The 144,179-nt window shown below is 34.7% G+C and overlaps 1 protein-coding gene across 1 annotated transcript; it reads right to left on the bottom strand.

The window, feature by feature from the left end:
• Positions 1-59,616: 59,616 nt before the first annotated feature.
• LOC149551895 (hexokinase-1-like) lies at positions 59,617-114,788 on the bottom strand. Its single transcript, XM_089787398.1, has 9 exons — positions 113,985-114,788; positions 111,819-111,969; positions 111,511-111,693; positions 105,682-105,756; positions 105,272-105,427; positions 104,378-104,476; positions 104,121-104,251; positions 60,356-60,437; positions 59,617-60,212 (listed from the first exon to the last, which is right to left on the bottom strand). The coding sequence occupies exons 1-9, from the start codon at positions 114,257-114,259 to the stop codon at positions 59,871-59,873; spliced, it is 1,494 nt and encodes a 497-aa protein (XP_089643524.1). The 5' UTR covers positions 114,260-114,788; the 3' UTR covers positions 59,617-59,870.
• Between the last annotated feature and the right edge of the window lie 29,391 nt (positions 114,789-144,179).

Genomic DNA, 144,179 nt, shown 5'->3' with positions numbered 1-144,179 from the left:
TTTGTTTCACTTATTAATTAGATCATCTTGATTTAGTTGATTAAGTGATTTATTACTCTAGTTCTTAAGCTTGCTTTTAGGTGCATATAATTAATATTTTATATTAATTATATTGTGCAACATAGCTTTTTTAGGCTTTAGGGCTTTCGTTCACCTTTAAGGTTGAACTCTTATAATTATTTTCTCATCCATTCATTCAATCAATCTTGATAGACAGTTTTTCTCTCATCTTGTTGATTTTTTCCAGACTCCGCTTTTTCCTCCATTTTCTTGTTTCTCTTTAGCAGGTGATTTTGGCAATCTGTGAAGTTGGTTTTCACAACTTCTACATGGTATTAGAGCCTCCCTACTACTTCTCTGTTGAATGATTTTATAAGCCATGATTCAGAGTTAGAAACCCTAGCTTTTTTTAAAAATTTATCTTCAATTGGGTGGAAGAGAGATTTTTTAGAGCACTTTGGGCCCAAACGGATGCTGCCATTGGATTTGAAAGGTCGTTTACAGTTAGAATCCATATAAAATTTGTCTTTTTTGGTTTCCGTAGCGTCAGGCAAAAATTTTTTGCCCTCCGAGAGGCCGTATGGACACATTTATTGTGATTTTTCAAAAAAAAAATTAAAAATCAAATTTTGGGCCGCACCACCCCACAGCTGCCACTGCACCACCAGGGCACTAATCGCAAGCCGCCACGCTACCGTAGGGCAGCCCAGGACTGACCACCCTCGGTGGGCAACCATAAACAGGTGGCGCCACCCTCTGTCACCACCACCACCAGTGGTCCCAGCCGCTCTGCCTCTCTAGTTTACCGCTTCGCTGGTAATCTCAGCCCCGCCGATGCTCCTGCCAGTCAACAGACCTGTTAGCGCCGCATGGCATTTTGGCCAATCTGCAGCTGACACGTGGCCAGGGGTGCTTGCAATATCAGCTGCCCAGTCAGCATCTGCAACGTGGTCCTTTTTGGCTATGATGGCAAGGAAGCCGTCAAATTTTTTGTCATGATTTTTTGACGTCGGTACTACATCATTAACCCTACAGGCACTCTCCAGGTCCTTTTTGACGTACTCGCAATTTTTTGGCCATATCTTGAGCATACGGAAGTCTTTTTTCGATCTGAAAGAAGTGTCGAAAAGCTAGTTCTGAGGTGGAGACATTGGTGTAGGAGTTTTTTTGTTTTGATGTAGTTTAGCTTTTTGTTTTTGCAATTGAAGTCCAAAGTTCTATTTTTGACTTCGGCGAGCGTTTCTTGTGCAGCCCATCTCCATTTTTTGAAAACGTGATAATTTTGGAAAGCTAGTTCTGTCTACTTTTTAAAAATGATGTAATTTCTTCCAGATTCTGCCCCATGCTCTTTCTATCATAATTTTATCTTTTTTTCTCTATGATAGATATCTTGGGTATTTCAGGTACGGGGAATCATTTTCTTAGCATGGGATCTCTTCTTTTGGGTTGTACTATCTTTTGTATCAACTTTTTTCCTATTTTGATCATTGTTAATATTCATTGTAAGCATCTTTATGCGAACACACAAAGATAAAGTGCCACTCTTGCATTTCGGGATCCTTTTCATCATTGTGGTTTTTTGTACTCGCACTATTTTATAAAGTGCCATGGGGGGAGGGGGATAGTTGTTTGCTAGTTTTGTGCCCTCTTCCTCTTTTGCCTCATGCAGTGTCAATGACACATGCCATTATAGGTGTCTGTACCTCACTCTCGATGTGTTTGGTTCCTATGTTGTAGGAGATTTTGTGCCCATCGTTTCAGTGCCCTGTCACCTCACCCTGTCTGCATTAAGGGGGGGTTATATTGTTGGTTCTAATGCTTTCTTGGTTTGATGGTTCATTGGAGTGAGCTATGTATTCAATATTTGATCCTATAAACTAGGCGATTGCAGTGGCTAGCTACCTATGCATTTCAGTGAGATGATCACCTACCATATAGACACTCTCTGTTCATGCCTTCTATTTCCATGGAGGATTTTTAGATCAGCAGTTTCTTTCTGACAGAGTTTGTGGCTTCTTCTACTTTAGTGGTTTTCTTCATGATCGTCTCTTTGTTCCTATCTTCTAGAACATTCTTTATCTCTTTTATGAGAGGGGTTTTTCCCACTGGGTTTTCTCCTTTGTCTCTGATTTACAGAGATTTCCTTGTGATTGAGTACCTGATCAAGCCTTGTTGCCGAGACCCACTTTTCCTGCTTTCATAGCTTTGCTAGGTTAGCTTCCTCCTGAGCTTCACTTAAGGGGGGTTGTTAGAGTAATTATTTTGTTTCACTTATTAATTAGATCATCCTTATTTAGTTAATTAAGTGATTTATTACTCTAGTTCTTAAGCTTGCTTTTAGGTGCATATAATTAATATTTTATATTAATTATATTGTGCAACCTAGCTTTTTTAGGCTTTATGGCTTTCGTTCACCTTTAAGGTTGAACTCTTGTAATTCTTTTTTCATCCATTCATTCAATCAATCTTGATAGATAGTTTTTCTCTCATCTTGTTGAGTTTTTCTAGGCTTCACTTTTTCCTCCGTTTTCTGGTTTCTCTTCAGGAGGTTATTTGCATGCAGGTGATTTTGGCAATCTGTGAAGTTGGTTTTCACAACTTCTACAATTTTAAGTTTATAACTGTTATCAATTTAACATGCCTCTTAACTTGTTATGTTTTATACTAAACTAAATATGTTCTATCTGCTGACTAAGTAGGTTTAGCTGCATAGAATATACAATACAAAACCAAAAGAGTGCAGTAAGAAAAGTACAAGAAGCATAATACTTTTTACTAAAGTATTCAAAAATTATTTTACAAAGTGTTCATGTTTACACAGTACTTGAATACAATGCATTCAGATATTACTAGTGCTCTCAGCTCCTAACATAAATATTTGAACTAAACACATTGTACAAACAAAAAAGTACTAAAAAGGAGATAAAAGGAAAAGCATCCATTGCCTGAATGAAAGGTTTGTTGCCAAAGGGCTGATCCCACATCTCCATCTGGGAGTAAACCTACAAAAAATGAATGAGGAAATAGGTCAGTTCATATGAACTAAGCAATGGAAAACTTTCCTATCATCTATACTCTGTTGTTTATACAACATGGTTATCCAAATAACTAGGCTAAAAAGTGAGAAGGCAAGAAAATCTAAAGAAAATAAAACATGTTTTTACTAATGAGTTTGTTCCATGTGCAGATACAGGTATGAAGACTTCAGGCTATAGAAGGATCATGCGTAAGTTACATGCATGAAGCCTTTTGGCTGAGTTTTGTTCGGGCAAAGACAGAAGATATTAAGGAGACTGTTGAGGGGGCATACATAAGTTTCAGGTATGGGACCTTCCAGTCAAACCAATGTAGTTGATTGAAGAAATTGAGGAGATCATTGAAAGGACATGCATAAATTACAAGCATGAAAATTTCTGGTCAAATCATGTAGCGGCAAAGGCAAAGGACAAGAGGAAACTGTCGAAGGGACATACATAAGTTTTAGGTATGGGACCTTCCGGTCAAATCATGGAGGACATATAAAGTTTCAAGTCTAAAGTTAAAAGAATTTCAAGTATTATTCTAGTGTATATCAGGAAGGTACATATGCAATCAGTCACAAGGTCAATCAGAATTACTTATCAGTTCCAAATAAATAAGAAAACAGGAGTATCAACATCAAAAAATTATTAACTCATAGTGTTGAGCAGACTGGGAGATTTATTTTGGTAGCAGAGAACAGTTATAACAAATCAAGATTTGAGTCCAAGAAAGATGACATCTACTACGAATTTCTTTTTAGTAACAGCGCTCAAGAAAGTTAAATTTTGAACAAATATATAAGTTACAGTGAAACCCTATTCATGAGAAGCAAATTCAAGATCACAGTCATACCAAATATAACATATAGAGGTAACCTATTTTATTTGAGCTTTAATAGCATGTAGAAATAAAGGGGGTGGTTTACTTAACAAATGAAATCAAACTATCATGGTTGCATAAAGTAACTCATAAGAGTCTAAGGAATGAAGTACATGAAAATGAGCATGTAATGTGTTACCTAATGGAGGACAGGAATCCATTTATTTTCCAGCTTAACCAGTGTTTACAGTTATTCATAGCATGAGAAAGGAAATACAATAGTAGTATGAGTGCTATTACCAAGCCCATATGCTCATGACGTTATTTCATATTCATGTGTTTGCAAATGCATTAAAACGAATTTTAAGAAGTCTGTTATATATTTATAGCCAACACATGAAGAAGAAATCTTTGCAAATAGTGAATAAATAGTGCACAAATATATAAATCAAAACTAAAGAGCTTAACTCATATAGCTTACAGCATTTGAGAAAACCCAGTAAAAGCTCATACCAATGAATATGGCATCCAAAGATAACTCCAAGCAAAAAATTGTTGCAAGCTCAAAAGATGGCAGCCAAAAGCCAACAAAACCCAACAGTGAATAATGCCTAGAATTAGTAAAATAAACTATTGTATGGAGTATAGAAGCAAACACATACCTAGCAAGAACTCTTGATGAAGGCGTTTAGTGCTACAAAGATGAAACCAGCAGGATACCTTGTTAAACATGGCAAATAGGCAAGAAAAACCAGTTGCTTACAGCTACCACCAGCAACCAAGCAAAATACAAGACATCCAAAAACCCACAAATGGAAGCACACAGCAAGTAGTAATGCTCAGAAATGAAGATATGGCATTCATAGCAGAGAGGAACCATAATGAAGTCGAAAACTCACGCCCAGGTTTGTGATGAAGACAAATTCCAAAACCCATATGGAGATGAAATCATTACAGCAGACAACATCATGAGGCATTTGACATGCTAAATACTCATGATGTTGTAAAACTAAAAATGTGGTTTGAGTAATAACGCCCAAAAATGAAGTTACAGCCAGCAAATACATGAGAAAAATCGTAGACTTCATTAGCTTTGGCTAGGGTTTGGAGAAACCCTCTTTCTTGGCTCTCACGTAAAGTACAAAGTGCAAAAAAACAAAGATGAGCTTCCAACCTTGCGTTTTGCCATTTCAAAGAGCCAAATTTGCCATATTCTATAAAATTTCGGGTCCATGCCATAAACTATAGGCATGCATTTTTAATAAGACTCCATTTTTAGTTTTATATGTATAAAATTGATAAATTATATCAATTATAATTTTATACATATAAAACTATAGAGTTTTTTTATAAACTATTATATTCTTCTATTTTTATTATTATTAATATGTTTTAAATTGACAAAAGACAAACATATTAATATTAATAAAAATAGAAGAAATAATTCCCTTTATTATACTTGATATTAATGTGTTTATAAATAAGAAATTGATAAATAAAAGACAAACACATTAATATTAAATATAATAAAAGATTTGATTGTAAAAATGATAAATCAAGTGATTATACTTATAAAATCATTGATCTTATTATTTAAAGGGAATTATATGATTTTAGTGCCTAAATGCGAGGAGAAAAGATTGGGAGGATATTTTTTAGAAGGGGAAAGAGGACATCCAGTTAACGCTTGGATATAGGGATATTTTTTAGGCCAAGTTCGGTTCCAATTTCACACACAGATTTGTGAGTGATTTGATGATATTTTTAGCAGCCCATGGAGTAGTTATGATTAGTTATGCATGCAGTTCAGATTGAGGGCTTATTTTATGCATATATTGTATAAAATAAGATCAGTTTCACATACTAATTTTTTGGGTTACTTAGTGCATCCGAGTTTGCTCAGTTTTGAGTTATCCATCAGTTGGGCAGGTAATTGAGTGCAGTTTTGAGAGGCTCCTTCATTGCTTTCATCATTTTTTGGTAATTTTCCTAGGCATGATGTTGGAATCTGAGTTAGGGTTATTTTTCTATATATTGTACTTTCACCTCATTATGGAAGACCCTTCTTTCGGATTCCAATTTTTGTGCATAGCAGATTTTGAGTTGATTGTAAGGGCACTTGTGATAGAGTTTTTTTAGCATTGATTATAGAGATACAGTGGTTCCTTCTCATAGATTCTTGTGCAATTTTGTGAATTCCTTGCTTTAATGTTGTGTTCGCCTTCATTATAGTTACATTCCTAGTTGCATATTTGAATCATGATACATGTGATTGCAAGTCTATGTTTGTGATTATTGTTTTCTTGCAGAAAATTGGTGAAACTTAGGTATCCCTTTCAAAGCAAGAGATTCCAATCCTTATATAGAAACACTTTTGTGATTACGTGATTGTCTGAGTATTGTGAATCAATCATCTCTTCATAGTTCGTGTTGAAGTGGTCAAAGTTGCATTCAAAACCATTGGTGTATCACCTCATTTAGATTAGGTTTTTTCATTATTCATTCGTTCATTTCTTACCCTTATCTCTAGTACAATTTAGGATTAGGTGATCACAATTTAGGAACAGGCCTAGCTTCTAGAGATTCTTTCTCTCATTTTAGGACAACATCCACCCGAGAGAGTTTCCATTGTTTCAGTAGGATAGCTAGATTTTGTATCTTGCTATAGGCGCAATCCTGATTGACAACAATAACAAAGTATTAGATAAGGTGTACAATTATTATAAGGTCCATAAATTATTTTAACCCATATATAATTAAATGGAACCTTATTTGTGAGACATTTGTTGTACATTTAACATATATTAGAAACATTAGAATTTAAATTTAAATAGAACTTATTTGGGAGATATTTGTTGTACATTTAACATATATTAGAAACATTAGAGTTTAAATTTAAATAGAACTTAGTTGGGAGACCTTTGTTGTACATTTAACATATATTAGAAACATTAGAATTGAAATTTAAATAGAACTTATTTGGGAGATCTTTGTTGTACATTTAAAGCTATATTGGAAAAAAATGAATATATGAAGAACGAAAATAATATGGTTGCATTTTAAAATAATTTTCTTTGATTGTTTAGCAATAAGTTTTTAAAATTTAAAATTAACTAAACAAGATAGAAGTGTAAAGTAAAAGTAACTAAAGTTAATTTTAAAATGATTATTGAAGCTATTTTTTTCCCTTAGTTAAAGATTAAATTTTTTTTAATCTTTGGTTAGCATAATCTAAAAAAAATTGCATTTTAAGATTATTATGATTTGTTCGATTCAAATAATAGTAACAAAAATAATAATGTAACAATGAATTAGAAGAGTATAATTACTTTTAGATTGTAAATTAGAAAGCATGGTTGAGAAAACATAAAACAACAATCTTGAAAATGCAATGAACAATATTTATTTTTAGGTAAATATATCAATTTAATTTTAATCAGAGGAGAATAAAACAAAATAAGAAGAACTACTTTCAGTTGTAGGCAATAATTTTCTTATTTAAGATGATAAGAATTGTTTGTCTTCTTTAATCCATCGAAATCTACATAAAGCAAATTGAAGCAATACTATGCATGTACTATTATACGTGTCATTGATATTTATTTATTTGTCGTTGATAATTAACTTAATATTTGTATAATTTATCATACTACTATTATTATAATTTTATTATTTTATGGTATGTTCACTTATATCCATATCAAGTCTATATAATTTTTTAAAGAAGAAATCCATTAAGTGAGTTGTCAAAGCCCCTTTGATCGGTAAGTTAAATATTTATAATGATAGATGTAATGTATTGACAATTAGAGGTAAAGCAAAATGTCTTTCACAAATGACATCATTTGATGATTTACCATATTTATCTATAATATTAGTAGGAACTATATTCAGCAATTTTTATTCAATGCACATCATGGATTTGTTTGAAAATTTCATCATTTGATCTTCATGATATGCATAGTTTGTAGTCAAAAACAAGAAAAAAATTGAAGAAAAATCAGTGTGTTTTCGTGAATCTAGAAAATAAAATAAAATTTCACTTTCTTTTATCTTTGGTACCTTTTTTGTGGGAGATTAGCATGTACCATTTTTATTAAGAACCTTTCACTTTCAAAGCATATTCAATATAGTATCCATTTTATATTTCATCAAAAGGAAAAATGCATCTAGTATGTAGTATTTTCTAGAACTAAAACTAATTACATGCTCAGTGATAAAGGTATCCAATACCTTCATTGATTGAGGCCAACCTAGCTACAACATCCTATGAAAAAATCTTGTCGTTGATTTGACAAAAAGATAGAAACTTTTCCAAGTTATTGTCTTGAGCAATACAATTCTTGAAGATCTTCCAAGCTTTTTTCATGATTTTGTTTTCATTTTTTTCTGGTGCAAATATTGATTTTAGCATCCCACCTGGGAGATTGATGTCCATCAGATCTAGGACTATAGTCACTTTTTCAAAGAGACTATCTATGACCATTCTTCTTACCATGTCATTAACAAGTGTTGGGTGTCCTATGACTTGAATTGTGGGGAGGAAGAGGTTGTGAATGAGAACACCATCATGGACATGATGGGAAGACTAGTAATCTATGCCCAGTAATTTTATCATAGTCACCTTTTCCCTTATATTGGCCTTGTTGAAGATGCATTGCAATTGCTCTCTAGGTGATTCTCTCAATTTTGTTTGTTGTAGGCACTTGCATCTGATACCCATCATTTGTGCCATTTCCTCTTGTCTCTAGAAACTACAAGTCCTACAATCAAAACTAACCTATTTCTAATTATTATGTAGAGCCATTCAATAGGTAAAAGCTCCTAAATTAAACGGGTGAAATAAAATTTGATATAGCGAGTATAAAAAAGGTTATCATTGAGTGTATGATGACAAATGTTTCTGGTAAGAAAAATTATTTATTGAGAGATTAATTTATAGAGAACTCATTTAAAAAATTGAATCACACAATTAGAATATATTAAAAAGATAAGGATTGGGAGGCTTTTGTTGCAAATATATATTATAAAGATCAATGTGATTTGTCATTTTTCCTTTCTTGAAGTAATGTGAAATACAAGAATAAACAAATTTATGTAAAACCCATTTCAAAAACCTATGTTTCATATTTAACAATGTTGACTTTATTGATCTAGAGGACACATAGTTTGGACATAAAAGAAAAATTTAGGTCATTAAGTGGGATCCATTCTTCATCATCACCATGAGAGACATAAAATTATTGTAGCAGATGCTTGACCCAAAAAAAGCATCGGCTGACTTAATCAACTCCACAACATCTTCCTCATTCATATTTAGATTATGATCTATGTCTATGATAGATATCGTGGATTGAGTCTCCTCTTTGCTGAGATAAATGTGATTGTGTGTTAAGGTAGACCATGTTGCTACTGAAGAATGGCAAGGGATGGAGCATAAAGGCAAAGAAAAAATAGGAATAGAGAGTTTAGGAATGTTACAATTTAAGTGCCTACAAGAATTATTCTTCAAAGAGGATGATCAACATCTAATGCAAGGTGCTCCCCTTAATACCATAAACTCAAAACAGAAACAAAGAAACAACAAAAAATGCAAGAACAAAATATGGACTTCTTATTTGTGTTGCAAATGCAGAATGACAAAATTCATAAGTACAATATGCTAACCCATATGGGCACCTTGAATACAATAATTTGTAAGAAAATTTGTGAACTATCACCCAGAGTTGTCCTAAAAAATGTTCGGGCTTTTCTTAAATAGGTAGTTTTATGCTGCTCGGGAAGGTTCTAGATGCTCAAACTTAATACCTAGGGCTAACAGACCCTAAAAAAACATAAAGAGTCAGCCAAATACATATTTGATGATTATTTTAGAAGTTTTTGGTAGCCCAACTTTGGAAGGCCATAACTCATGAATTGTTGCTTCGATTGGCTATTGTTACCACTTTTCAAAAATACCAGCTCCTGATCTATAGGCTCAAAATTGCGCTAGTGCCCTTCCCTTGAGTTTTCAACCTCATTGGGCACTCTAAGGCATTCAATAGTGAGCTTGAAGATTTTTCTACAAATTGTTCCATTGAAAATCTGCAATAACTTCTCCGATATGAGATTTTTATGGTAGGTTTATATCTCTAAAATGAACCTTCTTGTAGAAAATGAGAACATTTCAAGCTCATATGATAAAGTTACTAAAAATAGCAAGTACCCATAAATAGTAACCACCTTGTCTACTAGTCCTTGATAAAATAGAAAAGACTAAAAATAAAATATTTTTGGGTGATGCAAGATTGCCCTTACATCCAAGATGCTCCTACATTAGACACCCGGGGTAATTTGAGAAGTGGCCCTATCACATCTCAAGTGTTTAGAGGAAAACCAAGATGGTTAACCTCCTTCTTTGCTAGCCATGATGAATCCTCAACTAGCCTCCCTTTTCATTTGACTAGATATTCCTCATAAGTTATGTTTCTGGTGCTTTTGCCAATATGACTGTCTAGTATCTCCTCAATCTCTTGTGTAGCTAAACTAGCTACCGAAATACTCCACTACACTTTTGCAACTTCATCTCCATCACCTCCTTCATAATACTCTGTCAAATCTAAAATATTAAATACTGGTGAAATATTCAATTCAGTAGGCAACTCCACTTCATACGCATTTCCAAAATCATGTCTTTTCACTATCTTTCACGATCCAAATTTTTCATCTTCAGCTTATTATATGTACCCACTAGAAAATTCTCCTTTCTCAAATGAACCATGACTTCATTTCCAATCTAAAATTCTTTATATCTCCTTTTCACATTTTCCTTTGCCTTATACTGTGTATTCATGTTTATGATGTGTTTCCTTACCTCCTCATGGAAATTCTTCAAACATTCAACAAAATTTTCTACTTCAGCACTACCTATCTCTCCTTTATCCAACTGCCTCAATTCAGAAGCATTTCTAGGACTACTTCCATACACAATCTGGAATGGTGATTTACTAGTAATCCTATTGACAGAATTATTATATGCAAATTTTGTCTATGGTAAAATCATATCCCATCCCTTTGGTTTATCTCCAATCAAGCTTCTCAGCAAGTTTCCCAAACTATGATTCATAGGTTTTGTCTATCCATTAGTCTGTGGATGATCTAATGAACTAAACTTCAAATTTTCTTCAACTTCTTCCATAATGTATGCTAGAAATACCCAACAACTTTGGTATCTCGATATGAAACTATACTCTTTAGCAGACCATGTATTACCACTTCTTTGAAAAACAACTCTACTACATGAATAACATCACCTGTCAAGCAAAACAAAAATAGAATTATACCCATGTTTTGTCCTTGGTAATCCAAGAACAAAATCCATACTGACATCCTCCCATGGATTCTCTAGTACAGGTAATGGCTAATACAACTTTGTATTCTGCTTCACTCCTTTCACCATATGACATACTCGGCAAATTTGTACAAACTTCGTCACATCTTGTTGTAATTGTGGCTAGTAATAATTTTCATGTAACACCCCACCAAGGGATCCAAAAGAATTAACCTAAAATTTTACTAAGTTTGCCAAACAAATTTTTTTTTAAAACATGAAAGATAAACCATTCATATCAAACACATAGTAGCGGAAGTAATAAAATACATACAACTAAAAACATTCATAACAAGTTACATTCTTTAAGGATCCCAAGACGTTGAGTCACATTTGATCTAATTAATACTAAGTCTAACCACTACCACATCCACATGAAAGAATAAATAGAAAGTCCAATGTCCATATTACACATTTGTTCTGAATTCCTCTTGGCAATTAAATTCGAAATGCTCAATCATCCACTATACATGACACAGGGTACGAAAGGCTTAAAAGAAATACATGTGTGAAAATGAAGTACATCATCCTATTCTAATCCATGATGCAAGTGCAAAAAAGTAAATGAAACCAAATTCCATATATGATACATCATCATAGAAGATATAAACATCCATCGTAAAAGATAGCCATAAATCATAAGCACAACACATAATTATCTAAATGCACGGTTCCTCCCAACCGTAAATAGCATCATTAGACCATCATGGGCCCTAGCCATCCCCCGCACGTAACATCCCAAGCCACTGAAGAGATCATCAGTACTATAGTAATAGGGATGTCACTCCTAAAACATGCTAACCATCAATATAAAGAAACATACTAGTAATTGCATCCATCATAAGATCCGAGAACTAAATGAAGGTAAATACCAACAAAGAATACTCCAACCATGGTGTCTACGGACGGATCTCAAATGGTAAGAGTTAAAAAGCACTACCACCCAACCCCGTGGAACCTAAATGGTCCACTCCCACTGCGCTGAGGAGATAGTCTCAAGTCCCAAATAGGATATCAAATCACATAACACAAATACTATCTAAGTCCAGGAATCTTAAAAGTATGCTAACTCAAGGTTCCAACATAGGCTGGCATCTAATCCTAGAGGCACAACAATGACATGTAGGAAACCTACTATGTAAGCAAGAAAGTGTCATCACACGAATCATGCTAGAGTTACCTTGGTAGTCTCTCAATATACCTTGGCCCCCTAGCGATCCCTATGCGGCCACTAATATCCTCTCGTACTGACGAGGCATACTACAAAATGGAAGGTCGCAACCAAGCATTCTCTCTACTCCCATCCTAGTCTATACTAGCACTCGAGGCATGGGCAAGAAATTAAATTATCTTATTAGGTTCATTTTAATCTCCATTTAGTGAAAATGTTTTCACTTATTAAATAACTTACAATGAGTTACCCTGGTAGCCACTTAGGGCCCCGGCCCCCATTGTAAGCCACTTCCTGACACTACAAGTAGATAACATACCCTAGGCTCATGAAATCACAAATCACAAAATCACCCTAGTCCTAAACAAGCGATTAGAAAAATACCAAAAGATAATCCACAATAACAACATCAAATCTCTATGAGCAACTGAAAAGCATCCATTGATAATCATGACCACAACAATTCTCTATTGGCAACTGAAGGCATCAATGATCATCACAATAACCATCGCTCCTCATCGAGCAACCATATAGTATCTCAAAATAAATTATAATATGCATTAGTTCTTAACTAGCAACAAGAAAGTATCTCAAAGTACTAATCGAAGACTCCAAAATGGTCAAGTCAAACATGTCATAACATGACATCATCAAGAGTAAATCAAACACTTCAGTCTCATCAAGGCAACTAGATAGTAATCCAAATATAACTAATTAATGACTCAAAAATGGTTAAGTCAAGCTTCACACGAGAAGACTAATGAGCATAACGCATCTCATAGAGCATACCATCTCATAGCCATGGTTGGGTTTTAAAAAGATTGAGATCAAAAAACATCAACATGCCATCATGTCTCATAACCCCCGAGCCTCTAATAACAACCTAAGACAGGTCAACAATCTAGTCAACCCCAAAATCCCAAAACACAAACAATATACATACCACAACATAAGTTTCATGTTTGGGTTTAGATCTGAACACACAATGTCAGTTCACCATAAAGTTCCAAATTCCAATTCAGTGTGAGTTTTCAAATTTAAAGAGGCACATCTTATTCGATATAGTTTAACCCTTTCATTTCAACAAATAGAATACAAATTTACCCCAATCAAATTCCCAAAATAAAGATACAAATACATGTTTCAGTTTTCTCTTGAAGTCACATGGTTATGCCAAGTATGAGGTTTCAATTTTTATTTTGAGTATATTTCAAACGTACAAGATTCATCATTTATTCTACCAGTCAACCCATTTATCTCTTTAAATAAACCATAAAATTATCCCTCCATTATTTTAAAACAATTTTCTAAAATAATCAGAAGATAATTGTTTACTTATCTAAATCATTAAACTAGTTCCCATTGACTTCTAATAAAATCATTGCATTATTTTACTAAAATCAATGTTATTAATAATTAAATGAAACTCCCTTAATTCCAAGAGCATCTCCCATTATTCAAATCATAAGAATAATACTTATCAACTTTCAAATAATTAGTTTACAATTTCCTTAAAACACTTCAAGGACAATCATTTATTTAAAATAATCTTCATTTATTTTAGGTAAAATCAATCTCATTAATAATTCAATTATTTAATTCGACTAAACACTTATTAGTACCTCTTTTCTTTTAATTTGCCCTCATTTAAAAATCCATTTACTTAAATTGACTAATAATTAATTACACTTCTTCTACTATTAACTAATCTTAATTTAATTTAATTTAATTAGATTAGTTAATAAATCATATAAAACTAATACATAAAAATAAGATTCTATTTTAATTCGAACCCAACCCCGAATCAATTTCAAAATCTTGATTCTACTAAAGGAAGATTGCAATAATATTTTTAAATTCCCATAACTGGATGAAACAATATGCATGCCCAAATTCCAAATTAAAAAATTGAAGATTCATTCATAGAGAATTATTCAGACACGATGAAGATAGGAAAAGAAAGAGCATAGTAAAATATGTGAAATAATCACAAGTGCCTACCTAGACACTGATGCTAATTCACTATGCCTCAGAAAATTGTAGAGAAGCTCCTCCTCTTAGAACCTTCTCCTTTTCGAAAATTCCTTCCTTCTCCAACATTCTCAATTCCTCCAAGAACCGAACCCCCTCGAGTGACTAGGAGTGCTTGTAGAAGCATATGAGGATGTAGAAGCATACTAGGAGAGCCTCTATATAAAGGCCTCTAAGATGCATCTAGAATGTGTCTAGAAAGAACTAGGAGATAAGCATGACAACTAAGCACATATCTTCCACGATAAGAAGATAAACATGATGAGGTGTCTAGAATGTTGTAGACACCATGTGCTCAAATCATGTGCCACTCTTAAGTGTAGACAACACGTGCATAATTAGAGTGCAAACTCTTGTGTTGTCAACATGACAACTCATGAGAGCTCGCATACTCCTATGTGAATAAATATTAAAATAATACACATTAATTTATTTAATATTCACTTTATTTTTATTTTTATTTTTTAATTAATTAATTAATTTTAAATCTCATGCTCTCACTTCATTAAATCCACTTGTTTTATCTTAATATTTTTTAATCACATGCACGCATCATGTGATCTAAAATCTTTTAATAATTTTAATATCTTTTCCACTTTTAAATTTATTTTCAAAACTTAATTGATAAAATATTTATTAACTTAAATAATAATATTATTTAGCATTTATTTAAAAATGAACTCTAAATATATTATTATTAAATTAAATTAATATTATCACATTCCAAATTTAAACTTATAACTTCTATCTTCAAATTTAATTCTTTTTTATTTAATTAATTTCTCAATTAATTAAATTAAATTAATATTAAAATATCATATTAATTTTCTATTAAATTAAACCATTAATTAAATCTTTTAATTAGGCTTAATTAATAGAAAATTCGCTGAGAAAGACTTCAGCAACAATAGCAAAAATGTGAACTAGGGGCAGTCACTACATCCACGCCCCCTAGAATTAGGCTTACTCCTGGAAGCCTAAATGGATGATAATACTAAATAACTCACTGTGCGGGTCCCATTGAACCCTTCCCTCCTATAGGAAGATATGATTCCATTAAGGACACTGCAACACACTTAGAGCAATATGATTATGGCTTAATAGTAAACCAAAAATCACATTGATCCAGCATTCGTTCTTAACAAACTACTAAAATAGATCTCCTAAACACTCTAAACAAGAGCAACATAATGCTCACAAAGATGATCAAAGGCATACTACCTTAAAACATAGATAAAAGACACATGTTTTGAAAATAGAATAAGGTTCAATTTTTAGTTTTGCCCACGTTTAGGTTTCTAGTATAATTTCAGGTTTGAAACCTAAGTGTTGAAGTATGAAAAATATGCAAGTAACAGTTTAAGTTCCAATTTGAAAGAGATACACATGATAGTTCAAATTTATCATTTTTGTTCAACTAGTTAACACTAGTGGTGTGCCAATATACCCAGAGCTCCCAATGTTGAAACTTGGGCTCTGATACCAGATGTAACGGCCCGCCAAGGGATCCAAAACAATTAACTTAAAATTTTACTAAGTTTGCCAAAAAAAAAAAAAAATTAAACATGAAAGATAAACCATTCATATCAAACACATAGTAGCGGAAGTAATAGCATACATACAACTAAAAGCATTCATAACAAGTTACATTCCTTAAAGATCCCAAGACGTTGAGTCACATTTGATCTAATTAATACTAATTCTAACCACTACCACATCCACATGAAAGAATAAATAGAAAGTCCAATGTCCATATTACACATTTGTTCTGAATGCCTCTTGGCAATTAAATTCGGAATGCTCAATCATCCACTGTATATGACACAGGGTACGAAAGGTTTAAAAGAATATACATGTGTGAAAATGAAGTACATCATCCTATTCTAATGCATGATGCAAGTGCAATAAAGTAAATGAAACCAAATTCCATACATGGTACATCATCATAGAAGATATGAACATCCATCGTAAACGATAGCCATAAATCATAAACACAACACATAATTATCTAAATGCGCAGTTCCTCCCAACTGTAAATGGCATCATTAGACCATCGTGGGCCCTAGCCATCCCCTACGCATAACATCCTAAGCCACCAAAGAGATCATTGGTACTATAGTAATAGGGATGTCACTCCTAAAACATGCTAACCATCAATATGAAGAAACATGTCAGTAATTACATCTATCATAGGATCCAAGAACTGAATGAAGGTAAATACCAAAAAAGAATGATGCAACCACGGTGTCTACAGATGGATCTCAAATGGTAAGAGTGAAAAAGCACTAACACCCGACTACGTGGAACCTAAATGGTCCACTCCCACCATGCTGAGGAGATAGTCTCAAGTCCCAAATAAGATATCAAATCACATAACACAAATACTATCTAAGTCCAGGAATCCTAAAATTATGCTAACTCAAGGTTCCAACATAGGCTGACATCTAATCTCAGAGGCACAACAATGACATGTAGGAAACCTACTATGCAAGTGGGAAAGTTTCATTAGAAAAATCACGCTAGAGTTACCCTGGCAGTCTCTCAATAGATCCTAGCCCCCTAGTGATCCTTATGCGGCCACTAGTATCCTCTCGTACTAATGAAGCATACTGCAGAATGCAAAGTCGCAACCAAGCATTCTCTCTACTCCCATCCTAGTCTATACTAGCACTCGAGGCATGGCCAAGAACATAAAATTATCTTATTAGGTTCATTTTAATCCCTATTTAGTGTAAATTGTTTCACTTATTAAATAACTTACAATGAGTTACCCTAGCAGCCACTTAGGGCCCTGGCCTCCATTGCAAGCCACTTCTCGACACTACAAGTAGATAACCTACGCTAGACTCATGAAATCACAAATCAAAAAATCACCCCAGTCCTGAACAAGCGACTAGAAAAATGCCAAAAGATAATCCACAATAACAACATCAAATCTCTATGAGCAACTGAAAAGCATCCATTGATAATCATGACCACAATAGTTCTCTATTGGCAACTGAAGGCATCAATGATAATCACAATATCCATCACTTCTCATCGAGCAACCGTATAGTATCTCAAAATAAATTATAATATCCATTGGTTCTTAACTAGCAACAAGAAAGTATCTCAAAGTACTAATCGAAGACTCCAAAATGGTCAAGTCAAACATGTCATAACATGACATCATCAAGAGTAAATCAAACACTTTAGTCCCATCAACGCGACTAGATAGTAATCCAAATATAACTAATTAATGACTCAAAAATGGTTAAGTCAAGCTTCACACAAGAAGACTAATGATCATCAATGCACAACAAATACAAACATCTCATAGAGCATACCATCTCATAACCATGGTTGAGTTTTAAAAAGATCGAGATCAAAAAACATCAACATGCCATCATGTCTCATAACCCCCGAGCCTCTGGTAATAACTTAAGATTGGTCAACAATCTAGTCAACCGCAAAATCTCAAAACACAAACAATATACATACCACAATGTAAGTTTCATATTTGGGTTTAGCTCTGAACACACAATGTCAATTCACCAAAAAGTTCCAAATTCCAATTCAATGTGAGTTTTCAAATTTAAAGAGGCACATCTTATTTGATATAGTTTAACCCTTTCATTTCAACAAATAGAATACAAATTTACCCCAATCAAATTCCCAAAATAAAGATACAAATACATATTTTAGTTTGCTCTTGAAGTCACATTGTTATGCCAAGTATGAGGTTTCAGTTTTTGTTTCGAGTATATTTCAAATGTACAAGATTCATTATTTATTCTACCAGTCAACCCATTTATCTCTTTGAATAAAACATAGAATTATCCCTCCATTATTTTAAAACAATTTTCTAAAATAATCAGAAGATAATTGCTTACTTATCTAAATCATTAAACTAGTTCCCATTGACTTCTAATAAAATCATTGCATTATTTTACTAAAATCAATGTTATTAATAATTAAATGAAACTCCCTTAATTCCAAGAGCATCTTCCATTATTCAAATCATAAGAATAATACTTATCAACTTTCAAATAATTAGTTTACAATTTCTTTAAAACACTTCAACGACAATCATTTATTTAAAATAATCTTCATTGATTTTAGGTAAAATCAATCTCATTAATAATTCAATTATTTAATTCTACTAAACACTTATTAATATCTCTTTTCTTTTAATTTTCCCTCATTTAAAAATCCATTTACTTAAATTGACTAATAATTAATTACACTTCTTCTACTATTAACTAATCTTGATTTAATTTAATTTAATTAGATTAGTTAATAAATCATATAAAACTAATGCATAAAATAAGATTCTATTTTAATTCAAACCCAAACCCGAATCAATTTCCAAATCTTGATTCTACTAAGGGAAGATTGCAATAATATTTTGTAATTCCTATAACTGGATGAAACAATATGCATGCCCAAATTCCAAATTACAAAATTGAAGATTTATTCATAGAGAATTATTAAGACACGCATAACAGACACGATGAAGATAGGAAAAGAAAGAGCATAGTAAAATATGTGAAATAATCACAAGGGCCTACCTAGACACTGATGCTAATTCACTATGCCTCAGAAAATTGTAGAGAAGCTCCTCCTCTTAGAACCTTCTCCTTTTCAAAAATTCTCTTTCTCCAACATTCGCAATTCTTCCAAGAACCGAACCCCCTTGAGTGACTAGGAGTGCTTGTAGAAGCATATGAGGATGCAGGAGCATACTAGGAGAGCCTCTATATAAAGGCCTCTAAGATGCATCTAGAATGTGTCTAGAAAGAACTAAGAGATAAGCATGACAACTAAGCACATATCTTCCACGATAAGAAGATAAACATGATGAGGTGTCTAGAATGTTGTAGACACCATGTGCTCAAATAATGTGCTAACTCTTAAGTGTAGACAACACGTGCATAATTAGAGTGGAAATTCCTGTGTTGTCAACATGACAACTCACGAGAGCTTGCATACTCCTATGTGAATAAATATTATAATAATACACATTAATTTATTTAATATTCACTTTATTTTTATTTTTATTTTTTAATTAATTAATTAATTTTAAATCTCATGCACTCACTTTATTAAATCCACTTGTTTTATCTTAATATTTTTTAATCACATGCACGCATCATGCGATCTAGAATCTTTTAATAATTTTAATATCTTTTCCACTTTTAAATTTTTTTTTTTAAACTTAATTGATAAAATATTTATTAACTTAAATAATAATATTATTATAGCATTTATTTAAAAATGAACTCTAAATATATTATTATTATTATTAAATTAAATTAATATTATCACGTTCCAAATTTAAACTTATAACTTCTATCTTTAAATTTAATTCTTTTTTATTTAATTAATTTCCCAATTAATTAAATAAAATAAATATTAAAATATCATATTAATTTTCCATTAAATTAAAACATTAATTAAATCTTTTAATTAGGCTTAATTAATAAAAAATTCACTGAGAAAGAGTTTGGCAACAATAGCAAAAATGTGAACTAGGGTCAGGCGCTACATTTCAGCAACTGAAGCTATATTTTTATCTCTGCCAAAATTTCTAGCCAATCCTCCACTATGCTTCTCCTTGATGAGGTTCTCTCTCATTGAACTTCTCAGAATGCACAACTGGCTTCCTTTGAACAACATACTATCCTGGATCATAAAATTCAACCATTTTGTCAAATCAAGTGTAATAGGTTTTGTACATGCCTTCCATGCTTCACCAAAATTAGGATCATTTGGACACAAAGTACTAAATTCTTTGAACCCAACCACCTCTATCTACATTTCTATCAACAAAAGTTGTCTTCTACTAAGAGCATCTACAACTTTGTTAGACTTCCCACTCTTGTGTCTCAAAACAAATGTATAACTCTACAAAAACTCAACCCACTTTAAATATCTTTGGTTCAATTCTCCTTGACTATTCAAATATTGCAAAGCTTGATGATCAATATACAAAACAAACTCCTTGGGAAGAAGATAGTGTCTCCACTTCTTCAATGCTTCAACTATAGCATAAAATTCTTGATCATAAATAGAATATTTTATTTTTGCATCATTCAACTTCTCACTGAAATAAGAAATAAGCAATAGTTCAACCTTCTTGACTCAAAACATCTCCTATTGCAGTACCACTAACATCACAGTCTACTTGAAACACCTTGTTAAAATTAGGAAGTGCCAAAATAGGCTGTTCAATAACATTTTGTTTCAACAAATTAAAATTCTTATCTATTCCTACAGTCCACTTAAACTCTTCCCTATGCCCTCTCATTGTTTCAATCAAGGGTCCACAAATACTGCTAAAACTTCTTATGAACTTTCTATAAAATGTAGCCAGTCCATGAAAAGATCTTGCCTCTATCGCACTCCTTGGAGTAGGCCATTCAAGGATAGCCATCACTTTCTCTAGGTCCATCTTTAGACCTTCTCCTGAGACTAAAAATCCTAGATGCACCAACTCTTTCTTTATAAAATTGCACTTCTTTAGGTTTTTCAACAACTTTTCTTCCCTCAACTTATCAAACACCTTGCAAATATGAATCAAATGTTCCTCCGAAGTCTTACTAAAGATGAATATATCATCTAGGTAAACAATGAAAAACTTACCTAGAAACTCCTTCAGTACCTCATTCATGAGCCTCATGAAAGTGCTCGATGCATTGGTTAGCCCAAAAGGCATGACTAACCACTCATATAGTCCTTCCCTTGTCTTGAAAATAGTCTTCCGCTCATCACCTTCTTTGATATGAATATGATGGTATTCACTCTTCAAATCTATCTTTATGAAATACTGAGCTCTGCTCAAACAGTCCATAATATCATCCATCCCTAGCAAAAGAAATCTATACTTGATGGTGATCTTGTTGATAGCATGAGAATCTGTGCACATCCTCTATTCTCCATTCTTCTTTGGTACTAACACTACTAGTACAACAAATGGACTCAGAGTCTCTCAAATTAACCCCTTCTGCAACAACTCATGAACTTGCTTGTTCAAATCTTCACTTTCTACTCATGTAATTCTGTGTGCTACCTTTTTTGGCAAACTGGCTCCTAGAACCAAATCCATCTGGTGATTGATCTTCCTCACTAGGGGCCATCCATCAAATACATTATCTTATACAATATCAGAAAACTCTCCCAACATATCTGCAACTTATGCAGGTACCTCTTCTACTTCTTTTCTATATTTAGGAATTATAGCAAAACATATATGCTCATGCTTTATACCTTTAATAAACTATTTTCCATCAACAAAACATATTCTGACAACACTACATACCTTTTCTTCTTTATCTTTCAACAACTTCAACTTTTGTTTCACTCCATCCTTAGAGTGTAGGTATTTTCTCACCCATTATGTATAGCATGCATGTCAAACTACCATGGCCTACCCAACAACATATGACATATGTCCATAGGTATGATATCACATAGTACCTCATCCTAGTAGCTTCCAATCTTTAACTTCACTAAGCACTTCTCATTGACCATAACCTTGTGGTCATCTTGCACCCAAGCAATATGATATGGACATGAGTGTTTTTGTCTCTTTAGCTTCAACTTGGTGACCATCATTTCTAACACCAAATTTTTAGTACTTCCACCATTAATGATCACATCACAACACTTATCTTCACATCTACACCTTGTGTAAAATAAACTTCTTCTTTGATAAGGTTCATTCTTACCACTCAGTAGGACTCTTTTGTTAACTGGGACTTCTCCTCTTTTAGTATCTTCAAAATGTGAGGATCTGGCATCTTCTCCAACATGTGCAACTCTAGTCGAGCCTTCAATTCTTTGATTTTTCCTTCCTTGGCATTGGGTACATTCAAATGCTCTATGCCCTTCTTCTCCATAGTGAAAACATTTCCCACAGAAGCCTCTTCTTCTAGATCCTTATCCTCTACCTCTTGCTCTCTGATCTCTATTGTTCTAATCATAGAAACAATTTTAATTGTTTCCCCTTTGGTTTTGATTGCTACTTTCAGCCTCATCCTTGTTCTTCTGATCATCATTATAGCCTCCATAAGATCATCTGCCAGATCTTCCACCACAACTTCTTCCACTATTCTTATTGTCAAACTTCTTGCTTAGCTTCTCCTCAACTCTTAGGGAAAACTGTTATGCCTCCTCAATATTGTTCATTTGAACCAAACTCAACTCATCCTAAATGCTTGGCCTTAACCCATTAAGATAATGGGTGACTTTCTTCTTATCAGCTTCTACATGACTGGTTCTAATGAGAACTCAATAGAACTCTTCAGTATACTCTTGAATAAATTTTCCCACTTGTTTCATCCCTTGAATCTTCTTCAATAGATCAAGCTCATAATCCATAAGAATGAATTGTCACTTCATTTTAGCTATCATCTAATCCAATCGGGTGATTATGTCCTTTCCCTTTCTATTTTTCTCCAACTGAACCTCTTGCCAATAGATCTTTGCATGTCCTTTCAATTTTGCCTTCCCAAACTTGACCCTATCCAGATCCTCAATAACTTCATACTCAAAGTACTCCTCGAGTTCATTGATCCAATCGATCATCTCTTCTAGGTTAAGATTTTCTTAAAATGTGGGAACCTCAAACTTAGGTCTTTTTCCAATCTTGGAGATGGCCCTAAAAAGCCTCTCTTCCTCTGGGTTTAGAACTGTGTCTGCTCTGACATTTTCTTCTACTTCGTCCTCATCCTCACTTTCATCTCTCATAGGAAGATTTATTCCTCTTTGCATTTGTTCTTCCAATGCTTGCATTTTTCTTTGGAGGGCTCAAAAACTCTCAAGTGTAACACCTACAGCTCTTCCACCATGCTCTCTTTGTGGAGGCATTTTTGCACTTCCGTTGAAACCGTAGTGCAAACTGCCTCATAATCGCCAATCTGTCTACACACTCAACCCAAACCATGGTCTTGGTGTGAATTGCCTCACAATTGGTGATCTGTCCACACACTCAAGAACTCTAGCCCTGCATCACTAATACCACTTGATGTAGGGTGCTCCCTTTAATACCATAAACTCAAAATAGAAACAAAAAAATAATAGCAAATGTGAGAACAAAATATGGACTTCTTATTTGCACCAAAAATATGGAATTATAGAATTCATAAGTACAATATGCTAACCCACATGGGCATCTTTAGTACAATAATTTTCTAGACAAGCTATGAACTATCACCTAGAGTTATACTAGACAATGTTTGAGCTTTTCTTAAATAGGCAGTTTTATACAACTTGGGAAGGTTCTAGATGCTCAAAATTAATAACTAGGGCTGACAAACCCTAACAAAACATATAGAATCAATCAAATACACCATTGACAATTATTTTAGAAGTTTCAGGTAGCCCAACTTCAGAAGGCCATAACTCACGAACCATTGCTCTGATTGGCTATTATGACTACTTTTTGAAAATGCCAACTACTGATCTATAGGCTCAAAACAATGCTAGCACACTTATGTCGAGTTTTTGGACCTCATCTAGGTACTCTAAGGCCTCCAATGGTGAGCTTAAAGATTTTTTTGCAAATTGTTCCACTGAAAATCTGCAATAACTTTTTTGATACTTAAGCTAGAGCAATGAGATTTATATGGTAGGCTTATATCTCTAAAATGAACCTTCCTATAGAAAATGATAACATTCCAAGCTCATATAACGAACTTACTAAAAATAGCAAGTTTCCATAAATACTAACCACCCTATCTACTAGTCCTTATTAAAATAAAAAAGACTAAAAATAAAATTTTTTGGGTGATGCAAGATTGCCCTTACACCCAGGATGCTCCTACATCAACATCTATAGATATACCTATTAATTTATATTACTAAAGTATTTTTATTATGCATGTTATGAAGTACACAATGTAATTAATGATCACAGTTAACTATACAAAGAAAATCATTTCAAATTGAATTGTGAAGAAGAGACAGATTTTAGTCTATTACAGGCTAGTCCTAAAGAGTGGGATGTCATAGACAAACCACTAGGCATTCAAAAACTTGGTCCATACTCTAAAAAATAGTTGACCAAAATCTAGATGATGAAATGCTAAAACTATGTGCTTCCACCTATACATTGAGAAAAGAGAATTGAAGTGTGCATGATGCAGAAGAGGGAAACCACTTATATAAAATGAAGGCATTTTAAGCCATGGATAGTCCCAAGAATACATCAAAGATAAATGTGGGTTGTTTTGTGTCTTTTATTCTTGTTTTAGTTGTAAAATGGATCAATATTTGTTGTAATGGACATTATATAGAACTTTTTCTTGAGACAGAAAACTGAAAATGTAAATGGAGTGCTATAGAACCATAATGGGAATCTATATGTTAAAATCCAATATGTGGTTTCAACATCCAAACACAAAGACAATTCATCTACAGATATTATTAAAATAGACTAATAACATCGAATTATTTTTTACAAGTGTTAATTTCTAGTGTAATAGATTATATATAGGTGTTGGAAATAGATGCAAGGAAAGTGAAATAAAATGAAGCAGTATGCAAGCCAAGAAAATTTGAGTTAAAATAGTGCTTTTCTATAGATAGGAAAATATTAGACTACATGTTTTGGATCACATGTTTTTGTTTATGGTTGAACACAAGATACAAATTTCTAGTCACGCAACATAATTCTATCTAAAGTGTATATGCAAAATCTGTGTATGGGAAGTTGTGGACAAAAAATATTATGCTTCATATTGTTGCAGGTGATTTAATGTATTTAGCATGATATTGTTGATCAAAGCCTATTTATATGTACCAAAATTTTAGAGTATAAGTGATTCCTATGGAAAATATTATTGCTAGCACATCTGCAAGGTCTTCAGCGGATTCAATGTGATGGTGTGGATTAAAGCCTTCCAATGACAAAAAACCCGAATTCTAGTCTAGGAGCCTTAATTGATCTACAATACACCCCAAAATGGCTTTGTTAAGTGCAAAGACTTGGAAGGAAAATAAATATTTGGTAAAGCAAAAGGAAAAGAAAGATGAATTAGTTTTATCTTTCTTCGCTGGTTTCTCCTATAATGGAGATGATATTGTCATTCATTGCAATGGAGAAAGTCCCTTGTATTTCAAATGTTCGTAGCAAGTACATGACTGTTGACGTATTGTTTTTGTGCATGTCAAATGGTATATTTATAAGCTATGGCGAGCATTGTTCAAGCATTTTCCTAGTCATGGTACATTCAACAATTTTATTATCAGTTTCTATAGTGCACTGCAAGAAAGGTCCATAAGCAAAGTTTGTGATTTTCCCACATGCAAAACATTGGCTAGTTGTGGCGGTTGAGGATGGCGCCAATGAAGTTGGTTGGTTCCATTTTGTGCATAGTAGCTAGTATGGTTGCAGATAAGCATTCTTTGGTCAAAGGGTACCAGTGACCTAAGATATAAAAGAAGATTTAGTTATGAGTTCGAGATGTCTATTATCTAGAATATGATTGCAGATTTATTTGAAAGGTGGTATGGTTTTGTTGGTTACCTATATACTAGATGAGAGTATGTTTTGTAGAGCATTGATTGTACTTTCATCATTGAGGTTGTCAACATATGTAGATGGTGTTGTTTTAATATTATTTGTTCCTCTAAGGCCACTACGCACAACATTCTTGAGAAGCAGGAGCGGTGTTGTGGTAGAATGCAAGATTTGTTGGAATGTTGTGTAAGCTTGAGCATGGAATTTAGGAATGGTTCCCTACAAAGAAAATGAATGTTTCAGTCAGTAGAACAAGTAATTGTATTATGACAAAAAACATCAAGTGTGGACATAGATATGGAATGAGAAGATTACAATAGATGTGTCTAATATAGATTATCCATCCTTGACATGGAGCTCGTACTCCTTTGGGGTTTGTTTTTAAGCTACTACTTTAACACCCAATGTGCCAATTGAATAGTTGTTAGATGATTAAATAAGTTGACATATTCTTGCGTCAAGCATCAGTTTTTGTTGGCTGCAAACTTGGTCAATCATTCCAATAGATTGTTGTGCAGTGAACTGGATGCAATAGTCTGTGTCACATCTTTCATACTGTGTTTTTTTCTTCAGAGAGAAATCTTTTATGCAAACACTTGCACTAGGATAAAGCTTTTTCATAAATCTGTCGATTAATTGGTTGGTTATTTTTGTTGCTATGGTCATGTGACCATCACTATCAATGAGATCAACATGCACTATAGGATCTTTTGTTGGGCTTGTCAGATTTTTGGCATAAATAGGACCATAAGTGACGAGGACATCACCTTCAAAAATAGTAGTTGATTGTGTTCTACAAATATCTACAATGCTAGATAAATTGTTTTCTTCTGTGTTGAGTCTGTGGAGAGAAGAGATTATTATTTTAGAGTCTGCAATGATATGTAAATGAATTAAAATAGTTTAAGAACTCTACAATCATTTATACCTTTTTGCTAGGTGTCTATCATGAAAGTTGTTGCTATCTTCTACAAGGTTTTGCTATTGAGACGAGGATATGAACAAAGTTCTAGAAAATGTATCAAAAAAAGTTAGTAAAATAACTAAATATGTATAAAAATGAAATGGATGCATGGGAAGGTATGGAATGTTGCATATATTATTGCAATACCTTTTTGTGAGAGTTGAACTCTACTTTTGCAACTCATTCGTATCAAGGCTACTCTCAGCTTCATGTTTGTTTGTTTTGGATGACTCCATCAAATATCCATCCATGAATAAAACTATGACATTGTTCGGATGTAAAATCAATGCAAAAGTGAGTTTGACAAAGGTCATGTGAACAAACCAGGTCAATATTCTTATGCAACAAAAATGTAGCAAACTTATATGCATTTGTGTAATGATATGGTATGAGGTATGCTTCTAAAGAAAATTAGAAAGCTGTGAAAAATAGTAGTTTTGTAATGCATAAGTAAAGAATCTAAGTTTTTGGGTTGTTGTCATTTTCTAAGACGAAGTCTATGTAATTTACAACTAGAGTTGTAGAGATACTGTGAAATGATCTGACCAATATGTATCTAGGAGAATGAATTTTGTAGATTTTTGATTAATATTATGTATCCAAAAGTGGTCTAATAAAGTGCTTGCAAATGTTGTTGCTTTGTCAACTATTAAAGAGAATTTGTATTGTTGCATGAGTTCTGTAAGCATTTTTTGTTTTTAACTAAGATGTAGCATGTCAATGTTGAAGTCTCTAGTAATTATTACTTTTAAATTTGTTGGCAATGAGGTAAAGATACTTAGTATTAGATTCGATATGTCATTGATAGGTGCACTTGGTCTAATATAAACATTAGTAATTTGTATGGTATGACCAATATGTAATATATCAATGGTGATTGATTCTAGACAGTCTATTGCAAAAGAATTTGTATTTAGTATTGTAGTTGTTTTGGTACAAGTCAATATACCATGAATAACAAGTGAAGAATAGCAATTGTATATTTCATTTAGCAATGGGAGGAGTGCATGTGTCTTGTGTCTTGTTTCTTGGAGGCATAGTATACTTGCTTTGAGCAAATAATGGTCATGGACAATTTCCTCTACATGCAATGGAAGGCTTCGAGTATTTAAAGAGCATATGATAAGATGGACCATTGATAGGAAAGGAAGGCTATATTAAATTTTCCATTCTACTTGATTTCAAAGTCAATCCATTTCTTTCTTCACTTTTTGTGATACTTTGAAATTTTGATGTTGTAGTTTGTGCATCAAATATCATATTTTGATGGTTTTCACGTGAGATAAAGTTGTGTAGGTAAGACCATGCTGGCATACTTTATGAGGATCAAAAGTGAGCCCATCCATTGTCAAACCTTGTGCCCTATGGATAGTTCTTACAAATGCTAGTTGAATAGGAAATTGTCTTCATGTAATAAATTTAGTAGGACTTTTCATTTTTTTGGCTATCTTCATTATTGGGGTCCAAGAAGGTGAAATAGAATTGGTGTACAAGCTTTGTATTTTTTTGCATTGTGATATGCCAATTGTAGTGTCATTGAATTGAATCCATAGAATGTCTTCATAATTTATTGTAAGTAGTTGGAAGACTCCATCAACACCATTGACTAGTCCATCTTATGTGTCAAGGTTGCCAGCTTTTAGCTCAACTACAATTCTTGGCTTTAGATAGATTACAGTAGACAATGATGATTTTTGAACTTGGTAGTGGGAATTGTTAGTGTGTGGGTCTGTTTCACCAAGAGCTTCAAATACATAAAGTTTGCTAGGCAAGAAGTTCAACATTTGTTTATTATGTTCAGAAATAATTGAATTTATGTGAAACAAGTACGAGAATTTTGGATCTTTAGGAGGTATCTTGTAACATGTTTAATTCAAGTAGCTTAGGTCTTCATCATTTTCTTGACTAATTCTTGCATAGTTTAGAATGGAAATGAAGTGTTTGTTTGTTTGTCTAGTGACAAAGTGTAATTCAAAGCATAAGACATTGTCTAGCCAAAATGTGTATGAAATTGTTTTGCTATTTATTTTTGGCTCTTCAAATATCCAATTATTTCATACAGGTTGTGTTTGGTACAAGTCGCCACAAAATATGATGTCAACATTGCCAAATGATTTTGTTGGTGTATGTTTGATTTGGTGAAGTCTTCTGTTAATATAATATAGTAATCTTGAACCAATTAATGACACCTCATCAATGAGCAAGACCTGTAGTTGATCCAATTTCTTGCTTAGGTTGTCAAGAGTGTTTGAGTCTAATGACAACATCCTTGAAGAGTTACATGGCAGATGGAAAATAAAATGTGCAGTTATGCCACCTGCATTGAATGCAGCTTTTCTTGTGGAAGCGACAATAATACCTTTAGGCTTGTACGAGTCACTTTCTAGTTGCTTATCATAAATTCATATCATTATTTGAAAGAGGACTTTTGTTGTAAATGTTTTGCTAGTGCCAGCACTCCTGTCAAGAACAAGTATTATAGTTTGTCAAATGCAAGTCTCTTTTTCATGAGAACATCTTTCACTATTGATTGTTGCTCTTCATTTAGCTACCTTTGCAAGCTGAAGTATTCTTCATTTGGAAGAAGGAATGGCTGGGGAATTTCTAAGAATAGTGAGGATCTAGTAGCATGCATGTTTTGTAAGGCTTTTATACGTTTCATGTCAGGCATAATGTCATATTTCTCAATTTCATTTTGTTGTTCTTTTTGTGCATGGTCAGTGTCGAGGTCTATTGTTAAGTGATTGCTGTTGTTAGCTTTTGTTGCAACTTGCTCAATTTCACCCCATTTACTATCTACTAGCGAAGTAAACATTTTTTTATTTCTAGTGATTTGTACTTTGTGTGTTTCAAATGCTGCATTCCATGTTTTATACCCTATTAATAATGAGTTTTTGTTATTTCTGAAAGAGCCATAAAGCATGAGTTTTTCTCTCCAAAAAATTTCATGATCAATATGCGGATTATATTTTACATAATGTATGATGCATTGTCTTGTTCTTTTGTAGGGCTTCGATGGGTTGTTTGAGTAGAAAGTTGTATATTCTACAAGTGAAAATTGGTCAAATATTTTTGGCCGTTGTATATACTTGTCTATTGTAGATGCATACATGATATTTTTGGAGTCGTATTTTTCTTTTGCTAATAGCTTAGGACTTTTTAGCATAACAACTCTACTTTTCAGTAGTGAGGTATTGATGAAGATGGTACTTCTTGAGCTTATTTGTAATGGTAAAGACAAGGCAATATGAACTGCTTGATGGTTGGACATTTGTTGGTAATTAAGCAATGCATTTCCTAATTTTCATATGAAATGTGCCTTCTCATTGTAAGCATAAGTGCATTGTTTTTGTATTTGGTTGAATGCTCATGACAATGTTCTATCTTGTTTTTTCATGTATGAACTATAGTATGATGCAGTAGCATATGCATCCAAGATAAATTGTGTGTCTGTATTTACATACCATAGTGTAGGCACTTTTTTGGCAAATGAATTTATCCATATGTCAGTTGGTTTCCTTTTTAGCAAGACAATTTTATGGGACAATGATGCTTGCAACATGGCAATGTAATCAGCTTCTTCAAGTTGAAATTCATAGAGGAAATTGTCAAATGTAACTTCTTTTGTGTATTGTTTGCTTTCTAATTATTTGAAGAAGATTTTAGCTCTATCTTTAATTGTAGGATCAAGGTTTAACAAGGGCTCCAATATTATTGTTTGGCTCATTGGAAGTAAGGGAAAGCTAAATCTACAACTAGATGTTCTATACTTTTTGCATATTTTTGTGTGGTGGTGATTTTTCATTTTGACATAGTTTGGACCTAATAGTGTAAAGTCACATGAAATGTACTTGTCAATGAAGTTGTCAATGTTGTTGTTTTTGCAATGTCTAAAGATAGGTGCATCCAAGATCCATATCATGAAGTGTACATGTTCATTGCCTCAGTTTTGGAATTCTATAACAAAAAAATAATTAGACACTTATCCAAATAAGGCATCATTTTCTTAAATGCATTAACCCTATGATTAAAGTAGTGGCTGCAAAGGACTGAGTTTTTTCTTATTTCAAAGTCCAAGTCTTTATTCTCTAAAGATTCATTTTGTCTTGTTTGTTAAGTGTTACAAATATGTTGCAATGTGTTGCATAATGGCTGCCAAAAGTGTTCAGCACTAGTTAGTGTAACGAAAAAGGTTGGAGAGCCAAGTTGACAGATCATCACAATAATATTTTTCCTCATATTTTGTAAATAATCAGGAGATGTGTGTATACTCTTTAACGACCTAAAACATATTGGAGATTTCAATATGTTTTCTAGGTTTGTAGGGTTGCTCACATCCTTTGCATATAGGTTTTTACCTTTTAGTTCAGCCTTCCCTATATAGACCCATGCTACAAACAATATTTGTTGGATAATTATTTTTATAGCCTTAAAAAATATGTTTGTTATATTTGTTGAAAAGTTGTTGTCTTTATGCATGAGCTCCCACTTAAAAATTTTTTGGTAGGTGAAGTTTTTTATGATTTCTTCTACTCATGGGAATCCAAAAAACAATGTTGGGAAGTTCATTTCTTCTAAGTATCTTAGAAAATGCCAAGAGGTTTGAAGCCTTCTGCTAGTGCAATTTCAACAATAGTTGTACCAAGATCATTGATTGAATGTGATTCATTAAACCAATGTATAAGTGATTTAGCTTCAGGTTCCTCTTCATCTTCAAGTATAGTATCATGTGCATCTATGTCGCCATCTATGTCATTATTTGTTTGCTATTGCATTTTTTTAATTTGCAAATAGAAGTTATTAATCTTTATTTATTGAGATTTTTTTCTTTCTATACAATGGTGTCTTAGACAATATTGTTAATGACACAAGAAAGAGGTGAATAACTAGGGCCAAAGGCTCACCTAGCTATCCAAACCACCCGGCAAGAGTTAACACAATGGAAACAAACACAAAGAACAGCAACCAAAGGAGAGAGAAGAGAAAATACTTCTATTGATTCATCAAAATATCTTTATACATGCCCACCTGTGAGGCCTTCTAGGTTATAGCCAATTACCAATACATTCACATTCAAAGATCCAACTACAAATTTGCACTTTCAGTTATGCTCCCTTGTCTTCTTTCAAAAACTTCTTCTCTCCAAAAACTTATTTTCTTCCCAAAACTTACTTAACTCTAAGCCTAAACTCTCTATTTATACTTGCCAAAACGGCTTACAAATCATTCTACAACATTGCATAAGAGGAAGGCCAACACAAGATCCTATCATTAAATTCACGATCGAAATTAAATACGCAAGTCGACTCCCACTAAGAACCAAAAATAGACAACTTGGCACCTACTGGATAACTTGGCACCCACTAGGAAACTGGCACTTGGCATCATTTGACATCCACTAGAAACTGGCACTCAACATCACTCGACATCAATTGGAAACTGGCAACTCGGCATCACTTGGCATCCACTAGAAACTGGCACTCGGCATCAACTGAAAATTGTCACTCAGCATCAACTGGAAACTGGCACTCGACATCAATTGGAAATTGGCAACTCGGCATCAACTGGGTAACTTGGCACATGAAGGAATGCTACAATAACTCAGCACATTTATAGTAACTTGGCACATGAAGGAATTGCTAGGCACATGAAGGAACTACTAGGTGAAAAAAATGAGTAGGATAACAAGGCAACCCAGGATGCTCCTACATCAGACAACCGGGGTTGAAAGAAATGATTCTCCTGAATGATTGAGATGTCCCAACCTGAGCTAAATCCAACTCAAATTGAGAAATCCATGAAGCATCTTCAATAGGTCTGTTCTTCCACTTCACCAAATATTCATAGTAATCTTTTCCTCTTGTACTCTTGCCAACTCTTTGATCCAATATCTGTTCAACTTCCTCAATCTGTTTCTTAGGATAATCATCTGGTATAACAACTTCATCCTCTAACTCATGATACGTATACAAATCAGCAATATTAAATATAGGAGATATATCCATGTCATCAGGTAACTCAACTTCATAAGCATTACCACTGTCAAAATTTTTCAAGATCTTACAATGTCCAAATTTCTTCATCTTCAGCTTACTATATGTTCCAACTAGGAATCTTCCTTTCTTTAAATGAACCATCACCTCATCACCAACTTGAAAATCATGGTGTCTTCTAGACTTATCAGCATTCTCCTTATACTTTTGATTGCTTTGTTCCAACCTCAACTTCACTTCCTTATGCAAAGACTCCATAAAATCAGCAAATTCTTCTCCTGCAACACTTTTCTTTTCTTCACCAGCAACATCTCTCCAATCTGATATACCTCTAGGATGAATTTTGGTAACAATCTCAAAAGGTGTCTTCCCTGTACTCCTATTCACAGAATTATTATACGCAAATTCAGCTTGTGCCAATACCATCTCCCAATTACTTGACTTATTTCCAACCAAACATCTTAGCAAATTTCTCAAACTTCTATTCACAACCTGTGTCTGTCCATCTATTTGTGGATGGAATGTAGAACTAAACTTTATCTTAGTACCCATCTTTTTCCACAAAGTCTTCCAAAAATAACCAACAAACTTATTGTCTCTATCTAAAATAATGTTTCTTGGTAATCCATGCAATCTCACAATCTCTTTAAAGAAAAGTTCAGCAACATGCTCAACATCTGATGTCTTCTTACATGGTATAAAATGAGCCATCTTAGAAAAATTTTCCACTACAACAAATATGGAATCATACCCCTTCATTTTTTTAGGCAATCCAAGAACAAAATCCATACTAATGTCAGTCCAAGGTTTCTTAGGAATAGTAATAGGTGTATACAAACCAGTATTTTGACTCACTCCTTTCACAACTTGACAAACTCCACAACTCTTTACAAATTTTTGAACATCGTTATACATTTTTGGCCAATAATACTTCTCTTTCAGCAAACTCAATGTCTTATCAATTCCAAAATGTCCAGCTAATCCACCAATATGCTTTTCCTTAATCAAATTCAACCTCATAGGACTTCTAGGAATACACAACTGAATACCTTTGAACAACATACCTTCTTGAATGAAATATTCATCATACTTGCTTATGTGATCTGTTAGATTTGGTGCTCTGCACTCTCTCCATGACTCAAAAAAATTAGGATCAGCATCATATAACTCTTTCATCTCATCAAAACCAAGAACGTCAACCTTCATTTTAGTCAACAAAGAATGTCTTCTACTCAATGCATTAGCAACTTTGTTAGTAACTCCACTCTTATGCTTGATCACAAATGTAAAACTCTGCAAATACTCAACCCACTTCAGATGTCTTTGATTCAATTTATGTTGACTTTCCAAGTATTGTAAAGCTTCTTGACTTAATATAGCTCCTATTGCATTACCACTTGCATCACATTCAACTTGAAATACTTTGTTGAAATCAGGTAAAGCCAATACAGGTAATTCAACAACTTTTTGTTTCAAAGTCTCAAAATTCTTATCAGCTCCATGTGTCCACTTGAATTCATTTTTATCTCCCCTTATTGTTTTATTCATAGCATTACAAACAGTACTGAAATTCTTTATAAACTTTCTGTAAAAACTAGCCAAACCATGAAATGATCTTACCTCACATTCTCAAGTGTAGGCCATTCCAAAATTGCTTTAACCTTCTCAAGATCCATCTTCAAACCATCAGCTGAAATCATAAATCCTAGATACACAATCTCCTCTTGCATAAAAGAACACTTTTTCAGATTAATCAGCAACTTTTCCTCTTTCAACATCTCTAAAGTTCTCACTTCCAGAATGCTTAAAATCCTGCATCTGATCATATCGCAGCAACAATCTAGCTTTGTTCTTGGGAGAAAAATCTTGGACTCGATGATGATGGTTCATGAAGTTATTCATTCTTTAGAAGCTTCCAAGCAGGAAGGTATGTTGCTCAAACTGGATCTTTCAAAAGCCTATGATCAGGTGGACTAGTCCTTTCTTGGGAAGGTCCTTCAAGCCTTTGGTTTTGACAATAAAGTGTGTAAACTCATTTCTCAATTGGTGTCTAACTCCTCTCTTGTTGTTCTGATTAATGGAGCCCCCTCTGATTTCTTTAAACCTTCTAGAGGTCTCAAGCAGGGAGACCCCCTCTCTCCTATCCTCTTCATTATTTTAGCTGAATGCATTGGGAGGCTTATTGAACGTAAAAGTCTGAAGGAAGTCTTAAAGGGATTAAGCCTTCTTCGAGAAATGTCCCCTTCACTCATCAGCAATTTGTGGACGACACTATAATGGGGGGGGAAGCTTCTATGAAAGAAGCTAAGACTTTGAAAGAGGTTCTTGATACTTACTCCAGAGGGACTGGACAGTTGATTAACTAGAACAAAAGCTCGACCTTCTTTGTTAACACCCCTATAGTCAGCCAAAGGAAAATTGCTAGAATCCTTGGTTGTGGGGTGGGCTCTCTTCCCTCATCCTATCTAGGGCTCCCCTTGGGCTCCTCTCCACCTGACTCTTTCTGGAATGGCATTCTGGACAGATTCAACAAGAAGATGGTTGGATGGAAAGGTGCCTCTCTCAGCCAGGCTGGGAAATGTTTACTGGTCAAATCCACTCTTCAGAACCTTCCCATTTATGCTTTGAGCCTCTTTGGAATTCTTGTGAAATTTGCAGAGAAAATGGAGAAATTCCAAAGAGACTTTCTATGGACTGGACTTGAAGGAAAGAAAAGGTACCCTCTTGTTGCCTGGGAGAAGGTCTGCCTCCCCAAGAGGTATGGTGGTCTGGGCATCAGATTGCTTACCCATCTCAATAAGGCGCTTCTTGCAAAAAAAATCTGGTGAATCTTCAATAACACTAGTGAATGGAGAGACATTCTAGAAAATAAATACCTCAGAAGACCTTCTCTTCATTTTACTTTATTCAATGAGGACATCCCTAAAGGGTCGACTATTTGGAATGGTATCCTGAAGGCCAAGGACCTGGCTAAGGCGAGGATCTCTTGGAAATTAGGCAATGGGGAGGATATTCAGTTTTGGTCTGACAGGTGGTTATGTCAAGGCCCACTTTCTAACAACCCAATATTTGAGAGATGGGTGCAAGAATGCACGGAGCTATATGGGTTTAAAGTAAGCAATTACAGGGTTGGTCAGGAATGGAGAGACCTTTCCCTCATTTTCGAGGATTTGAAACCAATTATGACTATGCTTAACTCTTCGATCCCTAGTAATAATAAGGATGAGCTAGTCTGGAGGGATAATCCCAATGGAAGTTATTCTGTTGCTTCTGGCTACAACTCTCTCTGGGGTTTAAAGGAGAAACCCCCTTGGGAAGATGCCTGGCTCACGAGCCTCACTCCAAAGATCAACATATTTTATTGGCTGGCCCTTCAAAACAAAATCCTAATGCAAGATAATCTCATGAAGAGAGGCCATGTTATGCCCAGCAGATGCCCACTCTGTAAAAACCAGTCTGAGTCGGGAAATCATATCTTCATTCAATGTGACTTTGCTAGGGAGGTGTGGAGTTCTCTTAATCAGGAATTGGAGATTCTCTGGTGCTGGCCGGATAACCTTATCGACTTTTTCAATCATTGGAAAAGCCTTTGTAAAATTTCAGGCTGGCAAGATAATTATGTCTGGTTTTTGCCTCACTTTTGCTGGAGCATCTGGAAGGAAAGGAACAACATAATTTTCAAGGATAGAGAGGAGTCGGCAATAATTATGGGAAGGAAGATTTTGAAAAACATAAAAGAAAACCTTCAAGTGATGAAGGAGGGGGAAGTTGATATAGGGGACAGGAAGACGATTAAAGAAAAAGACAAGATGCCAGATGGATTCTACCCTCTGAAGGGTGGTCAAAAGCTAACTTCGATGGCGCTTCTAAGGGCAACCCAGGCCCCTCTAGAAGCAGTGGAATTATAAGAAACAGTTTTGGGGAGGGGATTGCAGCCTTTTCTCTCCCACGTAGAACTCGGACCAACCATTTGGCTGAAGCCAAAGCCACGTGCAGTGTAGTAAAGCTGGCTTTTGAAGCTGGTGTTTCCAAACTTTGGCTTGAAGGGGACTCTAAAAACATAATTAACAATATTAATGGAATCTGCCCCCCCCCCCCCTCGTGGTCGATTGCAAATATAATTAATGAGACACGTGCCGCCCTCACAAAATTTGAGAAGGTCCATGTCACTCATGCATTTAGAGAGGCAAACCCAGTTGTTGACTAGTTCACTAACAAACGGGTGGGAGTAGACAAAGAGATGACCTGGCATTTCGGAAAAGATTTTTTGATGGAGGCTAAGTCACTAATCGAGCTGGAGAAAATCCACGGAAGTATGGGTCAATCTAACTGTTATCATGTTTAATAAAGAAAGATTGGAGGTTGGCACGAGCCATGATAAGTTTCTTGGTTTTCGTAATCTCAAGGGATTTTTTCCATCATTTTGACACGTTTGGAGGATCGTTATCATTTTCTCTTGCTATTGTATAAGAGAGGCGAATGATCACGAACCCAATAATAGAAACAGAGCCAAAATCTTGGCTAGAAAAAATTTGCAGAGATTGGGGCTCATGAGAATAGTTGAAGAAAAAATGGATGTCATGACTAGAGAACAAAGTAAAAAGGAGCCGGTGGGTGAAGTGGAGAAGTGGAAGAATATGGGCAAAGTCTGGAAAAAACTGCAAAAGAGCAGGGTTGCGATTTTTTTTGAAAAACTCCATGGTTTTGACCCTAAGGTCACTAACAGCATGGTGAACTCTTGGAACAATGGCAAGGTCAAGGTGAATGGGGTTTCTTTCCAAATCATAGAGGAGGTGGTTGTGGAGGTCAGTGGTATCCCTATAGAGGGTTTCAAATTCTACAGGGACAAGAAACTTTCGTCCAATGCAGTCAAGGAGTTCGTGAAAAAATTTGCAGAGATGAACAAGCTGGAAAAGAAAGAGTCTTTCTATGTGATGGAGACTATAAAGAAGTTTTGGAGGTATGTTTTATATGCCCTCATTGATTATGTAACCCTGGACCCTAGGTTTGATCAGGTCAGAACTCACCATTTTGTGATTTTAAATCATTTTCGCCATAAGAGTAGAATTTCCATTCCCTTTTACCTTCTCACTTCTATGAACAAGGCAATCTCTAGTTTCAAGAAGAAAGCCACTATTAACCCTACTTTGCATGAGGTTTTATTGCTCCTCATCCATGAGCATTTCAAAGCTCAGTCTATATGCAATAACCCTCCTCAAGTTGAGGATGTTGACAAAGGCAGCTCCAACTCTTTTTCAGACTCTGATGACATTGAGAGCATTAGCTCGGAGGAGGAGAATGTTACCTCAGGAAATAAGAAAAAAAGTCAAGACAGGAAACAGTCCATAGCTACAACTCCCAGCAGGAAAAGCCCTAGGGATCATGGCCAAGCTCAAGCAAAAGAGAGTTATGCTGAGGAGGAGGAGGAAAAGGATACGGAAGATTTTGACAATGTGTCGGATGAGGAGTTAGAAGAGGAGAAACCTGGGAAAAAATGGAAGAGGGAGGTAGTGAGAGTTGAGGAGACTAGAAACCAGAGGACGGATGATATTCCTCTCCCCCTCTCCCTTGTCCAATCTCAGCCTCCTTCAAAGGAAAAAGTGAATGTCATCACTGGTGAGAACGAGGGGGAAGTGCAGGTCAATAACAGAAGAAAGGCCTGGAAAAATTTCAATGTGAGGACTGCTACTATGGGGATTTTTAGGGAAGTTATGAACCCTTAGATCCTAGTGGACAACCTAGAGGAGCCTAGGCTCAATGAGCTCATAGACCTAGCTATCCTGGCCATTTCAGACAACGCAAGGGAGACTGGAATGAACCTTCTGAATAATGACCGCAGTAGTATGATTGACAACTTCAGATCAATCAAATGGCTCTTCCATGAGCTGGAGGAAGTTAGAGAAAGGGTATCCCAGATGGAAAGTACTAAGAATAAGACAAGTATTGACAGCCAGGAGAACCAGGATAACAGACAAAGCTTAAATGAAAGGAGAATTAGAAATCTTGAAAACTACAACCACAACCTGTCAAGTTAGATGATTTCTCTCCTGAGTTCGATGAATGACAACATCCAATCCCTTGCTGGTAAACTTAAGGACAAGGGCTTCCTGGTGGAGGAGGGAGGACAGAACAGGGATAAGGCCAGGTCAGATGATGACAAGGCCACAATCAGTACGTTCACCAGTATGGATCAGAGCATGGAGAAGGTCCAGGATCAAATGGCAAAGGAGCAACAAAAGATAGTCGAGGCAGCTCAAGCTATGCAGGAAATGGAGAAGATTACTGAAGACTAGTTTTCTTGTCTTTTGTATTTTCTTCTTTCTGGCTTTTGGCTTTTGGATAGACTTTCTGTAGGCTGCTTTAGTTTGTTTGTTTTCTGGCCTTTTTGTGGGCCTTTGTTTTGGGCTGGGCCTTCGGGCTTTTTTCAGCTGTTGGACCTCTATTTTGGTTGGGCTTCTTTTGCTTATTATCAGCCTTATTTTTTGTAAAACTTATGGGTTTTAGGATCCCTTAAAACTTGTTTATCTTATCAAAAAATTTTCCTCTTTCAACCTCTACAATACTTGTCTAATATGCTCAAGATGTTCTTCCTTAGTCTTGCTGAATATCAAAATATCATCCAAATAAACAATCACAAACTTACCCAAGAATCTTTTTAGAACTTCATTCATCAACCTCATGAAAGTACTAGGTGCATTAGTCAAACCAAAAGGCATAACCAACCATTCATACAAACCATCTTTTGTCTTGAAAGAAGTCTTCCATTCATCACCTTCTCTAATTCTGATTTGAAGATAGCCACTCTTCAAATCAATGTTGGTAAAATACTTTGCTCTGCTTAAACAATCCATTATGCCATCCATCCTCGGCATAGGAAACCTATATTTCACTGTTATCTTGTTAATGGCTCTGGAATTAGTACACATTCTCCATTCTCCATTCTTTTTGGGTGCTAATACAATAGGTACAGCACATGGACTCAAGCTTTTTCTGATCAAACCTTTCTGTAACAACTCATGCACTTATCTATTCAGTTCTTCATTCTCTATGGGTGTCAATCTATATGGTGTCATGCACTTGTCTATTCATTTTTTCATTCTTTATGGGTGTCAATCTATATGGTGCTTTTTTTGGCAAACTAGCTCCAGGAATCAGATCCATACAATGACTTATACTTCTCACAGGAGGTAAACCATCAGGAATATCATTAGCAATAATTTCTTTATACTCATTCAACAACTCTGCAATTTCTTCTGGTACTTGGTCAATACTACCATCTATCACTCAGTCACCACTGATTGGCACTCGGTTAATATTTTTTTCTGGCACTCGGTCTCCAATGACAAAACTCAATTTTCTTGGAATTATAGCAAAACAAACCTGATTCTTCTTCACTTCCTTTTCAAATTGTTTCCCATTAACCATACAATTTTTTTATAGTAGTACAATTAACCTCATCTAGAATTTCGATCAAAGGCAACAACTCATTTACCCAAAGAGTATATTGATTCAATCTTCCATCATGTACAACATATCTATCATATTGCCAAGGTCTACCCAAAAAAATATGACAACAATCCATGGGCATAATATCACACAAAACTTCATCAAAGTAATGTCCAATTTTGAACTTTACAAGGCATTACTCACTTACCAATATCTTATGCTCATCTTTGATCCATGAAACATGATAAGGTTTGGGATGTTTCAACCTCTACAACTATAACTTTGTAACCAGATCTTCCGATGCCAGATTTGTAGAACTTTCATTGTCAATGATCACTTTACAGCATTTTTCAGCCATCTTACATCTTGTCTTGAAAAGACTTCTCCTTAAAATAGGTTCCTCATCACCTCCCTTATTACATAAGGTTCTTCTCACCATCAAATTTTCTCCAACCTCAGGTCCACTTGGTGAACTCTCAATGTCTTCTTGAATCATAGCATTTCTATTATTCTGCCCACCTTCAGAAAATCTACATTCAAAGGATCTATGCCCTTCTTTGCCACATCTAAAACAATTACCATGAAATCCACCTCTAGAAGAAGAATTACCTCTTCCTCGATAAGAATTAGTGCCTCCTCAGCAAGAGTTACCACTTTTCCATTCAGTCTTTCCTTTGTCATCATTCTTCCATTCATATTTGTCTTTATCCTGTATAGAACTACCAGATCTGTCACTTTCTCTATAAGATCTACCTCTGCCTCTCTAGAATCTACCACATCTACCTCTCTGTCTTTGTTCATGCTTCTTTGTCAAGATCTCCTCAACTTTCAAGGCATACTAGTATGCTTCTTCTACACTTTCCAAGTTCACAAAACTTATTTCATCTTGTATTCGAGATCTCAATCCATTAATGTACCTTGCAATTTTCTCAACATCATCATCCACATGTCCAGATCTAATGTCCAGTCTATAGAATTCCTCAGTATACTCTTTCACGGTCATGTCTTTTTGCTTCAAATTTTGCATCTTTCTCAACAAGCTAACTTGGTAATCAGTAGGAAGGAATTTTTTCTTTACCTTGTTCACCATCTTTGGCCAAGTTCTAATCTTCTCCTTTCCTCTTCCTTGTCTATCAGTTTGCAAGTGCTCCCACCATAGTGATGCATGATCTTTCAGCCTAGTGACTGCAATCTTCACCTTTCTATTATCAAGAGTGTTTTCATACTCAAAGAACTTCTCCATATCAGAGATCCAATCTAGCATAGCATTGGTATCCAATTTTCCATCATAAGGAACAACTTCTACAGCAGGTTTTGAATTTTCCCTAGACAATACTCTCAACAATCTTTCATCATCTTGATCTTCTTCAGGTTCTAGATTATGGTTTGGTGTTGCTGCTTCATCATCACTTACATCATCAAGATGTGCTCCTCTCCTCTGGGTTGTTTCCATAGCATCTAATTTGGCTGCAATTTGTTTCAACTGATCCAATATAGCATTATCAACATTATTTCCTCTACCATGAACCATCTTTACAAATCAGGTTCCTGCAAGATCATAACCCTCTGCAAGTTATAGGTCAAATCCGCAGATTTGCCACCCTACAACCAAATCCAAATCAGGTTCTACATGATCCAATCTCCACAAGGACAAACCTCAAGCTCTAATACCAACTAACGTAGGCAGGAGGATGAATAACTAGGGCCAAAGGCTCACCTAGCTATCCAAACCACCCGACAAGAGTTAACACAACGAAAATGAACATAAAGAACAGCAACCAAAGGAGAGAGAAGAGCAAATACTTCTATTGATTCATCAAAATATCTTCATACATGCCCAACTGTGAGGCCTTCTAGGTTACGGCCAATAACCAATACATTCACATTCAAAGATCCAATTGCAAATTCACACTTTTAGTTATGCTCCCTCATCTTCTTTCAAAAACTTCTTCTCTCCAAAAACTTATTTTCTTCCCAAAACTTACTTAACTCTAGGCCTAAACTCTTTATTTATACTTGCCAAAATGGCTTACAGATCATTCTAGAACATTGCATAAGAGGAAGGCCGACACAAGATCCTATCATCAAATTCATGATCGAAATTAAATACGCAAGTCGGCTCCCACTAAGAACCAAAAATAGACAACTCGGCACCCACTGGATAACTCGACACCCACTAGGAAACTAGCACTTGGCATCAATTGGCAGCCACTGGAAACTAGCACTCGACATTAATTGAAAACTGACACTCGACATCACTTGGCATCAACTAGAAACTGACACTCTACATCAACTGGAAACTGGCAACTCGACATCACTCGGCATCCGCTAGATATTGGCACTCAGCATCAGCTGAAAATTGTTCACTCAGCATCAATTGGAAACTGACACTCGGCATCAACTGGAAACTGGCGACTCAGCATCACTTGGCATCAACTGGGTAACTCGGTACATGAAGGAATGCTACAATAACCTAGCACATGAAGAGTGCTATAGTAACTCGGCACATGAAGGAATTGAAGGAATTGCTAGGCACATGAAGGAACTACTAGGTGAACAAAATGAGCAGGATAAAAAGGCAACCCAAGATGCTCTTGCATCAGTTAAAGAATTCATGACATGCATAGGTCTTACATTTCCTCGTCCATATGCATTTTCATATTGTAACTTGCATTTTAGTCTAACTATAATAGTGTTTGTCTCATCAATGTCTCTAGGCAATGCATGTTGCACTTTGTCAAAATCGACAAGAACATTGATTACTATACCATTCAAGCCATATTCTACTCTTTTGTATGTCAATTGCCTTATCTATGCAAAAGCAATACGCAAGGAGACAAGTCTTTCTTCTAGGCTAGTTAAGGTTTGTACGACAGGGATTCATTTATTTCGGCTTATGTTCCATGGAGCAGCATAATCAGGGAGACTACCATGTACAATGGCATCTACACAATGTTTGCAAATTAGTTCACCTATTGCAATTATCTTTGCAGTTGGTTGAAGAGAGAGCAAAGAGAAAGCATTGACAAATGCATCAGTGACTTTGCAGATGTCTTTGTTGAAGCACAACATTTTGTAGATTGTGCATGCTTGAGTTGGTGTATCATTGATTTCTTGTAGATATTTTCTAATTGATTTCTCATGTGTTTTGTTTAGTGTAGTTTGATATGGATAACTTGTAGGTTGGTGTGTCATGCATGGCTTGCAGAAAACGTATTTCTTCTTAACAATTGTAGATGTCTCTTCTTCTTTCATGATATTGTTAGTGTTAATTGATTGATTGTTGTCCATGTTTGTTGACATTTGTTGTCTATTGCAAATTGTTTCTTTCAAATTTCTAAGTGAACAATGAGTCTTTAAGTTGTTTCAGGCATAGTTGTAATATCTGCAATGATTGAGCTTTTGATAAGAGACAGTCTTCTTTTCCTCATTTTTGTTGCAATATCTTTATCTTGCAACAAATTGTGTTCATTTCTTTTTGTTTGATTCAATATTTGTTCCTTTGGTTGGAGCAGTTCATAATGGCAATGACCTGTGCCATTTTTAAAACAAATCAAGTCAATGCTTGTTCTTGGTTCAACACAATTGCAATAGACGTGAACTTTATTTAATGGATCTAGTTGCCATATGTTTATAGCTATATTGAAGATGTATGAAAGCCATAGCAAGCACGATGCACAACCTTCTAGGTTGCTTTGGGCATATTGTATTCCAACCTTGTTGATTAGTGTATGTGCTTGCAGGAGGAGTTTGTTATCTAACATGGAAAATTGCCTGTACATATGGAAGCAGTGCAATGAAAATTTGTTATTTACTTTTAATGCATTAGCTAATGACTGGGCCATGTACAATCGCAAGGCAATTGCATTAAACTAATTGTCAACCAAGAAGGCAACAGTTGCGAACATGCTTTCACCATATGGAGAAGCAAATGTAGCGAATTGTTTTAGACCAATGCAAGCTAATTCTTCCTCAGTTATGTCTAGAATATTTGTCATGGAGGATGATAAAATTGGAATTTTTTGTTGCATAGTTTGTAGTGTATTGTAAGTACTTATTCTTGAGAAGCTAGGTTCATAGTGCCCAACCAATGGATTAACATCATGGAAAAGAAATGATATAGTATGATGAGGTGCATCTTTTCTGAAATGGAGGTATGGTTTTTTCTGTGTTAATGACCAAATGCATATGGGTATGTCTAGCCAAAGAGACATCCAATGAATACAAAATGTGTCACCCCAAAGGCTTGATTCACCCAAAGGGTTGATTTCAGTTGCTGAGAGTCGCATTTTCCACAAGTATGTGGCTTTGTCAGTTACTTTATGCAAATCATAAAGCAATGAAGGGTGAAGCTCATGTTGAAAAGACGTTGAAGCTACATCACAACCATGGTGGAGCGAGTGCAAGAAATGGTTTACAAAGTTCATTAGATGTATATCGAGAATGAAGCAACACTTGTATTGTATCAAACAAACAATCACCAATGTTGAAGTTAAATGAGTTGATTCGAAAGCAATGGACATCGCCAAGAGCATTGTCAATTGATTTATTTTGAAATGTGCCATTTGATTTGTATGTGACTAGTATTATTGGAAATTTTGATGACTAGTTTAATGTAGTTGGTGTAGCTAAAAATATGTTCGTCATTTAATGAATGAAACAAAGATGAAGTAGTAGTGGGTTTAAGATAAGTACAATATACATTAATCCTCCTACACCAGCCCTTGCAAGATAGTCGGGAAAACATGTTGTCAACTCTAACACTGGAATGACAACATGCTAAGTAATGAATTAGAAATATTGATTAAGGTAATATGTTGAATACTATCAACACATTTTGAAGAAAATTGTTTTAGTGTTATTTTTTTGACAGTTCTTAGTCAATTTTATTATCAACAACAAAATATAGAAATATCAATATGAAACATGTTTTGGTTAGATTATCTATTTCTAAAACTAGAAAGGAATATATTCCTAGTCAAAAGTCATAAGGACATTTCAAGGGTGATTTGAATCAATAATGGTGGCTATAAATTGAATATGACCATTTCATATAAGTTCAAATTTTCTCTTTGTTATATATTATATAGCAGTTCATAGTTACAGGCATATGATTCATGGAAAAATAATTCTTTATAGCTATAAGCCAGTTATTAGATACTATGTCTACAAACAAAAGAATAAATGGAATACTCAACACAAGACACATAGTTTCTATTAAAAGGTATTAATAGCAAGATATAGTTTCAAGATTTTCACTTGAATAAAGGAAGATACGTGAATAATAAGGAATAAAATGTCAGAGGCTATAAAATATAGTGCCTTCCGAGCCATATTTGATAAGCAATGATGGAAATGAAAATATATCTACTTTTTATCAAGATTTCTAAAGCAAACATATATTCAGGTTATATAGTCGAATTGTATTTCATATGGCTAGGTTGTGGTCATGTGTCAATATATTGATCATATGTCATATAGCTTTTATGACATGTTATGACAGGAACATCCTAATTTCAAACCTTTGGTCAATATCGATAATTTTGACTAGTTTGGTAGCCAAAAATTTTGAGGGTCACAAAAGATCCTAGGTGCAAGCAACATATGAGCCACCACATTTTACTTAACTCTGAATTCATTAATTGATACTATTACGGATAGTAGAATAATGACTGGTTAATAGAAAAAACTAGAAAACCAAATAACATCTGAACAAAAAAGTATTTCAGTTGGCTTTGTCATATATGCAACCCGCTTTTGTTGGGTATTAAAGAAATGGGAGAGAACTGACAGGTTTTCGCTATTAGTTTGTTTCAGGTTGTTTCCCCTATGTATGTATTTTACATCAACAAGAGCCTCTAAAGGAATTATATTGTATATACCAAGCATTGGAAAAGGTTGGTCAATGATAGTTGGAAAACTATGGAATGATTTCTCTAGTCAAACCTAATCTTCTAGAAACCCTTTCTCACTACATTGACATCATTTTTTAACATAATTTTGTTGACAAACTAATAATTTTGAAACCCTCTCCTATCTTATTCACAATATTTCCAAGTAAAATCTGCTGAGAAACTAACAACTAAAATAGACATTTAGATGGGACCTATCACATTGATGCCATTTTCTAGCAAACTATAGTGAGAAATTAACAATTAAAATGGGTCTTAAATTGGTAATATTCATCAATGTTTAAAATATATGTAATAACGTCCAAGAAAGAAATGGGACTTCTTTTTTTAATGTAAAATCGATATATAATTTTAGAGCCAACTAGTTAGCTAGAATTGGAAATATCTGAATAATGGAAGAACTACAGAGATGGAAAAGATGGAATACCTTCAATTCAAATTTGAAGTCTGTCACTTAAGTGGATCTGTTCTCTATTTTGTTATTAGATATAGTCTTCTAATCTGTTCAACATAGAGAATTACATAATAAATTAAAGTAAGAATAAATCTAATCCAATATCTATGACGAATTTTTTTATAGATTGGTTTATCTAATAAGATGCATGCATATAAGCATATGTAAATTAAGCTCTTTTGAAATTAGAAGACATTAACAGGAATATACCCAACTTTTCTTCTGCCTACTGAAATCTGGTACTAATCTCTGTAGAAGGCAAGGACTCCAGCTTGGCATAGGCATTGTTTGCATTTATTTGATTACTAAATTTGAAATTGCAATTTATAAAAATGCTTGGTCCTATGGAAAAATAATTCATTTCTCTTATTTCTATGGAGGGCATTTGTAGCAAAATGTTGATGTACGGTAATCTAGTAATATATTTGCTTATATTCTTGAGTTGTCTTTGACTAACCGAGCTTATTCCTACCTTAGGGTGGTTTATTTCACAACTAACCAGAACATATTAGAAGCAATATCTAATCAAAGACAAAAGGTGTACATCATTGATTCTGACATCATGAAGGGAATGCAATGGCTACCATTGATGGAAGCTTTGGAAAATGAAAACTACAATATTGCCTATCTCAAGATCAAAGTCCTTACATGAGAAGATGAGGATGATGATGACAAGGACAATAATGAAGATGGTGATTTATCTTTGCCCAAATAGATAGAAAGAAGATTGTGTTAGCATGCAAGCTCAATTAGGATTCTATTTTCATTCAAGAAACCCAATTGGAGAATCTAAAGAAAAGGATGGACTGGGAAGAGGATGAGATAGTGATAGTGAATTGCTTGTGGGGATTGCAACACATGTTGCACAGGGGTAGAAAGAAGTTGTTGGAATTCATAGATGGTGTGAGGGAGTTGAATCCAGCAGGTGTGACATTGGCCAATGGAGCAAACTCCATGGGAGTTGATAAGAAGATCAAGTTCTGAAAGCGTTTGTTGAATGTATAAGGAATATTTGTGCATAGGAAGGGTCTTTTACAATGCTCATCAACATGTATTTTTTCTAATATAGGAAATTGAGGACTATGCAATATTAACCCACTTTGATAAAGCTTGCATAGTCATTCCAAGAATGGAGAGGTCCTCTACAGTCTCCATTGAGGTGTATGTTCTCTAATATCTAAAGTTTAGCCTTATGTAAGAGGTAACTTTGATAGACTTTCAAGTCATTGGAAGGAAATTTGCATGGGAATAGAATTTACAATCCACATCAATATGTTTGTTCTCTAGCATAGAAATTTTGGCCTTGGCAACAAATAAAAGGAATAAATTGTAGTACTTTAGTAAGAATTGAAGCCCAGATAGTAGCACTACCCTATAGTCTAAAACTATAATGATGACAATATATCTGTTGCAGGGAATGCAAAATGTACTCCACCATTTATAAGAGGTTAGCAATGGGCATGTTTTTATAATAGAAAAAATCTCATCTTGCAATCTGTTGCTTCTTTTATTTCTACTGCAGCCATGGATTAGACAACTAATGATTTATGACAACATACATAGCTATCAAAAAAGTATAAATAATTAAATTTAGTCACCATATAAAATTGATAAAAAATCTACCATCACCAATCTAAGCCATACAAACATGGGATGAAAATTGATACCTATCTTAAAACGTTATGCAATTTAAAAGTCTAATGTTCAAGCCTGACAAGATAAGACCTTACTTGTAACATTCAGACTACTAATTGTGTATTGAAGTTCTTTGACTCCACTGAATCAAAAGTTGGAGAAATATATAAGTCCATCGAATATTATTTTTTCATGTATATTTATTTTATAGAAATTTTCTTATCGAGAAGTCAGCAAAGACGAACTCAATTTTAACAATCCAAGTATATGAAGGGGAAAAATAGATATATGCCTAGTCATATAAAGTATGAAAACAAAATATAGTACGATTCTAGATATAGTATACATAGAAAATATGTGAAAAAATGGTATGCATACCCCTTAGATATGAAAGAGGTTAAAGAAAATGAGCAGAGGTGTATGATCCCATGTATATAATTTTTTCTAGTATATCTATATTGTACATGTACAATTTTACATGGTGTGCAAGCCTTGGATGAAGAAGGCTTATCAGTACACAGGTAGTTGGAGAGGCTTTCTACAAACTACAATTCTTGTTAGCCCATGTCCAAACAACGGAAGGAGATTTGATAGGGAATGAAATATCTATACAACCTTACAAAGGAAAAGATGAGTGTTGACATGTCTAACTCCAACTTCTAACACGGTAGGATGAGGAGGACCTATTTTGAAATTTGTACAAATGTTAATTTTCAACCAAAATTTCAAATGCAGTAGATAGAATAACATTCAATGGCCATTTAGAAATTATTGTCACTATTGTTGGCAGGTTGTAAACTAGCATGAAGTTGAAGAAACGACCTATGTTCGATGCAAAATTCATCTTTTACATGATTGAGGAATTACTTCATTTCATGCTCTTTGATGGTAGTTATTTGAAACATTTGATTTTAAAAATTCCTATTTATCATTAGAACATTGTCATTCTATGTCCATCTACTATTCTATTTTGAACGGAAATTTGAGGAACTTGTTTCTTAAGCATACAAATTAGATTTCAATCAATATGAATGATGGTAGACAATAATCCAGTGAACCCCTTTTTAATTTTGTGGTGGACTAGCTACCAGCTCTGACTTAATGATGTCATTATCATTAAATGCATAGGGAAGAGAAGGAAGTAAAAACTAATTAGTAAGGTATTGACTTGGAAGATCATATGAAAATTGAGACTAGGGATTTTGAGGAAGAACATGAACACAATTATGAACAAACCATTTTAATTATTTTTCGAAGAGACTCATCAAAACACGGATTAAATGTAAACTAGACCATTGTATAACATTTTTTTCCCCACAGCTTAGACATTGGACTAAATCCAACTTAAATATTTTAACTTCATCTATATTATACATTCCTAAAAGCAAAAAAGACTAACAAAGAAATGGCCAGAAAAGCTACTGAATTCAATTTTTATAGAAAAGATGGTACACATACGATTAGTTTAAAAGCTTCTATGAGTAGTCACTGCAAGGGAAAATGAGAAAGAATAGACATCAATAAAATGTACATTGAAAAGCCTTGTCAACTTGGCAACAACAACAAAACTCTTCAATAACTAAGTATGATTCATCACTTTACATTGAATGGGTAGATGAAAATAATTTACTGTCGATTTTTTAGATGCTGATGCCTAAATAAGAGCAGTCAAAAAGTTCAACAAGAATGGGACTATGTGCATTCTATGAAATGACCTTTAGGATTTTACAAACCGACTCTTGATATTTGATGGGGGAATGGGAGAACCATTGACAAACAAACTAAGTTAAGCGAGGTGATTTTTAAATAGAAAACCTTTGTGTTGAACCTTCTTGATCAAAAATTTGCACTCTTATTTGCTAGACATAGTGCACCACATACCCTTTAACGTTGACTTAGAGAGGAAAACATATGAAATTACAAGGACACAAACTGTAATATTTTGATTCTAGCTATGGGAAACATTTGTAGGGTTACAAATAAACACAAAAACCTCCCAAGGGTTGCAATACTCTCCATATGGAGGACACAAAACAAGGAGGCTATCTTTGAATGGAATCCAAAGAACAAACACCTAGAGCTATCTCTCTAGGCCAACCATAAATAGCTCCTATAAGGATTTGATGAGAACACAATTACCCTTGTGGTTTATCCTCATGAGAAGTAGGCTATAAAATGATACAACTCATGTCCAATGTCACAGACATTTGGATGATACTAGAAAATAAGTAACACACAATAATATCAATTTCTAAAAGTATAATCTGACTATCTAACAAAGGATTGTGCAACCTTGGTTTTAAACAAAATATCAAACAAACAATAAAAGGAAAATGAAAGAATCGTGCAATCATGTGTAAAAAAGAAGAAGCTTGGAAACAAAATTTAAAATCATAATCTCTGATCCCTTATCAGTACAAGGAAACTATATGAAACAAGTTAAATATTCACTCTTCCATAAATGTCTCAGAAAACTATTAGATACCACCGACACAAATCCTAAGACAGATTTAAAATAGGCATATGAGTCTCCCCAAATTGCTAATTGTGATCCTCAATATTATACTTGAAATATCTATAACAGTTTAGACCCGAATCATGATAAAAACTCCACCCTACAAAAGTTTTCACATAATTTTGCTGAGATAAAACAGTTAAGGTTGAAATTTTCATAATCATTTTCCTAAAGAAATTTGAAAATCATAACCCATGATCCCTTATAAGAATAGGGGATCTCTATGATTTATGATTAGAATCCAAAAGCAGGAAATGGGATGACACACCTTTGCTTCCCTCCCAGAATCTACACACTTTGTCCTATAAATCCATATACCCTATTCTTTTCATAGAAACAAAATGCAAGATCTAAAATTAGAACAAACTAAACGCATAAGACGAAGAAATCAACATGAGTAGATAGCGGCCACTGACGACTTTTTTTTGCCCTTTTTTCTTTTAGACACTAACTAGGTAACTTTGATCAATTTTAAAATGGAATTCATCATTAAAAAGATGAGACGTATGGAAGATGCAGCCAAAGTAAAACCTTAAAACATATTGTAGGAATGGACGAATTATAGACATGAGAATTCGAAATACCTTCAATTGAATGTTTGTACAGGTCGGGTCATTCGTAAAGCTTCAGGGGTTTCTTTTTACTATCCAACGCTCCCTCTGGTGTGCTATCAAACTCTAGAACTTGACAGTTTGAACAATAGAAAAGAGAACCCAGTTATCTATACGAGAAGAAAATTTGCAAGAAAGAAAAATTAAAAAGGACAAGGCAAATTGGAAAATCTATACCAAACCAATGTCCCAACTTCTGACTCCCACAAACGCAAATGCCCTAGTTTTTAGAGAAGACGACAGCGAAAGCTTGGAAAGTCCAAAGATCTCCATCCTCTACTCTTGAAATTGTGAAGGCGAATTAAACTCAGTTGCATCATTTTATTGTCACCCTTGAGATCGCATTTACCTGCAACTTTCACTGGAACATTTATTAATAATAATAACAAAAGTTAATATTGAAGCGTGTAAATTGCCAACTGGCTCTTTGAAATGCCCTCGCTCGTGTTCTTTTATTTGATTTATTTATTGATTATTTTTAACAAAAACAGAATTACTAACAATAAAACCACTAGGAAAATGATAGCCGATGAATAGGAAAGCAAGAAAATTTCAAAAAAATAGAAATTGAAGACATTAAAATAGTATAAGCCATATCATATTTTTATTTTCTCTATGGTCGAAGAAATGTGAAAGTAGGATTAATAATTTTTATTTTTATTTATTATGAAAACAATACTCTATGCCTTTTAAAACGCAAGGACTAATAAGTCAAGTTCCTTTCCATTGCATCCTAATTTCCACTCCTTCGGCCATTAATAAGAGGGTCATTATTCATACTAGGTGTGATTGATCCCAGAAAGATCTAGGCCACTCAAACCTATTGTGGATCGTAGTTGCTACAAGACGAATGATGACATTTGATCAATAAAATCCTCACTCTTAGTAATAATCACATGTCATTATTCTACATTGATGCTATCATATAGCCGAATCTATCTGATTGATCCGACTCTGAGTGGTTGTGGCAGTTGCAAATGGAAATAGAAACTCTCACCTTCAAACACCTCCCATTCCTCTCTCTCGGAGAAATATGCAAAATAGCTAGTCTTTCTAAGGCTTGGCATGATTAAAAAAACCATATGGGGATAGGCCATATATTTGGACTCACGAATCATACATGGTACCAAGCATAGTATAATTTTGTTTTGCAGTTTTAATTGTCCATTCTTTGCTCTATATGTTATGTTTCTTTCCATATTCTTAAAATCCATATCATACATAAATCACCCCCACTTATAACCTAATTGAAACTCTTCGATGGGCCTATCCACCAGAATTTACACCTAGGTACTCGTTCAATTTTAAAAGTGGCTTTTCGATCAACACATGCCACATTAACAGAAAAGAAGATTATGCAAAGCTATGCTACTATCTCTTTATGAGGAATAGATTCATATGGCAAAGATAGATCATATCTTAGAAACTATCTATGCCCTGAATTGTTCTACACTTTTCTATATAGTTGTTAGAAAAGGTCAACTCTGATAATAGGCGAAGAGGTTCACCATATAGCAACTAGATGTCAACGCTCTGCATTTATTTCGAGACTCTTTCAAATAAGAACTATTGTGTCACAAGGAGAGGGCCACTGTTCCAAAAAAATCACTAAAAAGGCAACGAAAAAAATTCAGCTATCTTCATGGCTTGCAGCAAGTATTTGGCAGCTTACCTTTGTAATACACTAAAACAGCTCCCAAATGATCTTGAAAACACAAAGATCTATATCCACTCCAACAAGCACCATACATGCTCCAATAGCAATACCACTAACTTTACATCAAGATAAGCACTTGTGCAGAAAACATGCCTCAACCAATCAACCTGTGGTTCCTACTAGAATTGCCACATCCAATTCACACACCAGTTCATTCCATCATTTAAGGCATCATTCTACAATATCCAAACAAAATAATCAGCACGACAATCAATTGGGCCCATGAGTCTTGTGGTGTGCCAAGTCATTGCATTATCATCGGGGATGCACTAGTAATTGATTACACTCTACTGCTGTAGATAAGAAACCAATGAAAGAAATTGTTCTCTTCAAGGAGAAGATTTTGTTGGTGTTTGAAAATGTTACCCATTTCCAATTACCCCGATGAGAAAAAAACATATCTAGGGGCAGCTAACTCCCATTATCAACACATCCATTCAGACACCAGGCCAACTATAAGGCTATACTCCTTCTGCACTTCAAGCTCTACAAAACCTAGATGGGTGAACCTACAGATTCCTTATATGGTACCAGTTGTCAAAGCATACACTGAATCTTATATGAAGCAGATAAAACCCTTATTTCTCCTAAGAACTCATGAAATAACACAAACCTACGACAGCTAGATGCAAATCTATAAATCTCATAAGCTGAGTGAGGGCATTCTATGATAACTCTTCAACATGAAAGGGAAAAAACATTTGATTTTTGATGTTGATTTCAACAACCCTCAGATATGCAGCAGTGAGAAAGTAATGACCCTGTAGCTGATAAGTGCCTAGTCCATTGGGCAAATTCATGGATCACAAACATAAATATGAATATCTGAGACATGTGTGTATCTTCAGATATAGATCTATCTATTTAACTTGTAAATAGACATCTATGTTCAGTTTAAAATCTCGTTCTTACATGATATCCTCCTCAATAAATCTGCAACCCTGTTGATTTCTATGAAGCATTTACACAATTCTTTGAATTATCAGCAACAATGAAACAACATACAGTCTTAGGGGACTGCAACTACAACCTAAACTCTTTGTTCAGAGATCGTAAAACATTGAAATTCAATGAGAATGGAGACAAGATTCAACTGAAACTTAATTATCTGCTGCTCTTTGCATTATTTCCTTGAAAATATACAATCATATGCATGAAATGAAAGACATGAAACAACCTAACAGGTCTGAACTATCTGTATTTATCTTCCTACTGCTGTTCACATGAGAGAAATTGCTGAAGAAATATGTGGTATCACAGTATAGGAACATATCAAAACTGGACCCAAAATCTGGTATCTCAGTAGTGACTGGTTTTTCTCCAAAAAACTAGAACCCTTACAATGACAGAAAGAAAGAATGATATAGCCCAGATGAACTCCCAGATCTGATATGCAATTGCCAGGTGTCCACTTGAAATCCAATCTTCTACAACTGAAAAGACTCTCTCTAACCTCTGTCTTCAATCTGATTTGATTTTCATCTTTATACTCTAATTGATTTACAAATATCTCCTCCTGAATGATGAAATCCCTTATTTGCTAAATATCTGATTCCTTATGAAAAAGCCAGTGAAAATGAGTTTTTACTAAGTAAATCTGAACCAATTTGACCCTAACTGCATTTTTACTGTGTTTTATCCATATTTAGCTCATTACCATGCCAGAAATCAAAATTGAACATTGACACCCGAATTCGGTTGCAATCTGGAATTCTGAAAGAAAACCTCCTGTAGCTTGAACCAGCTACTACCTGTGCAAAAACTGACTCCGGAATCGAATAGTTCGTCTTTTCCCGATTCCGGCGATATATAACATCGCTGATTTCAGCTTCCAAAAACCCACTAAAAGTCCATTTGAAAACAGTCTCCTCTGTCATGGCACTCATGTTTGCACTTTTAAATTTAAAATTGGAAAGTTTTAAATTTATCTAAAGTTAAAACTTTAGAAAAAATATCCCCATTTGAAATTCAAAATTTCTGACGTGCAAACCACTTTTTGGAAATAATAATTTAAAATTATTACTTTTTGGCATTTCAATTTTTCACTATGCTTTTCTGGGCCCACTGGGCGCCACCTGGGCTGCCACATGGTGGCTCTTGATTGGCCGGCCTATTGCTTCATCACCTGCCTACCTCGCTCCTGGCCCGGGCCCCACCGCCAAGTGGCGCAAGCCCGCATTCCCGCATTATTTAAACCGAGCGCAACTTCATATTGCGGGGATGCGGAATGCGTCGGATCAATCCACGTGTCGCTTTCTCGTTCAATCGTCGTTTTTGGTGCCACATCAACATTTCTGCACTTTCGCTTAAAATATAAGTTGTGACACAATGATGTCACCTCCAGCTAACATCTAGGTTGGGTCCCGCGCGAGGTTTGCCTTCAAAAGGCCTCTTTCTCAATTCATTACATACTGCACACAAGATATTATTTAACGACTTTAGAAGTCTCACCCACAGGCAATGTGGGATATATGCCATTGACCGTTTTCCACTGCCTGTGCTCTTAGCTGAATCGTTTCTCCTAGCCATGGCTTACTTCAAACAATGCGTGAGCTCTGTGCATGGAGTCTTCAATACTGGCGTAAGGAGTTTCGATTTTCTTTTAAAGCTGAGCCTCCATTCTTATTGCGTGGGGCTCTTTTCTATGTTTTTGCATGCAAGCCTACAGCTTCTTTTAATGTCGTTGACTGCCTGGAAAGGCATCTTCCCTTCGTTGCTGTTCTGGCACCTCATTTATCTACTGTGAGTTCTCTCCATTGCTAGGCGTGAATGACCTTTTGCAAGTGGAGGGCGGCTTTCCTTATTCATGGCAGGAGTTCTTTGATTGCGTTTTTTACTTACCTGCTTGGCGCTGCCTTCCTCCCATGGCAACATGACTTAAACATGGTTGCTTTGTCATGGACGGCTTTCCTTAGAATTTGCATGATCCTTTATCAATATGTGCCAACTGCCCCCTTTTACACTGGGCATGGCCTTCCCTTTGACCCTGTCCTCCTTTAAATGGTGCCTTTGCATCGTTGATAGATGCTTTCTTCTGCTATGCGTGAATGGGTTGCTTGACTGCAGGGTTCTTCTTTAAACACTTGGGGTTCCTTGTTTTCTCTAAACTAGCGTCTTTTCTAATGTTTAATCTTCTTGTTCTTCACGCCTCCCTTGTCCTCACGCAGGTTCTCTCTTCTTGCAAAAACTGGGCTATTCCTTTTTAACATTGGTGTTTCCTTGGTTTGCTTTCTGTTCGTTCAACATCTGCGGCTTCACTCCCTAGCCGGCCCCTTTTCTTCATCCTGCACGTGACTCTCCTTTGTGAACAACTTCCTTTCCTTGGGGACTTTGGATGCGGAATTCTTTTCTTAAAACATGGGAGACCCTCTTTACTAGCCAGCTACTCTACTTCTTTATGCTTTGATGGAGGTCAAAAGAAGCTTTAAATCAGGATTATTATTAAATTGTTCGATTGTAGTTCCCCGAAATTCTACTTGATTGCCACCATTTAATTTCAAAGTTTCTCGACTTTTGGTCCACTTCATATGTTTTATGCTTGTAAACAAACTTGACCATCATAAAACTTGTAATTCCATCCGCTGGATGAATCGACCTCCTACTCACACCTCGAGCTCTTCAACACATGTTTTCTCTCTCCAAGATGCATGCTTCATCCAGAGATTTCAGCAGCTTGGTCTTGACAAAAGCTAACAAAATGAAGTTGTTTCGAGAAGGCCCGTGAGACTGACTGGCATCAACATACTGGGCTTCCAAAGTGAGAATCTCCATCCAAATTAAGTCATACACAAGACCTTCAAACTCGCCATTTAATTAATTAAGAGCTCTTACCTTGACCTTGAGATTCTATAAACTCAACTTTAATCAAGCAATCAAAGTAAATATCCTCTTTAAAGATCTTTGACTTGCACACATTTATCAGTTCTGATGAAATCAGTCGGACCCCAAAGTGGGTCCGGCTAAAAAAAATTCGTTTTACGTACAGCTGATCTATAGACTGATCCACAGACCCTCTCGAATTGACTGGAGTCAAATTTGATCACAAATTGATCGTTGAAAACACATTTATTCTGCTCTTTGAAAACTGTGACTTTTTGATGACAAGGCTCGTAAGCTGTTCTTAAAAACTAATTCAAACATCTGACATAACTCTGAAACTCAAGGTATATCATCCCTCTGACACATTCAACAGCCCTGTCAGATCTCATAGTATGACAACATCGGGATCAAAAGATATCGACCCCTGAAGTTGCCAACTTAAATTCACCTGCAAACAAACATGTCAGAAAACCATTAACTGGGTTTGGATTTGGCCTAGAAAACTGGGCAAACAGACACTTGGAAAGACGAAAATTGGGGCATTAAAACTCTGTCATGAGGACATTATGGATCCACGATCTAGGCTCATGACGAATAACAAGACGCAAATGGAAATCGTCTGAAGTTGGCTACCTGGATTTGCAGGACAGGAAACAATGGCAAGATAACAATTTTTACAAATGGAATGACCCCATAAAAGTGTGCAAATGGATTCGTCAAGATTTGAAAACTGGCACACTTGTAGTATTTTCAGTGGACAACACAATGGTACAATCCATTCGATCTTGCCAATCATGGATTTCAAGTTATAACGCCATGAACAGGGGTACTGACAAATCTGCAAGTGCTGACATCAGTAAAACTTTAGAAATCTCGTTTGGAATCGCGTTTGAAAACATATCAAACGGATTCGTCAAAAGATGAAACCTGACACATAACAAGTCTCTGACGTGTACAATGCAACGCAAAAAAAAATTTCAACATTTGAGTCAACTGGTCAAAAGTTATATCACGTCAAACAGGGCTTCCCAGAATTTTGAATATTTTGCAATTGTGTGAAAACAGTAAACTACCAACTTTGAGGGATTCAAAACCTAGTCAAACGGACTCCAAACGACTCGAAATCTAAAACATAGGTTATCATGTATGGATACTAGACACTCTCAAAGGGGTAAGTCATGACGCATTTCTGGGTGCAGATATTTAGGTGCAAACACAGCCTCCTGTCGCTGTTTGACACGGGCAGAATTGCAAATTTGACAAATGCTCGATAAAGGACTCCGCCAAATAGCTCAGAATGATGATCTATCTTCATGGAACAGGTAGACAGGCTGAATGGAAGGTGTTAGAAACATTAAACACCATTTACGCATTAACTCAACTGCGAGGTACATAGGCTTCACGAAGCATTTATAGGCCTGAATTTTTCAATAGTGCTCAGAATTGACCATGCAATTTTGAGGGCCAACAGATTCAATTCCTAGCAGCTTTTGGTCTCCATGCATTCTCACATCTATAATATAGCTTGCATATATAAAAGATAAACAGCCATACGCGTTTCTCAAGGATATGCCATATTGGGAATAGATAGATGAGTATAAATACGTTCTCTAATTAGTTCTACATCTTTTACCTTTGCCAATTTAATTGTCTTAAGAAGTTTCTACATAAACCATACTGCTTATTTTGATTCTCATATAAAAATTGTCCACTGGGAATCTAAGCATATGCCCCAGATCATTTTCAAGGTTATAATTTTAAGGCTAGTTGAGTGAATTTAAACAGAGTTGTTAAACTGCTAGAGATTTTTACGTCATCCATATAACAAAATAGGTAGAGGTTGGGGAAAGCATTGGCACAGTCAAAAGAAGCTGTGAGATAGCATCCTGTGAAAGTAGTAGTTTTGGTGATAGCAGAAATGAACTCCAAAATGTTCAATGAGAGTCAAAGAAGGTGATTCTAATCTTGTTGCGTACAGGATTATGGGCAAAGCCCGAGACTAAACCTTGGCTGCATTTTCATCTGAAAAAATCATCAATTTACAATTACTGTTGTTAGATATTCTTTTTCAGCGACAGTGTATAGAATTAACTCAGCCTTTTTACATGTTGGTTGAGTTGTCTATCAAGATTTTTTCTGCATGTTGATTCTCAATAAGTCACTATGTTTATGATTCAGTAGTTAAAATTAAAGCTGAATATCACTCACTGTCTACCAGATATTCATATATGAACGTTTTTTAATCCAGCATTCCTGATTGAAAATGTGATTCAATCAATTGCATTGCCATCGGTTAATAAATTGTTTTTAAAAAATGGCTGCACTTTTTCATGTTTAAACTAAGAACTAGAATTATTTGCTATGAATAATTTCTCATTAAGTTACTATGTCTATGATTCAGTACTTAAAATTAATGCTGAATATCAGTCACTGTCTAGCAGATATTCATATATGAACGTTTTTTAATCCAACTTTCTTGATTAAAAATGTGATTCAATCAAATTGCATTGCTATCGATTAATAAACTGTTTTAAAAAAAAAAATTAGAGGCTGCACTTTTTCATCTTTAAACTAAGAACTAGAATTATTTGCTATGAACAATTTCTAGATTAACTGAAGAAAAGTGCGAGTCAAAATTGATAACAAAAGTTTCTACATTTCTAATTTTCATTTTCAAAAGAGAGCCATACACAAGACGATAAATTATTACCTCTTGAACAGATCATTAGAGTAAAGCGCAAAATTAAGGAAAATAACTGCATCGCAGCATCTGACTGACATGCTCAAGATGCACTAAAATAAGCCTATCTTATCTATTAATACAAGAAGATGCATTATCAACCCTTCTGAACTAGGGTATGAGTATGCCTTGAATATCAAACTTTCAGTCTCAAGTTTCCTGCAAGTACGGTGAGTGAGATGCAGCGAGCAGAGCAGCTCCAATACCTGAGCCGTCCCTTGAATGTTCTATAACCACTCTTTCTGAAGCCTTGCTTCCAAGCAATTCTGTAACAGTATTTTCCAGAAACTGTCTGAAAAGATCATAGTGCTCATAGAGCCCACCATCCATCGCAACAACAGTTTTTTTCCCCTCTTTAGTTTCAAATACATCTCTCCCAATTTTTTTTAAAATCCCAACAATTCCAGCTGCTCCCAGTTGGGCACCTCTCTCTGCTATAATCCGACAAACCTCAACAACAATTTTGCGTGTCTTCAATGAAGAGTTTGGGATCTGGAAAACATGTCAGGATACAAGTAAACAAAAGCTTGACCTCCTGAAAACTATTGTTAAATGGAGAGCAAGCTAACCTCAAGGAAAGAAAAAAGAAGCATGAAATTCCCTCGTAGTTGAAACTTTTGATAAAATTATCATACCCCCAATTTGTCCTTAAGGATTCTGCCAACCACTTGGAGATCAGAAGAGGTGTCACTGTGCATAATAGACATATGTGGAGTGCTGCATATGGCAAAGATCAACTGTAAATGCAGTGGTTGAATTTTACACATTACAGTTGGAACAAAGAATAAACCATGGCATGGTACATATTGTTTTTATTTTATGTCAATTTCCTTTTCATTCAAATAAAAGATTTAAAATCTGCATAAGTAAAAAAACTATTTCGTAGAAAAAATGAATTAAGCCCTAAGTTAAAAGCTATATGGCTGCAGCACTATACCACATCATACTCAAAGGAGGTCTTGTTTTTGAATTATATCAATAACCAATGTTGACAAATCTTCTCACGGTGAAAATAATCTGTGATCACTGATAATATAAAGCACAACAAAGTTTACTTAAATGCATTCTATAAAGGAAGGATTCATAGTAGGCGACAGGCACAGTTTTTTTCTTTTGCTAAGATACCTGCAAACTAATGTGTTCCAATTCCATTCTGGAGACTAATAAGCCTTGGTTCTACTATTTCACATTCCTACCTTGCATCAGAGAAATACAGGTAGGCACAGATGCTTTCATCAGAGGAAGTTTTCTCAACAATCTTCCAACCCCAAATTTAACAACGGGATCCCAACACACCTGCTCAACCTGATTCCAAGAATCCTAAGCATTTTATTTGCATTGCAGATGATACCTGGCAGTACATGCCAGATGGAATTACTGCTGTCCTTGCAAATATCTAAAACACATGTCCAAAGAAAGCAACTGGTCAAACAAGGCTTTAATTGTGAGTAGACTTATGTGATAAGAACCAATATATAAGGCTGAAATGGCTTGTACATTAGAACTTTTATATGCGAGTTATAGAATGCTCTTTTTGACCTTACCAAAACCTTTCCTTAGAACCATATGTTTATATTACATACTACAGGTCCCTATTTGGAAAGACTGAAGATGTAGCGACAACAAAAATATGCTATGTTATATGATCAATCCTTGTGCAAGAGAATAGCAGCTAACCTCTCTTTCTTCCAAGGATGCATGATTCAATGAACCTGCAAGACAATAATATGAACACACAAAAATATGCAGAAATGAAACAGAATGCTTTTATTATCTTTGCAGCACCATTTTAAGGGAGTAATTTCCTAAAAGAACATAACTCCAATTATAAATGTCTAATATGCCTTCCATTTGGGAAGTGATTACCATACATAGTCTTGATAATGACAACTCCTACCCTCCCATGCATGTGGGATAATTACTTTATTACTAGGATGTCTGGTTCACAGGAATTGGACCCTATACCAATCACAGTTTGTTAGTGGATGTTTGGCTACCTTAATTTCAAATGTGCATTTGACTCCACGAACCCAAAAAGAGATGCAATAAAACACCCACAACAGACAGATGGGGCAGAGTACACTGACCCATCTCTGAATTTTAGAGATAGAACTCCCTCATATAAGATATACAAACTAACTACCAGCAAGATGGAAAAATAATAAAAATGAAGCACAATTCAATTATAAAAAAACAGAACCATAGTATGAGCACAGGAGAGTAAACTTGCAGTGCAAACAGTTGTTATTTAAAGATAACATATTGCACAAAATTGGATAATATCTGAGAGTAATCACTAGAACACATAGAAACAGAGGCCCAGAGAGTGGTAGCACGAAATTTCCATTACCTTCTTAGGTAAAACAAAAGGATTGCAGTTTTTTTCATCACCGATATCAAATCCAGAAAAAGGTGCCTTTATTAGAAAAAAAAATCTTCTTTCTATCCGCACCCCCCACCCCCCCCCACACTACAATTTTTACAACACTTCCTTATATAACTATGTGACAGTTACAAAGACTAAAACTGCAGGCATTCTGTTATCAAGCAAAGTAACAGCTATATTCTATCTTGAGCGGCCTCTGTGTTTTCTCCATTTCCTGCTTCCCCACCTTCTGGATTTATGTGGAGCATATTGAGGAGGTCCATCATAAAGTCCAAGGCTCTGTCATCCTTTACATCTTCCAAAATAAAACCAAAGTTTGCATATTCTCTTTCTAGTTCCAACTCGTAAATCTCCCTCTTATAGCAGGTGATGGTAGTCCTCAGGTCCTAGGCAGCAACGTACAAGCTAGAGAAGACATCATACTCCTCCTCTATCACAGTTTCCCAAAGATCTAGTTGAAGCTAAGGTTGAGAGTCTTCATAATTGTATCCTTTTGGTAGTGGAATCCCCATCTTAACATGAGAGAAATTCTGAATTGATGGAGCTTGCTAGATGATTGTTGAAAAATAAGGTGGTCAAAGATTACATTTATAATAGGCCCAATCAACTCATTAATAAAGTTATCACACAAGAAATTAAGCTTTTGTACGATGCCACCTCATGAAAAGACTTAATTTCACTATTTTCAAAAAAACATGCTTCCTTTGAAAGGTTGCCTCTAAATCGCCTTATTTAATGCAAAGTAATGCCATAATGTCCTTTCCTCAAAGAGCTCGCCAGTGGCAGGTGCTTGCTTGCCGATGTTTCAAAGCATGGATCAGAAGTTACCAATTTAAGATAGCGACCGACTCATGGGGACAGAAAATGCTGAAAGCAAGATTGTAGCTTGTAAGGTTATTGCAAGGGCCGATCAAGTGACACTGCAGGTTATGGAAAAGAGGGACCAAGTGACTTTGAAGGATGAAAAGGAAAGTTTTGAAACTAAAGGGTGCAGAAAATGCAACTAACACTTGCTCTAAATAGGGACAAGGACTGAAAGGATGAAGAGAACCCAAAAAACAGAACGCACCTATGCCTTATCCATTGGGCAATAGAGTCTAAGCGGGGGAGGCAACTGAAAGAAAAAAGGCAACACATACGAAAACAAAAAAGGGAACACAAAAAAAATATTATTGTACAATATTTACAAAGAAAAGGAAGGAAGCGACCTATAACTGAACCTTTTTGTAGTGCCTCCCGTGTTTGCATCTTGTACCTTGTTATATTTTGTTTTCGAGAAATACTTTGATACTCATGTTTGAGGACATTTGAGATGACCTAATGGTCAGATACTTTATTTTGATTTACTAGTATCATAGATGTAAGATGCTATGTTGTTCAGTTTGATCATATCTACATGATGATGCTTATTGATGTGACATGATGCTTTATGATGATATCTAGTTATTTTGTATTCAAACATATACTCTGTTATGATTATATGATGAACTTATTGGATTCTGGATACTTTGGTTTGATGCTACGGTTAATTACTTGATTCTTGCTTTAAGATGTTTTATGATGCAATGAGTGATGTCAATAGATTATTTTAATGTAATTAAATAAATGGTTAATTACGTTATTTAATGCATTTATCACTTTGGCTATATTATTATATGCAATTGCACTTGAACATGTTGTTTAGTGTGTAGGATTTATATCCTCGGTAGTGGCACATGGAGTTAGTGATTCAGTTGTTCATACCTAGCCAATGTCGTCCCTATATGGTCGACATATCCTATTTAATTGATTAATTAAACCCTCTAGTGATTTTGTTGGTGTTTCAAAACTACCAAGCAACAAGGTACCTGATACCAGAATTCAGAGGATAAATCTTGGTCTAAGGGTTAGCTACCTCCTATATTCAACTAATAATTCATCAGATCCAGATACAACATTAAAATCACAAGGATTCTCTACTCTTTAAGCTTTGCAAAGCTTAGGCGGGTGCACCTTAGGGATAAAAGGCTTGATACTTGATATTTTCTTCACATTTCGTTCATTCACTGATATTCTTTCATCACACTCATCCCTTGTAGTAGATATTGGTCACAATTCTTCTTAGTTTTGCAGATAATGCTTGGTTATAGCAGCTAACTATAACACGGAGATTAATTTGCAAACGAGTGCTGACCATCAATTAAATTCTTCATACATGAAAGTACAAATTGATTTGATTTTAAAATTTTGCTTCATGCAACTCCATGATTTCTTCAACATGCAACTGAATAAATGATTAGTGCCCTATCCATTGGCATTCAGAGTCTACCCAACAATTTTGAGTTAATTAATTGCCTTACAATCAATTATATCAGCAATTAACCCTAAACCCCGTTCTTATGAATATCCTTCTTATATGAATGGAAAGCCTATCACTTTATGGAAGCATTTACTTAATTCATAGAATGAAAAGCAACAACAAACTGATATACAACCTATTCTAGTTGCATTAAATTGCATAAACCTTGCTCACACAACCTCAAGATAACTAGCACATAACAATGGAGACAGAATTCAGAGAAAACGGATATGGTATAACATTCCCTTTGTAGTAATTCTCCTTGAAAATTATACAACACTGATGTAAACTCCTAATAACTCAAGATAGACAACATGATCCTTCGATGTCAATGTATTCTCAGATTTGCAGAGAAAAATACATCACAAAGTTAACACTAAGACTCACTGGACCAAATGCAAGACTAGCATAAAACTAAAAATTACATAAGTTTCAGACCCTTTTTCTAGCCTTGAGATCTCATTTATATAGTATAAGATGCAACAAGCTTCCAGCCTAGAGAAGAATGACAGATGTCCTTAAGACAAAAAGATTTTACAACAAAAGGTCGCTATCATAATAAGACAAAAATTTGTGTTCCCTTGCTTTGCTGCAATAGAATGTCTCTATCATGAATCTTCTCGTTGTGGGGCCATTTTTGTTGCAGCTTCTTGCTGTTGAGAGGCTTCATGTGATGATTGGTCTAGATGCATCTGTTGTTCCTCTAAATATGGAACCACTTGATTTGCATGTGATGAATCAGGTTCCCATATCTGAAAATTGATTATGACTCATTGCCCTCCCTCCAAATCATCAAATTGAACTGCCAAATCAACAATTACAATTGGTTGCTCTTCTTCCGTTTCTTCTGTTTGAGTTGGTGCATCAATTATCTGTAATTCATTTGGATCAGCACCATCTTCATCAGTTTCTTCAGATATTAATTGATTTGCTTGAGCGAGATGTGACATCCACTTGTTAAAAAGTGAATCATCTGTCCAGTTGAAGTTCAATATCTCATGTTGTTTCTTCAGGATATCCTCTCCTAATTTCTCAATTTCATCAATATCCCTTTTAAAAGAATCAAAGAATATCTGAACTTGCACAACTTCCTCAATTGTCTTGGCAAACCATATAAGATCATTTTCATTTATGACTTTATTTAACCTGATGCAGATCAATTCATCCAACTCCTTCCCATTCTTCTTTATCCTCCAATTTATCTACAACCTTAAGTGCATGAGGGAAAATCCCAAAACTTTTATCAAGATATTTTGAAAAATAATTGATGATTCTCCTCTGTAGTGCAATTCTTTTATTATCAAAATCAGAAAGGTCATTAGTCATATCAAATGTTTTTTCTACTTGTTCAGAAGAAAGACTAATGACTAAACAAAATAAAATGGTAACATCACTATCCCTATTGTTCCATTTTTTCACAATTGGTTTCAAAATGTCCTCATTATTTTCAGTTCATTCCATATATCCATTACTTTCGACAATTTCTCATAAAATGCAAGCCAGCCCACCCTGTCCACTAGATACATAATTGTATTTCTTATTTTATCTTCATACTAAACATCCAATTCCACATGCATGGCCCATAATTTGTTCTTTTCTTCCTCAAAATCTTCAACTGTGTACAATTGGGGTTTCTATGGGGTAGCTGTATATCTACAATGGGAGTTGTATTCAAAGGTGCAATTGGAGGATGAGGAGGATAAGTAATCCTTGGCTGACTAGATCTTTCTCCTACTTTTCTTTTCCCCAATTGTCTCTCCATTTGAGCAATCGTTCTTTCCAGCTGGTGTATTTTATTCCCTCTTTCTTCATAAGCCTCTAGCACCTTTTCAAATTTAGCATTTAACTCTAGGAATTTATTTTTGTCTTTAGCTGCAACTACAGCTCCAAAATTTGCTATTTCTTTGGTCATCCTAGCAACTCTATCACTCTCCACCTCTTCTGCCCTATAGACCATAAGGTTGCCTACATGCTCAAAATCACAAACCTCTTGAATTATGGTTGTTTCTTTTTTTTTTTTATTACCAAGGCTTGATGGTCATCACTACATTTTAACCCCTTATGGGCTTGTAAGACTTCTTCCTCAGTCTTAAACTGGGTGTCTTTTGCCTTCCTCACTAAGTCAAAAATCATTGCATTAGCAATGTCCCACTCAAGTAATATCAAAACTCCCGAATCCTTCAATAGCTGCCTACCCCCTTCAAGGGTTATATGCGCAAATTCTTCTATAAGGTCAGCTTTGACCTATTCTTCAATTTCAGAGTCTTGCCTATCAGATTGCTCTGTTTAATCATTTTCCATTTTTGCTCTGTTTTAATCATTTTCCATTTTGCCTCAAAATTGTTAATGTTTCTTCTCCACAAAAACTGAGTGAAAGCTCTTGATTTAATAAAATTTTCATCATCTAAGAACTTCTTAGATGCCTTCTCCACTACAGGGTCAATCTCTTTTCCTCTAAAATCTCCCACAATGAGGGCTAGTGTAGGTACAGGGGGCTCCTCCAGGACTCCTTCCTCTAAATCTATTGTGGTGATTATAATGTCATTCTCCCCTCCCATTTGTTTCAGTTGTTCCCTTAAAGATATTTCATCTTCTATGCGCAGAGGAATTTGTATGGGAGAATACTCTTCAGCCCTAAAAGAGGAACCCTGTTCTAGTTTTTGTCTCTTGAAAGCAAGTGCAGGAGGTGGGCTCTCAAAAAGTTCTATTGTAAAGAGGTACAGGCTATACACTCTTTGCTACCACATACCCAGCTTTTCTTGTAATGTATATTTGCCTGGGTTTATAATTAATCTATTAGCCAATCAAGTATCTACCTCAGCTGCCTTGTCTGCATAAGTTTGGGTTAGGATTGCTTTCTTTTCATTTAGGGTTTGCATGAAACCAACAAAATTATCCATAAGCATATCTATCTTTGCACCCCAATATTTTCTATCAGCAAGGGGATCATAATCTAGCTCAAAAGCATTTATGAAATCAAGAACTTTGCTATATACTTTCCACTTTTCCTTTCTAACCTCCTGCTCTTGTAATGAGAACCTATTCTAACTATATCTTCAAGAAAATAAATAGTGTGCTTCTGGGATTTGGCTTTTGTTCTCTCTCTAAATATTTCATAAAAACCCTCTAGGTCTATAAAGCAAGAATGGGATTGAGCCATCTAATATTTGTCTAAAAGGTTTTCTATATGTCTCCATCCCTTCTTGACAAAAAAAAAAATATACACAATAGTAATTTGAGGAAAGAATGTACCTTTGGATTTGCCCAATAATTCTCTTTCTTCTAGCAAACCTATATGCCATAGGAGTTCAGAAATCCCTACCTTTAAAGGCACTTGGTATGGTAGCACTTCCCAAAAAAACATACACTCTAAATACTATGGAAATTGCATATGGGATGATATCTCCCCAATTGTGACTTATCTTCAGTCCTTTTGCATGATCCTTTGGTCTAATCAATTCTAATAATGATTGAGGTATTCTGGGGCTATCTCTAGCCAATAAAATCCTCATCTTGGAGGCAAAGTATTTGTCAAATTTACAAAACTGGCATCTGTGACCTCCCAAGTCATATCAGCACTCCACAATTGGACTGGTAATCTCTCTCCATCCCTCTCCAATTCCAATTTCATTTCTTTAGAGAAGAAGATAACTCCTTTATACAAACATATATACATTAATATGGAGTACTAGCAGAATGGTTTATCAACTTTAGCCTTAGCTATACCCATCAACCCATTATGAATTTCTTCTGCTAAAAGGGTAGCAAAATCAAAAATAGAGCCCATGCCATATTTAAGTGTTTGAGCAACAATAAGAACAATGGATCCTTGAATGTGATCATGTTCGTCCATTCCAAAAATTCTACGAAGAGAGAAGTACAATGCATGAGCCTTGGGATTGGAAAATTTCTTTAGCAATGGCTCTGGGGTGTGTTGGTTCCCAAAACCGCAGATTGGAAATCCAAGAGCCTGTCACTTCTCCGATAGGACTTCTCAATCAGTTTTGGCCAATGAATGGGAATACTTCTCGATTCCCCTGCACTTCAGACTCCGCTACACCCAAGCGGGTAAACCTTCACCTCAAATGCTGATTGTCTAGTTCAAGGCTTTTCTATAGCAAATTTAAACTTTTGGAGTTCTATGGCTGGCAAGTCCTTGAACTCAAAAATGAAAACTAGATGTTGGATAATGGTTAAATGTTTTGTATAATTGAATAATTAATTTGATGCTTGTAGAAGGAATATATAGATTTTCTGACTACAATAATAAAAAGACCAGTGCCTCTGCTCATCTGGGCAATAGAGTCAACTTCAGTGAATTTTCATGTACAACTTTATAATATTTTACACACTTATACGGCCAACAATTAAATAATCAAGATGCAAAAGATCAAATATTTATGCAATTTTAAATTATTCCAGATTAAATTTGAACTCATTTGGTAGGGAGACAAACTCGACACAGATACGGAAATGATTTAATATTTCACAATATCTGCGATGATCAAATTTAAAATGCTAAATGATCATGTCCACTTATCCGATATTTGAATTGTATACAAAATTCTAGAAAATAATTACAAATGACGATTTTCTCGCAGTTTAAATCTCCACGCCTTTAATAATAAACAAAGAACATTTTATTTTATTATAAAAATAAAATAAATAGAATTTATATTGCAAAGTCATACTATACTCCTTATCCCTTGGTAAAAGTAATATAAAAATACTTGTTCAGAGTGTATGAATGTAAATGTCCAAATGTTGAATCTTGTGTTTTTGTTTTCAATATACCCCCATTTATACATTGATAAAAGGGTGGATGTAACTTTCAAATGAAAAGTCACTTCTTTTCCAAAACTAAATCGCACCTTTCCATTGTTTTAAAATTTATTTCTTAGGGAAAAATAATTATTATTAATGCTTTTATTGGCGATCACTTTATAATTCTTTGCGATAAGAGTTTCCGTTGCTTCAAACCTGCCTCGCGGATTTCTCAGACTTCTTTGCACATTTCTTACGGCACATTGAGTTTGTCAATCCTTTTACTTGTCAGTCTCCATTCTATCACGCAAACATTTTACAGTTGGCATTACCATATGTATGGTATTTAGACGAGCTTTCCATTCACCGGTGATGTATCTAGTGAGGCTTATTTCTAGTGTGTTCTAAATTTCTTCAATGTCTTCAGGCATCTACTTGGAACATGCTTTGTGTGAATCTCTGATAAACACCAACAACCATTTTGAGATTGATTGTTTGAAAATCTAGTGGACAAGAGACCGGCAAAAGGACCATGTACTTCTTTATCATCACGTCGTATGTAGTATTATGTGGGTGTTGTTTGAATGTTTGCTTGCTTGGGTCCAAGGATTTCCATCAAAGCTAAGACATATAGTTGCATAAGTGCCGCCATTATTTCACAAACAACTACATAATAAGCATAACTTCAATGAACTTCAGCAACTAATTCTTTCACTAGGCATAAACTAGACTGAATGTCCTTATCAAACACTTGATTTTGCTCTAACGAAATCTCAATCGTTGAACTGGATTCATATTTCCCTTCATGGTAATAGTCCATTCATGAGGAGTGCCTACAATATGATGACATGCTTCAGTTTAGTAGAGGGCTCCTTTAAATCTTCAGATGACTTTTGATGAAAGTGATGAATTTTGAGATATACTAAACAACTATTTAACAACATTGGCTCGCAGATCTGAGTTTTTTTGTTGATTCACTTCAGAATTCTTGTTGCTTGGATGGTATCCTCTTTATAAATTTGGAAATCCCTCTTTTGTACTCATCTGACTACCGTCATCATACCATGTATTCTTGGAAGAAGGCTTGATTGCTTTGAAGACAGGCAGAACTCCTCATTATATGTGATTGCTGACACAAGTTTTGACCATTCCAAATATCCCAACATTCAAAAATGGAGTCCTTAATTCTAGAAATTTGGGCTCCATCAGGGTGAAAGCAGATACTAATGGCAACGAACCTATCTTGACAAAATGCTCTTGTAGTGGTCCTCCTCTTAGGTATACCTTCTGTGAATCATACCTTGTCTACAAGTCTTCCATATCAATTCTGTCCAGCACTGCATGATTAGGGTTTAATTTGAAAACCTCCCTAATTAACTCTAGTGAAACCCTGAAAAGATTATCGCCAGCATGATTTTTAATTATCCTTGTTATTGGATCATATTTCTTTGACATCATTGCAAGGTCATCATCAAAGAAAACATCTGGGACAATTAACTTACCACTGTCAAATTCCTGCACATTATTCAAAGGAGTGTCGAGTTTTCTTTCTGCAAACCATTTACAGAATAGCTCCAAACCCCTGATAGATGTTTGGGCATTTCTTAACCAATTTGCTTTGTCGTAGAAATCCTCGGTGACCAATAACTTAGGGTTCTTAGATTATCAATTCTTTTCTCCTAGAGAATTCATTTGTAGATTGTGGCATTTGTTTTAAGAAATCATTATTACAACCCTTAAAAGGTAATCTACTTGTCCTGAGAAATCCCTTCGAGGCATATTGAAAATATTATCTTACTATGACTGTAGTTTCTCAATTAACCAAAAGTTTTGATTCTTACCTAATTTTCCCTTTTGTTTCTCTAAAAAAATCCGTCGGCAGCAATTTGCCATTTTTTACAAAATGCTCTTTGAGTTTTGAATATTTCCACTCTTTGAGAATTCTGTAACCTTGGTGTTCAATAATGAGAAAATTGGAATTCTTATGGAAAATTTGGTCTCACACGAAGTTGCATTGATCAAAATTAATGCTTCTAACAGTCATATTTCCAGTCGCGCTGTGAAATTTGAAAACCAGCCGTTGATCTACATCAACTTAGGCAATTACGTGTTAAAACAAAAAAGGTTGCATTACCTTTTCTGAAATAGGACACGTCACAAAGTCACTTCCCCGCTTTCTCTAAAGTTCAAGTGATTCCGTAATGCAAGGAAGCACCCATCGTCGATCTTTTGGAGATCAACAATCATGAAAGTTTTACATCATTAATGTATTTGCTTTAAGATTTTGGGCCCACTGAGCCAGCTCATTATCCACCTCTGCAAACACGAAATACACCTTAGCAAATCAAAACAACACATTTGGTACACAATCCACCTCAACATTACCTGATAGCCTTCATAACAATTGACGTCAGCAATTCCACGTGTCATCAAGGCGCTTCCCCACTTTCTTTAAAGTTTGTTCATCTCTATAATGCAAGAAAGCGCTCACCATCGATCTTCCCAAGATCTGATGGATAGGAATGTTACTCAATCATACAGTATTTCAAAAGGTTGAATGAGGCTTGCAGAGACAGGTGTCACGATTCTGCTTCCTTGCTTTCTCTAAAGTCCAGGGCATCTTCATAATGCGGGAAAGCACCTATCGTTGATCTTGTCTTCAATCAACTGTTAGGAAAATAAACCATATCAAAGTTAAGATTTTCCAAAAGAACACTGTGCCAATTGACTTAAAGTAAAACCATGGTTAGAGGAATAAGTGCTAAGGTAAAAGGATTTTTGGGAAAATATTTTAAAAAGACTTATGCGGAAATTTTGAAATAAAGATTTTCTAAGGACATTTAGGGCTCGCGAAAAATTCTCGCGCATCCTTTTGAAATTGAACCAATGCAGCCCTATTTGCACAAACCTAGGGCACAAATAATTAGAGGTTTTTATTTAGGGAAAACAAAAATGAAACACAACCCCTAATTTCAAAGAATCAACTAGATTTTCACTGTAAAATGCAACAATTTTTTGTATGTGAAAAATCAAGCCAATAGGTTTAATAAATCTGGACCCATTTGCATTATGTGATTAGATCCATGAGCATGTCTTTGCATTTAGAGGTTCGCAATTGTTGCGAAAGTTATTAAGGAATTTTGTGATTTAATAGTTTAAGGTAATTTTATATTTGATTTAATTATTTTAATTCCTAACAATTTTGCTGTAGTTGAATTCCATTAATTGGAATTGCCCAATTTCGTTTGATTTGAAAAGGGGTTGTTTAAGTGAGCCAGTTAATTTCCTAATATTATATTCCACTTTTAAAAGTGAATATATATCCCAAAAGGGAATTACTTCCTCACTTCTCACTTGCAAAATAGGAATTTGAAAAGCAAATTCCAAAATCCTCACTAAAGGATTTACTGTTATGTTCACTGTAGGAGCTACGGGCGTGGGATTGTTGCAAGGTTGAGCTCATTGGATCCAGCTCAGGGAGACCTTCGTTTGTCGAGATATTCGGCAGTGATCGTGGGCCGATTATTTTATTGCACGCGTTCTTGTTTTAGCCGTTTTGTTTTCACTCTGTTTTGGGGTCTATTTCTGGTAAACTATTTGGAGGCTAAGAACTAGTGTTCCCCTCCATTTCTCCATGCTAGCTCTACCCAATTGGATGGGTACAAGTGTTTGTAGCTTTTTAGACTTGGGGGTTTGGGGTTTCATGCTGTTATGCTGGCCATTTTTACATTCAAACTCCAAACCCATTATTTAATATTTGCGACTTTTGTACCCTATGACATAATTGGTTTTAATTTCATGGTTTTTGGGCTTTTTTGGTTTTCACCTCGATTTGTGTGTCACTCGACTTTCTCGAATTTTTTTGGCACTAAAGTTGGTTGTGGATCCAAATTATCCATAGGGATATCTATCTGACCCTAGATGTATTTTATTGCATTGGGATTTGTGTCGAATCCGTAATCCTGAATTTAGGCCGGTTCGATGATTTGTTTATACTTGTTACTTTTCTGTTTCTCATCCAACCCTTGTTTAATTCTGATTTCATGCAGTTGGTTGTGCCCACACACAAACACGTGCGTGTGCATTTGACGGGATCTTGCAAGACCCGAACTCCTGGATATAGGTCAGTTGAGGGATTGTTCATTTGGGGTTGGGTTGAGAACCTGAATTGCCTCTGGGCACTCATTGTGAGATGAGCATGGGTATGTAGGGTAGACATGTGGAGTGGCTCTAGTTGTATAACTAAATTAATAGAAGGGTAATAAAACTTAATGTCAGATAAGTGAGCGCTTGTACAGTTGTTCCGAGGGCATGGTGTGATGGTTTCCTAAGGAATTCATTCTGCAATTGTGTGATGGTTTCCTAAGGGATTCGTTTTGCACCTGATATAGCTTGGGCTTTCTGATGCCAAGCGACTTACACTCCACTAGAGTCCCTACATAGTTATCCAAAGTGGATCTAACCAATGACCTGATGGATTGCATTGTCTTCGTGACCATATAGATGTTCTTATCATGTTATTGATTAGCATGTGTGTTAGCCATGGGTGATTGTCTTATGTGAGTGTGGTCGGGTCATTATCTCCATGAGCACGGCGGGAGTAGGCCTACGGGTACCACGTGGTTGGGAGGCGTGGCTACCTACACCACTGCTGGGGATCGGTGTACAGAGATGGTCTACTTCTAGTTTGAGGCCAGTGCTGGATATTCACTTGGTACTTTGGTAAAATCGGAGTATGTTCTCTTGTGATTTATGTTCTACTTTGGATGCACTGATATCATGTTTTATATGATGTTTAGTATGTTTACTTGATGCATTCCTTTACCATGATGTTGTATTATATTGCTAGATGAGGTTTCTTACCACTGCTTTGGATTAGTGATGCTACTGGTAGATTGGCATGTTGGACGTACTTGTTCTTATGATGTTATTTGCGGTTTATTGGCAAGAATTTAGTTGTATAACTAAATTAATAAATGGGTAATAAAACTTAATGTCAGATAAGTGAGCGCTTGTACAGTTGTTCCGAGGGCATGGTGTGATGGTTTCCTGAGGAATTCATTCCGCAATTGTGTGATGGTTTCCTAAGGGATTCGTTTTGCACCTGATATAGCTTGGGCTTTCTGATGCCAAGCGACTTACACTCCACTAGAGTCCCTACATAGTTATCCAAAGTGGATCTAACCAGTGACCTGATGGATTGCATTGTCTTCGTGACCATATAGATGTTCTTATCATGTTATTGATTGGCATGTGTGTTAGCCATGGGTGATTGTCTTATGTGATTGTGGTCGGGTCATTATCTCCATGAGCACGGCGGGAATAGGCCTACGGGTACCACGTGGTTGGGAGGCGTGGCTACCTACACCACTGCTGGGGACCAGTGTACAGAGATGGTCTACTTCTAGTTTGAGGCCAGTGCTGGATATTCACTTGGTACTTTGGTAAAATCGGAGTATGTTCTCTTGTGATTTATGTTCTACTTTGGATGCACTGATATCATGTTTTATATGATGTTTAGTATGCTTACTTGATGCATTCCTTTACCATGATGTTGTATTATATTGCTAGATGAGGTTTCTTACCACTGCTTTGGATTAGTGATGCTACTGGTAGATTGGCATGTTGGACGTACTTGTTCTTATGATGTTATTTGCGGTTTATTGGCAAGAATGATCTCATGATACAACTCCAACTATCTTGTTGGCAACTTGAGATTCATGCTCAAGGATGGCTAGAGCCTTTGAGGTCTCATGATGCTATGGTGTTTTTAGTTAGGTGGCTATTTGCTTGTGTTCTCCTTCATGAGTTGGTTGATTTATGCACATGTATGTTCATTGTGATGTTGCTTTCCACATGATTACATTAGATGTTGTGGTTTAGATGTTAGAATTAATTGATATCCTTTATGTTCCTGAGTGATCATTCCTCGATTTACATAGATCTGTTACTCCCCAGTGTTGAGGTTTCTTGCTTTATGCTTTCTCTTTACCTTTTTGGTTTTGGTTATGTTGTTGGTTGTTTTGTCGCCTGGGAAGGGCATTCTCTCGCACAACTAAGTAAAGTCTTGCGCGAGGATGTATCCTATCCTGCGCAAGGATGTATCCTATCATGCTCGCAAGATCGTATTCTCTCGCACGAGAAATGCATTCTCTCACACGCAGAAGAGTACTATCTCGAGTGAAGTGATGTATTGTCTCATGTGACCAAATGCATAATCTCGAGCGCAGTAATGCAAAGTCTCGCACGAGACTAAAAGGTTGGGTTTCAATGGGCATTTAGGCTTGGCCGTGGAAAGTTTGGAAATTGGTTTTGCACACCTTGCTGGGTTCCCCACCTTCCTAGTTCAAAACAGATTTGCTAAGGGGTATAAAATGTTAATTCTATATAACTCTAAGAATCATAACTGGTCTGAACTACAGATCGTCAGATCTAGTAAAGCTTGGAGATTCTTAGAAAGGATTGGCCTCTTAAATACCATATATGTATAACCTAATCGACATCTTCAATGGGAGCATTTATTAATGTTCTATTTGCATAGTAATGTTAGTATATTTACTAACTAATTATAATATCCTTGAGACGCTGATCTTGGCAAGATAATCACTAATTTATATTAGGCAGATTTGGAAAGAGTCATGTCCTTTCTAAGGACATACCTCTTGAGTGCAATATAAATAAGGGGTAAGAATGTGGATAAAGGACACACGAAAAACATAAGGTCTGCTCCTTTAGCATTACTGCCCTGTACTATTTGTAACAGGTATAAAACATTTGCAGAATAATTATTATACTCCAAGGAACACTTCATATACAGGTCTGATATATTCAAGACCATCTTCAGCAAGTCAAAGAAAGGCATTATAGTAGTTTGGTTGTTCAGAATTTACAGAATCTTTACATAAAATATATTGTTTAAGTATGTCAACTTATACTTAAGATAAATTTTAATATATGCGATGATTCATTTGAGATAGGTTCCAGACCTTTCCGAGATAAGATAAAGATTCTGGGAAATTTTAGGGCTTCAAGATTTCAGACTTAGCCAAGTTTGAGGACTCAGCATAGTGTCCAGTAGATGAGTGGTTGTAACTTTGAACCCTTGTCTTGTGCGCGATCGTTTGAGGGTCTCTGCTTATAATTCTTGATTGTGTTATGGTTAGTTGGAAATGGACTTGTATGTTTAACCATGCTAGGAACTTGTTCTTTGGGGCTTAAAAAGAACACCTCTCCTTGTGCATTCTCGTGATTCGATCACTGATTTTGAGTTTGGTTTAGTGCTTGGGGATCTTTGGAAGTGTTGTGAGACTTTCGTTGGTGTAGGTGAACATGTGAGTTTAGCCATATTCCCTATTCTTATCACTTTGTTTAGATGTTTCATTCTTGCACTAGGTTACTTCATGTTGATGTTAAGTAACTTATCTTAAGAAAAAAAAAAATCAGTGCATGTTTTATCCTTGCGTTCCAAGGATCTCCGAGCAGGCCATTACACTTTTTACTGGCAGTGAGAAGAATGGCCCTTTCCTCCATAGGGCCCCATGTGCTTACAAATTGGTCTCATAGAAACCAGCTTGGTGCCCTCTATTCTGACTTGTTTAAACCGGTTTCTAGGAAGCATCCTTGAATGTTGACCTTCATCTCCCCAAACAAAGAAATAGTATACAAGCATGTTGAAGTGAATGACATCTAAAAGGGCAATATCATTCTTCCCAACCAAAATGGAGAGCTTGAACCATGATAGATATGGCTAGACTACCAAAGGTGTCTGGGTAATCCGCAGGAGGTCTACTTCCCTATGCCTCATTCAACTTCTCCAAACTAGAACTGTGTGTGTTGCTTTCATCAATCATGGGATCAAATCTCTCATGTGGAAACTCATCAATCTTACTATTCCCCAAATAAGGATACTCCTAGAAAAGACTCCATTCATAGTTGTCTCGAAACCGTCTTTGTGACTCTTCCTTTGAGGCAAGGCTTGGAAGAAGAGGGCAGTGGCATACAACGGGACCTTCTTTATATGTACATGAGATTCCATCTGGGGTCTTGGGTTCCTAAAATTCAAAGATTTTTTAGCAGCAAAGCCTATGTCTTAGACATTTCAAAAGTGATTCTGACTAGGAATCTTCAGAGGGCTGCAATTTGAGTTTCTCGGGTTCAATTATGCTTTCTCAAGTACAAAACATTTGCAGAATAATTATTATACTCCAAGGAACACTTCATATACAAGTCTGATATATTCAAGACCATCTTCAACAAGTCAAAGAAAGGCATTATATCAATTTGGTTGTTCAAAATTTGCAGAAACTTTCAATGGTATCAGAGCTCTAGTAGTCAAACCTAGGCTCTGCAAATTGACAATCAGATTTAAAATATCTAGCAACATCCTTGTATCTTTAATGGCTAGCACAATCAGACCCGAAGACAAGTTTGATGGAAAAGAAAACTTCGTTGCTTAGAAATTTAGAATTGTGATGATTCTTGAAAACAATGATGTGAAATAGTTTGTTGATAAAGAATCCAAGAAACCTAATGCTGATCCTCATAAAACTATCTAGAGTAAAGGAAATAGGAAAGTCACACAAATCATATTAGATGAAGTTAAAAATGAAATGGTACCTATGCTAATGAAACATCAGACAGTATTTAATATGATGAGTGCATTATTAAATGCATATGAGGTTAACAATGCAACTAGAACCCTTGCACTAAAAAGGAAACTAAATCATATACAGACAAAGAAGGGAGAATCTATGAATTCATACTTCCTAAGGGTGGCTAGTCTAAGAGATGAACTTGCAAGTATAGGGACCATAATTGAAGACAAAGAGCTAACACTTATGGCCATAGATGGGCTATAGGATTCAAGAGAAACATTCTCACAAGGAGTAAGTGCTAGAGACAATCTTCCAAAATTCAATAGACTTAAAGGAGATTGCCTTCAAGAAGAATCTAGGAAACTCAAGAAAGGAGGAAAATTAAAAACTAAAGATGAAGAACTTCATGTCCTCAACACAAATTTCTCTAAAGGTAAGAAGAAGCACTTCAAGAAGAAGAAGGGTAATCAAAGAAATGACAAATCTGAGAAAGATTTATCCAAAATAAAATGCTTCAAATGTGAAAAATTTGGACACTATAAATCTAATTGCCCTGAGAACAGAAAGCAACAAGTAAACTGTACAAACGTTATAGGAAAGGGGAACACTATGATCCTGAGAAACGTGTATTGTATTCAGCAATTTCAAATGAAGTATCAAGCAAAGCATGGGTAATTGATAGTGGATCATCTCGACACATTACAAGATACAAAGAAGTACTAGACTTTATATCAAAGGAAGTTAATGACAAAGTTACCATAGGTGATAATTCCACTCATTTAGTCAAAGGAATTGGGAACTACACCTTGAAACTGAAGTCAGGTATTTCTCTCCATCTCAAACGAGTACTCTATGTACCAGGAATAAAGAGGAATCTAATCTCTGTTACAGCACTTGAAGATGGACATAATGTTGCATTAATGGACGGTAAAGTAATGACCTGGTTTAAGAACTCTTCATTTAAGAAGTTGATTGGTCAAAGAAAGGGATACTTGTATGAATTAAACATAGAACCTATTCAAGCCTTAATTCATGAAGCTGCTGATATAAACAAAATGTGGCATAGAAGGTTAGGGCATCTAAACTTCAAAGCCTTATCGACTATGGAGAAGATGGTTATTGGTTTGCCTAAGTTGAATAAAGATCATTCAAGCATATGCAAAGGATGTGCTCTAGGTAAGAACACCAAAAGTCTATTTCAAGATAGGACTAAAAAAACTAACAATGTTTTGGAATTAGTCCACTCAGATTTATGTGGACTTATGTTTGTTCCTTCTCTTGGAAGATTCTGGTACTATATACTTTTTATAGATGATTTCTCTAGGAAAACATGGATTTACTTCTTAAAATGTAAAGAATCAAAAGAAATTTTTAAGAGATTTAAAGAATTCAAAACCTTAACTGAAAACCTATCAGGACGCAAAATTAGAACTCTTAGGACTGATAATGGCAAAGAATATACTTCAGATTTGTTTAAAGATTTTTGTAAAGAAGCAGGAATTAAGAGGGAGTATAATGTTCCTTATAATCCATAGCAAAACAGGGTAGCAGAAAAGAAGAATGGAACAATTATAGAGCGATGATATTTGATCAAAATTTAGAATATTATCTTTGGGCAGAAGCCTCATGTACTGTTGTCTCTATTCAAAATAGAAGTCCTCACTCCCACCTTAGAGATAAAACTCCTGAAGAAGTCTTTTCTAAGGTTAAACCAAAGATAAACCATCTTAGGATATTTGGGTGCCCAGTATAAGGAAAAGAGAACTAAGTTAGAACCCTCTGGGAGGAAAGGTTTTTTGTTAGGTATAGTGAAACATCTAAAGCATATAGATTTGTCATACCTGGTCAATAAAAACATTGAACTTAGTAGGGATGTAATATTTGAAAAAGATTTAGCACTCAAAAAAGCCCTTAGTTTTGAACATCCTACACATAGACCTAGCTCTGAAGAAAATCATAAATCTGAGTTTCAGAGGGAGAACATTGAGGAAATTGAACATTAAACTCAACATCTTAATCTTGAGGAAACTCAAAATCCTAAGAATAAACCACTTTGGGCTATTAAGACTGTAGAGGAAGCACAAGACTTCGCTGCACCATCTGGAACCTTCAGAGAAAGCAAAAGACCCAAAGTATTTTCTAGTTATGCAGCAAACATGAGTTATTTATCTAAATCAAAACCAACCAATGTTTCAAATTTTATTAAACATACAGCTTGGAAGGATGCTATGATGGAAAAATACCAATCCATTATTAAGAATGATGTTTGGGAAATTGTCCAAGGCCTGAAGGAAAATCTATTGTTTCTTCTAAGTGGATATTTAAAATCAAGCATGCTGCTGATGGTAGCATTGAAAAATATAAAGTTAGATTTGTAGCCAAAGGATTCTCTCAGAAGGAGGGAATTGATTATAAAGAAACCTTTGCTCTAGTTGCCAGACACACCTTTGTAAGAGCAGTCCTAGCTATTGCAGCATTGAAGGGATGGAAAGTACATCAGATGGATGTGAAAACAACATTTCTGAATGGAAAGATTACAAAAGAAATACATTTGGAACAACCTGAAGGATTTGAAACTCATAACCCTTTGTTTGCAAGCTCAAGAAAGCTCTCTATGGGCTTAAACAAGCTCCAAGGGCATGGTATGAAAGAATTGATAAGTATCTCTCCAGTTTAGGATTCTCCAAGAATAAAGCTGATCCAAATCTCTATTATAAAAAGGATAAAGATGATATGATAATTTTGATACTACATGTTGTTGATATACTAATAATAGGTGATGATCATCTTGTAGATCAATGCAAAAAGGATCTAATCAGGAAATGAAAGATTTAGGACTCCTTCATTACTTCCTAGGACTGGAAGTATGATAGAACTTTGACAACATCATACTTAATTAAGGAAAGTATACATTAGACATCTTGAAGAAATTTGGAATGTGGAACTGCAGACCTATGTCTTCTCCAATAGAGACTAATCTACACAAACTTAAGTAAGCAATTGTAGAATCACCCTCCATAGATTCTACTCTTTACAGATAAATGATTGGGTCTCCTATGTACCTAGTAAATACAAGACCTAATATTTGCTATGTTGTTAATGCCTTAAGTCAGTTTATGTGTGAGTCAAAGGAGATTCACCTAGTTGCAGTCAAACACATTAAGAGATACTTACAAGGCACTCTTAACCTTGGGCTCAAGTATGAGAAAGTTGACTTGGACTTGCATAGATTGGGTTGGAAGTATTACTGATAGGAAAAGCACTTTAGGATGTTGTTTCAGTTTAGGCTCAGTGATGATATCATGGATATGAAAAAAGTGGGCATCAATAGCACAAAGTTTCATAGAAGTTAAATACATTGCAGCAACAATGGCCTCTCAGGAAGCAGCTTGGCTTAAAAAGTTAATTATTTGGTCAATCCATGAATCTACTATTATTCACTGTGATAATCAGAGTTCCATCAAGCTCTCTGTGAATCCAATTTTCCATGACAGATCCAAGCATATTGAAATTCCTTACCATTATGTAAGAGATATGGTAGACATGAATACTATAAAATTAGAATACATTTGCACTGCAGATCAGACAGCAATTATCTTACCAAATCTCTCTCTCAAGTGAAGATAGATCACTTTAGAAAAAGACTTGGTGTGGTTGAATTATAATACATTTGTATTCTTTAATTATTAATGAAATAATTTTGAGTTAAAATCATTATTGTCAGGCTATTGACTATTATGGGCTTCACCATTTGTATTCATTATCTAAGAGGTGACGATCTCTAAGAGAGATGATGATCTCTAAGATAATGTATTGAACAGTAGAGAACTACTGTTAGATCTAGATGAGTTCAAGATTATATTGTGATGTAAACATTTCTATGCCTATGAGTTACAACTTGGATAAAGGAAGAATTTGATTATTCTCAAAATTTTCTCTTATCTACTTCTTAACTTAGGATCATATTGTGATATAGGTCTGCCAGTACCTATGAGTCACAACTTGGATAAAGGAAGAATTATATTGCATTCCATGCAATACTGTTATCACTAGTATAAGTGATAAGCCATATCACAAGTATAGTAATATGACATAGTATCATGTGTTTAATGATACCACATGCTTGGAAGATTCAGATAGATATATAGTATCAATCTATGCTTATTCATCTTGATTGATGGTGCTAGATATATTATCCCTCAATATGATTATCAAGTTAAGAGGGAGTGTTAATTCTATATAACTCTGATGATCATAACTGGTCTAAACTACAGATCGTTAGATCTAATAAAGCTTGGAGATTCTTAGAAAGGATCAGCCTCTTAAATACCTTATATGTATAACCTAATCGACATCTTCAATGAGAGCATTTATTAATGTTCTATTTGCATAGTATAGTTAGTATATTTACTAACTAATTATAATATCCTTGAGACGCTGATCTTGGCAAGATAATCACTAATTTATATTGGGCCGACTTGGAAATAGTCATGCCCTTTCTAAGGACATGCCTCTTGAGAGCAATATGAATAAGGGGTAAGAATGTGGATAAAGGACACACGAAAAAACATAAGGTCTGCTCCTTTAGCATTACTGCCCTATACAATTTATAGCAGGTATAAAACATTTGCAGAATAATTATTATACTCCAAGGAACACTTCATATACAGGTCTGATATATTCAAGACCATCTTCAGCAAGTCAAAGAAAGGCATTATATCAGTTTGGTTGTTCAAAATTTGCAAAAACTTTACATAAAATATATCGTTTAAGTATGTCAACTTATACTTAAGATATATTTTAATATATGCGACGATTCATTTGAGATAGGTTCCAAACCTCTCCGAGATAAGATAAAGATTCTAGGAAATTTCAAGGCTTTAGGATTTCAAACTTAGCCAAGTTTTAGGATTCAACATTTATCTTTCAGCATAGTGTCCAATAGATGAATGGTTGTAACTTTGAACCCTTGTCTTGTGCGTGACCATTTGAGGGTCTCTACTTATAATTCTTGATAATGTTATGGTTAGTTGGAAATGGACTTGTATATTTAACCATGCTAGGAACTTGCTCTTTGGGGCTTAAAAAGAACATTTCTCCTTGTGCATTCTCGTGATTCATGTGATCATTGATTTTGAGTTTGGTTTAGTGCTTGGGGATCTTTGGAACTATTTGTGAGACTTCCGTTGGTGTAGGTGAACATGTGAGTTTAGCCGTATTCCCTATTCTTATCACTTTGTTTAGATGTTTCATTCTTGCACTGGGTTACTTCATGTTGTTGTTAAGTAACTTAAGTAAAAAAGTTATTCAGTGCATGTTTTATCCTTGTGTTCCAAGGATCTCTGGGCAGGGCATTACACTTTTTACTAGCGGTGAGAAGAATGGCCCTTTCCTTCATAGGGCCCCATGTGCTTACAAATTGGTCTCATGGAATTCAACTTGGTGCCATCTATTCTGACCTATTTAAACCGGTTTCTAGGAAGCATCCTTGAATGTTGACCTTCATCTCACCAAACAAAGAAATAGTGTACAAGCATGTTGAAGTGAATGACGTCTAAAAGGGCGATATCATTCTTTCCAACCAAAATGGGGAGCTTGAACCATGATAGATATGGCTAGACTGCCAAAGGTGTCTGGGCAATCCACAGGAGGTCTACTTCCTTGTGCCTCATTCAACTTCTCCACACCAAAACTATGTGTGTTGCTTTCATCAATCATGGAATCAAATCGCTCATGTGGACACTTGTCAACCTTACTATTCCCCAAATAAGGATACTCCCATAAAAGACTCTATTCATAGTTATCCCAAAACCATCTTTGTGATTCTTCCTTTAAGGCAAGGCTTGCAAGAAGAGGACAGTAGCATACAACGGGACCTTCCTTATATGCACATGAGATTCCATCTGGCGTCTTGGGTTCTTGAAATTCAAAGGTTTTTTAGTAGCAAAGTCTTTGTCTTAGACATTTCAAAAGTGATTCTGACTGGGAATCTTAGGGGGGCTGCAATTTGAGTTTCTCGGGTTCAATTATGCTTTCCCTTGGAGCATTCCAACAAGATTGAAGCACCTTATTGTGTGTACCACTTATTTCTTCCAGGAATTGGGAGGAAACCTGGTAGAGACTTATTTAGGATGAAAAGGAATTTCTTTGAAAATGATCACTAGCCAAAGAACAAAAATATGGGCAAAACACGTACTCTACAAGACCCAAAGAACTTTGAATCTCAACAATTTCACCAATGGAGTTGTTGGAAAAATCTGTTAGTGGGTGTTTTGTTACCTTAATTTCAAATGTGCACTCAACTCCATGAACCCAAACAAAGATGCAACAAAACACCCACAAAAGATAGATGGGGCAGAGTACACTGACTAATCTTTGAATTTTAGAGGTATGGCTCCATCATGTAAGATATACAAAGAATGAAGAGTCCATGTGCTTTTAACCAGTAAGCGAATGTATGAGATTATGTGAGTACAATTTAAATAGACAAACTGAATACCAGCAGAGTACTCACATACGCTCATTTGAGGTAAACTTCTATGGATTTAAAAGGTTTTAAGTTGACTTCCAACTCTCATTTGAGGTGTGCAAATAGGTTATTTTCTCTTGAGCTGGACAAAATAGGTGGTCGACTAAGAAATTGGTTGTGCAAGGAGTTGGAAGATTGATTTGTGGATCTTCTTCAAGTGTTTGTACCTCATTCCTATACTTTTGTAAGCTTAGAATGAGTGGAAAAAGTAAGCTCTTTTTCCATTTGATTTATCATTGTTTAAGTTTTTTATTTTATTTTTCATTTCTCTTTCATTATCCATAAGATCTACTTAGGTTTATTAGAATTTTTCCTTTTCTTTCTTTTATATCGAATATGTATAAAATTTATTGCTATAGGAAAAGGAACTACAATGGCACCTACCTCGTCCTTCGTAGGCAATACTGAAAAAACTCAAAGAATTGAACCCCATTCTAACCCTCCTTTGCAGACGTATGTTGACATTATAAGACCCCTTCGAGGAGGTGGTGAATTTGGTTGGAAATGGAAGGGTTGTGATGTAGAAAGGAATAGTTTATATTATCAAGTTATAGGCCATTTGTGTGGAGCCCCTAAAAGAGGAGTCACCATATGCCCTAAAAAAAATGCATCTATATCAAACGCAATAGTATTAGAACATATTCCAAAGCATGAGGCAGCAGGACAGGAGAGAGAGAGAGAGAGAGAGAGAGAGAGAGAGAGAGAGAGAGAGAGAGGCACGTAGATAGATTACAACGACTGGCAGTAAAAGTAAAAAAGAAGCAAAGGCAATGCAACCCCCCTCTACAAAGACTTTAATAGAAGACCACCCCTTTCATACTACCTCAATTGGCCCTAACAGTGAAACTGAAGCACCTATTACACAGAAAAGAAAGGGGCCATTGGATACTGCATTTCAACTGAGAGTTGGGAAATTGCCAACATTGATGTCAAATGCATTGTCATTTAGTGTTGTTCACTCTCCATACTAGATGATGTTGAAAAGTGCCAATGAAGCTCCAAGAGGATATAAGGCCCCAATCATGAGAAAGTATAGACCACCTTGTTGGATCAAGAGGTCAAGATGATTGATGATTAATTGAAGCCAATAAGGGAGGGTATCAATTATTTCTGTTAATGTAAATAATTAATTATTATTACACTTTGCTTAAGTTTACTTAGGTTAAATGTATTATTTTATTAGTTATCATATAGACACCTAGGAGTATGCGTAGTCATATGAGTTGTCTCAATTGACAACATAGGAGCTTGCATATTCATCTGAGTTGTCATGTAGACAACACAGTTGTTTGTACTCCAATTGAGCACATGGTGTCTACAACATCTCTTTACAATATGTAAGCTTATCCTCTCATCATTGCACAAACTCCTGTGCTCAATGGAGGATAATCCACTTTTAGTGAACATGTGCTTAGTTGTGAGGTTTATCACTTTGCTAACTCCTAATCATTCTAGATGCCTTTATATACAGGCACTTCTAGTGTGTATTCAATATGTTATTCATTTTCATATTGTTATTACGATCATACATTATTGGTCCATATTGTGCTAGTTCTTGAGCTTCTTGATCTTGGTGTTATTTTGCCCTAAGGCAAATTCTTACAATTTCAAATGAGTGGAATGATACGCAAAATCATCTCTTGATCAATGTCATGGCGGTGTCCCTAAAGGAGCAATGTTTTAAAATCCATGGATCATGAGGGGCAGGTAAAAGATAGCCCATTTAATGCTGATATCCTCATCTCTACCATTGAACAGGTGCATGCTAGAAACATTGTCCAAGTCATAACAGAGAACACAAAAAATTGCACAGTTGTTGGTTTGTTGGATGAAGAGTGATATTGACATCTTTTCAACACCTTTTGTGGCCCATTCACTTAATCTTATGCTACAAAAGATTGGGAACAAAATTGGGTGGATCAAAGAGGTGTATGAAGAGGACATTTAGATGATTGTCACAAACCACCACATGAGAAGGAATATTCAGAATATTGATGCAGGAGCATCTTGCATCGCAAAAATAAAATGGGGCATAATTTAAATTTATCATAACAAAAAACAAAAAAAGCCATTTCATTTACCAAGGTGCATAGGTGGCATTTTAGAAGTTAGTGGAAAGTTTCTTATTTCATGTATTTAATGTTTGTTGCCAAGCCAACTTGTGGCTTCAAGGTGTATTTAATTAGAGTGTTTATTTAATGTCTTTTATGCTAGGCCGACTTGTGGCTTGGATTAGTATAAGTAGAGGATCTTGTGGAGTCTTGAATCATTATTCAGTTTAGCATGGAGTAGCAGAGGAGCAAAAAGTTTTAGCAGAGCTAGTAGTTGTGGCTTGGAAAACAAGAAGGTTGCTTGGTGGCTTGCGAGCACAAGTTTAGATTCTTCTTGGAGTTTCTACCAGTTTGTGGATCTACGCTAGCTAGGGTTTGGATCTTGTGAGGTCTTGCAGAATTACTATTGTAATTGCTTTGTATTTGGCCGTAACCTAGAAGGCCTTACAACCAAGCATGTTGGATGTAAATCTTATGATTCTATTATGAGAATTGGCATTATTTTGGGTCTAAATCTCTGTGTTATGGTTATTCTTCCACTCTGTGATTATTTGATAGGGGCTAAGACATCTCCTTTAGGGATTCTCTTGCCTTGCACTACATCAAGAGGTACCAGAGCTAGTTTTTGTAAGCGTGTAGACAGATTGCCAAAGTTGAGGCAGTTTGCACCAAGACTTGGGGTGAAGAATATCAGAGCAAAGTTTGATCTTGTGTTGGATTGTTCCTTCTGGAGTCCTAGATATCTTTGTTGTGAGGTAGCAGATCGTGGTTTTGACTTACAATTGCAGAGGACTTGCAGATGAATCGATGGTTTTGAAGATGGGAATTTGACCTTGTTGATTGAAGGCTTGATCTAGTTGGTGATTGTTAAAAGCATTGATTTGTTGTAGAGGATTTGCGAAGATCTTGGAAGATGCCTTCGAGAAGATTGGACCCTAGGATGATTGTAGATCTTCATGATGTGGTGGTGAAGAAGATTTTAGAGATGTCTACTCAGTTGGAAGCTAGTTTTTCCGATCGAGTTAAGGAAGGGATGATTGAGCTTCGCAGAGATTTCTAGAGCTAGAGTCTACTAATCTAAAAGAGACTAGTCTGGCCAATTAAGAAGATTGTGCAAAGGAGAAGACACTTTATTGTTAAGGAAGAGGTAAAGGATGACTTCACTAAAGCTTAAGAGGATATCTGTTTTCATGATTTATTAGATGGATCTGAAATGAAAATTGCAGAGCATCTTATTATGGATGATGAGATTGCTAATTGTGAGAATTCACATATGGATGTTTCCACTGATGTGGAGTTGGATGTTGCTGGTGTAGATTCACTAGTTGCTAATGTGGTTAAGGATCTACATGATACTGTGGATCTGTATGTTCCTGATTTTCCTGTGGTTGACATGGTTGAGGATTTACATGTTGCTCTTATTGTGGATTTGAGCTTACATGTTGTTGAGTTGGTTTTGGATGTTGCTAACATTGATTTCATGTTTGAGGATACTGCTATTGGTGGTTGTGATCAGTTGCAGAAATTGTTAGTGAAGCATTATGTTCAGTTTGTTCCTAGGAGTGAGCTTGTTGATTGGGTTGCTGAGATTCATTCGATTCTGATGTTTGATTGGATGAAGCATAGCTGGCTGATTTTCAGATTTCTTCTTTTGTCTGGAGTGGATTGGAAACCTTTGGTGAAGATGAAGTTGTGTGCAGATATTTCTTTTGGCATCAAAGTATGATACTTTTCTATCTACCTAGGGAGTCTGATGCAGGAGCATCTTGCATCACAAAATAAAATGGGTCATAATTTAAATTTATAAAAAGAAAAAAATGTGGAGAGAGAAAGTGAGGAAAATTAGAGAAAAAATAATAATAAAATAAAAACGGAGGGAAAAAAAGGAAAAAAGACATTTCATTTACCAAGGCGCATAGCTGGCATTTTAGAATGTGTGAAAAGTTCCTTATTTCATGTATTTAATGTTTGCTACCAAGCTGACTTGTGGCTTGAAGGTGTATTTAATTAGAGTGTTTATTTAATGTTTTTTATGCTAGGCCGACTTGTGGCTTGGTTTAATATAAGTAGAGGGTCTTGTGGAGACTTGAATCATTATTCAGTTCAAGATGGAGTAGTTGAGAGGAGAAAAATTTGTTAGCAGAGCTAATAGCTACGGCTTGGAAAACAAGAAGGTTGCTCGGTGGCTTGTGAGCACAAGTTTAGATTCTTCTTGGAGTTTCTACCAATTTGTGAATCTGGGCTAGCTAGGGTTTGGATCTTGCGGGGTCTTACATAATTACTATTGTAATTGGTTTGTATTTGGCCGTAACTCGGAATGCCTTACAATCAGGCATGTTGGATGTAAATATTATGATTAAATTATGAGTTAGCATTAGTTTGGATCTAAATCTTTGTGTTATTGTTTTCTTCCGTTGTGTGTTTATTCGTTGGGGGCTAGGATGTCTCCTTTGGGGATTCTCTTGCTTTGCACTGCATCAAATATTCTCACATTTGGAGCTATTATAGGTAAGTGAACTTGAACTCAAGTTAGTAATATAATTATAAAAAACAAAATTAGCATGTTAAAATTCCAAATGTTCATGTTTTGATTGTGTAATGTGTAATTCTTTTTTAAAGTATGTATTTGATAGTTGTATTTTTTTGCTCTACTTTATTTTACAAGTTGCTGAGACTCATTTCACATCAAATTCAATCATCTTGAGATGACTTGTGCGGTTGAAAAAGGCACTTTGCAATATGGTAATCAGCAACAATTGGACTAAATGGAGACAAAGCAACAAGGAGACGGAAACCAAAAAAAAAAACAAAGGATATTAGAAGACTCATGGTGAGAACGTGTGGAATATCTCACTAAGTTCAATGAGCCCACTATGAGCATGCTTAGGTAGACTGACATGGATAGACCTTGCCTTGGAGAGATCTATGATTACATAGACTCAATGATTGAGAAGATCAAGCAAATTGTAAATGCAAAAGAGCAAGATCCCCAGGAGACCTTCAAACAATTGCAAGAAATAGTTGTAGAACGGTGAACAAAACAACCACTCCTCTACATTTGTTTGCCTATGCATTAACGCCCAAATACTATAGGCCCCAATATATTGATCTACCAGGAAGGCTACTACCATATAGAGATTTAGAATTGTTTGATGGGTACAAGGCAGCATTTGAAAGACTTGTTCCTAGTGATAATGTCCAAGATTTGATTACAATTGAGTTCATAGAGTTTGTGAATGCAAGAGGCCTAAATAAAGATGCTCTTTGTCATTGGTTTAGGAAGGATGCTCATAGTTGGTGGTACCTCCATGGCCAAAGACTCCAAATGATGCAACCCCTTGCAATCAAAATTATATCATATGTTTTATTTTTAAAAAATTAGTTTACTTTATCTTCATGGCTAGCAAGTAATTTTTATCTTATAAGATAAATAATTTTATTTTAATTGTTTATTTTGTCTTGTCTCCATAGGTTTCTAGTTAGCCTGCATCAAAAAGAAATTGGAACGCATATTCTTTCATCCACTTAGTAAAGTACAATAGGTTGCAATCAAAAAGGGCGGAGAACTTGGTATTTGTGCATCAAAACTTGCATGTTGTCTCTCACACAACAGTAAAAAATACAATGAAAGGCAGATGAAGAGGTGGATATAAATGCAGAGAGCTTGCAGACAAAGATATTTCCACTTCTCATCTTGCACTTGATGAATTTCAAGATTTTGACGCCAATACTATTATTAGTGCAACTGATCTCACTGGCCTTAGTCTAATTGTGAGTCAACTAAAGCCAATGAAGAAGAAAAAGAGTATCAATAAATTTTTAATCAATTTGTTGAAATTCAAACAATGATACTTAATTGATGCTATGATTTAGTTTTAATGTTTTGAATCTTTGATGTTGGAAATGAAGTATATTATGGTATGGTAATGATTCAAGATGCTGTGATTACAGTTGTTTTTGTTGTTTCAGTGTTTCTATGATACTGTGTGACGTTCTAATCTTCACTCATGCTTCAAGGGTGCATAAATATGTATATATGTGGGTGTGTCTATATTTATGCATATACATATACATATATTTATGCAGCCTGGAAGCATGAGTGAAGATTACATATAAATACATGTACATATATATATGTGTGTGTGCATATACATATACTAACGAACCCAAACCCCTTTTCAAAGTTTTGTTGTACTGGCAAACCGGTCCTTCGTACCCAAACCTGAACTGACATCCTAGCTTTATTATTATTGACTAGAGATGTGACTGTTAAATCATATGCATCGACCTTTATTTAACATTACCTACAGATGGTGTATAAAGCATATGTACCCTGCTAATACTAACTGCAATATTGCAGAACAGGATTCAGAAAACTGTTTTATCTTTTGGAAAACTTTCTCCTCAAAACTTGAGATGAAGAAACTACCATATAACAAGAAGAAGAGGAACAGCATGATCACGGGACATTGGAGGGGGTAGCCCCTTGGGTTCTTCAAATTCTATTTATGATACTTACAAAGGAAGCTTTGTAGTTTGATAAAGGAGGAGAAGTCAAAAGAGGTTGAACAACCTTAGAGGGAAGTTGGGCTAGGATACTAGGATGCCCCCTTCTCAATATTGTTCCCGCCATAGGAACTACCTGTCTAAAACTCACTTGCCTTCAATCCTTGCAATACCTAGAAGTAGACACAAGTGATTGAACCTAAGGTTTGCAAACACAAGACACCCAACACCACATGTTCCACATAAGGAAAGAGTAAACATGTCTATTGTTAATTGATAGTTCCATAAACTAAGATTTGCATTATGACTTGCTCCCATAAGACATATTACCACAAGCACTATAATTTGAAAATTATTGCAAGCACAAACAAAGCAGCTAGTTAATCGACAAATTTTACGCTAATAAAGATGAGTAGTACCACCAGCTATATGATCATTATCTATTCCCCAGATATCATAGATAGTTATAGATGGCTCTAAACTAGTAAAGCTGCTTGTTAAAACCTAGAAAGAGATTTGATGACTCTTGTAATAAAGACCTATGACAAAATAAAGTGACCACACAAAATCATGAAGAAATGAAGAAAACACAATGCTATTATTATCTTTGCAGAGCCATTTTGAGAAGGAAACCTCTTGAGCATAGACTCCAATTACAAATATCCAGAGATACTTCCCATTTGAAAAGTAATTAGAATATTTAGTCTTGTCAAAGATAATGTCATGTCCCCTTTTCATATTTAGTACTTTCTACTTATATTAAATCTAGTAATCCAAAAATAGTAAGTCAAGACTTGCGGATAAACCGGGAAAGATCTCCTTTGTGGTTAAATAAAGGAATTAGAATTAATGTTGAGTTAATTAATGAAATTTGAAATATGTAAGGCAAAATATAGAGTGCAAAATTGGAAAGCACATTTTAGAAAGTTAAGTGGAAATTGGCAACTTTTGACATTATGGAGAGGTGGCAAATGATAACTTGGAAAGTTAAAAGGTGGAAGACAAGTGGATGGGACAGTTGCATTCTTGGAAATGGAAATATTCTCTACTCTTGGTCGTGGGTTTTGGTTGTGCACGCAACATGATATTTAGAGGGTTTAATACCATTTTCTTGATTCATTGACTTTGTTATTTTGCTCATTGTTTGTTGTTCTTCAAAGTTTGTCAAACCTGTGGAGAAGAAGACTGAATAACAGAGTTTGAAGGTTTCCAAGAAGGCTACAGACAGGAGTTTGAGACTCTCCCAAGTGGAAACCTCATAGAGAGTTTTCCATTGTGCAGATCAATGTCAATTTCAGGAGTTTATTTTAAAAGTTTGTAAGTGTGATGGTTGTGGGTTGTGTGAGTTGTGTGGGTTTGCAATTCCAGATTTTGCTGCACATTTAATAACAGCAATGGGGTCATCTGTTGCTGTTATTCCATGTTAAAATCAGACATTATACGTTGTAGATCTCTAGTTATGAGTTGGGTGGAGTTTCTAAGCATTTTGTGTTACTGGTTAGCTCTAAAACTTGTAATCATTCTGTGATTTGTAATTCTGAATGTGAGTAAACACTTGGCAGCCTTGAGGCCATGGGTATTACCGTATTACTATTCATTGTTTTAGTTTTTCATGGGGGTTTCTGTTTAAAATATTTATTAGAGATTTGGGAAGTTTAATTAAAAGCCATAGTAGTTTGTCCTCATGTTTAAGCTCAATATTTTGGGTTCTCTTTCATGTATTCAAAACAGAAATACTGTAATGGACACCCAGGAATGCCCAAAAGCTGAATCAACTGCTGAAATTATATTAATTCTAAAAATGCTGCAATCAAGTACAAAGAGATGTATTCCAAAGGCCAAACCCTAAGGGAATGACGTCTAGAATGTTACAACAGAGAATGAACGTCCTCTATTGCCAAAAAAGGAGTGTGATTCACACATCCAAGCTCTTATCAAATGCAAGTTATAATCATCCGATACAATAATCCCATGCTAAACAATGAGACTCTCACCCCTATTTATCCTATTCCTTCACCCTTCTAGAAAGAACTAAAACATTAATTAATTGCAAGTGCTAGAAGCTTCCCCCTTCCAATAATTAATGCACTCTCTAGAAACTCCTCTCTTGCGATAATTAATTGTGCTTCTAGAGGCTTCCACCTTTCCAATAATTAATACACACTCTAGAAGCATCTCCTTTGTAATATAATAATTAATTAAATTAATTAAATATAAAGCCACTTTTTAATTTTAATTTATTTAATGACTTTATAAGAAATTAATTTAATTTCTTCTTATCCTCCACTTAGACTTTGGAGAATGTGAAGGCCAAAAGATGGGATCATTACAAATCCGCCCTCCTTGAAATTGCTTGTCCTCAAGCAATTAAGTAACATAATGAACTTCATCCTCCTCCTGGATCCCAATTGAAGAAGTATGCGACATCCTTGTGGACATTATACCAACTACAAATCAACATCATCTGAACCAACCACATGTCGTGCAACCTAGCACCCAATACTTGTACTGATGGTGAAGAAGTTAGAATGTCACCAAAAGGTAACTTCGTATAAGATTTATGAAATCTCTTCTTCCCAACTGCTGCAACACAAAACTGAATATTTCTAGATGGTGAAAACAAAGCCCAACTCCACTCAGGAGAGTGATCAATATCAACCTCAAACATCAAATTTTCATAAGACAATGTGGCATCCATGTTGAACATAGTACTATCGTAGAAGTGAACATCTACACTTTGTTGATCAATAGTATAATATGACTCTGTCACTATATCACTCACCTTGTTAGCAATAATAGGTTTACTATCATCAAAGCACACATCTACAACTGCATGCATACTGCTAAACTCCTTGTTGGATGGTTCAATGGACACAGCAGTGGCTGCTGATAGGATAATATCCTCGCATTCTCCTAATCCCATTATTGTTGCATCGCCATCCTCTGACAAAGCTTCATATGTGGACTCCTGACTATCACCAATAGCATAGCCCGGTGATGTCTCGATCGCATTTGAAGAATCAACTACCTTTTGCGCTGGAGCAACATACGAATCGTCAATGTTGATGCCCATCTGTCTAGCCATAAGTTGCAACATCATATCCATTCGCCTATTATGCTCCTGTTGCATCTGCTGCCCCTCCTCTAATGAACTAAGTAACCTAAGAATTGCATTTTCTTGATCTGGACTGGTATACATTTTGTCAGACTCTTTTCCCTTTATCTCACTATTCCAAATTCTCTATAAGAACTCCACAGGATGGCAGGACTAATAGCTCTGATACCACTGTAATGGACACCCAGGGTTGCCCAAAAGCTGAATCAACTGCTGAAATTATATTAATTCTAAAAATGCTGCAATCAAGTACAAAGAGATGTATTCCAAAGGCCAAACCCTAAGGGAATGACGTCTAGAATGTTACAACAGAGAATGAACGTCCTCTATTGCCAAAAAAGGAGTGTGATTCACACATCCAAGCTCTTATCAAATGCAAGTTATAATCATCCGATACAATAATCCCATGCTAAACAATGAGACTCTCACCCCTATTTATCCCATTCCTTCACCCTTCTAGAAAGAACTAAAACATTAATTAATTGCAAGTGCTAGAAGCTTCCCCCTTCCAATAATTAATGCACTCTCTAGAAACTCCTCTCTTGCGATAATTAATTGTGCTTCTAAAGGCTTCCACCTTTCCAATAATTAATACACACTCTAGAAGCATCTCCTTTGTAATACAATAATTAATTAAATTAATTAAATATAAAGCCACTTTTTAATTTTAATTTATTTAATGACTTTATAAGAAATTAATTTAATTTCTTCTTATCCTCCACTTAGACTTTGGAGAACGTGAAGGCCAAAAGATGGGATCATTACAAATACATCATTGTTATCTGATGTATTTTGCATAATAAGCAATCTTAACATGTCATGAACCAATGTTCAAATCATATGTATGTGTGTGTAATCACTTCAAATTTTATAACATAATTGATTATGAATTTATATCATTTTAATAATAATCAATAAAATTAATCAACATTACTAAGTATTCAAATGCTAAAACTAGATTAGTCTATAAAATAATATTAATAATGTTAGCTAATCATAATATTAAATATATCTTTATATTCAAATAACAATTACTCCACATGACTATAAATAATAAAAATTAATATATTCAAGAAATGATAAAAAAAATCAATTATAATAATAAAACAATAATAATTACCAATCAAAGTGGGAGCAACCAAGGGTCATGACCATTGGATACATATTTAATAGAGTTGTCTACTTATTCTCTGAACATAGAAGAAAAAAGAGATAAAAGATAAATTACGATAAAAAGGCATATCTTTGGAAAAATCACAAAGAGAGGAGATAAAAATGGAAGTCCATGCAATAAAAAGTTTACATTGAAAGAATAAAATAAAAAACAAACATTATTCTATGAACCAAGAATATGGTTATTAAATGTTGTGGATAAATACATGACAAAAAGATTTAAAAATAGGAAATAAACATAGGAGAAAATGATGGAGGAAATGTAGGAGGAAATTTTTAAATCCATAACTCTAATCACCATACTGACTTGATTACGTAGATCACACAAACGTTATCATTCTTGAAATACCTTATGAAGGCCTAAGATATATATTGCACCTTGTCTAGGCATGATCAGCGTCTCTTTTGAGAGGATTGTGTTAACCTTAACTAATCTTAGTTAAGTCTTTTTACATACCATCATCTTGTTAGGGCACCGATTATGAGAAAGCATTTATGGGCCGACCTAGTTAGGGTCATGTCCCTTCTAGGGACATGCCCTTTGCATACGGTATTTATGCAGGGTGTGGTTGTAGTTAAAGGACACACAAAGAACATAAAGTCTTCTCCTTTAAGCAAGTATGCCCTATTCAAACACTTGCAGATATAAAAGATTTCAAAATAATAAATATATTATTGACATCTCTTCTTTCAAGTCAGTAACAAGGATAATCATCTTCAGCAAGCATAGGAGAAAGTTTTATCTCAAATTAATCACATAGAATTTGGAGAAACTTTACATGGTATCAGAGCTCTGGTAGTCGAACCTAAGCTCTACAAACTAAATAGACTTAATATATCTAGCATCATTCTTCTATCTTCAATGGCATACACAATCAGACCCGAGGACAAGTTTGATGGGAAAGAACACTTCGACACTTGGAAATTTAGAATCATGATGATTCTTGAAGAAAATGATGTAAAACAGTTTGTTAATTCATCATCCAAACAACCTGTTGTTGAACCTAATAAGACTATCTGGAGTAAAGGAAACAGGAAAGCCATGCAAATCATATTAGATGGAGTGAAAAATGAAATAGTACTCATGCTAATGAAACATCAAACAACATTTAATATGATGAATGCATATGAGGTCAACAATGCAACTAGAGTCCTCGCAATAAAAAGGCAACTAAATCATATACAGATAAAGAAGGGAGAATCGATGAATTCTTACATCCAAAGGGTTGCCCATCTAAGAGATGAACTTGCAAGTATAGGAACCATAACTGATGACAAGGAACTAACACTGATGGCTATAGATGGGTTACCAGATTCATGGGAAACATTCGCACAAGGAGTAAGTGCTAGAGAAAATCTTCCTGACTTCAATAGACTTAAGGGAGATTGTCTTCAGGAAGAATCTAGAAAATTAAAGAAAGGGAAAAAGTTGAAAACTGAAGATGAAGAACTTCATGTTCTCAACACAAATTCCTATAAAGGCAAGAAGAAGCACTTCAAGAAGAAAAAGGGTAATCAAAAGAATTACAAACCTAAGAAAGATCTTATCCAAAATAAAATGTGAAAAATAAGTAGCAAGTAAACTGTATAGACATTACTAGGAAAGAAGATAACTATGATCCTGAGAATCGTGTATTGTATTCGGTACTATCAAATGAAGTCTCAAGTAAGGCATGGGTGATTGATAGTGGATCATCTCAACATATTACAAGATACAAAGAAGCACTAGACTCTATATCAGAAGAAGTTGATGGCGAAGTCACCATCAGTGTTAATTCAGCACATTCCATCAAAGGAATTGGAAATTGCACCCTGAAACTAAAGTCGGGTAGTCTTCTATATCTCAAAGGAGTACTCCATGTACCAAGAATAGAAAGGAACCTAATCTCTGTTACAGCGCTTGAAGATGATGGGCATAATATTGCATTCATGGATGGTAAAGTATTGACCTACTCTAAGAACTCTTCATTTAAGAAATCAAAGCTGATTGGTCAAAGAAAGGGATACTTGTATGAATTAAATACAGAACCTAGTCAACCTATTCAAGCCTTAATTCATGAAGTTGCTTATATAAATGAAATATGGCACAGAAGGTTAGGTCATTTAAATTTCAAAACCTTATCAACTATGGAAAAGATGGTAACTGGTTTACCTAAAATGAATAAAGATCACTCAAGCATATGCAAAGGATGCGTTCTGGGTAAGAACACCAAAAGTCCATTTCATGATAGCACTAGAAAAACTAACAATATTTTGGAATTAATCCACTTAGATTTATGTGAACCTATGTTTGTTCCTTCTCTTGGACGATTCTAGTACTATGTACTTTTTATAGATGACTTCTCTAGGAAAACTTGAATTTACTTCTTAAAGTGTAAAGAATCAAAAGAAATCCTTAAGAGATTTTCAGAATTCAAAACTTTAAATGAAAACTTATTAGGACACAAAATTAAAACTCTTAGGACTGATAATGGAGGGCAATATACCTTAAATTTGTTAAAAGAGTTCTGTAAAGAAATAGGAATTAAGAGGGAGTATACCGTTCCTTATAATCCACAACAAAACGAGGTAGCAAAAAGGAAGAATAGAACAATCATAGAAGTTGCAAGAGCTATGATATTTGATCAAAATCTCAATCTTCAGGAAACTCAAAATTCAAAGAAAAGACCACTTTGGGCCATTAAGACAGTAGAAGAAGCACAAAACTTTGCTGCACCATCTCGAATCTTCAAACAAAGCAAAAGACCAAAAAGATTTTCTAGTTATGTAGCAAACATGAGTGATTTCTCTAAATCAGAACCAACCAATGTTTCAGATGCTATTAAACATACAGCTTGGAAGGATGCCATGATGGAAGAATACCAATCCATTATGAAAAATGATGTTTGGAAAATTGTTCCAAGACCTGAAGGAAAATCTGCTATTTCTTCTAAATTGATACTTAAAATCAAGCATGTTGTTGACGGTAGCATTGAAAAGTATAAAGCCAAATTCATAGCCAAGGGATTCTCTCAGAAAGAGGGGATTGATTATGAAAAAAAATTTGCTCCTGTTGCCAGATACACCTCTGTAAGAGCAATCCTAGCTATTGCAGCATTGAAGGGATGGAAAGTACATCAGATGGATGTAAAAACAACATTTCTAAATGGAAAGATTACAGAAGAGGTATATTTGGAGCAACCTCAAGGATTTGAAACTCAAAATCTTAAAGTTTTTGTTTGTAGGCTCAAGAAAGCTCTCTATGAGCTTAAACAGGCTCCAAGGGCTTGGTATGAAAGAATTGATAAGTATCTCACCGGCTTAGGATTCTCCAAGAATGAAGCTAATCCAAATCTATATTATAAAAGGGATAAAGATGATATGGTAATTTTGATACTGCATGTTGATGGTTTACTAATATCAAGTGATTATCATCTTATAGATCAATGCAAGAAAGATTTAATCAGAGAATTTGAAATGAAAGATTTAGGACTCCTTCATTACTTCCTAGGATTGGAAGTATGGCAGAATTCTGACAGCATCATACTTAATCAAGAAAAGTATACATTAGACATCTTGAAGAGATTTGGAATGTGGAACTATAGGCCTATGTCTTCTCCAATGGAGACTAATCTACATAAACTTAAGGATGCAGTAGCAGAATCACCTTCCATAGATTGTACTCTTTACAGACAAATGATTGGGTCTCTTATGTACTTGGCAAATACAAGACCTGATATTTGCTATGTTGTTAATGTCTTAAGTCAATTTATGTATGAGCCAAAGGAGATTCACCTAGTTGCAGTCAAACACATCATGAGATACTTACAAGGCACTCTTAACCTTGGGCTCAAGTATGAGAAAGTTGAATTGGACCTTCATGGGTACATAGACTCAGATTGGGTTGGAAGCGTTACTGACAAGAAAAACACTTCAGGATGTTGTTTCAGTTTAGGCTCACTGATAATATCATGGATATGCAGAAAGCAATCATCAGTAGCATAAAGTTCCATAGAAGCCAAATACATTGCACTAGCAATGCCCTCTTGGGAAACAGTTTGACTTAGAAAGTTACTTGTGGGACTATTTGGACAAGCCATGAATCCTACAATTATTCATTGTGATAATCAAAGTTCCATCAAGCTTTCTGTGAATCCAATTTTTCATGACAGGTCCAAGCAAATTGAAATTCCTTACCATTATGTAAGAGATATGGTAGATAGGAATACTGTAAAACTAGAATACATTTGCACTGTAGATCAGACAACAAATATTCTTACCAAATCTCTCTCTTGAGTGAAGATAGATTACTTCAAGAAAAGACTTGGTATGGTGGAATTGTAATATATTTGTATTCTTTAAATTATTATTAAAATGATTTTTATTGTCAGGCTATTGACTGTTATGGGCTCCACCATTTGTATTCATTATCTAAGAGGTGATGATCTCTTAGATAATGTGTTGAACAGTAGAGATCTACTGTCAGATCTAGATGAGTTCAAGATCATTTGTGACAGAGACATTTATATGCCTATGAGTCACAACTTAGATAAAGAAAGAATTTATTCTTCAGATTTTATCCTGTGTTCTGGTAGATCTTAACTCAAGATCATGTTGTGATATAGGATTGCCAATACCTATGAGTCACAACTTGGATAAATAAAGAATTTAATCATTCTTCGAATTTTATCCTAAGTGTTGCATTTCATGCAATACTGTCATCACTAGTATAAGTGATAAGTCATATCACAAGATGGTAATATGATTTAGTATCATGTGTTCAATGATACCACATGCTTAGAAGATTCAAATAGATATAGAGTATCAATCTATATCATCGTAATTGATGATGCTAGATATGTTATCTCTCAGTATAATTATCAAGTTAAGAGGGAGTGTTAAATCCGTAACTCTAATCACCATACTGATCTGACTGTGCAGATCGCACAGACCTTATCATTCTCGAAATACCTTATGAAGGACTAAGATATACATTGCTCCTTGTCTAGGCATGATCGGCATCTCTTTTGAGAGGATTGTGTTAACCTTAACTAATCTTAGTTAAGTTTGTTTACATACCATCACCTTCTTAGGGCACCGATTATGAGAAAGCATTTATGGGCCAACCTAGATAGAGTCATGTCCCTTCTAGGATAAAAGCCCTTTGGGTACGGTATTTATGTAGGGTGTGGTTGTAGTTAAAGGACACACAAAGAACATAAAGTCTGCTCCTTTAAGAAAGTCTGCCTTATTCGAACATTTGCAGATATAAAAGATTTCAGAATAGTAAATATATTATTGACATCTCTTCTCTCAAGTTTGTAACAAGGAAGATCATCTTCAGCAAGCATAGGAAAAGATTTTATCTCAGATTAATTACATAGAATTTGCAGAAACTTTATAGAAATCAAGGAAGAAAAATAGAAGAATATAAAAAGATAAAAGGATTATTAAATATATTTGAGAACAAAATTAAATACAATCATGGAATAAGAAAATATAGTCTTTGAAGGAATTAGCAAGGATAAATGCCATTTTAAAAATACTATTACTTAAGGGTATGCATATTTTCCTTAATCTTAAGTTGTTTAAAACTTATTTTTATGACTTTACATCTATGAAATGAGTTTGATCACATATATGACATGATGAAGTGTGAAACATATATATATATATATATATATATATATATATATATATATGATCCATATATAATTGATATAATTATAAATAATAGAAATTAATCAAAAGAAACTATAATAGTGAGACATGTTACGTAATGAAGATGTATATTTTATAAAGAAAAAGAATTAGAATGTTTAAAGCCTATACCCTTATTCTCTCACTATAGTTATGGGAGTTGATAGATAGTGTTGTGTAGGGAGAGGCGGAGTAAAACTAGAGAGTATACTAGTGTCAAGTGCCCTACAACAAGTAAATCCACGCTCACCTTAGGATGGGTATAGTGGGGAAGTAAGGAATCAAGGCTTAAACATACTAGCTATAAAATACATTGTGAATTATATAATATTTTAACCTTACTATCTTAAATAGAATTAGTTGATAATGAAGTAATGAATCTTAAACATTGTTTGACAACCTTTCAGAAGGGGTCATTACATAAAATCCATGTCCATATAAGTGATAAATATTCTATATTGGTTTCATTAAAGTTTAGAATTGTTTTGTTGAAGAGATTCACATTAAGACTAATTTTATCATTTGTGTGCATCTTGCAAATCTACGTTGAAATTAAATTTAATTTTCAGATCTGACATAAAAGTGCAGTAAGGGACAGATGACTCTCACCATCCCACGCATATAGGATAAATATTTTTTTCTAGTGAAACCCGGGGACTCACACCCCTTCCAAAACCTCGAAGTACCCATCCCCGAAGCATCCCCGCACCAGGTAATTGGAGTACCTGAGTACCCCCACGTCCATCATTTTGCAACCCTACCACTGCCAAGACGGGTACTTGAATTTCTATTTGAATTTTTATTTTTAAATGTTACAATAGGGTATGTACTATGTTGAATGTTCAATGGTTTTGGTTCGTGTTGCAATTTTTCTATGTTCAAGTATTTCAATTTGGTATGTTATTCTGAAATATCATTTCATAGCTAACATTTCAAGTTCTATATGTATAGTTTATAGTAGCCCCCTTCCCCGCTACCGCCCTCTCGTTGTCCTTAATATGAGGCCCTTTGTCCCCTCGTCCTAGAAACTCATCTCGATGTACCCAAGCACATGTGTTACAATACTTTTTTTCTAACTAACCAATTGGATAATTTATAAAGCATGTGCACCTACCTTTATTTGATATTACATTATGCATAGCCTATAAAGCATATCTGACTGACTAATGATGCAAGAGCATCCAGCGGTGTCAGAACAATCATATATCACACAAAAATATGTCTAGAGATAGTCTCTATTTGATGTTTTCGCATTTTTTGGATGCCCATTTGGGGCAAATTAGAGAATTCAACTCTCACATTTCCACTGCTCCTTTTCAGGGTAAGCTTTCAAGCACACATGAAAATTTAGGAAAATGAGCTATTTTGTAGCAAGGCCATAATTATAAAGAACTAGGGAGGTGTGAGTTCTAGGAAAGGCGGTAACTGAAATTTTAAGCACTTTGGAAAAAAAATTAAGTCAAAATGTTTTACCATTTGAAAGTTTTGGATTTTTAAGTTTGTGAAGACCACCTGAAAAACATTCAAAGACAGATTTGAGGCACTAAATGACCTCATACGGCCCTGAAAATGGGAGACAGCCATTGGACCACTTTTCAATGGTGTAAAAAGTTCATTAATAGGAGTCCAAGATCAAAGTTATGCTTCCCGGAAGTTGGACTACTTTTTAGGAACTTTCTATTTTTTGCACCAACTTCTAATTTGAATTTTAGATCCTCTATTTTGGTGCCCAATCCCCAAATTTTAAAATGTAACTTTGATTCTTAGCCCTAAACCTAAAATAGGCTATTTAAGGTCCATCGTAGCAGTGAAAAGGCAGTTTTGGGGAGTTTTGGAGAAGGTACTGAAAGAAGGAATTTTCTCCAGAATCTGATAATATTATAGTCCATAGGACATATAGTTGGTCCTCTTTAGATTGATATGCATGTAATAGCTTCTCATTTTTTATTAATAAAAACTTTCTTTTTTGTTGTGTTCATTTTTGACTCCAGTTGTGCCCTCAACTAATATTAACTATCATTTAGAAAAATGGGGTTCATGAAACATTAGAAGTGAGGACAGCATAAAAGCACTTTTTGGTTTATAAAGACCTAGCCATCAAGATTGAAGAGCATCTCTCAACTACAGATCTATGGCTGTTTGGTCATCCATTAGACTCTTATTGTCAAATTCAGATTAACAATAACTAGATTTTCTATTTAATGTTCTGAGAATTGTAAGAAAGTCTGTACATCTTTTTACAAAATGTAGACAGTAAGATCATTGAAAATGGATTAGGTCTAGACTGTGTTCCCTGATTTGCTGGACCCTTTCATTGGAAAGGCTTGGTGTTTGGGAGGTCAAGTTTATACAGAATATGTAAGACAATTCAATTTGTTGATTTGACTATTTGGCATATCTTTCTTATAATGAGTAAATGCAAGGCATCCTTTCATGGATACTTACATATCTTTCACTTGGAAGAGCTTTAGATATTTGAAAGCAGATTTGAATGATGAAGTGCTCTTAGAATGGTGGCGTTTGCAGAATATCAAGCCTTTGACTAGAGGGGCAAAAACAATTAGGTTTTTCCATGTATCACTTAAGCTGGGCAAGGATCCTCTCATAACCATAAAGTTGACACCTGTGCTCAATCATCTACTTAGAGTAGATGATTAGATGTATAGTTGTGTGTGTACACTTGTACTCCATCTTCTACTTACAGTAATAAGGTGTATAATAGTGTGCGCACACTTGTACTCTATCAACTACTTACAATATCTAAGATGATTAGTTGTGTGTGCACTGTGTACAAATAAGATGTTTGACTATTAGAAGGGGTAGAGACCACAGACAGAAAACGTTGCCACACCAATGACAATTTCCAGGATGAAACTTCATAAAAAAGCAACGCTGAAGAATTAGTACACATAGAATACAAAAGAAAAAATGAACATAATAGCAACCGTAGTAATATGGTGGACACATGAGTTCAAGATGAAACAGTATAGGAAACTGATATGACACAAAATCGAAAGCTGTCATAATCATGATGTATGAAAAATAACAATATTACTATACATGTGCATGCAATTACATATGTGTCATTTATGCTTTTGGGTTTGTTGTCATCTTGTATTCAGCTAGTAGTTTGAATAATGGTATGTAGTTTGAAAAGTTAATTTCTAAAATATAAGTTTTTTCTATGCCGAAATGCACGCTTAAAAATCAGCAATATAGCATAAATTCAGGATCCCATTGGAAAACAAAGAGAGGAATACAATACCTTAATTGAAAAGGAATTGCAAGTTTCGATGGTATAAAGTCTCCAAATATGTTAGTTTCTTTGGCCATTCTCAATAATACTCTTCTCACAATCTCTCCAAGATACATCCCAGATATTAGCTTCTCAAAGATCTGCCATGAGCAATTGCTTTGCAGAGTCAAGATGTTAAGTAGATATATTTAAGAAAAACACTTAAAGCACTACTTCTGTGCGTTTAACTTTATATAAGACGTACGTCAAAATATAATTCAACTTACCTGCTCCCCAGGATTTAAACTTTCAGCATCAAAAGCCACATCATATTCAGTCATAGGAAGATGAGGAGACCAGAAGTTCCCCCATTCCATGTTTATAACCTGTGAATTTATCCAAGAGAAACAATTATGAGAGAAACTCTTGTGCTTGAACACTTAGAGTCTTGTGGTTGTTATCAAATTGCTAAAACTGAGGGGTATTGCTTCACAGTGATCAAAAAACATTAAAAAGCAAAGTTGCAAGAATACAGATGCAGGTATGTTATTCGATATGGATACAGCCATTTTCAAGAGCTCTAATATGGATATGGTTGGATACCACATTCATAAAAAAGAGATACACATATTGTTCAGACAATTTTTTAAGGTTGGATACCACATTCATAAAAAAGAGATACACCTATTGTTCAGACAATTTTTTAAGTTATTACAATATATTTTCACTACTTCAAAAGAAAAATAGACATTTATCTGCTAACATATATAATTATGAGTTGATTTAAATGTTACAATATTCTAAAAATGATAGAGCTGCTCTGGAAGACAATCCAAAAAATGGTTACCTGAAATAGGAAACCATATCATTTGTCTTCCTCTTTTGGTGTAGGTTTTTGTTTGTACCGACCAAAAACAAGATGCATGATTGAAGTTTGTTTTTAATTAAGGATGATTTATCTCAAATTTATAAATAAAAATCACATGATATTTGGCACAATCAGAAAATAAGGATTTTTTGGCATGCGTGGGTAGGCAATCTGATGTGTATCCATGCCATGTTGTAGCTGAATCCGATATGAATATGGATACAGATTCAGAAATATGCATGCCCAAGGAGGGGCAGGGGAGTTTCCGGCTACTCTGTTAAAAAGAATAGGATGGCATAAAGGTGGAAATTACCATGCTGCCAGATTTTGGTAGAGGTCCTTGCCATTTTGGAATAGCATTTGCATGTTCTACATAGCAGGCATTAGTGCCAGTACCCAAAATAACAGCAGCCATCACATTTCCATCCCAGTAACGGCCTCCAGCCAATGCTCCCACTGTATCATTTACCTGTTTTAAATGTCACAATTAAATATGACCTACATAAGAATCACTTGATATATGCAATTTGCAAGCACCAACAAAAAAGTCAATCTTACTGTTTTTCATGGAAAGATGGTTAGCCAAATATATTGATTTACTATACAAAAGTAAATCTTCCAGAATATTGATATAACTGTCCCATTCAATTGCTTATGCTACTAGCAAAAAATCTTAAGTTTTTCAATATGGAAACTTTTTGAGCTGGAAGTCAGCAAAATTACCAATGCAGAAACACGCATATTCAAACCCTTTCTTTCCATGGCTTCATTTAATGCTACAGATACATCCTTGCCAACCTGATATAGAGGAAATCTTAATCAAAAAATAGATATTATGACAAGAATCAAAAAAGAAAAGAAAAATACAAGTCTAAAATTTAAGAGCTATTCCTAGCAAATTTTTCCAATCATGTGTCATCGGCATGTGTAGGAAGAGCGAAAGAATACTAAATGTTAAAGATCATGAAAAAGAGGAATATTTCAATTCTTAGATGCTACAAGGTTAATAATTAAAAATAGCGAGGACCCCATATATCTGAGTACCATTTTGATAGTTGTCTCCTAGAGAGAGGAGAAAAATGAGGAAAAATATTAACTCAGGTCTATGAATAAAATTGAACCATTCATTATCATAATACATGATAATTGCTAGCAACATGATACTACAAATGCCTCCTTTACCACTATGTCCACCAATTGCTAAAACTAAGAATCTACAAAAAGTAACTTGTCAAAAATAGTGCACAAAATTAACAGCAATGACTACTTTGGATTTGGATAATGCCCAGCACAAACCAATTATGTAGAGAGCACCTCAACTAAACTTTTTGCTATCTTTCATGCGAAAATACTCTGCCTTACTGATTTGGACATAAACGAACTCAACAACCCCTAACTAATTGACCAGCAAAGGGCTTACCTGTTGATTAACCTTTACCATGTGTTGGCACAGTTCTTTTGCACTGTTATCCTTTGTAATAATATTGTGACTCACCAAATGGACACTAAGCACAAATTGTAATAGATACAAGAGTAACCCATTTCACAGAAACCCTTATGAAAAATAAAGCTGTGGCCTTTATCCTTGTCTTCTTTCATACAGATTAGGAATTGGTCGCCTCTAGTCCATATGTTTATCACTTTGGACCCTTGACTTTGGCAGAGCAATGATTGAGCTCTGAGCTCAACAAAGAATTTCCAAGATCTTCTATAGAAATTGTATAATTTGCATTGTAATCTTATAGTGCTGAGGCAAGGCTTGTTTTGAAGTTGTCAAAAAAATCACAACTCCTCCATGTTGCAACAATCACCATTCAAAAAGAACTGGTCACAACTTGGTGCCACCATCTTACTTGACCATCTCTTTCCTCATTTACAACCATGGATTGAAGAACCAACCGTACTATTCTTTACCATCAGAATTTCCTACTCATTTTCTCCAAGCCAATCTTGCTTATCCTCTTTCTCTTCAAAAGTGGATCTTCACCCTTGAGTTTCAACAAGGCTTCTACTTGGAGTGAGTGAAAGAGAAGGGAGAGTGAAAAAACTAGCAACCCCCAAATCACCATCTTTGTAGACTACCCTTCTCAAACACAATCTAACTTTCACTCTTAAAGAGACCAATTTTCTTCCTAAAGACTCCTTGTTGAACCATTCTTCCTCTGTGATTATTCATCCTCCTCTAGTGTTCTTACCATGTCAGTTGACAATTAAAGGGAAAAGCTACTCCAAAATGCAATTCAATACATCTTTATCTACCACTCTCTGCAATGTATCTCTATAGTCTCCTAAGTCCACAATACATCTATATTAGCCAACCCTTTCTTACCTATGGTTTTTTAATGATTTTAAGAGACAAGATTAAGGATGTGAATGAATTGTTTAGCCTATCATCAACCATCATTCATTCATAATATAAATCTCTTCTTTTCTAGTAGTGCATAGAAAAGCTTCATCCCACCAGCACCTCCCAAAGGCCTGCACGTCAACTGTAAACCTCAAGGAAAACGTGAGCTCTTCATGAAATCTGAAATAGATCTACCACCAAAAAGAGCTTTCACCCATACATATCACATATTGGACAATGGGAAATAAAGAAATCTGATTAAACTTTGAAAAGGAGTTATGTTAACAAAATCCAAAACTAACACAAGATTTACCCCATGAAAACCTTTTTGGGAAAAAATCCCACAAGATACATGGTACCACTCTACATATGATGCAAGAGCATCTTGCATGAGAAATTTTTTTTTTTTAAAGGAATTTCTATTTTCGAGGTGCATAGGTGGCATAAATAGAAAAATAAATTAAAATGGTTGCCATTCCATTTATCGAGGTGCGTAGGTGGAATTCTAAAAGGTTGTGGACATTTTATTAAATCATGTATTTAATGTTTGTTGGGTCACATGGTGGTGCTTAGTTGTATTTGGGTGGGAATTAAATATTTTGTGGACATTTTATTAAATCATGCATTTAATATTTGCTGGGTGCTTAGTTGTATTTGGGTGGGAATTAAATATTTTTTGAAAGGTAGTTGCATTTATCTTTTATCCCACATTGGTTGTGTTGGTAACATCTTGGGTGGTAGGTGCCTATTTAAGCAAGGCATACAAGCATTTCTAATCAAGCTTCGAGGTGTGATCTCTTCTTTGTAGAAGCTTGGAGAGAATGAGGAAGCTAAAGGGCGAGTTTTCCTAAGTCTATGGATAGAGCGTTGAATGTGAGGCAGTTTACAGCAGGATTGTGGTGGAGTTGTGAGTGTGTGGACAGATGTCAGTGTTTGGACAGAGCGTCGAATGTGAGGCAGTTTACACTTGGATCTTGGATGAAGTTTGAGAAGAGCTAGTGGTTGTGGCTTGGAAAACAAGGAGATTGCTTGGTGGGCTTGCGAGCACAAGTTTAGATCTTGGAGGTTTCTACCAGAGTGTGGATCTGGACTAGCTAGTGTTTGGGTTGGATCTTGAGAGATCTTGCAGAACTATTATTGTAATTGCTATTGTATTTGGCCGTAACCGGGAAGGCCTTACAGCCCGGCACATTGCATGTAATCAGTTATATTTTATGAATATATTATTGTAATTTGGTATCAAATCTTGTATTATTGTTTCTTGTTGTTGTGTCCGTTGTGTGGTAATATAGCTAGGGGCTAGGACATCTCCTTTGGGGATACTCCTGCCTTGCACTACGTCAACATATTAACAAATAGAATATGATATAAGAGATTGAGTTGTGTTAATTGTTTATTCCTCTAATCCAACAACATGCAACCTAATTCAATCACATAATGTAGCTCTAGCCTACTAACCAAATACAACATCCATATCCTTGTATTTATAGGCACAATGCTTTCTCAATGCAACCAAGTTACAATGCAAAACCTTGAGCAATCACAGGTAGGAATCCACCATGCATACCCAACCCATCCAATGCATGCAAATGGGCTCATTGATTCTGACACTCTATTTGGAGAGTCCACACATCTAAAAACATTTAGTCAAACATTGAAAACTATGCACCCATGACCATACATTTGATTCCACCTTGGAAGATTCCTTATACTAGCTAAAAATGAGCCAATTCAAGATGCCATTATAACTCGTAAACTACAGATTCTCTTATATTGTAATCTGCATGTCATAGAAGCTCTTATATTGTAATTCCCATGCCATAGATACTCTTATATTGTAAACTACAGATTCTCTTATATTGTAATCTGCATGTCATAGAAGCTCTTGTATTGTAATTCCCATGCCATAGATACTCTTACAACGTGGTTGTTGTATCATAAATCCTCTCTTACTCACCTTATGTGTCATAGATACCATTGTAGCGAGTCACTCTTATAAAGGTGGTCCAAGTGGTTAGAAAAAACAAAAATATTACACGAAAAAATTCAAAATCATCTCTCAAGTTGCGGCACCCACATTTACATGTGTTACACTTTACCAAATATTTGTGCAAGGTGTACAACACTTTCCTAACAAGGGAGCCATCCTTGACTAATCATTACTTTTGCCACTCAATAAAATATTCCACTCTTCCTCTAAAGAACAGTGAACAAAGAGAACCTCCTCCAGATTTGCACATAAAGAAAAAGCTTCCTAGAACCCGTTACTGGGCTTCCAACAAGTCTATTCTAAAATCAAACTCTTATATCTTGATGGTATAGCCACCTTCAAGCCATCCAACATAGTTTCAATTGTGGTTCATTAATTGACTTGTCCCCAAGAAAAGGAAGCCAGCCCCCGTGAGAGCCAATTCGCCCTAGAAGCATCATCGAAATTCAACTTCAGGCCTTTCTGAATTTTTTCTAGGCTACCTGAGATCCTTTTCTTTTCTGATTTTCTATTATGTATGTGCATATTTAACAACATGAAAAAAAGCTCCAGATTGGTTTTGAAGTTAATTGTATATTATCCCTACTGTATATGGTACCAATTCCAATATGATTTCTAGGTGACTAAAATTTCAGTATCATAACTTGCAAGAATATCGCAAAAGAAATACCTTATATATATATATATATATATATATATATATATATATATATATATCATTTCTTATGTAAACATGATGCAAAAAACAACATTTATTATGGACAACATATCTTCATAGGTTGCTCTTTTATTACATTTATATACAAACTATATGAAAGTAGTTCTTATTAGCCTGGCCTGTTTTGTTCATTAAGAAACATTATAGTATGATGCTTTACTTTGTATTAGTTATTCAGACGAGGGAATGCATATTTTACAAAAGAAAACTTCGGCTTTGCTTGTTCAACAGAATATTTTTGTTTTGTGCAGAAATTAAGAAATAATGGTATTTTCACAAGGGAGAACAAAGTCCCTACTAGCTTCAATGGGAAGTCAAGGCTTGTACTATTGCTTTGTTGTTTGAAATGTAGCTCAGGGCACCTGAATTCAAATAAAGGAGCTTCATTAATTAGGGCTCGTTGAAGAACAACCCCTTTTCTTTTGTTAGCTATTGGAGATTTCCAAATATTGACCTAGTGCCAAACTGGAGTGCAAGTATAATTCCTTCTTTGAATGGCCTTGTGGGACTTGATCAATGGAAGGTCAGGCAAAAGGCTGCACCAGCAAAATTTGAGGGAAATGAGCAGGGATCTCCTAATATGAAAGAAAAAGATGAAGAGATGAGTAAAGGGGTGTAGATTTGTAATCCAGCTGAGAGTGGTCCTTTGTATCAAGGAGGTGGTGGAAGGGAACATATGGGTGACAATGAGGATCTAATTTAGCAAGCTTTCATTATGGCTGCTAAAAGAGCAGATAGAAGAAGTGAGGAGCTTGAGATTATGGATATAGTTGAGGTCTCATCTGATTGCATATGGCTAACTCCAAATCTAGTTGTACTTTGTCTTCTAGTTCAGTTCTTGCACTTGTAAAGTCCTCCTTAATGCTCTTGGCATGGAAGGTGAACCGCTAGAGCTGCTCAAGACATGATTGAGGAGGCTATTACTTTCTGGGATATGCTTGAAAAGCCTTTTTCTTATACAGACCAAAGGCAAAGGGACTTGGTATTGGTGCTCAGGGCCTTGTTGATGTTGATATTGCAGCTGCTATCATGGAAGATAAGGAGGGTTTTGATCCATCTTTTTGCCTCTACTTCTTTAAATTATGACTTTGATGCTTCACTCTTGTTTTGTATAATGGCTCTCTGTTCTAAGCATTTGACATTCTTTTAAAACTGCTATTTTATATATGGATTTTAGATCAGCACTTATACATCATTTATAATTTTAGATTATCCCTTATATTTCATTAACAATTTAGGTAGGAACGTGGAATTTGTAAGCTAGACCATATGTTTGCATTCCACTGTCAAGTTAAAACAACATTCATGGAACTCAAATTCTATACACTTCTAAAAAGAAACTCAATTTACCAATAATATTTAACAGTGCTCAAGCAATAGAAAAGTTTTGAATACCATTTCTTCCCTTTATGAGAGTACAAATTCCTAGAATTGAAATTCTGATGTTACAGTATACTAATAGATTGAAATGTAAATTAAGAACTTTTAAGCACAAACCGTTCCTGAGACAGAAAATCCCTTCGTCCACTTGATAAGTGTGCCAGAGGAAATTGAGAGTTGCTTCACAGGAAAGGAAAAAGTAAATCCAAGCTCCCTTTGTCGGCCAGGAGGTGGTCTCAGGTTCTCACCTTCCTTTGCAACAAAACTTGCTAGTTCTGAAGCGATAAAATCAAACAATTCCTGTAATCAACATTAAACAAAATGACCAGAATAATTATAATCAAAATAAAAGAAATGGCCAGAGTGACTCGCATGGAAAAACATGTATGGAAATATGTTTTCTTTTCAAGTTAAATTATACTGACCTCGGTACTGCCACTCATTAGTTTTGGAGGAATTGAAATTTCTTCAAACTCTTGGTTAACAACCCGCCTTTCCTTACCACCCAACACTACACGTAATACCCTAAAATTGGTTCCCCCAAGATCAAGTGCATAGAAAATGCCTTCCTCATCTCTAAGAACAATCAAAGCAGAACAAAATATAAATAGAATTCATGACTAGTGAATCATTTAACAGTAGGAAAAGAAGCTCATAGACTTAAATTTAGGATTAAAAAGCATTTCATATTCAAAAGAACTAGTAAAGTCTAACTATCCTAATTGGACACAAATATGACTAACTTGTGTTAAATGCAAAACTCAACTATTAATGCACTTGAAGGATAGGTTTGAATTTGAGTTTTTAACTTTTACAGCTAAAACACACTATCGTAAAGACTAGGCATCTTTCTTTAGTTGAGGGATGATAAAACAGTAACTTTCTTGTAGTTTATGCCACCAAAAAGCTAAGGAATTACAAGTAACATACAATTTAGTCTTAGGGGACATTGCAGATACCTGTTAAGGAGCCTTACTACAAATACCATCTCAACAACAAAAATCTTGAATCAAGAATGAGGCTACATAGAATATAATAAATTATCAGTTAATATCAGGAAACAAATGCTGCCAACTTGTTGCATGTATTTCTGTAAGTTACATATTGCGATAGCATTGCTGTAGACTATAAATTTCTGTTGCTCTTGCTTTGAGAGCCTCTTCATGCAATATAACCATTCGCCCCAATAAAGGAAATAACCATCAATCTACTAAACAAGTAAGACTTGCAAAAGTAGGGACTGGAAACCTCCCATATGGACCAGCGATAACGATTAATTGATTTAAGACAGCCTCAAATATCTCATTCATTATTTCATGTCCAATCATGAAATAGTAGCCATTGAAGCTTGTAACCCTATTGTCTGTGCCAGAATTTGGCACCAAGAATATTCTAATTATGGGCACTATTCTCAATTTTCATGTCCTATGCTTCAGAAGAGTTGCATGCAAAATAGAAAATTCACTACAATTTAATCTACAAGGAAAAGCCAGCAATCAAATTTAACATTCAACAAAATGCCCAGCTTCCCTGTAACTCTAGATGAAAATACAATGAGAAATGACTTGCAACGGATATAACATGCCATTATATATTCTATCAGTAAAGGTTTGCAGAATATGATCAATTAGCAGCCTCAAATTTTCAGCAAATTCAAGGGAGAATGCCAGATTGTGCATAGTCATTGTTTTGCATTTGTGTTGATTGAATAGAATATCAGCTCAAGGAAAATATTTACCTTTTCTGTAAGAGTATTTGCAATTAAAATCAACCAATAATCAAAATATAACCAAAATAAAGCAAATGGAGGACAGAATTGGTGGACCTGGTTTCAAATCCTAGCCTTTCCGGCCTTGTGAAACATACTGTGTTATTAATCTTGTGTATGGTGCCGTAAAAAAGAACGTCTTTAATTATTTAAGAGAAAAAAAATGTGTGTAGAAAATCATACATTTATCCTCCAGCTCCATTTCATAAGACAACATGAACTTAGAATAGGAGTTAGATTTGTAAATATACTATCTAAGCGATGTCACGGGCACCCAGACATTTCTTTTGTAAGAGCGGAGGACAATTATATTAGCAGCGCCTGAATCGAAATCCGAAAATGTAATAGATGGAAAACGGGACGATTAGTCTTTCCGAGGGCAACGTTAACAGCATAAGGGATTAATTCCGGCAACAAGCTATGATAGGACCTGAGCTCGAATTATAGCACATCCGCATTACAATGTAAAACATGGCTCCTGTGTATAACCAATGTACAAAAATGTTTTACACATTTTTACAAAGGCGTGCAAAAAATAAAGATTTGCTCTAGTTTCCTTCCATACCATTAGCAAACTATTGAAACCGAAAACATGATCTGCATATTCTTTCTTCTAATCTAAACAACTTATTTCTCTTAATTCAGCAGAGAATTCTCGTATTTACAGAGTAAATACAAAGCTGGAGAATCAAATAAAGAAGAAAGCTAACAACATTTAGACAAAAATCTTTCACAGCACAATGCAAAGAGCGCAGCCAATTTCGCGAAATTCGATTTAATTCAATCAAAATTATGCCACAATGCGAAGGCAAAGATCAAGTACCCTGTCGGCAAATTGTCGACGTAGCTTATGATCATCTTGAGCTTGTTTCCGGTCTCAGAGGCCAAGCCAGCATTCATCTCGACAATAAGAGCATCCGCCACCTGGATAAGCTTAGACAGAGGAGTCCGACAGTCTTCCTCCAACTCCCTTACAATGTTCCAGGCGCGTCTGTACTGACTGTTCTTCTGAGCTCGTTTTCTGACAATCAAGGCCGCCACTGCACATGCAGTAGCCGCGCACACCACCGCCGCTCCTACTTTCAACTTCGAATTCATTCTTGCAGAAATTATGAACTCCAACCTCCAAAACCCCAAAGATTATGAAATTCCCAGTGGCGCAAACACCAGCCCAACGCTCCAAGATTGCATTTATTTATATGGCTGCCCTGGGGAATTGAATGTGTGAGCGGAATCATACAAAACCCTGTGGCAATCAAAGACGGGGAATGTGGGATATTATGGACAAACAGACAAGAGGCAGAAAATAATCTGGAAAGTGTTTGTCCCTACAATTTCATAGCCAAAATAGAGCTCGTTCTAGTTTTAGAGGAGTTGTGGACACCGAGTTCTACCGCGATTTTGGCGAGGGTGTGGCGGGGATAATTAGTCAGATACTTTTGGTGTACCGATAAATGATCAAAGATTTAGCGGGATTCTTTTTGTCGATTTATTGTAAGCAATGTAGCTAAATTAGCTGAGTTCTAACGACGCTGAGGTCGCCAGGTCGACTCGCGTGGGGTCCGTTCTTAGAGAATCGATTTTGAGCTTTTGTTTAACGAATGGAGAATCCAGATTGGATATTGTGCAACGAATGACAAGGACTTTTGTTCCATTTCACAAGTCCATCTTGTGGACGTAACATAGTGAAGTGGAATTTTAGGAGAACAGATTTTTCGGAATTAAATATAAGTTTAAAATTAAAATATTTGCAAACTAATGGTGTGCATTAAATGAAATGAAAGGAAATATTTGCATGTGGATGATGTAGATTGGAGTCCTTGATTGTGTAAAAAAGTGGAATCCCAATGCACCTAAGATCACCCAGTTCTTTACATGGCTGGATGCCCATGCCCATTTTTATAATTCCAAGCCATTTCGTACTGTAAGTACTACAAAGCCTGTAAAACCTTGATGTGATAAGGTTACCCGTCCAGCACAATCATTATTTTCAGCCGCTTTGTAATGAAGTTGGGATTATTTATAGTGTTATATATATTTTAATTTTTTAAATATATATCGCATAAGTTCTCAGTTTAAATTAAAATAATTTTGAATAAATAAATTAAAATTAGTATTCAAAAATTATATAATTTTTAATAAAAGTATTCTTACTATAACTTCAATTTTAAGGTCATTATACTTCACTATTTGAAATATTTTTAGAAATGGGAATATTTAATAGGTTAAAAAATTAGTTCTTACTGCATAAATATCATATACTTAAAAATGAAAAAATATTATTCATGAAAAATAATCATACATTTTCAAATATATTTATTTTTAAAAATAAATATTATGTAATTAAATATTAAACTAAAATTTCTATTTATTAGAATTAAATTTTAAATCTAGATTCTTGGATTTTAATTTCATACATTTTCAAAAGAGTAATAGAGATATTTTATGAGAATTTTATAACCATGAACCAACACACATTTTTATCTTATTGTATTTGCAACAAACACATTTAAGTATATTTTTGTAGGTAAATTTTATATCATATTTTTATATTAATTTTTATTCTAAATATATTATGGGTAAGCAATCAATATGTTTTGGATAAGTTTTTATGTTAATATATTTTTATCTTGCATATTATTCAATGTAAATTTAAAAGAAACTATTATATTTATGATCATATTTTTACATTTGATTTTACCATATTTGTACATTTCACCTCTTTTATAGACTAAAATATGTACCCATTTTATTCTGCAACAAAAATTACAACACAAATTATGTCTTCAAATACTTCAATTTAATAAGAAACATAAGTTGTTTTATTTTGTTCTAAAACATTTTCTTTCTTGACTAGATACTTTTCAATATTTAATGGATAAGTACTTTATAAAACAATATAATTGAAAAGAAATAATATAATGAGAATAAATGTTTAGCTAAAAATAATAATAATCATTAAAGTTCAATTATGTATCATATTAAAAAAATATAATATTGTATTTTATTTTTAAAAATTAAAATTAAAACACTATTTTACTTTAAAAAATACAATTTCTACATAAATTATATTTTCTGAAAAATAATACAAAATTGAAAACTAATATTTTTTAACTTTTACTTAAATTATATGTTGGAGTAATATTGTCCAACAACAAAAATGATAATATAAATAAATTAGGGCTAAAGTTTACTACAATGTAAATATTAGCAGAATATTAAAAGGGAAAGAAAAAGGTCTACAGTCATGTACAAACTACATACATTTCATTTCATGCGTTAATACTATTTTGGGCAGTGATCAAATCTTAAAGACAGTATTCTTGAATGCAAAAATGTACAGTGGGGTATGGGCCATGGGTGGCACGGCATCCAGCCATGTCAAATTAATGTCATTTGATTTCCACAATCCATTAGTAATATCATGAGAAGATTTTTTGGAGCTTGATTGTGACACGATCAAGCTCCAGAAAATCTTCTCATGATATTACATGTCAAATTAACTGGCTAGGTCGTCATTGCCCACCTTGTGCCCCTTTTGGTCTCTCATGAAAGAGTGAAAGATATCCTTGCTTTCCACTTCATAGAGAAAAGTTGTTGCATTGAGGTTTTGTTTTTGCACTTCAATGGTTTCTAAAATAGGTAAAAGTCTCTTTCAATTTGGTTTGAACTTTAGATTTTCTTTGAGGCCATTAGATTTATCTTAATTTTTAGGTTCTTAGATTTAGTTATAAGTATTATGTTATGTGTTTTTATTTTTTCATGTCTTGGTGTCACTCACTAGTTCTCATTTCTAATATTTTAGCTATACCACTAGTCTCATTTCTTAATTCAAAAGATCATTTGTGCCCATGAACCTTTCTCAGTTCAAATAGAAAGCTATCTTCCTTTATTAGTTCAAATAGGAAGATGTCTTAAATATAGATGTGGTTTCTTTGAACTCTAGATCATTAGATTGTTAGATTCATATTTTATAATCTCAATTCATGAGACTTGATGTTTTAGTTTGAAGTGTCATGATTGTTAATGAAACATATTGTGTTTTTTAATGTCTTGGTGTCACTCAAGGCCCCTCTTTTTTGATATTTTAACTTAGCCTCTCCTAGAAGTCTTCAACATTACATCAGTTCAAAAGATTTGTGGCCACAAGACTTTCTTAGTTTAGAGATAACTTCCTTTCTAAGTTCAAATGGGAAGATGTATTAATTATTGAGGTTTGTCATTATAGTTCAAAAGATGCTAATATAGGTAAATTTTGTATGTCTCTTTTAGTTGTTTTCCTCAAACTCAAGATTTTTTTTGAGTCTATGAGATTCATATTTTCTAATTTTAGTTTATGTGACTCAATGCTTTAGTTGTAAGTGTTATGGTATTTGTGGGAACTTTTTATTATCATTTGATGTCTTGGTGTCACTAACGACCCCTAGATTTTAATATTTTAGCTACACCACTAGCCTCTCCTAGAAGTCTTCTAGATGCAACCTATGTTGGACTAACCACCAACATTCCCCTTCAAGGCTCATGACATGGCTTGACCACCTCTTGTGTTCTACAAGTCTAGTGCATCGATCAGGCATTGACATGTCAATCTTTTAGTGTAACAACAACCTTGATTTAAAGTGTGTCATATCTTTAGATCTAATCTATAGTTTTCTTTATTATCATTGTAACTATTGTAAGCCTTTAACAAAGAAAACTTGGAATGAGTCTTTGAAATCCTCTAATAAGGTATCTCTCAAAAAGGGATCAAGATTCTCTAGCGAGGTAGCCTTAACAAGTTGTTTTAATCTTAACAAATTATGTGCATTCCTAATAGGGTGAGTTCTCAAAAGTAACTATTATAATCCTCTAACTAAGCACTCTTTTACTTGCAAGGAAAGGTTGGTGGGTATATTACTCCCACCGTAGTTACTCCCACCATAGTTTTCATCCTCACACTAAGGGTTTCTACATATAAATACATATGTCATTGATGTATGCATCATTGTGTGCTTTTGTTTGGTTTTATTGCATTTCTTTCATCATTGTTTTAACTGCTAAGTGGCTATTATTTGGTTTGTATAGAAAAATTAAGCAAGTAACTGGTTTTAAACTAGGTACTTACTCACCCTCCTCTCAGTATCGGTTGGGACTAATAATTGGTATCAAAGCACAAACACTAATAGCTATAAGCCTGATAGGTTGAGGGAAGATCAGATGTCGAAAATGAAGTATAAGGATGCAACTTGATGAAACTCTAGACACTATTGAAGATCTAAAAGACAAGCTGAGAGAATCCTTAACTAAAAGGAAGAAATTGATGAAGAAGTTGGGAGAAACTGAAGAATCTAAGGAAGTAATCATCAAACTAATGGATGAAAATGAGAAGTTAACCAAAAGTTTCAAAACCTTGAGAAAAGATCAAGAACATGTAGTATTTGTTATAAAGTAAAGTCCACCAAAATAACTAAGGGGGGTGAATCAGTTATGCAATTGAAAAAGCTCACAATATCCTTATTAATTCTAAAACATGTAAACAATAGATGCAATAACCAAAGAAAGATAACCATACACAATAATACCATATTTGTTAACTGGGGAAACCCTTGATTAGAGGGAAAACCTCGATGGGGATGGTACCCACAAGATGATGTACTAATATAAAATTTCTTTGTGAAATGATGGACCTTGTTAGGAGTCAATGAAATACAATCAATACAGATGAGTCCCTATTAGGAGATTTTGAATCCCTGTTAAGAGATTCCAACATTGTTAGGAGTTGTGTCACCCTCTTAGGAGTTGAAGGAAGATACATGTGTTGAGATAATGGGTTGTTGAGATAATGGGTGTTGCACAAATTGCATAATATTGTTATATTTTATTATGTAATGTTGTGCCTAGATGGACATGCAACATGTAAATATTTCCATGGAATATTCTTGATGAGTTCTATTGTAACATTGTGATACTATTTTATGTAATTATTTAATATTGGGGAAAAGAATTAAATGCCCAATATTAAATGTGGGGTCAATGGGTTAGGTAGCACATGGTTTATGTAATACCACTTAGTGGTTTTGTGGGACTTGCTACTATATAAGTAGCCACAAGGGTAGTTGTTGTAGAGAGTAAGAGTTAGAAAGGCAAGAGTTGAGCGGGACAAGGCTTGATAGGTTAGTCAAGGGAGCATTTGTGAAGGTTGAAAGCATGGCATGGGATGTGTGGATTCATGCTTGTTCACATAGTTTGCTCAATTGTAGCTATGGTCATGAAGGCTTCCATGGTTGTATGGCAATGATATTTTTGTTGAATAATACATGGTGATGGATGCTTTTGGAGGCTGGGTTTTTTCCCTCAATGAGGGTTTCCTAGGGTATATCTTGTGTCACAATTTTGTGGGTATGTTGTCTATTCTCTTGCATGTGGATTTTAATTCCGTGTTTATTTTAGATCTATTATGGGTTATGTGGAAATGGTTATATTCTTTCTTGCCAAGTTTCCTTACAAGTGGTATCAAACCTATAGTTTTATTATTGTAACCCTAGATTGAATCCATGGGAATGCATGAGAGGATAAAAAAAAAGGGCAAGATATATGAATGATTTATTGCAGATCTGAGGGTTTTGGATTTGTTGTTATGATGAGATGTTAAAATATTTGGGCATGTGAAATTGTTGGACAAAAGGATTTTTCAGATGTTTCATTTAAATGAGGGTTTTAGGGGGAGCTTGCAGAAATGACCTCCTGGGTAAAAACAGACCTCACCATTGGATCCGGGTCTACATTTCCATAAATTTTGATATATAATATGCCCTAGTTTGGCCATGTTAAGAGGAAATGAAAGAGTTTTTTGGTTTCAGCCCATGATGGCCGTCAAATTTAATCCCGTCAGAATTTTCGTCACAAAAAAAATTTTAAAAATGAAAAATCACACTGAAAATGGTAAAAAGATTGTCTTAGTAAAATGGCCATAACTTTCTCTCAGAATATCAAATTTTAGAGTTCTTATAGGCATTGGAAAGCTAATTCAGAGCACTACAACATGGTATAGGTTTAATTCTATAATTTTGACATTTTGTTAGGTTTTAAGAGCCCTAAAGGTAGATGTTATTTATTTTGAGCATACATTAGGGCATAACTTGGGCATACAGAGTCAAATTTTGGACTTCGAGTAGTCAACGGAAAGCTCTTGGAGAGCTTTACACATTGGTTCTGATTTGGTGCGGGTTTGGCATGATTTATTTGTTGATATATTTATTTGAATAGTTTATGGTATATTTTGACTATGGTAACATTGTGAGTTTATGGCATTGGAGATTTAAGATTTGATGTCATTGTATACTTAGTTCAAATTTCAGATTGGTCTCATGATGATATGGTTATTAGTGTTTGGCTTGACTATGTATGATGACTTGTTGGATCTACAAGTTGTGTAGTGTTATAAGTGGTCTATACTTATAGGTTGCATTTATAGCTTGGTTATGGGTTGTCTTTGCCCATTGATCTTTCATTATTGATACATATTCAGATTGGTGGCTTGGATTTGGGTCGTCTATGCCCTGAGTCACATGATTTGTTGATTTTTTCTTCATGTAGAAGGGATGAGATGTTGTTATCAGGTATAGTCATGGTGGAGGATTGTGGTTGACTATTTTATGCTGATAGGTTGGAGACTTTGAGAGACAAATGCTTGGTTCATGGATGTGATCATGGGTCATGGATTTTGGCATGACATGATTGGCTATATAGGTACATTCTTGATGTTCATTAGCTTGGATTTTTTGATTCAGTTATGGTGGTATATCTTCTTGGTTGAGGATCATGGTTATTTGGTTTCTTTTGAGGAGCTCATGGTGTGCACTTTAAGTTCTTTGATGGTTTGATGCCTTGGTTGATTCTCATGGTTAGAGGATAGTTTTTCATCATTATTTCATGGATAGCTTGGATACATGGTTTAGTGGGAGCTTGTGACAGTGATGAGGTGACAGTGTAGGATTAGCTCTTGGTTTGGTTTGGATCTTCATGTAGAAGATGAATTTTATGATGCCATAGGTGACTTGGTACCATGGTTGAGTGGGAGTTCTTGGCATTGATACATTTATTGAGTGTTTGCAGATGTTGGAGGTTTCTCTTAGATCCTATTGTTGTAGAAGCGTCTTTGACATTTGCATGGTGCACTTGTTATCTTCATGGTGTGTGGAGATGGTTCTTCCTAGTATATGGAGATGTTTTTCTTCATGGTGTGTGGAGATGGTTGCATCTTGAGGACTCACAGGGTTCTTGGCAAAGGTGTGGTTTATGCTTTTATTTGGCATGTTATCCTTGGTATGAGGATGGTTTCATTATTATGTCATGGTATACTCTTGATATGTGTTTAGAGTTGTGACATGTTATAGTATGTTCATGTGGAGCATGTTATCTCTTTGGTTGAGATGGTTAGATCATGTTGTCATGTTTATGTTCCTGAGGCCATGGTTGGAACTTTGACATTGATCTTGGTTTAGTTTCTTGGTATTGAGTACACTGATCATAAGCTGGATATTTTATGATATTGCTATGTTGCATTTGGAGTTGGCATGGATTGATTGGTTATAGGTGCTTATGGATACTTAGAGATGATGGTGATGCTGATTTCTCTTGGATTAGAGAAGTATTTGTTGGGACGGTTGATGGTTTCAGCAGGAAGTCTGAGGGGCAATCACCTGATATGGACTTGAGAGGAGATTATTCTTAGATGAGTCTTGGTTGGAGACTTGGGTATCTTGATGAGCATTCTCATTCCCCACTCTAGGTCTACTCAGCAGTTTGCTACTTGAGAGGTATAGCCCATTATTTTTTCTCAGGTGCATTTTATTTATGCTTGTCTTTCATGGATTTGGATCTTGAGCTATGGTACATGAGTTAGTTTTGGAGGGTTCATTTGAGAGATGGTTTAGCATTGGTTATCTCCATGTGCATATGTTGTTATGTTGGTTGAGTTTGGGAGATGGTTTTATATTGGGCATTTTCCTTGGATTAGGAATGGATTTTCCTTGGTTTAGGAATGATTTATGAGTTTGATCTTCTTGTGAGAGGCTTACATCCATGATTAGCTATATGGTATGGTTTGGGTGTTGTTGAGGCTTCTTGTTGGGGTTTTATGGAGAAGATCATACTTGCACAGTTTACATCTAGAGGTGTGTGTAGAAGGACATGATATAGGTTATGATTTGCATGGTTTCTCTAGTCTTGGTTATCCTCTTGGATGTTCAGTTTTGCCTACATTGGATTTGAGATTGGTTAGAGATTGTGATCATTGCTTTGTGTTCATGTATGTCATGTGAGAGATGACATGGTTATTACTTTATCTCTTTCCTCTGTTGGTTGTGGAGAACTTGGGAGAACATTGGAGACTTTTTATGAAAGTTGTTCTTGTAGAATATCAATTTATGTATTGTGGATGTCCTTGATACTACATGGATTCACTTCTTTGAGATGTGTTGAGTGGATTGGTTATAGATTTGACATTATCTTTTGCAGTGGGAGCTTCTTGGTATATATGTGATAGATATTGCTTTTGAGGCTTGTGATTGCAGGTTATAGATTGGATATGTTGGTGATATGAGATTCACTTGGTATACCTTTTGGAGGTATGGATAGTTGGATGGGTTTGGCACTTGCTGTGGGTGTTATTTCAGCTATGGATATTTTGACAACTGCAGATACATGTGATTACCTTTGGATCAAGTTTTTTTTGTGTTTGGAATTTTAGTTGGTACAGGATTTTATGATCTTCTAATGTGACAGGTTGGGTGGCTTTCTCTTTGGATGGCTTCTATGTATGTCCAATGGTAGTGGCATAATAGGAGGTGAGATCATTCATGCTCGAGATGTTGGATACTTTGATTTTGTTGTGGGTACCAGGATGGAGCTTGGTGTATTTTGATCTATGATGGTGGATGTGCTGGGAGGGATTGTTCCCTTGTTCATTTATGTGACTACAGATTGACCCTATGCAATGTATACAACAAGTGGGAGATTGTTGAGATAATGGGTGTTGCACACATTGCATAGTATTGTTATATTTTATTATTTTATTTTATTATGTAATGTTGTGCCTAGATGGACGTGCAACATGTAAAGATTTCCATGGAATATTCTTGATGAGTTGTATTGTAACATTGTGATACTATTTTATGTAATTATTTAATATTGGGGAAAACAATTAAATGCCCAATATTAAATGTGGGGTCAGTGGGTTAGGTAGCACATGGTTTATGTAATATCACATAGTGGTTTTGTGAGACTTTCTACTATATAAGCAGCCACAAGGGTAGTTCTTGTAGAGAGTAAGAGTTAGAAAGGCAAGAGTTGAGCGGGACAAGGCTTGACAGGTTAGCCAAGGGAGCATTTGTGAAGGTTGAAAGCATGGCATGAGATGTGTGGATTCATGCTTGTTCACATAGTTTTCTCAGTTGTGGCTATGGCCATGAAGGCTTCCATGGTTGTATGGCAATGGTATTTTTGGTAAATAATACATGGTGATGGATGCTTTTGGAGGTTGGGTTTTTTCCCTCAATGAGGGTTTCCTAGGGTATATCTTGTGTCACAATTTTGTGGGTATGTTGTCTATTCTCTTGCATGTGGATTTTAATTCTGTGTTTATTTCAAATCTATTATGGGTTATGTGGAAATGGTTATATTCTTTCTTGCCAAGTTTCCTTACAAGATGGACCCACCATCCAAACAATTTTAGTAATATCCTCACTGAATAATACAAATGTACGTCAACAACTATCCAATACCAACTTCTCTTACCAAATGTAGTTCCTTGTAAACTCAATGTGCCTCAACTAAACCAATTCTTTCTTTGGTCCAATAGATATTCACATATAAGTTCACACAATACATAACATAGATATGACCACATATCACAAAAATGATCGCACTAATGATTACAACCAAGGAAAACATATTTCCTTTATACCAAGTCCCAAAATAGATTATTGAGTCAACCTTGAGGCCTTCTCAATTTAAAATAATAATATAAGACCAACTTAAGATATTATGTTATAAATTACAATACAATATTACATCTTTTTCATAACTACAAGCAATCTCTTAGCTCATAGTCTTCATAACTTTTCATACGATGAGCATCAAATCGTGCGTGATTGACCAAAGCATCTTCATCATTTCTTCAACCTCCATCCATGTTCACTCAACTAGATTCTATCCCTATTAGGAGATAAAATCCAAATAATAGTATATGTTTTCCATAAATGTTGTCTGCAAGCTTCCATCACCAAATCCTTCATAATTCTATCTAGTCTTTATATCTCTGTGCATGCTCCTAACTATAGCATCTAGAAAAAATCTAGAACATAATCCAACATATGCATAAAGTGGTCTTCAATCCTTGAATTGTGCAAAGCCAAAATCTGTTCAATGCTCTGTCAGTCTTCATAGAATAACCAACATGTTGGCATCAATGACAAACTCAATCATGAATGCAACACACAACCTTTGAATCTTGTCTCCAACATTTCTAGGATACTGCTCCATAGGAATATCATCAACATTCATGCTAAAAATCTCCCCCTTTCATATTTATGGAAAGATAGATGAAAAACATCTAAATTCAATGAATACCAAATTTATCTCTATTGCATTTTCTCCCGCATTCATGTTGTCCATGAAAGTCATTTGTATTGTAGCCATCATGTACAAGGAAAGTGTTAATCTCCCACATACATCATCATTTTTTCAAATCCTCTTTATCAATAAACATGAATCTCTCAAGAACATCAGTTCCTCAAAGAATAAGCTCCTTTTAATCTACTTAATCAATATACAAGAATGTTTTTCATGTGCTATTCTCCCCAAACATACATATCAAAAGATATTTTTCATGTGCTATTCTCCCCATACATATCAAAAGATGTTTTTCATGTGTTATTCTCAATATAAAACAATTGTTTCATGTGCTATTCTCCCCATACATATCAAAAGACATTTTTTATGTTCTATTCTCAATATACACGAATGTTTTTCATGTGCTACTCTCCCCAAACACACATATCAAAAGAATTTTTTCATGTGTTATTCTCCCCATACATATCAAAAGATATTTTTCATATTTTATTCTCCCCATACATATCAAAAGATGTTTTTCATATGTTATTATATCCCCTATGGACATCAATGACAAAGGTATCATTATGTCAATTCTCTAAGTATGATATGCAACAAGATCAAGTATCCAAAGATACTATTAATACCAGTTACTAAGAGTCCTTCATGACTCATCTCAAACATAGATACTCCCCCATAGAGGAAGCATAAACATCCAATCCAAATAAAAGAAATAGTGCTCTACTAACACTAGATTGATGGAATCTCTGCATTAAGTACTCAAAAGTAGGTTTGGGCATAACCCCAAGCATACCTCTCAAGTACTCAAATGTATCCTCAGCAAAGATTTTGTAAATATGTCTTCTATTTTCTCCTCATACTCCAATCTAATCTCTTTCTCTTCAACTTTCTCTCTCAAAAAGTGATACTTATAGATATATGTTTTGTCTTTGCATGCAATATTGGATTCTTTGACATACTCCATGTACTTGTGTTATCATAGTGTATGATAATAGGCTTTGTAAACTCAATTCCAATATCTTTCAACATTTTCTTCATCCAAATAATTTGATTACAACTATTTGTTGTTGCTACATGTTTTGCTTTTGTCATACTCTATGAAATATTGTCTTATTTCTTGCTTAGCCAAGAAACCAATCTTCCTTCCAAGAAAAATGCTCCACTACTAGTACTTTTTTTGTTATCTACACTTCCTACCCAATCCGCATCAGTGTATGCACATAAGCTAAAATCATTTGTTTATTGTTGCATAATGTGTCTCTATAAGATCTGCCTGAAATCTTTCCACAATTCCAACTACATTAACTATATCATGTCTAGTGTGTGTCAAATATTGTAATCCACCAATCATAGATATGTACTTTTTCATCTCAACAGTAGGGGATTCATCTTTGCTAGATAATTTATGTCTAGTTACCATAGGTGTTCCAACCAGTTTACAACTTCCAAACTAGATCTCTTCAATAAGTCGTTAAGATACTTAGCTTGTGATATGAAAATACCATAATTGTTCTATACAACATGCCATCCCAAGAAATACTTAATCTCACCTATCATACTTGTTTCAAGTTCTTTCTTCATTTCTTCTAAAAATATCTTACTTGCTTCATCATTACCTTCATCCACAAATAATACAAAAATCAATAATTATTTATCATCTTTCCTCATACACAAGTTACTATTATCATTACCTTTCAAAAATCCCAAATTTATCAAGTGTTTTTCTAATCTTGCATACCAAGCTCTAGGTGTTTTTTTTTAGTCCATATAGTGCATTCTTCAATTTGCAAACCATATCATCTTTATTTGTCAAAGGAAAACCATCAAGCTACTCAATGTATACCTCTTCACAAGTTCTCCATTTAGAAAATTTTATTTGACATCCATCTGATAAACTTTAAAGTTCTTGTTAGGTGCATATTCCAAAAACATTCTTACTACCTCTAATCTAGCAACATGTGCAAAAGTTTCTTCAAAGTCAATTCCTTCTTTTTGTGAGTAACATTTACCCAATCTTTATTTATTTATTTTAGCTTCACCTTGTTTATTCATCTTGTTTCTAAATACCCATTTAGTTGTAATAACATTCTTATCCTTAGGTTTAGGAACCAATTCCCATGTTTTGTTCTTCTCAATCTTCTCTAGTTCTTCTATCATAACTTTGATCCAATAATCATCTTTGCAAGCTTCATAAACATTCTTAGATTAAACTCGAGATATTAAACATAATTTTTCTTGTACCTTGTTTCTTGTCATCACTCCTTTGTCTTTGCTTCCAATGATTTGCTCAACAAGGCAATTATAGTTTATCAAGTTTATGTTAGGTGTCACCACTTCAACTCTGATTTTAGCTCTAGGTTGATCTCTTTGTACTTATCTTTGATTTTCATTTTGTAAATTAATTTTAGTCTTTTAAAATAATTCCTACTCAACATTATCTCTGTTAGGCCTTAGATTAGTTTCTTCATTAGAATTATAATCAAGTATCCTTTCTTAAATTTTAAACTTTTCATCAACTATCACATTAGTGCTCTCAATAATAGTCTTAGTCCTCTCATTAAAATATCTATATATGCCTTACTTTTAAATGAATATCCAAGGAACATACCTTCATCACATCTTGAATCAAATTTTCCAACATCATCATCTCTTTTAATGTAACATTTTCCAAAGATTCTAACATATTTCATAGAAGGTGTATGTCCAAACCAAAGTTAATAAGGTATCTTACCAGTGCCTTTTCTAATTTGTACTATGTTCATAGTGTACATTATTGTATTTACTACTTCTCTCTAAAGATCTTAGATACATGGTTTTCAAGCATCAGTGATCTTGTTTCCTCTATTACTATTATGTTTCCCCTTTTTGTTATCCCATTCTGTTCAGGTGTCTTAAAGGCTAAAATTTGTCTCTTTGTATCATTATCTTCACACAATTTGTTAAACTCATTTGAAGTATACTCTCCTCCTCTATCATATCTCAAACATTTAATCTTCAAAATAGATTAATTCTTGAATTTCTCAAAAGCTTCAATTTTTCCTCTAAGAAATGTTACCCACATCATTCTAGTGAAATCATCAACAAAAAACATAAAATACCTTTCACTATAGAATGCTCTTGTCTTTGTAGGATCACTCAAGTTTGTGCAAAACAATCTCCAACTTTGCTGAAGTAGTGAATTTCTTTCTTGGACATGAAATTTTCTTATTTTTTGCCATTACACATTCCTTACATACCATGTTAGTAGGTTTCACAATCTTAGGCAAATTTAGTACTGACCTTCACAGTGTTATCAAAGTTATATTATAAAATCACTTATGTCACAATCAATTGCCATCCACCTTAGCAACTAAACATTGTTGAAAATATAAGAGGAGTAACTAAGAGGGGATGGGTGAATTAATTACCACTAATATAAATCCTAGATCCCTTAGATGTCAATGTAAAGCATAAACTCAACTGAAAATATTGATGCTCAATTAATACACAAACACTTGATTTACACTAGTAAATGTTGTAACTCGGTAAACACTGAAATAGCAATAGTAACTTGGCAAATGCAAATCTTAAGATAGTTTATGTGATAAGCCTTATTTAACATAGTTGCATACACATAAAAGAAATAACATGAACACAAGTGACACCAAGATTTAATGCGGAAACCCAATTTGGGAAAAACCACCAATTGCAACTAGTTACTATTTTTCACTCTTCTAAAGTGATCCCTATTAGGAGCCAACCCTATTAAAGGTTACAAAACACGCTGTTAGGTGTGACCCTGTTAGAGGATTTAATCACCATGTTAGGAGTAGCCTTGTTAAAGGTCTTTAGACACAAATCTATAAATGCCACCTTGTTAGAGGATTTACAAATACCTATTAAGCCAAATCTGTTAAGAGATTTATATCACTGATACAATGGTTAGAGAGTAATAATGAGATGACCTAATTTATGATGCAACTGAATTGTTGATTACAGATCTCAATTATGGCTTGTATACTTGATCCTTACCTGGTCAAATGTATTGTTGCAAAACTCAACAAGGATATTCTACTTATCCTTCTAATTCACTTCCTCTAAGCATCTTTAAATCTTTTATTATGTTCCACACATTCAATCCTCAACTTGACCTTATATTTATATCTTACACATTGTCAAGTCATCTTGAATACAATTTAGAATACTTAGTATTCATCTCCTTAGTTGGTTAGAACCAACAAACAAATCAATTGAACTCAATATGCCAAAATAAGAAAATCATTTGTCAGTCAACCTTGCTCGGTAGACACTAACTCATAAATTTTTTTCTTGTGTTAACCAAGTGAACTCGGTTAACACTACATATTCACAAAGTTCCTTTGGTAACTGAGTGAGCTCAGTTAACACTGGTTCCATCTAACATTTCCTTCATTAACCGAGTGAGCTCAGTTAACACTCAACTTCTACAAACTTCTCTTGTCACCCAAGTGAACTTGGTAGACACTGTCTTCTGAGCTTGGAAAACTCTAGAATGCTCAGTAGAAATAGGAAATTCTCTTCAATGCCCAAGTGAGCTTGGCATGCATTGACTGGAAATGATATGACATTTTGTGTAACATCAAAGACAATACACAATTAATCAATTATTTTCAAAAATCTCCCTCTTTTACATTGATGGCAACACAACATGTCATAGTACAATGAAATTCCAAACCAAGAATAGAGTAAGGAACATATCGTTAATTTCATTTTGATTCTCATCCATGAGAACTCCCTCTATTAGTGTGAACTCCCTTTGCCTTTAGTTTCTCCCTTTGTCTGCAAACTCTGCCTTCAACATCTTCTTCTGATAGAAAAAATTCCTTCTTTGATATTAGACCAAGTTCCCCCTTTTTGACATCTCTAGAAGTAATAAAATTTTAGTGAAATATGTATACTCCCTCTTTATAAAATTTTTATAATATGACAAAAAACCCTCCTTCTTTGACATCTCATGCCAAAGAAAATATTTAGATAATATTAGTGTACCTTATGTACTGATTCATATGCAATGTGCCCTTTTCAATACTGCATCAACTGACTGGTCTTCAACATGCTCTGGTTGATGCATCACTAAACTTCATTTAGTGATCTTCAGTTAGGGGAATGACCCCTAACTTACCTCTTAGATACAAAAATGTATCCTTAGGTAATGACTTAGTGAATATGTCTATAATTTGTTCTTTAGTATTCACATATTCCAATCTTACCTCTTTGTATTGAACCAATTCTCTCAAAAAATCATATTTTATAGCAATGTGTTTGGTTTTCGTATGCATCATAAAATTCTTTAATATATTAATTGCACTAGTGTTATCACAAAATATAACCATTGGGTCCTTGATTTCTATCTTTATACGTACCAATAGTTGCTTGAACCAAACAACATTGGAATAATTAACTATTTTTGCCACATATTCTGCCTCTGTCGTGGACTGAGAAATACAATTTTGCTTCTTGCTTGTCCAAGATACTAGTCTTTTACCAAGAAAGAATGCTCCACTGGTGCTCTTTCTATCATCAACACTTCCTACCCAATCAACATTTGTGAATGCTTTCAAATCCAAATTGCCTCTTTTTTTGTACCATAATCTATAGTCTTTAGTACCCTTTAAATACATCATGATTCTCTTGATTTCCATCATGTGATTTTCTTTGGAATTTTATTAGAATCTTGCCATCATACCAACTACTAATAGAATATCAGGCCTTGTGTGCACTACACATTACAATTTTCCAATCATTGATATATGTGGTTTTGGTCTACCTCTTTGGAATCATCATTTTTAGAAATCTTATGTCCATTAGACATAGGTGTTTCAACTGGTCTTGAATCTTTCATTCCAAACTTCTTTAGTATCTCCTTGATATATTTGGATTGAGTAATGTAGATACTATCTTTCTTTTGTTAGTTTTACAATCCAACAAAGAATTGTATTTCTCCAAACATGGACATCTCAAATTCTTTACTCATCTCTTCTAAAAATGTCTTGCATAAATCATCATTTCTTGTAAATAAAGTGTCATCCACACAGATTTCAGCCAACACAATTTTTTTATATGGTCCTTCTTTAATGAACGGGCTGTTGTTATCATTTGTTCTTTGAAAACCAATCTTTACCAAGTAGTTATGAAGTCTTTCATACCAAGCTCCAGGAGCTTGCTTGAGACCATACAATGCTTTGTGTAATTTATAGCCTATGTCATTTTTCCTAGGATCCACAAAACCTATAGGTTGTTCTATGTAAACTTTCTCTTCAAGAATTTAGATTTTACATCCATTTGATAAACTTTAAATCCTTTATGTACAACATAAGCAAGTAAAGTTTTAACACCTTCTAATCTATCAATACGAGAAAAAGTTTCACCATAGTCAATACCTTCTTCTTGAGAATAACCTTTGCATACTAACCTTGCTTTGTTTATGAAAACTTCTCCATCTTCATTCAACTTATTTTTGAAAACCCATTTTGTGCCAATTATATTTTTATTCTTGAGTCTAGGAACAAGAGTTGAAGTCTTATTTCTCTCTATCTATTCTATTTCTTCATTCATAGCTTCAATCCAACTTTCATTGTCCAAAGCATCTTTCATTGATCTAGGTTCAAATTTAGTAAGCAAGCATGTACCTTTTAATTTGTTTATTGTCATTGTTCCATATGATTTGTCTCCAATGATCTGATTAGGTGCATGGTGCCTTTTGACATATCTTGCTAGCACATGTGCTTTGGATTTAGAATTTGTTCCACTAACCTTGCCATGATCTTTTGTATCAAACTTGAGTCCCACTATCTGTGACTCAAGTCCATTAGACTCGATTTTCTCTAGAAACAACTCAGTAGCTTCTAATTGTGACTTGGGTCCTTTAGATTGTGACTCAGGTTGCATTGGTTGCAATTTAGTAGCTTTTGAAGATTTTGGGGACTTGAGAGATGAATTATGTTGACTTCAGATTTGATTTGGCACTATATCAAGTTCATAGTAGACAAACCTTCTGTAATCCTCAAGTTCTTTGTTGCTTTCTTCTTCACTCTTTTCTACAAACTCATAAATTCTCACATGTGCACTTTCTATGATCTTATAAGTTGATAAATTCAAACATTTGTATGCTTTACTTCTGTAGGAGCATCCTAGGAATATGCCTTCTTCACCTTTGACATCAAATTTACGTTTCCTAATTTCCTTCAAGATATAACATTTGCTATCAAATACTTTCAAGTAACTTACATTAGGTTTGTAACCATACCATAGTTCATAAGGAGTTTGATTTGAGTCTTTCTTCAACTATACGTTGTTCAAGGTATGCACTGCAGTACTGATTGCTTCCTTCTAGTATTTGATTGTAGTACTCTTTTCTATCATTAAAGTTCTTGCACAATCCATGATGGATCTATTCCTTCTTTTAGCTATACCATTCTGATGCAGTGTACTAGGGGCTAATACTTGTTTCTTAATTCCTCTTTCAATGCAGAATTGATTGAACTCATATGAAATTATGAATTCACCACCTTCTTTGATTTTAAACACTTTAGCTTCTTTCTAGTTTCTTTCTCTACTCTTGCCAGATACAACTTAAATTTTTGAAATGCTTCTGACTTTTCTTTTAGATATATTACAATCATCATTCTAGAATAATCATCAACAAAAAGAATAAAGTACTTATCTCCACTATAACTCTCGAGTCTTATAGGTCCACATAAGTCTATATGAACTAGCTCCAAGACTTCTTAAGAATGATAGTCCTTGCTTTTTAAACTTGTCTTTCCCATCTTACTAATTTGACAATTTTTGCATAGGCCCATATCAAGTTTCCTTAGCCTAGGAATACCTCTTACTCTTCTCTTCTTGCTTATCTTGATTAGATTATCAAAGTTCACATGAGATAAACTTTTGTGCCATAGCTAGCTTTCTTTTACTTGAGCAATAAAACATGAACTTTCACTGAGATCTAGGTAGAATAGGTTACCTTTTGTTTCTTTGCTAGACCCAACCAGATTTTTTTTTCCATCCAACAGTTTGGCCTTCTCATTCATGAATTCTACCTTGAATCCAATGTTATTCAATTATGCCACACTCAATAGATTATGCTTTAGTTCTTCAACCCAATAAGCATTATCACATCTAAGTTCATTGGTTAGTGAGATACAACCTTTTCCCTTTGTGTAGCATGGTTCATTGTTTCCAAACCTAACACTTCCACCATCATAATGTTCCATATGTTCAAAATTTGTTTTGTCACTAGTCATATGATGTGAGCAACCACTATCAATAACCCATATATCATTTTTGCTAACATGAGAGATAAGTGTCACTTTATCTCCTTCATCATCAGATTCATCTTTTATAACAATATATACCATTTCATCATCTTCACTACTATCTAAATCTTTAGCCATAAAACAAGATTTCTTACCTTTTTCCTTGTAGTCTTTGTAGTTCTTGAAATCATTTTTGCCTTTGTACTTGTTGTGCTCCAAAAAATTAAAGGAATCTTTCCTTTGAACTTTCCTATGCCTTTGGGATATCTTCTTGCAAGCAATGCCTCAATAGTTTCAAGATCACTGTCAGAACTATCTTCCTCTTCACTTTCAGATTGTTTAGCTTTTGACATTTTGGCTTTCTTCTTGAGTGAAAACTTGGCTTCAAATGCAAACTCAAGATTTCTAGAACTAGGAACATAATTATCATAGTTATCTAGCTCAAATGTTGTCAAACTTCCAACTACTACATCCAATGTTATGTCATTCTTTGGATTGCATCTCATTTCTTGAATTGCTAATACTTTGATTGCATATATAGCAAGAAGTGTTCTTAGAAATTTACATACCATTGTTTCATCTTCAATCTTTCCTCATAAAGCTTTAATAGAACAAAAACTGACTTTGGTTCTTTTCTTGTATTTTGTAATGTTCTCATCTTCTCTCATCTTTATTTGATCAAATTGTCCTCTGAAACTTTCAACTTTAGCTCTTCTTGCATTATCATCTCCTCCATAGATGGCTTTCAACTTGATCCACATTTCATAAGAAGTTCCACAGTCTTTGACCTCATCAAATTTGACATAGTTGAGAGATGAAGCAATATCAATCATCATGATATTGTGACTCTTCTTCTTTGCAATTTCTTCAATAGTCATAGTTCAAGCAAGTGTCGCATATTTAGTGTCTAGATACTTTAGCCCTGTATCTCTAATGGTTTCCAAGTGTAGCCTCATGAGTTCTTGCCCTACCTTGAATTTATATCTATTTAGCTTTGGGGTCTCCCTTTTGTAAGGCATCCCAATCTTTAGCTTAGGTCCTTGAAACCTTTCATGCAAGCACCAAGAAGCTTTGATACCAATTGTTGGAAATGTAAGAGGAGTAACTAAGAGGGGAGGGGTGAATAAATTACCACTAATATAAATCCTAGATCCCTTAGATGTCAACGTAAATCATAAACTCAATTGAAAATAGTAATGCTCGATTAATACACAAACACACAATTTATACTAGTAAATGTTGTAACTCGGTAAACACTGAAATAGCAGCAGTAACTTAACAAATGCAAATCTTAAGATAGTTTTTGTGATTAGCCTTATTTAACATAGTTGCATACACATAAAATAAATAGCATGAACACAAGTGACACCAAGATTTAATGTTGAAACCCAATTTGGGAAAAACCACCAATTGCAACTAGCTACTATTTTTAACTCTTCTAAAGTGAGCCCTATTAGGATCTAACCCTATTAAATATTACAAAACACACTGTTAGGTGTGACCTTGTTAGAGGATTATACAACCTATTAGGAGTGGCCTTGTTAGAGGTCTTTAGACACTTCAATCTAGAAATGCCACCTTGTTAGAGAATTTACAAACAACTACTAGGCTAGCTCTGTTAAAAGATTTAGATCACTGCTACAATAGTTAGAGAGTAACAATGAGATGACCTGATTTTTGATGAAACTAAATTGCTGATTTCAAATCTCAATTCTAGCTCATATACTTGATCCTTCCTGATCGAATGTATCTTTGCAACTCAACAAGGATATTATGCTTATCCTTCTAATTCGCTTCCTCTAAGCATATTTAAATCTTCTATTATGTTCCACACATTCAATCCTCAACTTGACCTTATATTTATATCTTACACAATTTCAAGTTGGCTTGAGTACAACTTAGAATATTTAATATTCATCTCCTCAGTCAGCTAGAACCAAAAAACAAATCAATTGAACTCAAAATGCCAAAACAAGAAAATCCTTCGTTAGCCAACCCTACTAAGGAGACACTAGCTCAGAAATAATTTTCTTGTGTTAGCTAAGTGAACTCAGTTAACACTACATATTCATGAAGTTCCTTTGGTAACTGAGTGAGATTAGTTAACACTAGTTTCGTCCAACTTTTTCTTCATTAAGTGAGCTTGGTTAAAACTCAACTTTTGTGAACTTCTCTTGTCGCCCGAGTGAACTCGATAGGCATTGTCTTCTAAGCTTGGCACACTATGGAATGCTCGATAGAAACAATAAATTATCTTCAATGCTTGAGTGAGCTCAACATACATTGACTCACAATGATATGACATTTTGTGTAACACTCAACTTCTATGAACTTCTCTGTGACACCTAAATGAACTCGATATACCCAAGGCCTATATGAGAAAAAAAGTTGTAGGATTTTAGCAACAAATAATGTACTATTTATATTTAATAATTACCACCACCTGTATTATATTGTTAATGTAATGTTGATTTTTGTTGATGCTTCTAAATTATTATTGTGTAAGGATCCCATCCTTAATATGTCTATTGATTTCAATAAAACCACAAAGCCCATTTGGTTGAGATTGGCCTGATAGAAATCAGCAACAATGAAGAGTATAGTTTCTTGAAAAGTGATATACCTATGCAAATTTGTTTCTACCTTAGTCATGAAAGCAACTGACACTAAGTCACAACTACCTATTGACAATATATTAGCAATTAGTGCATAGTGTTTTCATATATGTGGGAAGTAAAAAATTTCATGGGTAGTATTTTAAAGTTCATGCTATGGTTTTGACAAAGTTAGGGTAATGGGTATTATATAGATTTGTCAATTTCTAATGTATGTTGTTAAAACTAAGTGGCGTTGTTGATAGAAGTGAAAGAATATAATAAAAATGCACAAGCTAAGTGGATACAAGTATCTTGTATCTTGTCCAAATGAGAAATGCAATTAGAACTCACTGATAGAAATAAATTACCATTTGAATATAAAATATATCTGGCAATTATAAGTAAATATTACTCCATTCAAACAAAGTTACTATTTAAAAAATAAATGGTGAGACAGATAGAAAATCACTTGTTGCAATTCAACAACAACTTTGTTGAGATGAGATTAAAGCTACTATTCTAGTCTGGCAGGGGAATTGTATGTCATCCAAAGATGATTGGTGATGAAGTGCATTCTATTTGAAGAAGCCCTACACATTATCTATGCTCTCCACCAACAAATTAGGAAACACCTCCACCAGAACTATGTATTCTAGTGTGGACTGAGTGATCTCAAATTATTTTATGAAAATGATATTCACCAACACTCGATCAATGTTATTTGCCCCAACATTTACCAAGTTAATGAATTCATAATCACATGCAAAGATGAAAAACTCGTTAAGAAAATTACAAACTAGATAGAAATTTGAGACATCAAAATATGCAGACTGACGTAATCTAACCTATAGGTATCCATTAATTTACTCTCATTGTGAATTATAGATACCAATATTATACCGTATTAAACATATATTCTTCACTACGAATCATCTCCGATCATTGCTATTTATGTGGTAGGCAGAAAGGCTTATAATCAATAGGGCTTCTCCTACATTTGTAAGAAACATCACCTCTATTTTTGTTTTGTAGGAGCACATGCCGTGCACTTTCATAGTATACTTATTAGGGAAAATGTAGAATAATAGATTAGAGTTTCTATGAAATTGGATGCTATATATTTAGATTATTACCTTTAGAATGTGGTAAAGTTGGTCTTCTAGAAATAGAAGTGGGTGTTGGTTAGGACTAGAGGCAATGAGTGTTGACTATCCTTGCCTCTGGCCTAAAGTATCCTCATTTGTGTGCTCTATATCTTCCTTAGGAGAAATAAATTTCTCAAAATTTATTTTCCCTTCTTCAAAGACTCTTTTGCCATTTGCACAAATAAAACCATAGGCCTTTCAAGCTTGTAGAAGCCTCTACCACAATGATCTTACCTCTAAACCATGCATAGGATGTTGAAGTGGTTCTCAACCTTGAAACACTCTTATAAACATTTGATACTTGGGATCATCATAGGGAGACTATGCCAATACTTGAAACACTCTTATAAGCATTTAATATTTGGACTACAAATTCTCAAAGACACTTTCAAGTGATTCCAATGTCATAGTACCTACCACAACACTTTTCTGGATTCTATCCAGTGGCTCCCATAATATCCTCTATGTTCTTTAGTCATTGTTTTTGTCATGCAGTCTCTTTCTAAAGTTTCTCCTTCTCCTTCGCTCTTGTGCCTTAAGTTTTGATTATCAAACTTCTGAATATCTGCCTCTAACTTATCTAAAATCAACTTCACATTATGTTGTAACTCTGGCATAGGTGTTTCATCATTGATAGCTTTCATTTTAGCATTCAAGTTTTCAAGATTGGTCAACACCCTCACTTGTAGACCTCTCATGTCAAGCATTGTAGTGCCTCTTATATTTGTAGTTTGTACCTTGTTATGTTTTGATTCAAGAAATACTTTTACTCATGTTATTATTTCTACATTTGAGATGACCTAAGGGTTGGATGTTATGCTTTCATTTCAGTATCATAGATGTTATACTACTATGCTGTGTAGTTGATCATATTTGCATGTTGATGTCATTTTGAGATGACAATACATTTTATGATGATATTTGGTTATCCAGTAGTTGGACATATCTCTGATTATGTTAGATGTGGATTTAATGCTATGGTGATTTACTTCATTCTTGCTTCATTATGCTTTATGCAAACGTGAGTGATTTAAATGGATTATTTCAATATAATTAAACAAATGGTTAAATTAGGTGATTTAATGCATTTATTGCTTCAGATATGTGATTATATACAGGTGCACTTGATCATGTGTTTTAGTGTACATGATTTATATCCCTCATAGTGGGACATGGAGTTAGTGATTCAGCTGTTCATATTTGCCAATGTCATCCCTACATGGTCAACGTATCCTTATTTAATTGTTTAAATTAAACCTTTTTGGTGATTATTGAATCTGAACTCATTTGCATTATGTGACTAGACCTATGAGCATGTCTTTGCATTTAGAGGTTTGCATTTATTGTAAAAGATGTTAAAGATTTTTTAAATTTATTTTTGGTTTTTCGAGCTTTATTTTTGTTAATTTTAATTTCTGGAAGCTTTGCCATAGATGAATTCTTGTTACTAGGAATAGCCTATTTTTGTTTGGGTCGATTTGGGGTTTAACTAGGTTGGTTGACCTTATTTACCCTAATCAATTATTCACTCAAAAAATAAATAAGTTTTGAAAGAGGAATTTAGTTCCTCACTTCTCACTTTTTTGTAAATTAAGAATTTAAGAGTTTTTTCCAAAACCTTATTCAGGAGGATTGCTTTTTTGTTCATTGTGAGAGCTACGAGTGTGGGATCTTTGTGAGATTGGTCTTGTTGGATCCAACTTAGGGAGAACTTATTTTTCCATGATTTCTAATAGCTTCTATGGGTTATTTATTTTATTGTGTTGTTTTCTATTTCTGCCCTTTTGGCTATTAGGTAGGGCTCTCTCATTTTTGTGTTTCAGCTTCATTTTTGGTTATGTTTCTATTAGTTTTTTGTTAGGAGGTTGAAAACTAGTGTTCCCCTTCATTTCTATTTGCTAGTTCTACCCAATTGGTTAGGTATTAACGTTTTCCTAGTTTTTGTGATCAGGGTTTGGGGTTTTGCACCATTATGCTGGCCTTTTTCGTATATGGCGTCTGAACCCAAATTTTATTAGATTTTCATGATTTTTTAACCCAAAGACCAAATGGGTTTTAATTTCAAAATTTTCCAAATTTGGGGTTTTTACCTTGTTTTGTGTGTTGCCCTATTTTCTCAAGTTTTCTTGCCATGATGTTGGTCGTGGACCTGGATCATCTATTGGGATGCTAGTTAGATCATTGTTGCACTTTTATGTTGCATTAGGATGCATGCTACATCCATCCTCTTGAGTTGTTATTCAGTTAAGTGTTTTATTGCTTGTGTTCTCATCCAACCCTTATGTTTTGATATTCATGATAGTAGTGCGCCCACTCATGAGCACATGAGCATGTGTTATTGGGTGACTTACGAGGCTTGAACTCTTGGTAGTATTATAGTTGAGTTATATCTTTGGGATTAGATTGGGAATAGGCATGCCTATGGGTGCTCATTATTGGATGAGTATGGGTAGAGCAGTGTAGCTTCATGGAGGGGCTTCTACCACAATTTTGGTGACTTTTCTCAAGTTGACGACTATAAGGCTTAATTAGTGATAACTAAATAAAATACTAGGTGATAATCAAAGTAAAGATAATTAAAATGTGTGAGCACCTGATTAATTTTGGGGGCACAGTGTGTGAGCCTTCCATTAGGAAGAGAGATCATCACCTCGCTAGCTTGGGGTACTTGATACCATGTTATTTCCCCTCTAGGTGAGTCCCTACATAGTAACCTATTGAGTGTTTGACCAGGACCTATAGTTCTTGCATTGTCTCATGTTCTTGGTTTCAGTCATCATTACCGTATGGCATGAGTGTTAGCCAAGGACATTTTCTTTTGTGTGTTTATGGTTGGATCATTATCTCCATCAGCATGGTGGGAGTAGACCTATGGGTTCTATGTGGTTGGAAGGCATAGCTACCTTCACCACTACTTGGGACCAGTATACAAAGATGATCTATTGTTCTAGTGTGACTATTGCTTGATATTTTCACTCTGTACTTTGGGTTCCAAAGTATGCTTTCTTATGATTTATGCTTTCATTGGAATGCTTGGATATCATGTTTGGATTATGTTAGTTTATTTGATGCATTCGCTTATTATGATGTTTAAAATATGTTTAGATGATGTGATTCACTTAGTTGGGTTAGATTTTCTATTCTTATGATGTTATTATGCTTTAGTAGTGACATCCTTATAAGACAACTCCAACTATCTAGTTGGTGGTTTGGGATGTTATGTGTGGGGGATGGCTAGGACCTTCGAGGTCTCATGATGCTATTGTGGTTGAGAGGAACCATGGACTAGATTTTTTGTTTTAGCTCATTGTAATGTTGCTTTTAGTTCTTTCCCTTCTTTGCTATGTTTAGATGGTTAGATTCAATTTTCATCTTTCAGTTATTATAGTTTGAGTGTCTATGCCTTGATTGTAGATCTAGTACTCTCTAATGTCGAGGTTCTAACTCCTTGTTTTATCCCTCTATTTTTCCTTGGAGCATTTCTTTCTTTCCTAGGTGACAATGTGTTAGGACTGGGTGATACTTATAAAGCATTGCATGTCCAAAGAAGAAGAATCATGTGATACTAGAAAGTATCACATACCCAGAGGAAAAATATCGCACAATACTCAAAAGTATCACATTACCTTTGAGGAACCATTGTACGATACTGGTAAAGTATTGTACGGCTTTTGGAGAAGTGTTGCCCAAACCTTGAAAGTATTGCATGACCTCTTGAGAAAGGTTGTACGATACTGGAAAGTATCACATAGTACTACATTAAAGTGTTGCCTAGGTCTTTGGGAAAACCTATATGGGTAGACAACTAATGCAGGAGCATCCTAGGTGTAAGAGCTATCTTGCATCACCCAAAAATATTTTCTTTTTGGTCTTTTCTATTTTAATAAGGACTAGAAGACAAGGGGGTTGCTATTTCTAGGAGCTTACTATTTTAAGTTAGTTTTTCATACAACCTCAGAATGTTCTCATTTTCTACATGAAGGTTCATTTTAGAATTATAAGCCTACCATAAAAATCTCATTTTTTCTAGCTTAAGTATCAGAGAATTTATTGTGGATTTTCGATAGAAAATTTAATAGAAATTTTTTTAGGCTCATCGTTGGAGGCCTTAGAGTACCTAAATGAGGTTTGAAAACTCGACAAAAGGGCACTTGCATAGTTTTGAGCCTATAGATTAGAAGCTGGTGTTTCCAAAAAGTGGTTATAATAGCCAATCAGAGCAACATTTGCAGAGTTATGGCCTTCCAAAGTTGGGCTACCCAAAATTTCTAAAATAATTGTCAAAGATGTATTTGGCTGACTCTATATGTATTGTTTAGGGTCTCTCAATCCAAGGTATTAAGTTTCAATGTATAGAATCTTCCCAAGCGACATAAAATTGCCTATTTAAGAAAGGCCCAAATATTGTCTAGAACAACTCTAGATGGTAGCTTGCAGATTAGTCTTGTAGATTACTATAATGAAGGCACCCATGTGGGTTAGCATATTGTACTTGTGAATTCTATAATTTTGCATTTGCGGCAAAAATAAGGAGTCCATATTTTGTTCTCACATTTGTTAGTGTTTCTCTGTTTCTATTATGTGTTTATGGTATTAAGGGGAGCACCCTTCATCAACAATGGATGCTTTTCAGTTTGTCCAGAAGTTTTCAAGAGTTGTTTTGACTACCCTCTATGATGTTCTTGAATACCCTGGTTTTGGATTTTGAATTCATAATGTTTTGGATTCTAAATCATTTGCATCCTTTCATGGTTTGTTATTTTTGGTTAGTAGTGGCATTTGGAGATCTGTTGGTGTTTGGATGGTTGTTTAGTCTTCCATTGTGATCTTTGTGATCCGCATATGTTGATTGTCATGTGCATCCATACTTGTTTAATTTTTTTTAAAAAAATCTTGGCTTGTATTAAATCCTTGTTCCAAGGATCTCTAGGAGGGGCATTACAAGCACTTTCTATACTATTTCAACACCATGTTCTTGCTTTTGAGCTAACAATTCTTGTAAAACATTAATTTTGTTGAACAATTGTAAACTCTTAGACAGTGTATTTTTTTTTATGTATGTGTGTATATGTGTATGTATGTATGGATGCATGCATGCATGTATATATGTATGTATGTATATACAGAGAGATGTTGTGGATTGTGGATTATAAACAAATAAGAAAAGAAAATATGACATTAATCATTCCCCATTTGTTTTCATTGATAGTGGAGAGATGCACATGAAAGAGAGTAGAGAGCTCCAAATGAGGGTGGAGATCAGTTGAGATCTAGGATTTTGTTGTCGTTCCCTTATGATCACTACATTTTGTTGTTGTACTATGCCGTTATGATATCTATGCCCTTGCTTTGTGATTTTCTTCAAGGGGAGAAGAGGTACCTATGTAAAAAATTTTTTTTTTCCCTTATAAACATGTATCCCTTATTCAGATATAATAGCTTTGGTCAGATTCAAGGATAACTAATTATAATGATTGTATGCATATGTGCATGTATATATGTATATTAGTTTACTATGTGAGTTCCTTTCAATGCATACATACACAATTGCATAGTACTTGTGCTAAATTAAATTAATCATTCATGTGTTGAATTCACAAAAGCAATTATCCTTGCATTTAATCAAAATTATTCATACCAAACTAAGTATGTAGAAATATATACTTACAGATTATAGTATATCTTGGTGATTGAGTAAAGATCTTGTGCATAATATCATCTAGGTAATAATCAGATGCATTCACATTAATAGAAGCGAGAAGATGATCCATTTATGTTACTTCATATTTCTATTATTGAACATTTTATACTAGAATTATATAGCTACAGTTAGTACTCTTGTTTATTTTATTGAATCATATACATTTAAGACTATTATTTTTCTTAAAATTGGAATGTATATTTGTTATCACTACAAAAGCATAGATATCTGATAGTTATCTATTTTAATTTCAAGATCTTCATATTTGTTATTACTAAAACAAAAATATAGAACATTTAAGTGTATTTTGGTTCATAATAGCCCATGCATAACAATCAAAATCAAAGTTCACATTTCAAAGGCCAAAGTTTCTAAATATGAAACTAGTGATTCAAAGTGTTGGTTCATCAATTTGAATGTATAGTTCAAAGGTTCAAGTTTGACAATTCCAAGTAGCCCATACCATTTTAGAAGACCAAGTCCAATGATTTGTATCTAAAAATTTGATGAGATACAAATTCAATATGGAGGAGGATATATTGGCATCACAAATGAATCATCCCATATCCATAAACAACATCTAATTTTCTATAAGTCTCTCTCCTGTAAAGGCCCAATACATGGAGCCATTATCATCATTAGCATAGTCAATCTCCTCAGACAAATTCAATTGAAACTATTCATACCAAACTAAGTATGAAAAAATCCATATTTATAGATTATATTATCTCTTGTTGATTGAGTAAAGATCAAATACAATTTTCCAAGGTGATAAAATTGCATATGTAGATGTATGTATGTATGTGTATATGTATGTATGTATGTATGTATCTCTGTATCTTGTTGGTGTTCCCTTCTGATCTTTGTATACATATGTATGTATATACATATATATGTATATATATAGATGTATATATATGTGTATATATACATACACAAACACACATATATGGGTCTACGTGTGTATGTATGTATATAAATAGAGAGATCTCTCTTTCTATATATATATATAAATACATACATAGACACACACATATGTGGGGAAATATAAAAATATACATGTTTAGAAGGAAAAGAAAAGAACATTTACATAGGTACCTCTTCTCCCCTTGAAGAAAATCGTAGAGCACTATTATATTTGGGCCCAAATACACTACAAATTACACCGTCGTCACAAATTGCCATCACAATTTGACCTCAAATGTTGTAGTGACAAAGGGTAGATAGATCATAAGGGCACACCATGCCAATGAAATTATAGAGAAAGGGCACATAGATCATAATGACAACAAAGAAATGCAGATATCATAAGGGCCTGACAATGAAATACAATGATCACAAGGGCACGACAATAAAATTGTAGATCTGCACTTATCTCCACCAAGGGCACACAAAATAAATGCAATGATCATAAGGGCATGAGAATGAAATACAATGATCACAAGGGCATGACAATGAAATCTCCACCAACATTCAAATCTCTCCACCCTCATTCAGAGCTCTCCACCCTCTTTCATGTGCAACTCTCCACAATAAAAACAAATGAGGAATGATTTATGTTGTGTTTTTATATCTAAAATCAACTTCACATTGTGTTGTAACTCTAGCATAGGTGTTTGATACTAGATGGCTTTCATTTCAACATTTCAACATTCAAGTTTTCAAGTTTCCTCTTCATTATATAGT

This window comes from Cupressus sempervirens, chromosome 6 (assembly GCF_028749045.1).
Source record: "Cupressus sempervirens isolate cs-2001-9-10 chromosome 6, ASM2874904v1, whole genome shotgun sequence".
Lineage (NCBI taxonomy): Eukaryota > Viridiplantae > Streptophyta > Pinopsida > Cupressales > Cupressaceae > Cupressus > Cupressus sempervirens.
Note: the sequence above shows the minus strand (reverse complement) of the source record. Positions and strands in the feature narration are given on the sequence as shown.

What these genes read in the sequence shown, in the direction of transcription:
- LOC149551895 (XM_089787398.1), bottom strand. Translation starts at nt 114,259, where the DNA reads ATGAATTCGAAGTTGAAAGTAGGAGCGGCGGTGGTGTGCGCGGCTACT. An exon ending in GTCGACAATTTGCCGACAGG is followed by an intron (nt 111,970 to 113,984) that starts GTACTTGATCTT and finishes GATTGTTCTTAG; the next exon opens with AGATGAGGAAGGCATTTTCT. An exon ending in TCCTTAAGGACAAATTGGGG is followed by an intron (nt 60,213 to 60,355) that starts GTATGATAATTT and finishes CATGTTTTCCAG; the next exon opens with ATCCCAAACTCTTCATTGAA.